Below are 144179 nucleotides of genomic sequence, written 5' to 3'. Positions count from 1 at the left end.
CATAGCAATACCTTACAAGCCTCACCATAATGTTAGCTTTTGAGTATTTATAGCTCCACTCTTTATATCAGAGGAAAAGTATGCAGGGTCTTATACTCTGGCAAGCAGAGATCACAGTGTCAGGCAACTCTATAGTCACTTTGCTATAGTGCAGGAGCTTCAACAAATAATAAAACACAAGCCTTAAAAAGGCAAAGCATCCAGTGTGTGGAACATCTTAATCTATTGCAGAAGAATTATTTAACCAAGTGGTAATTATTTCACATTGGTGAAATCATTCTTGTCAGTATACTCATAATTTATATGTAATTCTGAATACAAATCAAGGCTGAAATGACTGTTTGAAACTCTAGACAACTTTTCTTTCCAGCCCTTCCTGAGCCTATAAAATGGAACAGGTGTTGCAGTAACTGGACTTGTTACTTTCCCCTTGAGGTAACTCTGTGCCACAAAGAAATCAAGAAGTTCTTGCCTGCATTTCTCCAAGCATATTAAAGAAGGCTTCACTGTGAAAATATTTGATAGAAATAATAACACTAATTTACTGCTATTCACCACAGCTGCCTTCCATCCACTTCACACTGAAACATAATTATGCCTGTGACATGCCTTTAGGGGAACCTCCCTAACTCACCATACCTATAGCATTAAAGGAACTAATTTTTGGGGAAGGTACAACATAACTATTCCAAAACAAGTAGGTGGTTCTATGTCTAAATTGCTCCATTGTGACAACTGCATTTCATCATTTGTGTGTACTACTCTAAAAAATATTTTTATATTAGAAATTCAGTTGAGAGAGATCTCTCAGGGGTTAAGTAAAAAGATTTATATCCTTTCTCAGACTTCCAAATCTTTAGGAAGGATGCTTTTTCTGCCTCCAAAGAATGAAATGTAATTATTTAAAATCCTGTTGGGATTTGTTTACACAACTATAAATTTTGGTATTTTGTATACTCTAAGCCTGGTATGACTTTAAATAAACAGTACAGTTGCTGTACTTCCCCACCTAAATATTATACCTTATCTCTGATATAAATGTAAATGTATATTCATAGATGGAAGAAGAACATCTTCCATCTCTGCATGTTCTTGGCACACAAAGATGACCAGAGACATTTTAATTTTGCTGCCAGTTTATCCTCAAGCTTTTCAGAAAAAGGAAAATGTTCAGATCCTCAGCTGGTATGAATTGAATTTTCAAAGGAATAGGAGTGACTATTATAATTATTCATATCAGCCTCTATTCCTGTCCCTTTAAAATCCTTAATACAGCTTTTTAATGATAAAGTTATCATTACTCTTTAAAGTTTAAGTATGTTCAATTAATATCATATCATACCTGCAACCTCCAGATATAGTCCTTAAAATAAGAAAGCACAGAGCCAAACAGGCATTAAAATGAATGGTGCTTCATCTTTTAAAAAATAGCTCAGGATCATTTGCAGCATACGCTTTCTGGAATTATATGTTAAGAACATATAATTGTCTTCTAGAGAATTCTCATTAGATGAAGCTAGGAAACTTTAGGATGTTGGTATTTGACTTTAAAATCCAGGAGCCTGAGCAGCCCTGAATCACAGTTCTCCATCCTGTTGCCAGCTATGGGCTAATCATTCATACCTTAACCTCAGTTTGACTTGTTCTACTGACAGCAATGTGGAAATATGTGATTTATGAGGTAAAGCAAGTTTAATCCATTAGAAGAAAACTACTAAGTCAAGCACACCACATTGTGGATTAAGAGGTAAAAGGCTCATTCCCATTAGAGATTCATTCCTTTCTGGATCTAACCCTTCTTTGTTAGCAACTGCCCACCCACATTGATTATAAAGGATTGTGTCAGCCTAAATCTTAATGTAACATTAAGAGAGAAAATTGAATGTTTTCTGCTGGCTTCTCAAAATTTCATCCAGAATGTAAATCAGATTTTTTATAAGCTTCATTCTGTTTCAGGCTATTACCTAATAATTTCTAATGCTGTCAGAAAGATTATGGAACAAACAGATTTTGTCAGGGGGATAGCCTAAATGGTTACTTGAGACTTCTTCCAACCCTATTTTTCTACATTCCTGTAATTTTGGAAAGATGCTAAAATTTTCATACTGTAGCTGGAATCTGAACCAGAGTATTGCTTCACTACCCTGAATGGCAAATGTGGAGCCTGAACACCAGACCATCAAAGCTGAGCATTAAACTCCATGACATACAACAGAGGAAATGTTCCATCCAACTCCCCTGTGCCCTTGCTGGAATTCTTGAAAATCCTGGCATTGTTTCTCTTTTCAGACAATCCTGTTAACATTAGGAAACCACAAAAGTCCAAAGAACCGCACAGCAATATGATTAGTAAGATACTTGGTACACTGCACAGAGAGTAAGGAACACAGAATGCAGTAAAAGCAGTGTTCTAATGCATGTGTCCTTGGGGCTTGAACAGAGGAGAGGGAACTAAACTCCTGAAACTCCTGGGATCATTTTGAGGAAATTATTCAAGCTGAGCCTAGAATGCTATTTTGTTATTTTGGAGTGGTTCTGTGCTCTTAGTCAATTGGCTTTCCTTCTCCATGTTCCAAACCCATCCCAAAGAAGAGTCCACACCTCTATACCTTGATCTTCCATGGAGCCAGAGCCACCAGGAGCATCCTCACTGCTCATTCTTTCAGCACAGCCCTGGGCTGAGACATTCAAACTCCAAACCTGAAGCTGTAATAGATCTATTCACTTGAGAAATAGTGTTAGTGAGTGCTGCAGAGGGCTATAACAAGACAACTGTATCATTTCCAAGACCCCAGGTGGTATTTCTAATAGCTTTATGCTGCATATTTCCATAAGACAATTTAGTAGAGCTATCTGGGGATCTCAGGACTGTTCTGTACTGTGTAATGTAACCAGACCCTTTTATAGTCTAGTTCTGCATCTAACACAGCACCAGTATTCCCTTCTTTATAAAAATGTAACTGCAAGAAACATTCACAAAAAGTATTGTGACATCCAGGTACTAAATTATTGGGAGTGAAGAGAAATACACTAGAATGAAGTAACTGGAATAGTGTCAATAAAAAAAACCCCATGATTTTGAGTGGGATAGATATGTGTCCCCAAAACAAAGCAGAACCACAGCAACTCCACATCTCTAGATAAGAGAGAGACAGGTTCTCTAAAAAAGTATTAAGAATGCCTTTGTCAACAGAGGATCAAATTATCACAGAGGGGGGACAGGTTAGCCAATTATTGCTGGTTTAGTGCACCATAAAGAATGTCCACATCTAAAACTCTCTTTACTATACCTCTAACTAAGACTCTGGAAAAACAGGTGGTGTGTTCATTCCAGGCTTATGTTTTACCTCTAGGCAACAGAACATTGCAGAAATGTTTTTAAAGCTGAGCAAATCTAGAAAATGCAACATTTTGATCAAACTAGGCTCCCTCTAACCATAGCTAAAGCCACAAGAATCTTTAAAAAAAAAACAAGAAGAAAAGAGGGATGAAAGAAGGGGATTGGGCATTATATGAATGCATACACCTCTAAATGAGATAGAACACCGACCTCTGATTTCTGAGACTTCATAATGCAATATTAAAACTGTAGTGTTGTGAACAGGTTGATAAAGCTCTGCTGGGATTGCTTACAGAGTGTAAATACACTGAAATAAATCAGAACCTCTTTGCACTTCAAAATGTGTTTCTCTGCAGTGTAGACAGCCCTAATAAGTAAAGCAGCCCATCCCAGCTGACATACTTCAGCAATTCTAAACCACAATTATCCTTTTGTGTAACTGGTATGTGCATAAAGGACTTTTTAAAAAAACTTGCAAAACACAAAATACTCCTTCCCAGAAGGGAAACTGTATAGTCAGAACATCTCATTGCTCTTCGAAAGAAGACAGTTATGAATAATATGATGGGAACTTTCAGAACATACTGCATCAATCAAGTTCTGCATGAGTAATTATAATAATGTTTTGTAACATCATTAATTTTGTTGACAGAACATGTCTCAGGTTTCTGAAATACAAGATTTGTTCCCCCAAAGGACATTGGCCCTCAGCATAAGCTCCTGGCTAATTTCTGTGATTCTGCTGAGAACATCTGAGGAGTAAAGAAACATTTGTTTTCTGGGCTAGGATTTGGGTGTTGAGGTCACAGAAGGTATTGTCTGCAAGCTGGCTTTTTCCTTCTATGGCAATTGTTGTTTTGAAAGATTTCACAAAAATGTCCAATCTGTTAGGTGTAAGAAGGATTGTGTCAGTAAGCATTAAAATTCCTTCTTCTTCCAGTGGGAAGCCAGCTCACTTCCTTATCTTTACTGCTTCTCAAATGAGAATCTATCTATGTTTTATGGCTTTCTCTTCAGATTTCAAGTGGCTGTTTTGTTTTTCTTTTTGATGTTAATATCAAAAAGAAAGGAATTAATTTCTCTTCAAAAGTCGACAGGTTGAGAATAGCTTTACTGTTATAAAAAACAACAAGATTAAGGCTTACCTTGAAAGGGCAGAAATTGGAAAACTGAGTTAAAGAACTAGTTTGTTACAGATCACATAAATTTACAGTAAATTCAGAAATTATTACAAGCGTTCATATAAGCAATGATCCATCAAGCATTTTATAAAAGTAGTGAGAAAGAAAAGATAGACTTTAAAAAAAGGCCAGCAGTTGCCCAGGTAAGATATTTGGAGGAAAACAGATTTAGAACCAAAATGGGGAAGAGAGGACTAGAAAGGAACTAATTATTTGAACTGACAACATCTCCATGGGAGATACCAGAAATGGATTCTACCAGAAATTGTCAGTAACAATATGACCCTAAGATAGTTTTTTAGCAAGACAGTCATGTAACAAAGCCCTCTGTTTTCTGTCACAAATCTGCTTCTGCTTACTTTATGTGGGTCTGTCTCACCACACAAGAGGTACAGCCCAGCTTCCAGGACACTTGTGAAATTAAATTCCTTTTTAATGAGGAATTAAGACAGTAAGTCTTTTGTAAATTACACCATTTTGAGTTAAACCAGGTCTGAATTAACAATTTCACCAGAGTTAACAAGCAACGCTTTACAAACCATGAACTGTTTAGTCCTATTTTTCGTAAGGAATTTGAAAGTGTTCTGTTTCAAACGCAAAACAAGTCAGATGAGATGGCGAGAATGAGATTTGTCCTAACCTGTTGGCAAGGAATTCAGTGTGAATATAATATTTTCTCCTTCCAAGAAAATAAAGTAATATACAGGATTATTGTTTTCCTCAATTTTGTTGTATTTCCTTACCTTCCCATCTATTCATACCTGTTCCTTGTCTCTCCCCTACCATTGCACTACATCCCAAAGACATCTTATGGTGTATATATTAATTTGAAAGTTCATTAACATGAGAGTGCAAAATCTTTATACCTTTTTTACTTTTTTCATTTCAGCCATAAATTTTGCTGATATTCAGTCTGATGATTTATTAAACATTTCTCTACTAACCATGATTTCTATTGCTATCTTCCTACTTGCTGTGTTTCACCATATTCCAAATTCTTCTTGAGACATAACTAACACCTGGAGAACAGAATGCATCCTTGCATTCTCTATGCCTTCAAACCTCCTATGCATCACAAAGAAATCAAGAAAATCAGACTCTTGTGCAGCTGTATAATAAACACACTCTTCATGGAACAGCACGTCCTAATAAATGACAGTGACATGAAACTTGTCTCATGATGTATAGGTCTTCTGTATTCCAAGTTCATAAGAAATTCAGCTCTGCTCTTCTTAGGTAAGTTTGAACTGTAAGATTACCAGTGCAATATTTTAAAATAATATAAGATGATCCTCTGAATGTAAGCATACTCTATAATACATAATGCCCTTTAATTGCTCTCACTTGGAAAAATTGAATCAATAAATGAGCTAATACTATAGCATTTACATGCCTTTACCTGTTATTCTTCTCTTGCTCTGTATATTGTTGATCATTTTACATGAAAATGAGCTTTTTAAATCAAATATTGAGGCATCTGTGTAACTTGAAAAACATAAATGTTCAGGTTTGAGGTTCTCCATGTGACAGCTGACTACTAAATTTAGAAAAGGAGGAAAGACAATTTTTACACCTGCAAGTCACAAAGTTTTCACACTGTCTATCTGCTACACCTGTGCAAGAATAGAGATGGGAGATAAACCAAGCAGGTGTGTTTGTATCACCTTACTGCCCAGGCTCTGGTCACAACCCCTACAAGCAAATGCTTTGTTTATAAAATAGTTCCCTCAGAATGCATGCTGGAAGGCAATACCAAGAGATTCAAATGATATTTAGGCCTAATATTTTCCTTAAAATGATATAAGGCTCAAAAATCCTTTCCTAGGTAAGGCAAGACCCAATCTGATGGACAAGCTGAACAGCAACCTCAGAATGCTTACTTAGTGTATTAGCCCCCATAAAAATTTCCTTAGGATAAAAGAAATGAGGACATTTCTTCAGTATTCTTTTCTAGTTTTGATATTTATTATAGAAATGTTGCCTGCAAAAGTGTTGCATTAAATTTTTAACATTGAAAATTCTAAATAAAACTTCCACTAGCAGCAATTCCAGGGATAATCTATACTTCTGTTTGTAAACACCTCCTGCAGAGGTGTCTGACTGCAGCTGCATAGGAAATACCTTCTGAATGAGAAATACTTGGCCACATTGCATGACTGTTACCAGAATAACTTAAGAAGAGATAACTGAGATTTTCAAGAAGGGTACAATTTCATATACTCCTCATCATTTACCCTGACAGGCTCTAAGATTTTATGCTGTAAAGCAGCTCATCAGTCTCAGCAAGGACATGAGGAACAACCACATAATAATAATAATAATAACAATAATAATAATAATAAAAACCAGTCACAGGTTTAGGAGGTTTAAGCTTGTAAAATACACCTTCCCAGTGGAATGGGTACGATGCCTCTCATACAAAATATTCAGACATCTAAACTTTGCAAACAACTCTGGTGTATCTTAGAAAGAAGGTTCCTGTCTTCCCACTGGACTTATTGAGGAGAAGAAGAAAAAAAATAAAATGCATCTTTTGGTGAAGCCTGACAAATGTTCCATAAATCCACATAAGTAGTCCACTGAGGCTGCATGACAGCAACGTGGCAGCTGGAATGGGTGCTGTGGGTAACATCAGTGACCCACAAAATGCATGAACCTGCAGACAGCAAAGGCACACACATAAATGCAGGGAAAGGATGAGAAGCATCATGTCAGAGATTGAATTACTTTAGCCCATAGTGGACTTGACCATCTCCTCTGTTTTGCCACTGACTAAGCTACTCTCCTGAGCATAGAACCATAGAAAAGCCTAGGGTGGCAGGGAGTCTGGAAATAGTCTGGTTTAATCTGTTGCAAATAGGGCTTTAGGTTATGTTATCCAGGGCTCTATGCAGACAGGTCTTAAATATTTCCTGTGAGAGACACGCCACCAGTTCTCTGGGTAACCTGTTCCAGTGTCTAATTGTTCTCATGAGAAGAGTGACAAAAGAACCTCAGTCTTGTCTATAAATATCCTCCAGTATTGCAACCCTGTGATAAGATTCCCTCCCCTGAGCATCCTTTTCTCTAGGTTCAACAAACCTATTTCCTTCAATTTTTCTTCATTTTTCAAGTTCTAGAACCCTCTAATCATCCTGTTAATTCCCTGTTGGGTCCTTTCCAGCTTTATAATGCCTCTTGAAACAGGGAGACCAAAACTGGACAGTGTTCCTTCCATATGTGGCCTAACAAGTGGTTGAATAGAGCATAAAAATCACATCCCTTAATACCTTGGTTACAATTCTGCTGACACAGCCCAGGCCATGGATGTGTGGATGTGTACACCAGAGACTTAACTGCATGGAACTATGTTTACATATATAAAAATTCCAGAAATGGTATCTTGACATTCCCAGCCTGCCTTATTCCTTACTTGGTCTATGGCAAGCACTTCTATTTTTTGGTCTCCATGGCAATTCAGGTTGTTTTTAATTAGAAGGTTGTTACAGTATCTCCAGGCTGCATTGTGCAATAGTAAAGGAAATCAACTTTGAAAACAGAAAAGGCTTATGTTGACTAGATTGAGCAAATACTCCTTTTTACAAAAAAATCATTTTCTCTCTGTCCTAAATTATAATTGCTCTGGGTCTACTGATTCTATATGAGTTTTAGCTCCTAGTTTTGTAGGCAAACCACAAAGAAAATTACATCAATAAATTTATCTGCTGTGTATTGAACATCTTACCCAGGGGTTGAATAGAATATATGCACAATTTAAGAGAAAAATGTTCTTCCTTTTAGAATTACTTTTGAATCAATTGTCAGCAATGCTAATCTCACAAATTACACTGGTAAGTGAAAGAGTAGGCTACAGTGACCTATTTCCAAAGGAGCATTTGTGCTCACCATGGTAATCCTAAATCATCATCATTCACAATTAGTGATTAGTTACTGATGCTGTACAACATGGAACAGCAGCAGCGAAGAAAGTCTGGGAGGCTTAGACCAGAATTCAGTACAGGATATGGTTAGGATATTAAATCAGAAGCTGTTCATAAACAGAATTTCTAGTAATCTCTTAGACCATCAGATTTATAGAAATCTACTGTAAAGCCTAGTCACACAAAGAAATCCCTTCACACAGCACAGCCCAAAGTATGTAAAGTGTGTCCTTGGCACAGGCAGTCCTTTCAATTTCAGCACATCCTGAAGCAGATGGAAGCTCTCCTGATGAGACTTTTCCTTCCTCTGCATAGGAGTCCCCCGTATCAAAATAGAGTTGCTTCTTTCCTGTCACTCATTGTTCTGGCCCTGTGGGGTTAGGAGATCATTTTGCAGAGCTGGGCTTCTCTTTAATTAAAGATATCCTTTTAGGAGATAGCTCCACAGCATCTTCACAAGGGCTAGACTGGGTGGGGTCGGATCAGATGTGGCTGATTTTAAAGAGCATTTCTCCTTCAGAACAGCACTGTGGCATGTCAAAGGAATGCATTTCAAGCTATTGCAGCTCGTGGAGGCATGTGATTACTGAACTGAGCAGTTGTGAAAGTTTTATTGTGCTGATACTCACATAAACATCTACTGTAAGCCATAAACTTTGACAGGAGGAACTCATAGCTTACACTTAAAAATCTGTATTTCAATAAACATAAAAAGTGGAATTGTAAATCTAAGAGCTCCTCTATAATAAAGATATCTTTTTATGTGCTTGCTCAATCTTTGCCTTTAATATTTATGCTTAAATTTGCATTCCTGTCTTTTTCCTATACATAATTAATAGATTTCCTTTTAAATAACGTAACATTTGTTGGAAGGTAGACTCTATTAATTCACTAGTTTAGACTTTCCTGAATTTAAGTGACTAATTTGAAAGACAGCTGTCTCAGACAGAGAAATGGGTCAAACAGAAATTTAATATACACTGCAAGATGGATTTTTTTTATGACTTTACTAAAGATTCTCTGAATAGTTGGTCAAATTCAAAATACCACTATGTTATCATAATTAAAAGTTTTTTTACTGCTGGAGTTTGATGCAGAATCTTTAATTACTCAAGGATTATTCAAAAGACTTCTCATATTTCAAGGTATCTGCTTTTGAATTTTGTGCCTTTCTTAAAAAAAAAACAAACATAAAAAAAACCACAAGCCAAACCAAAGCACACACAACTCAGCCAGCTTTTTTTGTGGTCACAAGTATTTTGCAAAGATGCATTATTTAATTAGGAAACCTAATCAGAAAGAGATTGTATGGCTTAATAACTAGTTGAGCAACAAAGAGCACAGCCCATTTTTTGTGGTATGTTTTAAGATAAAAGTGGCTTGAAAATGCTGAGGCTTTGCTGAACAATCTAATTGCATGTCTTTCATTAGCATATATGCTAACTTCACAATAGAGGTCCTCAGGACAAAGCCTGTCTTAAAAAACCTGTATTCTTGTCTTTTATAGAAAAAGCTGATGTGCTGTGTAAGGAATCTGCACAGGGCTTCACATTTCAAATAATTACATACAATGACTTCTAATATTTTACACAATGAAATACACTGACAGCCACATTTGAAAAATATGATGCTATTAGAGAAATTAAGATAATTGGGAAAATTAGGAAAAAAAATTAAAATATTCTGATTCTCTTAAGTGCCAGATATCATCTTCAGTGCAATCAGAATGAGAAGGCAGTGGAGAACCTACTGGTGAAAAAGCAAAATGTAGATGGCTGTCATTTAGGTCAAAGATAATTCTTCACTGATTTGCTTCCACAAGCAATGTGAACCTACACAGGTAAACAACATTAACTGTTCTCTACGAGTGACATTTAAAATTGGCTGTTGTGAGATAAATATATAACTCTGTTATCCTTGTAGATGGTTTCACATGCATGTCCTTGATTTTAAAACACAAATGGGCTTCAAAAAAGTTATGGAAGGATGTGGGGAAGCTACCTGGCATTTAGTGTTAAATGAACAAACCATTTCAATGACCAACAAAAATACATGGAAGTAGTAGTGACCATAGAGCAAAGAGCAGTAGCTGAACAAGACTATAACCTTTTCTACCTGTAATTATTGCACATGCAGCTGCAGGTATTCTCTTTGGATCAGCTGTGGGTCAGTTCTCAGTGTACTCCTGTCCCTGCCCCTCAGTCATTTCAGAAGTGCTCATTCTATTTTTCTGTCTCTTAGGAGAGTGCAGAGGACACGTCTGTATTCTCCCATCAGCCACCACAGAAAATCCCACAGTCTCTGTGGCTGCCTGTCAATGCCTTGGTGACAATGGCAGCACAATGCCCTGCACACATTCACAAGGCATCCCAGGAAGGAGCACCCTGCACACATAACCAAAGAGGGTGTCAGGAGAAGAGGCTGACAGGGAGCTGCAGTCTGATCCAGGCAGCCATGCACACCAAATTCTTGGAATATAGGACATGATATGTACCCAGAGGCCACCAAGGGATTTTGAAGCCTCAAACTCTTCAAAGAGTCACAGTCTCCATTTGCAGCACTGCACTCTGAATGTGCCACACCTCTTGGAATTCTCTGAAGGAAAAGACATGGAAAATCCTTTTATTGTGGTTCTAACTTACTGTGCAAATTGCATTTTTCTGAACAGCTGGTTCAAACCATGGAAGACCACTAGTGACATTTTCAATCTCTAATTTAGAAAAGAATCCCCAGGAAAGACAACCTAAAGGTGGTGTGATGATCCATAGCAATGATTTTGCATTTGGTACAAACATCATAAGGTATCTTTACAAACTGCAGGCCAAAAACCACTAAAAAGATTTCTGGTATTAATGTTAGACAATCACTTAAGTTCAAATTGTAACAATTTTTTTCAAAAGCTCCAGATGTGCATGTGTCTGCAGGGTAGAAAAAAGAGGCAAAAAAAAATCTATGCCCTTTTTTGAACCTGAAATATTAAAAAAAAAAAAAAAGAACTTAAAACAGTGCATGTGCCTAGATTATTTCAAAATCTAATTAACCAAACTTGAATCTCCAGGGGGTATATTTTCAGATTCCTTACAAAAATAAGCCAAAGGCTTTAGTGGATACTGTTGAAAACCACCAACAGCTCATGAGAACATTTTGACTCCATTCATAAAGCTTATCAAACTCATAAATTAGAACACAGGAAGACATGATTCCCTATGTATTGGTTCTGAAAAACCATCTTTATTACTTACTGTCCACTCTACATGCTAAGAATTATCTTAACATAAATAGTGAACAGCTTCTTGGAAATGTCACAAAGTTTATATTTTCTCTCTACTTTAAGAGAAGATACTAAGGAGGCTGAAGAGAAAGTAGCTACCATCTGAAGTGAAGGAACTATTACTGGTATACTCTCCTTTAGAGATGCATTCCATAGGGCACTTTAGGAAAGTAAAAGGACCCTTTTCGGTACCTAATGATATTTATGTTTAAATAAACATAAATGATAGTGATATTAATGTTTGATTTTTACATTGTTAGAGAAACTTATTACACATAGATGATATAACTATGTGCATGGTTCATTAAGCAAAGAACTTGAAATATTGAAATATTAGCAGCTAAATTGTCAAGGAAACCAATCTAGCAGAAGTAATGTCTTTGAGCTACATCCACCAAACATACATGGCACTGTCTGTGACTCAGGAGCAGGTGGACTCTGCTGATGATAAGTAGAACATTTTAAACACAGGATGATTCTAAAGCAAAAGAATTCTCCTCAGAAGCCAGCACTTTCTCAGAGCATTACTGGCTCCTGCTGAGGAGTCCAGAGCATTTCTACTCCAAGGGACTCCCACAGACCTGCAGAAAGCATGAACAGCTGGCTCAAGACTCTGGACAGCTCTCAAAATAAACCCTGAGTACAGTTCTAAGCCAGCAACAGTAAACATGTGTAGGGGGAAGGGGTCAGAAAGGCAGCTTGGCATGTGTACAGGTCACTGCACGAGCCCAGGCATAACAAGCACCATTCATACCAGAACTTATAATGCAACTCAACACAAGTTAATCTTCTGACACCATTGTTTCCTCTGTTTTACTCATCCTTCTCATGCAAAATCAGACTTTAATGTAAGTTATGTGGGGCGTTTTTGCAATTATTTTGTCACCAACCAAGATAACTTACTCATCATTTTAAAGAGAGAAACTTGTTAGAGATGATGGAAGATGCGCATTGAAAACCCCTCTCTTACCTCTTCAGCCATCTGCAACATTTCTACTTCAATATGCTGAACACCAATAGAGAAAAAGGCACCAGCCTGGGGAGAACAAGAGCAGGGAGAACACGGACAGCAAGGGTTGTGTCAACACCTCTGTTCTGTCCAGGACAGATGTGCTGACAGGCACAAGTGGCTTTCCAGCAGCATGGATACTAAATTTGCTTGTACACACTGGAGATAACATGATAACTTAATTGTGTGTGAAGTCTAAAATAGTCATTATATACAACGGTCCAAAATTATGGAACTGTATTATTTACACCAAAAAAGAAAAAAATCTGAAAGAATTTTCCTGTCTTTTAGAATTATCTAGCCTTGAGGAAAATTCATTCATACAAGCCATTGGGAAAGAATTTTATCATATACATTACAAATCAATTAACTGAACCATTGCCTACCTGACTGTGAGGCCTCTTTTAGGCTCCTGTAGTAGGTCTTGAACAAAAATAGTGAGTGGATTTTTGCCTTTTTTTCCTTATTATGGGATATTGATGCATTTTTAAGCCACTTGTATACTCTTTGTGGGCTGTTCTTTCTGCTACTGCTCTTATGAAACAAAATATTCAAATGAAGAGCTGCTAGAAATGAGAATATTACAGATTTCCAGATCAACTATTATAATTGAAATGTGGTATTATGGAGAAAAGGCTTAATGAACAAAATCTGTTTGGACCAATGTTTTGAAGTTTTGAATAAAAATTACTTAAAAAAAAAATGCTCACATAGAATTGATGAAAAAAAATGCAGTTTAGAAATTACCATATGTGACAGCCAATAACTGGTTCTTAAATCACCTTTAAAATATCCTTGCACCTCTTAGAAAGTATAATGCAACAACTTCACAAGAAAGAGACCTAAATCCATGTGGTCCAACTGACTTCCATCCAGATTTCTGATGGAACATCAGGAACAGCTGCTGGAGCAATGAAAGCTCTTCCAAATTCAAAACCCTTCTCTTTCTGCTGTAGCTTAACACAGTTGCTGCCAGCTAGAGTTGCTAGGGCAAGGAAACAACCACTGAAAGAAGCAGGTGCTGGTGTTAGAGTGAGATGTAAAGTCCTCCAGAAAAATGTGTGGAAGGAAGGAAAATGTGTCCCAGGGAGATGAAGCAACATTTAGATTTGCCTTTCACTCTGTGAGACTCAAGCATATCCATCTAAATGGTTGCAGAGCTTGGTTGTAGGAATGTTTAATCTGAAAAGAACTTCTGAAGTGTCTCTCATGAATGTTACCCAGATGTCAGTTTTGTGTCATGCATTATGCAAAGCATTAAAAAAAATATTGTCAGGAGAGAGATTAAACTGAATCTAATAATATTTTTCATATAGCTCTCATCTGTTATACAATGTAAAAACATTTTATACAAATATGTGATCAATATGTTGATCTCCAAAGAGGCAAGGACAGGAGTGTGAGTGCATGAAGCAGGCATTCACATCACCAAAGCTGTCAGACAAGAGAAGCACAACAATCTCCTTACTACTCATGAAGGTTAACCAGAAAGCCAAAACCAAGATGAGCCCTGTGACACCCCTTTGGGAAGGGAGAGGGCATTAGCACAAAAACATCACACACAGTCAAGGAAATTCAGAAAAGGAAGCAATTATCACCTTGGTCTATAAGATGCTAAGAACCACAAAGGATTTTATCAATAGTTCTAACTACATAGCACCAGCTCTGCAGTATTGTGTGCTTAGGGATAGTTTGCTATAAACCAACAGATCTGTAGAATTAATAAAGCATAAGGATTAATCATTGACAAGAAGTGTATTATGGATGAATTGTTTTGGTAAGGTTAATCTTCTAAATACTCATTACAGCAACCTGTAATTCCTTTTTCTTTATCCACATATATCACCAGCATTATAATAAAGGTGCACTAGGTGAGCTACAGAATGCATTGGCTGGTCTCCAGTAAATAACTTCAGTGCACAACAAGCTGTCAGCCCATCTACTCCTACTAAATGCAACACAATTACTTATTTTAACAGGTGTAGCATTGAGAACTTTTGCTTATCATGGGATGTTTTGATCTCAGATCTTTAATCCTAACATTTTGCCTTTGAATAATCAAGAAAAAACCTGCTAGGACCACAGAATCACAGTAGTGACATAGTAAACTCCCACCATGGACCCACTTTCCCACAGTAAAAACAAATTAGCTCTGCCCAGTAGAGAAAGCAACTACAGGATCTATTAATTTTATTATTCTGGATATCTCAAGTTACCATGATCTGTGAGCTTATACTCTGATGTCTCTGAAGCCTCATAACTGTAGAAGATTTATTCAAAAACACAAGATAAGAATTAAGGAACACATTCCCAAAAATTATAAGCATGTTTTCTGCACAATCCCTTGGGAATACTTTTTCATCTTATATTATCTCTTGAAACTTAATTTTGGAACAGTGTCTTGCCCCAAGTAGGGCCAGCATCACAAACTGATTTGAAGTCAAAGCAGACCATGAACAGGCAAGAGCAAAAGTCAGGGAAGCAGCAGAGAGAAAAAACCACTAAGCCATATCCAAACCACAGGTCACAGTCCTCCACTGAACTGGGAAGGAAAGTAAGGAGATTCCAGTTGGCTGCTTATATTTAATTTCTCTGTTTTCAGACCTATTCTCAGGTGAGCTCAACACAGGCTTTCAATATTAAAGAGCCGTGGGACAGGGGCTGATGAGGCAGGAACAGAGATAGTCACTAACTACAGCCTTAAATATTTTCAGTCTACAGTAGCTGCAAAATATCAAAATCATAACACTGTGATTTTGCCAGAGAGGTGAAACAGTAGTTGTGTTCTAAGAATTTAGGGCATAGAAAATTAAAGACATTATTTTGATTTCTATTTCTTGCTGCTTTGCTTTTTTTGGAAATTCTCCCAGGACATTTCGGGTTGTTCTCTTTGCACTTCCTCAGTTGGTCTATGGGGATTTCCAAAATCCAAGCTACAAATGAAGACATGTATTTTATTATCACATCTAGCACTGGGCACTATTAATAAAGGAAAATGTGATGTGTTTGTATTAGTCAGAGTCACAAAATTTACAGGGGCAGACACAAGAGCTCAGGAGGGCTGAAAAAACCTGTATTCTCTGTAGACAGAACATGATTAAAACACTGAACACTTCTCACAACTTTTCATAGTATCAGGCAGGGGTCTAACTATAATTTGAAGATTAAGCAGCAGTAAAAACTCCACTCATTCCTTCATCTTCCCTAATACTGTAGTTACATAGAGATCCCTAAACCTGTAAAAAACACATGGAATCATCAAGCTTACTGGTGGCTGGCCATAAGAAACTTTTCCAAAGATTGGATTTTAAATCACTGATTCAGTGGTTTTGAGTCATTTGTTTTACTGAAATGCTGAAGTTTAACAGTTTTCTTTTTCTGGGAAAATGGAATAAAAGGCACTCTAGGATTCAGGAGCAAATGTGCTTTTATAGGATATTTTTCACCTGTCATCTTGACCATTTATTTAATTCCTTTTATGTCAGTTTTTCTTATTTTTTCCCCTCACCTAGGGGGAAAAAATTAAGCAGGTTAAACTTATTAACTCAGGACCAATCATTTGGAGTTTATGCTCCCCTGCATGGCACAAGGCATGCAGGGCCCAAGAGCCAAGTTCCTAAACATTGCAATAACATCATTAAATACCATTGACTGTCATTAGCTGAACAGTATGTCCCTGATGAACACACTGCATCAGTGTAGCTTTGAAGGAATGACAGAACAAGGTCATTCTGAAGAGTACAGCCCACCTTCAATGTAGTGCTTTGTGCCTTGATTTAAAAACTGTGTTGGGTTGTAGTATTTTAATGAAGCACAGGAACTACATACAAGTTTTACTAAAAGTTCGTTTACAGTCAAAATGGCCATACTGTATTGTGTGGTTCTCCATCAAGAAAAGCATCTAGCCAGAATTACAAACATGCATCAAATATCCTACAGTTGGAGGAGGAGGGAGGAAAAAGAAAGCCCTTTCCTTTCTGTCTGGTATATTAAAATGTAAAGCCTTTAGAGCCAGCTCAGGCTTTTCAATATGTTCTTGGACAGAGCCCAGCACAAAGAGCCCCAGTCTCCAATTAAAGTGTCTATTCTCCATCACAAGAGCAATGAATGTGTATTGAATATATTCAATGGGCATTAATTCACCAAATAGCTTAGGGTGATATTTCTGTTTCCTAAAGGAGAGCTCAAAAGGAAGTCACTTGGGCTGTAAACAGAAGTTTATCATATTGCACTTCCTTCTGTGACAATTTTTCTTTTTATGGCTACCTGATTTATAGCACCATACAGAGCTCAGCTGCCAAGTAAAAGGGAATCTGAGCAGCAGCAGAGGCTCCTCTCCCAGATTTTAACTCCATTCTCACTATGACCTACAGTGTCCACACAGCACATGTTTGCAGCAAGCAAAGCAGCCTAGAGATGGAATAATCACAGCACTCAGGAGAAAGACACTGCTTTCCCACATTCTGAGGGTGTGCCTTCCCAAAGAAACAGGAACAAACCACAGAAGCAGCACCTCTAATCCTTTTCTCACTCCAATTCTATGGTAGGAAGGAAGATACAGTTTATGCCAGTGTATCTAACATCTGAACTTTCAACTCACGCCAGCCCTAAGGCACCTCTAGCCTGATCATCTGCTTTTCTGTCAGATAATAAGAACAGATGGTGATATTTGATACAAACTAATCAGCTAACTTAGCAAAGAGTTGGGTATACATTTTCATAACAAGGCATCTGATGAGACTTGATAAATAAAATTTCCCATGGGAACAGAACACTGGAAATACCACCCTTATAATAGAAAAATATAACTAATTCAATAAAGAGCAAGTGAAGGTAACCTTAATTATAGAAACCTCAGTGCTTACAATCTTTATGCTACCAGAATTACATTTGCAAAACATAATTGCCAAAAGGTGACTTTCCCACAGCTAATGTCAGTAGATAAATCAGTCACAAATGTCCTGTTCTTTTCCTAGAGAACCCTTTTGCAGTATTACAAGCATTATGAAATAAAATAACAAACTAAAGCTGGTCAGAAAATTTGTATTAAATGCTCTTCTTCAGAAAGTACCAATTTTTATTATCATTAACATTGGAGATTTTGGCGGAGAAGACTTGATTGATTTCCCCCTCCTCCCCAAAAAAAAACCCCAAACCTGAAGTATCCAATTTCTATTACATTTTTCACATAGAAAATTAACCCATTTCTTTTCATTACTTTTGGCTGTCAGAAGAATAGTGATCTAAAAAACTTCAGGATAACAATAGACAGCTTTGCTTGCTGATTTTTCTTTTTTAATTTTAGAACTAAAATATATTTCAGAGATTATTTTTACCCTTCCTTCTGAATGCATTTTTGCTTAGGAAAATATTAGAGCTATTACAATGGCATCTCAGCTGTGCTGAGAATGAGCAAAGTTTATTTAACAGAACAGGATACAATAAAACTTGCTTTTTTTTGTCTGATCTCTTGCATATGAGAGGATATCCATTACTGACCAAGAGCCAACAATGAGTTCAGCTATAAACTGAGTTAGCAGCTAACTCTGCACATCTCAGAATGCTCAGCCTTTTTCTGTGCACTCTTTTAATGGGCTTTCTCAAATACACACTCTTGACTCCTCTATTCATATTTTAAAAGTGCTGTTTGTATTATATTCCAGAGCAGCTTGTTGTTCCCACAGGATATTCAAGATCACAGGGTAAAATTGCTTTGTTGTCAATGACATTCTGGTATTCCAGAGCTGAACAGTTAACTGTGCCAATATCACTCTAGCTGGTTCATTGCTCAGACTGTAGATGAATTTCACCCGAGAAAAACAGGATTTCCCAATGCAAGAGCTTTCCTGTCTGCAGACCACAAAAAGGCAGCATGAAAACAAGAACTACACAACAGGAGCAACAGCTGATAGGCCCATTTGGTGTTTCATCAGGTTTACCTGTCTAGGATAAATGGATTACTCATACCATGCAGTAATGTCACCAGCATCAAATGATAAAGTCACTAAACTGGAAGGAACTTATGGTTGTTTTGTAGGCAAACCTCCTGCTTAAAACAAGGTCAACAGAAATAACTGTGTCAGCAAAATATATATTTGTCTTAAAAGACACACAAACCTAGTAAGTTTCCCTGGTAATTTTTACCCTTTGAGGCTCTTTAAAACTTGATATCTTTAATATTGAAGACAATAAGTGAACTAACAGCATCAGTAGAAAGGTCTTCCAAAGAAAATGCTATTCTGCTTGGTAGTGTAGCATGACACCTGTTTCTTTGGGCTCATGTACTAATTTCTCAGCAGGAAGGCAAGAAGCAGAGGTATGTTTATTTGAACAGCTGAAGAGCAGTGCAAAGACTTTATGATGGGAAGACCATGACCTACAAAATCTTCTCTATTGCTAGCTGTTTTTAAAACCTGTATCAATTTGAAACTCTAGCACAAATAACAAAGAACTAGGATTTTCTTACATAGTGAAGTGAAAGATACAAAGGCTCTACCTGATGCTTTGAAGAGAAATTAAAAACAAAAATTTACAATTTTTTTCTTTTTCTCCCCATGGATGTTATTCTTAGCAGCAATAATTCCCACAAAAATAAAAAGGGTTTTTAGCCTTCTTCACATCTTTCAGCTAGGGATCAAGGTCAGCACAAATAGTAAGGTAGGAGAAGCTACAATTCCTGGTGGACAGCCAGTGCCTACCCTTAGATTTTGTATTCTTGGTCACAATGAAGTAAGGCTGAAAAAAATCTTCATGTCCAGGCTCTGTTCTAAATAAAAAAAAAAAAACACTGTTAGGAAAAAATAAAAAAATTCTACAGAGGAGAATTGACTGCAAATGAAAGAAAAAGTATTTCTGATTTGAAAACAAGAGGAGGAAAGAGTCCTCATTTCACTGACAGAAACATGACAGAATTAATGACAGTACCTCATAAAACTCCAGTTTATGGATATTACATGTCACATTTCAAACATGAAACAACACCATGGACATAAGCGAACACCAGATAGATTCCTTCAGTTGTGGGAAAAAGAAAAGTGTGGGAAAATACAAATGGGAGGGGTAATGAAACTAGTGCTGACCTTTGTTCAAAGTTCCCAAGAGTAAATACAAAGCAAATCACAGCTTGCATTGTGGCAACCGTTTGTGGTGCCTACATTTGATTTATGAACTCTGCTGTACTCAATAACAACAGCAGAAAAGAGTGAGGATATAATCCCTCTTCAATTCTTCAGTAATTCTAAGACAAAACCCACTTAAGTGTAAGCTATTTTATTTACCATTGCAATGCCCAAGAGATTTTTCTGTAATTTTTTTCCCTCATTTTTTCCCTTTATTCTTTTTTTCTCTCTCTTTTTTCCCTTCTTTGGTTGCAATTCTCAACAGAAGATCAAAATGAAATAAAAAAAAGTTGAAAAGGAAAAGTTCTTTTTCAGGAACAAAAAATAGGCCTCTATTATGCTGTAGCTCACAAGAGATGCATACAGTCTGCTGCCTATATACTTTCACATGTGTTAACAGTGTTTAAAAATTATTCTTCATTTTGCATTCATTAGTGTTTCTCAAAGTATATGTGCTGCTACCTTGAAAACCATTTCTCTCCTAAAAATACTGCATTTTTTGTATTCTATTATTTTAGTTCTAAGAAAACTCACACAATAAATATTCTCAGACACTGAAAACATTAAGGCATAAAATGAAAGAGCCACTGCCCCCACCCTGCAAAGCAGCTCAGCTGTGTACAGAGATCTTCCAGGAGCATTGTTGGTGTTTTAAAACATTTGAATTGCTGCCAGATGTGCAAGATATGAAATCAGTTTATTGCTGCAGGGTGAGATTTTCTAGAGAAAGGTCCAACCCTCATGATTTTTACAGGCATTTAATACTACACAATAGAAACTCAGAAAGTGGCTAATGTAGATATGAATGATAAAGGTTTTCTAAGACTTAAGGCACATAAACCAATATTTCAAGGAAAAATTACTAAGTTCTTCCCAGAATTGGAAAGAAAAGAAGGTTTAGATCTCCATTCAGACAGAAACAGAATTTCTACATTACTTTTCTTGCATCATAATAATTCACTACTGACCAAACAAAGACTTTGCAATCATTTACCATTTCAGACAAGTTTTTGTCCTGCTGTAAAGCTGGAGATCAGATCCTTCCAGACCTTTTATTCATTAGACATGAAAGACACTGGCTCCTCAGTCACATCATCCTCCTGCACTGAGAAAGGTGGGGACTCAGCCATTCTTCCAGCACTGTGTGCTATGAAATACACTCCTCTTCTGACTCTGCATGCTAAAAGGTGAATGAATGAGGCAAGAATTTATGGAATCCTCCAAACTGCCAGATCTTTCAGAGATTATCCACCAAATAAAATTGGATCTAGAGCTCTATTATTACTTATTCCAAAACCTACTCAAAGTTAGCATTCCAAAATAGGGCAATGACAATGGTATTACAAAGCAAGGACAGAGCCTTTAAGAAGGATGCTGGCATCCTAAAAGTACCAATAAAAACAGGGATAGTGTCTCAAGTGGACAAAGCATGATTATTTCATTTACTTTAGCTTGGACAGCTCATAGCTTGGGTTTACCTCATGATGGTTCACTAAAGAAATACAGTTTCTCACAGAGATTTTTTTCTCAGCTCCTATTCTATGAATTTCACTGCCATACAGTATGACCATGCCCAAAAATCCTTTTTACATCATTGTTTTTGCAATTATGTATTTGGCATCAAAGTACAAAATAAAAACCAGAATAGAACAATTGGTTTCTTAGCAAGTGCCTTTTTAAATTTAAGCTTTTCGATAACTTTTAAGTCTATCCTTGAAAAACAGTAGAATCCAAAATAAGATCAACCAACCAACTAGAACACGTTCAGTTAGTTGAAACAGATCAGCTTTTAGTCATTGTAAAGAACTCCAGCCCCCTCTTGTGACAAATCAGAAGACAAGCACAGCTTCATAGTGTGACACTGCACAGTTTGAAGCTGTTCCCATCCCAATAAAATTCCTTTTGAAAGACTGTGAGGCCGGAAGGAGATAACTTGGTTTCCTGTAGTCATAATCCTCTCTGTCTTAACTTAGATAGAAAGGTAGCATTCAGATAAAATTGCACCAAATAACAAAAAGGGTTTTTTACCAACCAACATTAGTTCCTTCCATCTCTGTCACTCGAGGGCTGTTAAGCCTACTGGATATAGAAAGTAGTTTGGGTATAACAGCTTGTTCCAGTGATGTATAATGAACACGGCTTTTCAGACCACAACATTGTCAAATTCTCTTTAATCAGAGCACTTGTAGCATAAATTCTTCATTAATATGGTTGGCAAAAGAGTAAAGAACTAAGAAAAGAAGAACACGTGGTAAACTGCCCATTAATTTTTGACTTGGTCTGACTAGATATACATCTATCTAGATACATATACATACAACTACTCGTAGACTTTGTATCTCAGAAATTACAGTTCAGCAGTGAAGAGAATATCAGCCTGCACTGCACTGACTGACTGAACAAATGGAGTATTGGGAAACCAGCAGCAGCAGCCATTTTCACTGCTGTAAAGGAAATTTGTCAGAGACCTATTAGAGTATGACAAAGCTAATAACTTGCAGGACTCAGGCAGGATCCCAAACAGGGTTAACTATCATGGTTCAAAAGGATTGGATTGACCCTTCCTGTGTAACACAATTTCTAGTCCAGGATTTTACCCACAGGTAGGTAAAATACATTGCAGATGTTCTGCAGATGTAGAAAAGGGGTTTGTCTCTGCTATGCAGACTTGAAGAAGCATTTAGGGTCCTGAACATGACCAATGTTCAGAGCTGTGATGAGCTGACAACTCTGTTCAGACATACTGGTCCAAGCTAACAAACCTTTTACTGAGCATAACTGGGAAAGAGTCCCTTGCATCCAAATGCACACCAATGTTTGAAGTGCAAACCACTTTCTAAAAACTTTCCAAATACAAATGCTCTGAACCACCCCCTCAAACACTAATGGTATTCCAAAGTTATCAACATAACCCTTCATAACAAAGACACATCCATTAAGACAAAAAGCCCTCTTAGTTATTTCCAAAATGTACAGTCAGGAAAGTGTAGTCATCAAAAGTGTTTGGAAACTTTTGTAGCTCAGAGCATCTCAGTAGCTCCAGCTTGCATGCACACACAGTGTAGAGTTTCACTGGAGGCCACAGAAATCTGTATTAAGCTTTGAAGAGAATTGCTAAGAATCAGTCTTCTAGAATATCTGAACTGGGATTGTTTAAAGCCATTTCTGTCAACTGCAGATAGTCAAAGATCAAAAGCTTCAGATTAATTAAGGTGATCAGTTATACATACAAACAGGTTACCTACTCACCTCAGACCATATCAAAACTAATGTACCAGATCTCAGCAGTTCAACTCAAGTTACTCCATTGACTGGCTTTGCTCAAAGACTGAGAACACAAAAAAATTCAAAGATGGCAGAAGAAAAATAATATCCCTCATGTTTCTTGTAGAACCACAAGCATAGTTCTCCAAGTACCTCTTCTCTGAGTGGGCCATCTGCTCTGAATAGGCAGTTTAAATGCCAATACAATAAAAGGTTTCCCTCAGCCTCATCTTTTGTTTCTCTAGTTTCACCATCTGTTTAATTCTGGCCATTTCCTCACTGACACCTTCTATCTTTTACTCTATCAGTGAGCACAGATTTTTCAGCACTTGGATTGTAACTAACACAAAGGGATGCCAAGTATGACTTACAGATTGCTGTAGCAATGGATAATTCAGTTTGAAGTCATGGAAAAAGGTATTGGTTTAAGTTCAAAGCAGATGTGTAATAGCATGGCAATAGGCTTGGCTAAAGCTTTAAGTGCCATTTAATTTTTCATGCAATACCCTATCTTCAGTTCTGCAGCCTGCCCTTGCTCCTCCCTCTAGCCATGCTTGTCACTGGTACAGGTGCATAGCTACTCACTATGTCTACACAGCCTAGAGCTCTGTAATGTCATGTGGTCACACATCTCTTTTCCAGCTGGTAGAAAATATTTTATCTATTAACAGTCCACTTCCTCTCCCATTTCTTTTCCCCCAGTAAAATCCTGACAAACCTTTCTGATGTGATGCAAACCCAGACATTTACACATACACAAAGTCTGCAGTACTCATACAGACCTTAGTATAAAATAATGTGAAATAATTCAAGCACTTTCAAGTAAAACAGAAGAGATTGACAGGATTATAGCAGGATGTGACAATGGCTAGTTTATATTCACAGCAGTAACTCTACAGTGGAACAGCAAGAGTTACTCGCCATAATGGCCTGTTTCAGGACTGAAAGCTCAAGTATTATTGTTACCCTCATTCTCCACCTCAGAGCAGTGCCCTATAGAGCTTAATGCCAGCAGTCTTTAGGGACAACCTCTGAGCCCAGCTGCTGCCATCCCTTGTTTGAGATGAAGAGCTTTACCAGCAGTGTCTCTGAGATTCTGCTGCTGTGAATACACCATTTCTTGCTCTTGGTGCCCCCTGCCAGATATATGGGCAGCTTAGGAGTGCAGAAGGTTGTGTTTGAGTCACAGCATGATCCTGTTTACTCATTTATCACACCTCTTCACCAGACTTTCACAGCTGCTTGCTGTTTCCATCCACACAGCACTTGAAAGTGGCAGGGCACGGGAACTGGAAGGGGATCTATCTGTACTTCTGAATGGCAAAAGCTCAAGTGCTGGTTTCTCTTTTAAAATAATCTACTGCTCTCAACAGAAGAAGTAGACCATTTTAAGGCCCCTCTGAATGTATATTTAGCTCTTGGTATAGCCACTGATGTTGTGAAAACAGAGATACAACAAGTAGAGAGATGGGACAAATTGTAGTAAGGCACTCACAGTCACTGTCATCAGACCAAAGACCCCATTCCTGGCTCCCCTGAAGGCATGGACATATATAGCTCTACTCTATTCCCACAGATACCTGTGTATTTTATTTATGGTGTGGCCTAGAAGTTCCAGGTAGAGGCAGTACATCCAAGCAGAGCTTGAAGTGGTCCTTAGAGACAGAAGCTGGAACTCAGTGTGCTGAAGTGATTTGTTCTGTGCTGAGCAAAAGCCAGAGGATAGGAACTAATTTCATGTATTGGGAAGACTTTCCTATTGGCAAGCAGTAAACAATGTGCCGGAAGCAGAAGAGAAGCTGCAAACAGACCCAAATTTAGCACTCATGACTGAGGTTCCAAAATACTGGATATCAGTGATGATATCTAGAGCTTCTCTTAAGCCACCTTTCACATTCCAAAATTACAGAGAGGAAGAAAATGCACTTTTCCCAGAACTAGGCTGTCACGACTCACAGCATTTCACTAGATGAGCTTGCTAATATATTAAGAACATGATTTTAATGGCAACACACTGTATGTTAAAATGAGGAAATCCAGAATGAATGTAGGGCACCTTGCATCCTGTTTGTTAATTGACAGAGTGAGATTGTGTCTGATCAGGTGAACTTCATGTTCAATTCTTTACCACTTAATCCCACTGCAGCTTTGCTCTTTATTACCTAAGCAATTATTCTTCTAATGCAATGCAGCCCCACCACTGGAGATGATCTCACCTGTAAAAGGTTTTAAATGGATACCTGCAGTTATGTTATAATGATATTAAACAATCAGCAATAGATAACCACCCTCCCTGGAACTGAAACATCCCCAGCACACAGATTGCTGGGTTATAGTACTATCAGCTCTCTACTACCTTAGCACAGCTCCCTCAGCTTTTAACCAACCTGACGCTCTTCCTGCATTTGTACTTTGCTGAACACAAGCAGCCTCACAGCTTCCTGTGTGATGGTGATAACATATGTCTGACTTTGTTATTGTCAGCTGGAGTGAAGGGGAAGACAATGCCCTTTGAACTGTGAAAAGCAGTATAAAGCTTATCAGATCCTCTCCAGATATCACTGAAGGAAATGGGCTGGAAGAGTTGGCCCCACATAGGAAATATATATAAAAACCTGTCAGTACTAATCTTTCTGAAATGTCATTAAAAACATAATTTTGCAAATCTGAGTCCCTGCTAGACAATGTCATTTGTACAAAGCGAACTGAAGTAAAAGTGGTGAGGAAGAACTGTACAGCACACATTAAACTGAAGTACATATCACTCAGTAGTCAGTAGTACCAAGACTGCTTCATTTTACAGTGCCAAAATAAACTCATCTTAGTGATTATTTCTCTCTGGTCATTTTCTGAAGTCGAGATTTAAAGGTCATGTACTGTATAAATTATACACAACTTTTCCCACTGAACAGTTCATTCAGGGGTTTTGTTTATCTGCAAAGTCTTCTAGATGAACTGCAGCAAAGTAAGATCATGGAATGACCCCCACAAAAACAGCACACATAATAAAAAATGTATTTTCAGGTTAGTGTTAGTGTTATGTCCTTACTGACCTGCCAGATACTGTAGGTAGCATTAGTATATAAAACTTTAATATGAATCATGCAGTTTTATAATGATAAAACACCTATGTGACTTACCTTGTACTATATAGTCACAAAAACAGTTAAACACCACAAACACAGAAGTTGTAGAAAAAAAAAAAAACCACTTGGACATTTTTATGTGATATTTGAAAAAAAAAAATCCAAACAAAATACTAATAACAAGCACAAGGTTGAAAAGATTATGAGCAGAGATATGAATAGGAAACTCAATTCTTCCTTTTGATGTGCTCACTTTGTGGCAACACCAGCTGAAAAGCAATTTTTCAGTATCTTCACTGACATAACTGGGGAGCATTTCTAGTTAATACAACTGGAGATGAACAGTAGGGGGAAAAAATTAAAAAAGTATAATCCCCATTGCTCAATTTAGGTAACTGAAAGAAAAAACAACAAAATCTGCAGACATCAGGTGAAGCATCAGCAACAGAAGTGCTTCACAGTCTTTTCATAGAAAAGACTTTCACAGAAAAGATTTTCATAGAAAAGATTTTCATTTTCTGTGGGTTTTTGTTGCCCCTATAGCAGTATTAATGCACAGTATATAAGAAAATCTTGTGTTTCACACTCAGGACACTCGTTCTCTTTAGCAATGATTAAATAATTCAGGAGTCACGAAATCCCACTGGAGATCATTCTGATGGTGTCTATATAAGGATGCATGCAAGAGTAAATATTATTCTCCATATTATTTAAAAATACCACCCAGGCAAGTTTATTGTCAGGACAACATTGCACTGCAAATCTGCCCAATTTATCAATGCTGTTCTCTGTTCCAGCTCTCTGTCACAATGCAAGTTTCATGTTTCCGGTAGAGAGGAAAAGGACAAGTCGGTTTTTCTGATATGGGGTCTTTGTTGGCTTTTTTCCTTTATATTTATAGCTCTTGAAATTATGTGGAAAGAATGCAGCTGGCTGATGTCAGCCAGAGACCTGTACCCATGTGGCTTTGCTCAGAAACTACTGCCCAGTTTCAGGAGCTCAGGGTTCTATTGGACAAATCCAAATCCCAAATTCCTAAGGACTGCTTAGTGATTTTTGGTAAAGCAGGAAGGAGCTGATCAGAACTCCACTGAGTTCTAATCATGTATATATTATATATATACCACTGTGTCTCTGCCAACATACACTGAGAGCCCTGAAACCCCCTCCTTGAAAGGGGGGATCAGTCTATCAGACCAGGCAGGGAAGAGGAGCAAGGAAACACCCCTGGGATAAAACTGAGGCTCTGAACTATTTTGTTTAAGACCCCTCAGGAAGCTTATAAAAGAACCAGGATGAGCTTCTCCTTAGTCCTGGTCTACCACAAGCTCATCTTAATTTTTAAGTCTCACAATACTTAGCTTTTTTCACCATTATCTCTGGCAGGAGTTATATATTCTGTTTTCATTATTTGCAGGAGATTTCAGAAATATTAGGATTACATATCTGGTTTTTACTTGCTTGTATTTTGTTTTATTTTGTTTACTGGAGAGACTTTCTCAAAAAAAGTCCAAGTGTTCACAGAACAATATATAAAGTAGCAAGGTAAAAAAAGTAAACTTTCTGCTCTCTGACCCAATAAATCTTGAGAAGGTGACAAGAGAGGATCAAAGTTCCCTTTCCTGTATTATTTCACATAGCTTAAATTCTGGAAATCAGAGACTTCCCAAGTACACAGAAAGTAGAGATTTGACCTTCCACAGAGGTGGGAACTCAATTTTTTTTCTACTTTCTAATCAAAATGAAATTCAGAACTGGGATCCCACAGTATTCAAAACTGCACCCCATGAGGGCAAAATAATCCACTGTTACCTGGACATTTCACAGTAACAATTCAGAGAGATGAACACAGACAGCTGATGCCACTCACCTGCACCTTTTGCACAGCCAACAAATCCTAGGGGTTCAGGAAGCTTTTGTGCAGTGACACTAAAGATGAAGCTAGCATTGCCTTAAAATGCAATAAAACAAATTAAAGGCAGGTGCCATCTCAAAAAAACATAAGGACAAAACCTACAAGAATTATTACTTTTACACACAATTATTTCTAAAGATCATTAATGCAAGCGAGACAAACCATGATAGTGCCCATACTCAGAATATGCTATTCAAGCTCTGCTGGCAAAAATCAGTACAGGCTGATCTGTTCTAATGGGGAATAAACCAGAGTCATTTCAAATTCTGTATTATTTTAAGGAACTAAAATAAAGGGGTTAAGAACACTTGTACTTCAAGGCCAGTAAAGCCAGACAGAACAAAAAGTGAATAAATATCAGACCAGCTCTGGAACAGGAATAGCTCAAGAGGCAAACAGTCTGTAAGAGTAAATTGATGCATCTTGTGCCATGTCATGTAATTTTGTAACTGCAAAAGGGAGCTGTTTATCATGTGTTAAATATAACAAATAAAACAACATTCCCTGGGTTCTCACTAAAAGGGCTCTCCATAAAATGACCTGGGAAAAACATGTCCAAAATATATTCAGTGCAGCTGTTAATCTGTAAAATTCACAGCTTCTTTTCTGAACCTCTTTCTGTGGAGAAGTCCAAAATAATCTGTAACTAAATCTTTAAATGTATTTGTAATTCCATGCTTCAAAAGTTTTGCAAGGTACAAGCATTGTTAGGTACCATTCTCAAACCTAGGATTAAGTATTGTATAAATCACAAGATCATGGATTGATTTTATCCACTCTTAGGATCCCTCTTACCACACAGCAGGTGCAATCATGGCTGTAACTCTATAAATTCTCATGCTTAGCAGGGAAGGAAAAATGAAAAATAACTTTTTATTTACTAAAACATGATTCAGGAGAGATGACGCTGTGGTGAAGACAAGGAAGAGAAAATGAAAAAGCTGATCCACGAGATTTTACAAGAAGTCTGTGATACCCAGCTAAAAATGGTATCTTGAGGACTTTGCTTAAGAACTTTGTACCTAGGGATGTTGTCTACTGATGCTCTTCCTGCTCCCTTCCCTTCATCCTCATTCTGTTGGTAGGGTTATTTTAAAGATTATTTAAAATTAGATTAAAGAATTAACTCTGAGGACTATTCAATACACAACTTAGTCAGAAACAGCCCCTCCACTGCTCCAGTCTGATGTGCCCACTTGAGCTGACTCAAGTGACAGCTGTGACCAGCTCACTTGAGCTGTTCCCTGTTGTGGCTGTATCAAGCCCCTGTGCAGTCAGTGCCTTTCACATGACAGTTCTCTCTCACTCAGGCCCCTCTTTCTTTCATGAGTCAAGCATTCAAAAACCTTTCTGTCTAACCTTGATCTCACCTCTGCACTGATCTGGATTCTGCAGCTCAATCAGCTTTTCTTCATCAACACTTTTCCTTCACCACCTGGCACAGGGAGGGTTCATCCATTTTGGCTTATCCCACCTCCTCTGGCATCCCCTCTGCTGACCCTTCCTGCCTCTCTGGGAGCTCAGCTATGTCTCTGTCATGTTCCAGCTGGACTCAGTCACTTCTGAAACAAAAAGGCATTTCAGAGATGCCGAGAACAGGGCAAGAAGAATTCCTTATGCCTTAAAAAACATACATGGGACTGAAACCTCCATTACCACATTATCATAGAATGGTTTGAGTTGGAAGGGACCTTAAAGGCCATGGGCAGGGGCGCCTTCCACTATCCCAGGTTGGTCCAAGTCTTGTCCAACCTGGCCTTGGACACTCCCAGGGATGAGGCAGCTACAGCTTCTCTGGGTAACCTGTGCCAGGGCTTTGGCACCCTCACAGGGAAGAACATTTTTCCTAATATTATATATAATATATCATTTCCAAATATTATAGATATTATAATACATATTATAGGATATATACTGTCATCTATTATGATATAGGTTATATATATGTGTGTATAAATATACACACTAGTAAAAACCACACCAATTATATATACTGGTATCCAGTATATATAGCATATTATATATATATATATATATATATATATATACACTGGTATATGGTATATAGTATATATACAGTATATAAATACTATATATAGTATATTTGTATACTATATATTATATATATACTATTGCATACTGGTCTGTATATGTGTAAAAACTACATCAATTACTCTTTATTACCGAACGACTGGTAAGTATCTGGTTACTAACTGGTTGAAGAACTGTTAAAAATATTTAAGATAAGACGGTTAATAAGCGCATTTTTGCAGGCTGGAGGGAATGCAACAGCTCCTCCTAGCGTCAGCCGCGCAGAGCAGGAACCCGTCTGGCGCAGGCTCTCAGGGCTGTTCAGCCTTTAAAGGCACACTAGTAAACCACGGGGTGTTTCCAGCCCATTCCTAGCGGCGGGGGCCGAGGGCAGGGCGGGCTGAGGCGGAGCCCCCTCAGTGCCCGGGCACGGCTGAGGCCCGGCCCCGCCATGGCGGCCGCTCCTGAGGGGCCGCGCGGGGCCCGGCCTGCCGGGACGCCCGTGTGCCTAGCGGGAACGGGGGCTCCGTGTGCGCATCCATTACTGAGTCAGTGACGGCTTCCTCTGGCTGGGAAACACCTCCGAGGGCAGCCAGTGCTACCTGTGCCTAACACCTCTGAGGGCAGCCCGTCCAGCCTGTGCCGAACAAACACCTTGGAGGCCAACAAGTGCTACCTGTGCCTAACACCTCTAGGCCAGCCTGTCCAACCTGTGCCAAACAAACACCTCTGAGGGCAGCATGTCCAACCTGTGCCGAACAAACACCTCTGAGGGCAGCATGTCCAACCTGTGCCGAACAAACACCTCTGAGGGCAGCCTGTCCAACCTGTGCCGAACAAACACCTCTGAGGGCAGCCCTTCCAACCTGTGCCGAACAAACACCTCTGAGGGCTGCCCTTCCAACCTGTGCCAAACAAACACCTCTGAGGGCAGCCTGTCCAACCTGTGCCAAACAAACACCTCTGAGGGCAGCATGTCCAACCTGTGCCGAACAAACACCTCTGAGGGCAGCCCACCCAACCTGGGCCAAACAAACACCTCTGAGGGCAGCCGGCCCAACCTGGGCCGAACAAACACCTCTGAGGGCAGCCTGTCCAACCAGGGCCAAACAAACACCTCTGAGGGCAGCCGGTCCAACCTGTGCCAAACAAACACCTCTGAGGGCGGCCCGTCCAACCTGTGCCAAACAAACACCTCTGAGGGCGGCCCGTCCAACCTGTGCCGAACAAACACCTCTGAGGGCGGCCCGTCCAACCTGTGCCGAACAAACACCTCTGAGGGCAGCCCATCCAACCTGGGCTGAACAAATACCTCTGAGGGCAGCCCGTCCAACCTGTGCCAAACAAACACCTCTGAGGGCAGCCCTTCCAACCTGTGCCGAACAAACACCTCTGAGGGCAGCATGTCCAACCTGTGCCAAACAAACACCTCTGAGGGCAGCCTGTCCAACCTGTGCCAAACAAACACCTCTGAGGGCGGCCCGTCCAACCTGTGCCAAACAAACACCTCTGAGGGCTGCCCTTCCAACCTGTGCCAAACAAACACCTCTGAGGGCAGCCTGTCCAACCTGTGCCAAACAAACACCTCTGAGGGCAGCCCACCCAACCTGTGCCAAACAAACACCTCTGAGGGCAGCCTGTCCAACCTGTGCCAAACAAACACCTCTGAGGGCAGCCCACCCAACCTGTGCCGAACAAACACCTCTGAGGGCAGCCCGTCCAACCTGTGCCGAACAAACACCTCTGAGGGCAGCATGTCCAACCTGTGCCAAACAAACACCTCTGAGGGCAGCATGTCCAACCTGTGCCAAACAAACACCTCTGAGGGCGGCCCGTCCAACCTGTGCCGAACAAACACCTCTGAGGCCAGTGATTCCAGCCTGGGACCCAGCCCTAGCACCACGTCCCGTCTTTCCTTGAACACCTCTCTGGGCAGCCCGTTCCAATGTCTAACCACCCTTTTTGTGATTAAATTCTTCCTCATGTCCACGCTGAACCTCCCCCAGCACAGCTTAAGGCTGTGTCCTCTCATGCCATCACTTGTTACCTAGGAGAAGAGCCCAATGTTCCTCCACCGTCCTCTCGGGGAGTTGTAGAGAGCGAAAAAATCTCTGGATAAAATCTGTGGGTTAACAACCCCCAACTCCCTCACCTGCTCCTCATCACATTTGTTCTCCTGTCCCTGCACCATCTCTGTTGAAGTAATAAGGAAGTATTACCTAGCTCAAATTTCAATTAAAACCCACCACATCAACAGAAAATTGGTGGGTTTTGCTAGGTTTGTTCTTTTGGCAGTCTGGAGAGATGGATTAGGTCACTGGAGAAATCGGTGACAGGAATATAAACTGGGAGTGGGACTATACCCTTAATTTAAATTTAGTTTTAAACACTGATTTAAATTTATTAAACTGAATTTGCTACACTAAGATTACTCACCTTCTCTCATATAATCACACAATTAATATTTTCCCTGTAAATCAGTTTAAGACTCTTACAAGGCAGAGAATGACAAATGCGTTGATCAGGGAGAAATTGATGAAGAGGATGTTTGTCCCATATGTCAGGAGGTGTTATTAAGGAAAGTGTTTCAGTTCCCTTAGTACAGGTTAGGCATAAAATTTGTTCTCTGACTTGCTACACTTCTAATAACAGAAAAAAATTCACAAGAAAAAAATACCTGACCATTGTTACAACCCTTTTGCAATCTGGGAAAATGTGGCAATCTTAGAAGCTAAAATATGGGTGGAGAGGAAGGAGGAAAAAAAAAAGCGGGAGACTACTTAGTATTGCTATGTGATTTCTCTTAATTTTGGAGAGATTAGAGAAATTGGAATTCATTTTCTGCAGATATATCTGTGGTAATGTTCACATTAAATACATAAAACTTTGGGCAAACCACCAAGATGAACTGGAGCGTGGCTCTGCAGCGAAGTGTCCACTTTACAGAGAAAAACATGCACTTCTTCTCATTCTAATAGAATTTAGAAAGTAAACAACTTGTGAATGCAACAGAAAAATCAAGACTGAACAGCCACTTTGGAAACCCTTGTGATAACTGCAGAGCATTTCCAGCATAGGAAAGCGCTACAATAAATACTTTTAAACCAGTATTTTGATAGTTTTTGAGTATATCTTATAGCTTGTCACTTACTTCTCTGCCTTAATGTAAGTAACTGACTGTGATGCCAAAAATCACAAGCCATACAATATTAAATGACAAAAAGGGCTTACCTTCAATGAAGGTCCTTCAGGTGCAAGTGTGGCACAATGCACACAATACAGGACTGACAATTTTAAAGGTGGAACAAATAGCACACTTAACAGAAATGATCCAATTAGAGGAACAGGTTATTAAGTAACCCCCTCCCCCTTTTGGTTCTACCCCCCTCTGAAGCCCGCTCCCAGCTTCTAGCCCCACATTTATTATGCCTACAGTATCTGGAAAAAACAAAACATCCTTGGTTCACACTAGGGGAAAGACTAATTAGGATTCCAGGAAGGTTAGCTTGCTGTTGTAAAATCTAAGAGAAAAGGTAGGAGAAGTACTTAAGTTAGTTAAGGAGCTATATAACTATATAATAGTAGTCTACAGAGCTACAAATTTATGAAAAATGTATAAAAAATAAAAATTTTGGCATCAACTTCACCTAGAGCATCTATGGCAAACAAAGCAAATGTTTTTAAACTTGCTCTTAGTGCAGTACATCTTCAAATGATTCTGTAGTATGTATTTGGATTGTCCTTTTCCAAATAAATAATTTAGCTATGACTTTATCACAAAGGGCTGAAAACTCTTTAAGCTAGCTACTTAATCTGCTGATGTGCTCTTTTTTGTTTGCAAGGAAATTGTCTCCAAGGTCCAGCTGAAGACTACAAGAAGTTTTTCTTCACAAGAAACAGAATAGAGAATGTGACTCTATTAGAATTGGTAACCTGAAGGAGGATGACATTCTTTTGTCATGGGAATTATGATGATGACAGAAATACCTTAATGATATTTAGAAAAAAGTGTTGAGAGATGTCCCTAAACAACATATGACTTCAAAGATAAACAAATAACATTTCAGGCATCGATAACTTTTTCAAATTTTTATTATATTGCATAAGCTGTAACATTTTACAAACCTTAGTTACATTTTCAGCAACAGATACACTGATACTGTAGTAAATACAGAGATGAAAAGACACCTCTGACAAAATATAAAAAGGTAGAAATACTTAAAACCAGGATGCCGAATATCAAGAATGTTTTACATAAACAATATCCATACTAGAGAGTTTTTGAAAATAATTGCTGAGGTCATGAAGCGTTTGTTGAATGTGAGGCTCCAGAATTCAAGGTGGTGAGCACAGTCAGGGCCATGAGTTCACCTGCCTTGCAACCCCCAGAGCCAGGCTTTGCACGAGTAACATGCTCTAATGAGCACTAAAAACTGCCTTTCTACACAGTGACATGTAAAAATAGTACTGTTCTAACGTGGACTGAAGTGCAATGAGTGCTTCAAAGGAACTAAATCCATTACCTAGGGAATAAAGTACCAGGATGTTTTGGGGAGGGGTAATATAGGAATGTTCAGTAAGTCCTAAAACTGACTGAAAATATTCATTTGGTAAAACAGTTTTCAGGCTGAGGGTGCTAGCAAAACAAGAAATGACAGAGGTTTGCCCTGTCAGTCTTAAAAAAAGCTGAAGCTTTTTATTTTTTCAGAACACAATGAATACTGCTTTTGAAAGGAAACGAAGCTCAGATTCAAGTCATTTAAATCACCTTTCATATAAACTCTTTAACAGAAATGTAGCTGCCTACTGTTAGAAGTGTGGCACAAATTAGTACAAATTACTATAAAAGAATGCTCATCTTTAGCTCTGTAGGCATAGTACTGTGTTTTCATAGTACCACTGAATTTAAAAAAAAATAAAAAGCTATTAAAAACCAATGCAAGTTAGGCTCCAAATTGAGATAAAAATTGGTTCTAGAAAATAAGAATTACGTACCAATCTCCATACAATTTCTGCTGCTACTGACAAGCAAAGTTAGCAGCTGAAAAAAGAACTTTTATCATTGTAAGTGTTTATATATAAACATATGTTAATTTCATTTTTTTAAGTTAATATCCCAGTCAGTTTCATACCTGTAAATCCAGTGACTTAAGATGCTTGCACTTGACACACAAAGTTGAATCAGATCCCATATGAGCATTTTTTAAAGACACTACTGTTCAGATTGCTAAAGATATATTTTTTTAATTTCTTTTCAAACAAAAAAATCAAAACTAGGTTTTACAACAACTACCATCATCATCAACATGCAGAAGTCAGTATTCCAACATAAAAAGCACTAGATCTGCCTCTTAAAATATTATAAAAGCTACGTAATTGTATGAATTCAGGGGGTTTTGGCTAACAGAAAATAAAACCATAATGTGCTTTTCAGATAGTCAGGTGTCCCACTGATAAAATAAGTCTGATGAAAGAGAAAGGCACTTCAGCAGGCTAATTTATCTCCAGATTTTCCTAATGTAAAGCACTAAACAACAGATGTAGTGCACTGCCTTTTCATCTGCACAGTGTTTGATCAGAAGTGTTGTGAAACTTTGTCACTTTTTAACTAACAAGAATTTATACTGGTGCCAGTTCATTTCATCCTCTTTGGTACAAATCACTGCATAAAAACAAAGGAGACAACTAAACATTCCTACATCCTGGATTATTTTTGGTGTGTCACCTCTAGCTTTATGGTGGTAAATAATGTCCCTAATCAATACATAATTTTTACTTTCAGGTTTGTAATACCAGAGCTCTATTTTCTGATTGCACTAGAAGGACTTTTTTTCTCTTAATCAAATGTGATTTTTAAGCAATTCCCCCACCTTTTTTTTTTCATCTAGCATTTGGTAATAATCTAAAAATTACTGTCAATGAGCTTGCACTTAAAACTATATGTACATAAATAAGAGCTTTTCTTGCAAAAGCTGCCAGCTCAAGGAGTGCCTTGTGAAGAACTGAGACATAAGTGTTGCAAACATTTGTGTTCTTCAGAAAGAATTGATTCCACCAAAGCCCAAACACATATCAGTTTGCAAACTAGCATCAGAAAGAAGCTATCCTTTCCAATTTTCCTTATTCGTTCCCCTCTCCTGTGTCCTCACAGACATTTCTCCCTTCTTATTCTCAAGGTAAGCAACCTGCAGATTCAAAGAAGTAAAACCCTCTGAATGTTTCCCCAGCCTTTCCAAGAGCTGTGTGCCACAAATCCTTGCTAATTTTTGTATAGGCCTAATTCTGGCACCGGCATTTTATCAGTCTGTTAATGCCACAAAGAGCCAACAGAAAAAAGTCTTAAAAAATAAATTCAGGGACTCCTATAAATTCATATGCTGAAATCATATAGAGAAATAGAGAAAACCATAAGTTTGTGATACTTCACTGTGACATTCTGTCTTCTCCACAGGTTACATATCACATAGAATGTTTTGTGGAATTAAAATTTTTAGAGCTCAGCATAGTCAAATTCCTCCTTTTAATGATCTAAAGCCAAAAAGAATCCTAATCTCTAGCAGGCAATACAGGTTTTTCCAGAGCATAAATTCCAACATACAGCTGGAATGTGAAGACTGATATATTTGGAAATATTCTGTATGAATTTAAATCTTAATAATTTTAGTGTTGGATTTCTAATCCCTTTTCTTTAACAGCCAGACACCTACTCTGTCAGAGAATGAGAACAATGGAGTGCCAAACTTGTTTCCTTTGAACTCACATAAATAAAGCCATTTATAGTAGTCTGTATTTTTTAATGATACAAGTAAGTTTGAGAAATTAGGTCTTTTTGGTATATACAATGAAAAATGCATTTAAAAAATCTGAAATATTACTGTAGGTGAACAAAATTTCAAGTAAAGACATATGAACCTGATATGAATTCCTCAAAACCATTAGCTTGTCAGGGATTTTCTATTATGTTCAACAGAATGTATAGTAATCTCTTGTTGAAAAGGGAGCCATCAGAACCAATGCAACTCTGCAAACAGGGCAATATTGAACCTCAAGGGCAGCTTTCAGAAGAAATGTGCATATATAAATTGATTCCTACTAATGTATACAACAAAGCAAAGGATGATGTGATCAATATCTGGGCCTAGAAAGTCATATTAAAAAATCCAGTACAACTGTACATTAAAAAAACAAAAAGTTCTTGTGAAAAAGTATTTGGTATTGGACAACAAAATTCATGTTACCTAGAAAGAGAACCAAAGGCATGCTGATATGACAAGCCATGTTCACATCTGAAACAGATGAATTAAACCTCTTTTTTCTTGAGGCCAATTTAATTACAGACTTATATACACACTGTAGTGGTTTGGCCCTGGCTAGATGCCAGGCACCCACCAAAGCCACTCTTACCAAAAGTGGACAGAGGAGAGAAAATCCAATGAAAGGTTCCTGAATTGAGGTAAGGCCTGGGAGAGATCACTCACTGAATACTGTCACAGGCAGAACAGACTCACTCACCTTGGGGATATTAACTGAATTTATTACTGACAAAACCAGAGCAGGAGAATGACCAGGGAAATAAATCTTAGAAACACCTTCCCTCTACCCCTCCCTCTTTCCCAGCTCAACTTCCTCCCCACAGCGACACAGGCAGACAGGGATGGGTCAGTTCACCCTGTGTGGTTTCTGGGACAGGAATGGGTCAGTCCACCACGTGTGGTTTCTGGGACAGGAATGGGTCTGGGACAGGAATGGGTCAGTTCACCCTGTGTGGTTTCTGGGACAGGAATGGGTGAGTCCACCACGTGTGGTTTCTGAGACAGGAATGGGTAAGTCCATCACAAGTGGTTTCTGCCACTGCGCAAGGACAGAAGTCCTTCCCCTGCTCCAGCACAGGGTCCCTCCCACAGGAGGCTGTTCTCCATGAACTTCTCCAGCTTGAGTCCTTCTCAAGGGCAACAGTTCTCCACAAACTGCTCCAACATGGCTCACTTACTCTTCCACAGGGTGCAGTCCTTCAGGCACAGCCTGCCTCCAGTGTGAGTCCCCCACCAGTACTTCCAGCATACCTGCTGCAGCACGGGCTCCTCTTCTCACAGCTCCTGCCAGGAGCTTGCTGCAGCAGAGGTTTCCCATGTTGAGGCATACTCCAAAGGCTGCAGGTGGATATCTGCACTCCAGGGGTTGCAGGGGGACAGTTGCTTCACCATGTGTTTTGTTAGTGGGGGTAGGAGAGGTCTACAGGGATGAGAAGCTGCCAGAAGCTTCCCCGATGTCCAGCAGAGCCAATGCCAGCAGCTCCAGGACAGAGCTGCTGCTGACCAAGGCTGGGCCAGTCAGAAATGATGGTGACATTTCTGTGATACCAGATTTGAGAAGGAAAAGGAGTTGTTGTGCAGGTGTAATTGTGGCCAGAGAAGAGCAGGGTGAGAACATGTGAGAGGAACAACTCTGCAGACACCAAGGTCAGTGCTGAAGGAGGAGGAGGAGGTGCTCCAGGCATGAGAGCTGAAATTCCCACCTGTGATGGTGATGCCCATGGATACTGGGTGTGGCTGAGCTGGAGTTCATTCCCCATAGCAGCACTGGGCTTTGCCTTGGGAGCTGGAAAGGTGCTGATAACACACCAGTGTTTTGGCCACTGCTGGGCAGGGCTGGCACAGCATCAGTGCTGACTCTCAACATTCCCTGCCAACCAGCAGGCTGGGGGTGGGCAAGGGACACATCTAAGCCAGCTGACCCAAATTAACCAAGGGGATGGATATTCCATACCATGTGACATCAGCTCAGATATAAAAGCTATGGACAGGAGGAGGAAGTGGGGGTATTTGTTACTTACAAGGTTTGCCTTCTGGAGCAACCACTGCAAGTCTTGAAGCCCTGCTTCCCAAGAAGCAGCCACACATTGCTTGCTGATGAGAAGTAGAGAACAAACCTAAACCTATTTTTTATCTCTTTATGCACATGCAAATTTTTGCTTTTGCCTTAGCAAACTGCTTATCTCAATCCAGGAGTTGCTTTCCATCTATTTTCTCTCCCCTGCCCAACTGGGAAAGGGGAGCAATAGAGCAGCTTGATGGGCACCTGGCATCCAACCAAGGCCAATCCACCACACACACACACCTATCTCAGACTTAATTTGCACTTCCATACTTGTGAATTCAATAGGAACATTTTGTTCATGAAGCAAATGCTCGCTTTGCACTGATGCATTGCTGGTACCATCCTGGTTACCTTCCATATTCTTCTAGAAACACCAACAGACAACTGACAATCCCAACACCACAGACATATTTCACAGTAATATTTCCTGAGTAAATATTCCCAGAAGCCCAGCTGCATAGGATACTTCCCAACTCTTGAGTGCACTACAGGGCAGACAACCAAGCACCACTCACCTCACGATTCAAATACAGGCATTGTATGTTTGGATCTTGGTACAGACCCTTAACCAAGCTCTAAGGGAAATATTTATAAAGCCTTTTTAGGATGATTTATAATCAAACTGCCAAAGCCAAAATGCTGGAACTTATTTCACCAGGGAAACAGCCTCAAAGCCACAGAAATACATTCTGTTCACTATATGAAGCACATTAAGAGATGCATCCATTTTTCTGTTAGCCAAAGTTGAAATGATCACTTTGACAAGATGAACATTAAAATTAAAGAATATTCTGATGGCCTTTCCTTCCTCTATATATATCTTAGTTACAATTCATGCATTCATGACTTTTGGTAAATTTAACTCTAAGATGAGTCATAAATAGTATTTATATTGCATTATAGACCAAATTTTTGCAATCTGCTGTCTCATGCTCATAACCCTCCCCCCCAACTTTTAAAGCCTGTTTAACTCCTCTGCAAACCTAGACAAAAGCAGCTCAGGCTGGCAAAATGTAGGCACATAAACCTCAAATGATCTCCCATTGTTTTAAACATAAAATAAAAAGCAACAGTGCCAAGCTTTCCTGCTCAAGAAACTCTTTCCAAGGCTTCATTTGTCTAATCCTGCACACTTCTTCATCATGGGCCAAACTCTCACTTATAAATAGGCAGAGATTCAAGGCTATATTCTGGAGCACAGCTGGCCCAACAGCATAGAGAAGATGTTCACTGACAAAGAAGCCAAACAAGACACTGGGATCAGGAGTAGCTGCAGCTCCAAATGCTACCAGAACCAGTCCTTTTCTGCAAAGCAGATCTTTACAAAACAGATGGGCAACACCTTAAGGTAGTGGGGACCATGAACTGCAGTGGCCACACTTGTACACTTCCCCCAGTGTTGTATAGAATTGCACATGGATGGGCACACAGGGAGGGCAGTAATGCTATAGAGCTCTGCTGATAAATCCAGCACAGCTCATCTGCTGGTGTCGTGGGACCAACGGATGAAACATTTCACATTGTACAAAGGAGTAGTAACAGACAGCTAGAAAAGTTCACATATAAAATACTGTACAGATGGTCACGTTGGTTAGGAACAAGGCTAGGAATGGCTTTAACTAGGCTACCATTGCATGAGCAACAAGTACAAAACAATTAAACCATGTGCCTACATTTCTCACTGTGCATTCCCAAAGGTGTGTCCAAGAATGACAGGCTAAGTAAAATGTGGGCCTTCCTCATACTGCCAGTAAAATTAGGAACTGGAAAAGTTTAATAGTAGCATTTCCCTGTTTTCAATTCACATGGAACATCAGTTGCCCAGCTGAAGTTTGGTAACTCAATCTATATGTTAAAAAATGAAACTTTTCTTGATACTAGAAAACAACATTTCCCTTGTAAACCCAACACTGCAGAATTACAGAAGCAGGCAAGAGATCAACAACCAGCAGGGAGAGCAACAGCACAAAGCACATTGTGTTTTAATTTATAGGAATAAGCGGCCTCTCCTCTCTTTTCTTCCAGATATTGGTTTTGCTATCTCTTTTCATGAGAGGTGGTCTATCCCTTTTTTTAGCAGAAGGGATACCAGATTCATGACTTCCTGGCAGAGATTTTTTCCTTAGACCTTCCTCATTATGTTGTTCTAGGACTGGCCCGTTCCCTCCTTCCATAATGTGTCTCACAGCCTGGTCCTCTGGAGTGCAAACAGTGGTCCCACTTTCACTGCTACTCAGATCCAGATCTTCCAAGTAAAGAATCTTAGAATGTGGCATACTTTTAATGAAAGTTTTCTCTCTCTCCAGTTTTCTGTTAGGATGATGCTCATTCATGTCCACACCAGAGTCCAGACTGGTATCATTACTCTCAGTTTTTTTGCCCTTTTTCAGATCTATGAAAGAATGCCTCACTTGAGCAATTGGCTTCCCATCCAAGGACACAAACCACGCTCGAGGATGCGGAGATGGTTTTCCTTTAGAGAGCTCCAGCAGTGTTTGCTCTGAAATCCCTTGAAGTTCAGATGAAAAGGGAGTCATTACCACTGCCTCATTCAGTGTCCCAGGAACAGAGACAGATTCCAGCAAGCTGTTGGTGTACCTGCCCCAGTTGGATGCTTGGGAAGGCAAGCCCTCTTCACCATCCAGGGCACTGCTCTCATCTCTGCAGGCAGAAGGCTGGGGATGAGAGTGCACTGGCATTTTGGGGAGTGTTTGCATGTAACTGTCCCGATTCACGGGCTCCATCATGGGGCCGTACACCAGCTGCCCTTTCCTCGGCAAAGTTGCTGATTTAGCAGGATGCAGTTGTTCTGGGGAGTGGAAAAGGTCTGAGGTTTGAAGAATAGCAATAGGCTGATTGTAAATATGCATTAGATGTTCTGGGATATGGGAAAGCCCATACATCTCCTCTTTCAGTGAAAGGTACCTGTTTTGGTCTGGAATGTCCCTGGGAGCCTGGGAAAGAGTACTGTTACTGTGCTTTGGCTGCTGTAAAAGCCTCACTCCAGCACTAGGCTCCACTGAATGGGCTGAATTTCCTGCCTGACCAGTCTGACAGGATGACTGATAAGAAGCATCCTCTGGGTAGATTTTAAAATTGTCCTGTGATTTTCCATCTTCTGTGTCCATGGACAGCCTCCTTTGAGGACTGTATGAAGAAATCTTAGGTGCATATAACTGTGACTTATCCTCCAGCTTTAAAGTCCCTTTGACAGCACTGATGTGATTTATGTGAGTTGTTGATGTTGTCTGGTCTTTTTTTATGACCTCCAGCTTGGTTGAGTTTTTTTCCTTCTTCTGTGTCTGACGACATTTATCCCTATGCAAAAGAGAAGCAAGGTGACTGCAGAGAATATTAGGAAATACTGGACTGTTGACTACCAAAGCTGGAGGTTAGACTTTGGTTAAGAAGTTGTGGTGTAATTTGACATCATTAACTTAAAATTAAGTTCTGTAAGAACTATAATTTTAAAAAAATATTAGGTTACACATTACAGTTTAGCTAAGAAAACAAGTCTTAACCTCAAAAGACTATTTTATCAGCCTCAAATTCCACTCATTATGAGCTCCCTGGAACTTCTTTTGCTTACCTGCAGTAACAAAGAAGAACAGCAAAAAATCCAATGATAATGACAACAGTTCCTCCCAGTATGGCCGTAAGGAACACGGTGTGATAGGCTGTTATGTCCTTGGAAACAGCACTAATAATGGATTCTAGATTATCAAACAAAACCACACAAGCATTAGTTCTTAAAACCCAATTATGTGCAGAGCTAATAAACTGAACAGTACTTTTCCAGTGATTTTGTGTTCTAATGGCATTATGTTCATCCTTCCCTTTTCACCTTGCTAGGTGCAAATGACAGGAATTCATCTCGAATATGGTAAGCCTTAGTGTTCATCTCAAATACTAAAGGCTTACCATGACATCTACTTCATTCCAGACAAATTATATTTGTATTAATTGTCCAAACTAACTTAGAAAAGTGGTCTACATTTTCTACTTAGCACTCTGCCAGAGAGTGCTGTGTTTTTACAATTAGCCACACTGTTTCTCTCACAGATCCCTTCATATGAATTTACAAAACATGCAAGAAAATCGCTGTAAGGACTCAAACAAAATTTATCCAGGTGGTGAAGTTGAATGTCACTTCTCCCTTCCTGCTGTTAAATGAAGCAGTCAAACTGACAGCCTCATGGGGCATTCAGGATCTGCTTAGCCAGTGGTTGCCATACCTCTTGCTCCAGGCAGTGGAGCTGCAATCCAGTAGCCCAGGTGCTGAGCAGTGTATGTCCATACTAACTGGCCATCCGCCTCCTTCACCACTCCTAGCCCACGGTTCACCCAAGCACCTGGGGGCAAAAAAAGGACAAAACATCGCACATGCCATGCAGGATTCTTCTGTACCTCAAACCACCAGCAATTAGGCCATTATCAAAAATACACAAGATCACAGGAAAAACTGAAACTTCTGACAGAAGCTGTTTATTACACAGCTTTAGCCAAACAGGCAAATTTCCTCTCCTGACAATTTCATTTCCAACTTCCATCTGTAGCCATTTACTTTGAAACAAAGCATCAACATTACAACATTACAGAAGTAAACTTAATATGATTAATTTTCTATTAATAACTGTCTTTCACGGATATGCACATAAATAATTTGAGAAAACCTATTATAAAACCTTCAGCGTGCATGAAGTCCAAGACTAAAAATGAGGGAGCAGGTAACTCATGCATATGGACACAAGTTTAACATCGGCTAGCAGAACTTAGTGGGAAAACATTTTAATCTTATTAAGCCACAATAGGATAAACAATGTTTGTCTTGAATGTTTCTCTCCTCCTCCCTGCCCCGAGGCTGTAACAGTTCAGTTAGCCCAAGGAAGTGCTATTGTTAGGACACAGATTCCACACCATCTGTTTGGCAATGCAAAGGAAAGGTATTATCCATTAGAAGAAAGAAAACTATACTTAACTCACTAAAATATGTTTATTGTGGGCCATTTTTGAAATTCTAAGGACAGGAAACAACCTCATGTAACCAACGTTATATATTCAACCTGCAAATACTGAGAAGTAGAGAGAACCGCCAGCTTTTTTAAAACACCAATAATCAAAGTATGAAAACAGTATAACTCATGTAAGCTGAACCTTATATGAATTTCAATTTGATTTTCTTCCAGGACCCTTCTTTCAGCAAAGGAAAAGTAAATATCTCCCAGCCAGGAGGTAATGATGAGCCTGGACACCTGCCACAGATGCAGAGAAAATAAAGCATCAGCCTTCTCCTGGTGCTTGTGATGGCTGGCAGAGGGGAAAGGCAGCAGCAACACCTAGAGCTCTGAAAATGCTTTCTCAGCCCCCTGAGAAATCTTGTCCAGAGTCAGGAGTAATACCAGCAAACCTTGTATAAAAGGCAAAAAAAAAAACCTTCTAGGTCTCCAGAAGTTCTATCTTGAACAAATCCATAAGAAGCTATACAATGTTTGCTGTCCTTTTCAGCAAATTACATCTTCCCCCAATATACTACATTGAAAATACTTGGTATTAAGAAAAAATATTAAAATGTGATTCATGGGTAAGCCCATTTTCTCTATGGTTTACTGCCATTCAAGCAGAAGTATATAATTCTCAATTTAATGTTGAATGCAAGCTTTCTGGTTTTTGTAATTCTATTAAAATCCACAAAGTACTTTTAGCACTAATGCAGCAAAATATTTCATAAGAAGGAAGCCACACTCAATACAGATGAACAAACTCTGGATTTACAGCAGCTGAGTACAATTAGCAAAGCTCATTTTCCAGGAAGTCTCAGTACTACTCCACTTGGAGGAAGCCCCAGGAGCACTGCTCAGGCAGACCTGTCAAAGCAGTTTCTATAATTTTCCTGCTGCATATGGGTCAGCCCACACAGACCTGTTCCCTTGCCACTATCAATGCTGACATGAGAGCTCTGATTACCATCAGAACACATTATCCAAGGACTTCAGAGTTAAAAATTGTGTCAGTGTCTTGCTGGGGACATCCCACATGCAGCCTCTTGGAGGCCAGAGCCTCATTACTGAGTGCAGCAGGAGCTCTGCATTCAGCTCAGATGGGGGCCTGCTGCTCCTTATGGATGCTCTGCAATGCCTGCTGCAGAGCTGAGGTGTTCAGCTTCACTCAGTCACCAGAACCTTGACTAAAACACACCTTGCTATTACTCAGTTACCTTGGGAAAAAGTAATTTTGCATGTGTCAGATCAAAGGTAAAAAAATAAAAGGAGCATACTTAAGTATAAACACCCAGGAAAAAAATGCAGTTGCAAATTTTTATTGTTAGAGAGGAAGAAATGGGAGAAAAAGTACAAGGTAATTTATGCCCCAAAAGTTGCTGTCCTTTTTCACCATCCTTCTGTCCCTCTCCTCAGCAAGCAGCAGTGAACAGTACACCTCAGAGAGCATCCATTACAAACAGCTTGCCTTTATGGAATCTCTGTAAAGTACATCCCACTGGAGAGGAAGGACCAGCTGGTTTTACTGGGGTTTGCATCAGCAGGCCATGCTCCTGGCTCCTGTTTTACTCCCAAGGCCAACAATCCCATGCAGGAATGCTGAGTAGGACCCCCACATAAACACCTCACACTGGTTTGTATTCTAACCCCATCCTGTGCTGCTCCAGTTCTGTCAACTCCTTGTTTAACAACAGTGTTGATTTAGCTTTGTTTAGGGAGGTAAAAAAGCTCAGCACAGGATCAGCATAGGAGCTGGCTGTGGCAATGGCAATAAGAAAAGTGGCTGTGGTAATAAGAAATTTAAACCTTGAGTGATATTTTACCACCTCAGACTAAAACCCTCTAAAATGCCATCTCTTTTCACCAATTACCCCTCTAAAGTCTTCTAGGTGTATAGACAGACTTAATCTTCTATGCCAAAACTTATCCTATTCACTTTTTCCCCACAAGACAGCCTAGCCAAATTTTATTAGCATGTCCTTAATTCAAATCCATGTTCTTCATTTTTTTTTTTTTCATTAAGGTGATCAGTTTCTTTCTTGAACATGTAAACAACACTTTGTTAGAGCTGGTGTTTCTCTCCTGTACTTCCACACACTGAACAAAAGCTTTTTGCCTTGGTAAGGAGCAAGATGTGACCTCACTCACTAGCATATTTCAAGCCTGTATATTCAATATAAATTCACATTTTAAGGGTGATGGTGACTGTGAGGTGCAGTGCAGGACAATCAGGACACTAATGCACCCACACCTAATACAGGTCAGCTAAATGGGTTACATGGACATAGCTCATTACTCACTCCTGACTAAAATTAGATGTGAAGGGATGACAAAAGGTTTAGAATGACTAATCCCCAGCCTCCTCTTTGCATACTGGAAGAACTATGTTGTTCCCTTGGATAACTCTTATTTCCCCTTCATTTCACTTTCTGAATTGTTTTTGCTAACTGAAGCAATATCTATTCCAGTTCTAGCATCAAAGGATCTTTAGAGCTGCACTCTAGGAGACAAAGCATCCAAACCTTCAGTTCTGGTTTGCTTTCTTGTAAGAAGGAATTCACAAAATTACTAGGCTTGAAATTTAACATCACCTAAAATATATGTTCTGTGAACACTCAGCCTCCCATGAAAATAAAAATCCAGTACACTAAATGCAGGCAAGAGGAATGCTAATGAATTTTACCAAAGCTTTTTGAACTAATGAAAGCAGGGAAATACCTTTGAACAATTCAAGCTAGTCCATTAAAATAAATGACCACCTATTGACCATCACCTCACAGAATAATGCCACCACTGTTCCCTGACCCACAGTGCCATGTGCCCAAACCTACAGGCATGTGCTAGAAGGCAAAATAACAAATAACCCACTTACCAATTTTCATATCAAATGTCCAGGCAGGTACAGCATCTCCTGATTTTACAGCAGTTGTGGGAAGAGGAAGTGTAACCTGAATGGGACCCTTTATGTTCAGTTCTTTCCCAGCCAACAGAACATTTACACATATGGCAGTAAGAGGAGTTAATTCCATGCTTTTGAAACCTGAGGGCAAGAAATATCTTGTAATTCTCCTTTCACAGATTATTTTAAAAGAAATACATGGAGAACTAAGCTACTTAAGGCAAGTCCTCATCCACATCCAGCTACACAGTCAGCTGTTACCAACTTGCTCAAATGAAAATCAACATTACTTTTCTTCTGAGCTTTTAACAACTTAGGATTAAAACAAAACCAAGTTATTTCTATACCAATGCTATAAAAGAAACACATTTGCAACATCTGGGTTCTGTGCTGCCCATAGAACTAACCAAGAGGCAAAACTTGGTTTGGGGTGGGGGAGGAAGGGTTTTTCCCCTCAGATCATCAGATTGCAAAGCCCCTAACTGATGTTAAATGCAGATCATACAAGAGTTTTGGTACAATCACAACGTGCATAACATTGAATTAAAGTGAAAGCATATGGAACCTCTCCTGTAAGGATTAATTTCCTAATTTGGCAGCCAGAATTAACTGAATAGTTAATCATGAGGCTTGTCAAAGCACTCAGAGGAAATGTTGCATTTACAAGGCAGCCTGCAAGTTTCTTTCCTTTGTTTTCCTTTCACCAGTTTGCAAATGCTCCAGAAAGCCCAGTTTGACAGGATGGTGAGAGAAGCTGAAACAGAATTACTAAGTAGCAGAATAATGTTAAATCTATGCAGGCTGTTAGAAGCTGGTTGTGAGAGAACTCCTGGCACATCAGATATCAATTAGCTTCCACCTGCCCTAAAAGGAAGCCTATTCCTTCAGGGGTACATGAATAATTTAAAACACATGCCAGACAGATTGAAGGGAAAACTCAAAGAGGATAAACACTGCTTATTCTCCTATGCTTCTTTCCTTCTGCCTTCCATTTAAAGAGGTGAAACACAGATAAGAAAGATTTTTAAATATCTTTGTCAAAATAGCAGTATATATGCTGCCTTTAATGGAATGAAAATTAAAAAATAGGATATGATGATTTTAAATAAGCCATGTGTTGCCCTCTCCCTGCACCACGATGAATTTAAGAGCCTCATGGCTTCAGATCCACTGGGAATAGAAAGAAAAGAACAAAAGAAAGATGGAACTGCACAAAATACAACCTACCAGAGATTACTGTACCTATGCAGATTAAAAAACTATCTGATAGAATGACAAATACTAACAAAATCCAACGGTGTAAGAGCAGAGTTACAACTCATAAAACCACTTAGTGCTTCTCCAGTGAAAGAGGTGCACAGAAAACATTATTCCAGCTGTGCTCTCAAGTCCCAGACTTGCCCAGCCTGACTGACTGAGCCAAGAGGGGCTTCCATGCAATCTCTGTGCTGGGGGTAACCCCTAGGACCAGTCACTCCAGTGAATATGCAGGAACTCCACAGCTGAAGCTCATTGCTGCTGTTTCACTGATTTCTTTAGCTTCACCTACTCTACAGTCTGGCTATAATTGCCTTTTTAAAGTGTTTACTAAGCCAGTTCCACAGTCTCATGAAATCCTGAGCATAAATACATACACATACATATAAATGTAAAAAGCAGATTCTGAAGTTGTATTTCAGTGCAGCAAGATATTTTCTCATGCTGCATGGACCAAAATAGAGTAACACTGATTATTGGCCCAATGTGTTCACAGCTTACTCTCCTGTGCAACAAAGCTTTCTGATCCAATACAATGGAAGCAGCTTCAGGCCCTCTTAAATTGAGCATATGTTTTTCTGAAACACTGTGCACTCATATGCATTATAATATTTCTTTATACGAATCCCTAACCATCATATTCACATACCTGATTTATTTAGAATAATTCCTGTTGTATAGAGAAAGCTGTCCACTTTCAAAAATTGCTCTGGCACTGTCAGATAGGCCGTAACATTTGCAATGTGATTTGTTGGAAGCTTCATTAAAGATTTTGGAAACTGAACACTCGGTTGAGATTTGGCATCTGTAAAAGAGTAATATTTTGTCTTAGCCACAGTAAAACAGACAAACAGTGTCTTTATTACCCTTCAGCAATCCACTTAGCATAACAACCTGTTTTCCCCCATTTTCTCCACGATTTCTGTATTTCCAGTCTAGCACTTGTCACAGCCCCTCGTACAGCTACATAATTAACAGAAAATCTGGCTTTAAGTAGATAGGTATTATATAAAATGATGCTTAATTTTTTTTTCCATGTGGGTGCAGATGGCTATCACAAAGTGTTTAGTTACAGTCTGCATGCACAGAACTTACCAGACAGTTTTCCAGTAATTAAGACAGTATCTTCAAACAGCCATATATTAGCTTGACTTTGTGGGAATAATGAGAGCGTCACGGATGAGTAGACTGTGGAAAATGATAATATCTGTTATTACACTGTGCAACCAAAAAAAAATTCTCCAAGGCCTCCAAATCTAAAGATCTATTGAACAGAGCAGTTAATAAACCAGAGAGCATATGAAGATTAAATAAATTACTCCTGTTATCCAGAGCAGATATTTTAGTGTTTAGGCAGAAAGACCTCTGTTGAATGTTTGCTACTGTTTTATACCTTCTATGGATAAACAAGTGACTAGAAAGTCACTAGGAAGTGACATAAAATTCTCCTTTTTTAAAAATAAAAATCATGTGCCTTTTTAGGATCATGCAGTAGTTAGACAAGAAAACCTGTGAGGAAACACTGCAGAAGCAGAGCTGTAACAGGTTATATCTGCTTAGAGGACAGAAAGCATTGGCATTCTAAGAATTACTCAGGATGTTTTTTTTTACTCAGGTCAACAGGATTTTTGTCAGGACACATTAACAGCTCTTTGCTTACTCTAGACAAAAAAAATCTAAGAATTCACTGTGTGTCACAACATAACCCACTTAGATTTTCAAAGGGCTATTTTCTGCTTTAGAGTAATCAGAATTTTGACAAGTTTAACAGACCGTTCACCCTTAGATCTGCATCGACAGGCACCATCTCCCTTGACTGACTTCTCTGAGTTGTGTTCAGCTGACAGCAACCACCCAGGCAGCTTAGGAGAGAAATTTAATTACTGCCAGAGAGAGTTTAATAATAGGACTGTAAGATGCTTACGTACTTGGCATCCTCGCAGTCTTCCAAGGCAAAGGTGTCAGCAGGTAGCCATCCTTGTATGAGACAATAGTTAAGCTTAATCCCAGTTTGTAGGGGACTTTTATCAGCACTGCTCCATTGTTCCCAGTGAGAGTAGAATTTGTCAGGGTGTAGTTGACAAACACCTCCACCACCGCTTGGCGCAGGTACTGATGGCTGATGATGTCATGTACTTGAACTTTTAGGGTAAAAACAGATCCTGCTGACAAAAAGAAAAACAGGAGGTCAGGGTGATACATCACAGCCAAGGACCATGGTTTTGTAAAGAAGTCCTGGAGCTCAGGTCTTTGCTGTTCATGCACTGCACCAGTGGATCCCTATCTCTGGCCAAAGGCAGGGGTAACCATGCAATTTATACCCCAGAGAAGGGGGAAACAAAAAACCTTAAGATGAGGCACAAAGGTGTCAAAAAGTTTATTAAATTCAGCAAATATAATAACTAACCAGTTAAAAAAAAAACAAAACAAAAAAACCCCAACATTTCACACCAAATTACCAAGCACAAATGTATCAAAAAGTTTATTAAACTCAGCAAATATAATAACTAACCAGTAAGGAAAAAAAAAAAAAAACCAAAAAAAAAAACCAAAAAAACACCAACATTTGAAAAAAAATTACAAAGCAATCTTCTCCTTTTTGTTTAGGCTTGAAGAATGCATCTGTGACAACAGGAGATTTACTGTGCTCTGCAATATCACACTGATAATACAGATGGTCTTCTTATCCAACCCTTGGCTTGGGACACACATTTCAAGGTGCACCTTGAGTTTGTAAAGGCAGAGAACCTGATGTCTACAGACAGTGGGACAACACATTTCTATTTACATGTGTAACATTATTATAAATGCATCCAGACACTACTTTAAGCTACCATCTCCCACCAGACTTTTACTTTTTACTGGCTACTTTTCACCTTCCTACGTTGCAACTTCTAAACAGTATTTCTCTACTCTAATTAGATAGTTCATACCATATTATTAGATAGTTCATACCATACCCAGTGCCTTGCAGAGATCATAATTACAGTGACTAAAAAGTATGTTGAAAATAATCGATCCACTTGAACAACAGTCTCGAGGTGCTCTGAATCACAATTTCTCTCTCACCCTGATGGCAAATAAACTATTAGGGAGTCTTTTCACAGTATGTGAAAAGGGACAGAATTCCACATTATTTCCAGAATAAGTTGATTTTAGAAAGAAAAATACCTAAAATATTACTATTAAAAATAGTTTCAATAACAGATTTTCCAGTATTTTGGTTACAGATCTACCCCTATTCAATATCACTGCACTACTTTGTATCCTAACACTTTCAAATCCATTCATCATGAATATGTATTTCTATTTAGGTCAAATGTCAAGTTAAGTTATTTGACATGTATCTACCCAAAATCATACTTCAATTTCACTGTGTTATCCCCACTATAATTGAGATTGACATTGCACCAAGAGATTACTGCCACTGACCTTGATTGAAATGAATAGGTCTTGAGGAACCCAGTGCAATCCATCAAAAAAAAACCAACCCAGTATGTGGTGGAGATGCCCTCCAAGGTGGGCCTGTCTGAAATAAGTATTTATTTAGATCTATTGTATGCATGGAGCATATTGTATATTCATGAAAAAAAATGACCTGCACATAACAAAAGCTACGCTGGTCTCATTTATGTTTACCACATACACAGCAAAAACTTACCAGCTGTGCCAGATTGATTTTCTGCAATGTTATACAAAAATCTACATCTCCTTTAGCAGATTGATACATATTTTCAGAAAAAAAAATTTAAAAACCCAGTGGCATTCAAATGTATTTGACAGAATTAATAAAAACATGCACAATAATCTTGGAACAATGTAATCTGGTGTTTTTTTTTCTTTTCCTTATATAAGATATCTCGAGAATAAAACTGCTTTAAATTGCTGTGCTAGAGGGGTTTTAAATCATGTGGTAATGGGGAAAAAAAATTATGTCCTGTCAGCAAATTACAGGCTCCAAACAGCTCCTCCAGGCATTGATCCAGTTACACAGATACCAGCATCATTCCAGTGGCTGCCAAAACTTGAAAAACAGGTCATTTGCCCCTGGCCAGTGATGAGTTAAAAGGCTACAGAGGAGAGGAAACAGGCTGTGTACAATGTTATTATCCAGTAATCATTTGGAAGTCGGGAGTCCATCATGAAATGGTATTTAAAAGTAAGAAATACAGTGGTACAAAATTCAAGCTCATGCCAGTAAGAAGGAGCACCAGAAATGCCTGTTATAAACTGGCATTTTAACAGCTGGAGTCAAGTTAGGAGAAAAAGAGCCTAGTTTTACCAGCTGAAACCAGTCATAAAAAATTAAAACCTAAAATGTACTCAGAAAGACACATTCTTTCAATCATTTCATACTTCTAATGAGTATCTTCCATTTCCTGCTGACAAAAAGCCTGACAAGAAAACACAGGAGAGAGGGCAAATGCCACAGCCCTCCTGCAGCTGTTGGTAAATTCAGAGGTTGGTCTGTGTGCAAAACTATTTCTTCCTCTCATCTCCTTCAGTTACAGCCAGATTAAACCCCAATTTCTTAGAACCTTGAGGTTCCAAAAAAAAAAAATTAAAAAAAAGAAAAAAAGAAAAAAAATAGCTGTGCTGTTTTCACTCTCTGATAGTGAACTGAAAAGAATATCATTGGCTGGTTTTAGCCATGCTGAACTTTAATTAGTTCTTTCTCCCATGGGTATAGGAATTGCCACAGCATTTCCCCAAAGTGATGCTCTGCCTGGAGGGGCATTGAGGAGATGCAGACATGAGGCTGGAAATGCAGATTGAAATCCCAGGGACTGAAATGCTGGGGGTTGCTGTGAGTGTCACACACAGGAGTGATCACTTTGTGCCCCTCAACATGCAGACACAAATTAAAGGAGACCCAACCCCTGCTCTTGGTGCCTTTGGCCTTTTCTTTTGTGCTAACAAAGAATCTCCCTGACAAGAGGGAGTTGTGTCCTGCCTGCACTTGGATTTGCTAATATCAACTCTGCCAAAAAGTCACTTTAAACTGCCACACAATGGTTTGGGAGAGACTTTTGAAAATAATTATTCCTTGCACTCCTCGAGAGTAACAGCACAGGAGCCATGAGGACTCCTCATTGTGCCTCTATCCAAATGCTTGTGAAACAGCAGCGTGTGAAAAATCCACCTGAAAAAGAGCCAGAATCCAACAGTAACAATTTTCCACTCACAAAGCCACATTGACCACAGTTTTTCAGACCAGTTGTTGCAGCCCAGTGAAAAGCAGGAGATTCCCAGGGCCCAAAGCTCAGAGTTTGAATGCAGTTCTGGTCCTACAGCACTGATCATTGCTTTCCAACCTTCACATCCCCTGACCAGCTCCCTCCTCACAAGGCCCACATCCATTTAATGTGCAAATTTATCACTAATTTAATGGCTTTCAGTTATTAACCATGTCACAGTAACATCCAAGACACTTAATTTGCAAAGAAAATACTGCCTTTGTTTTTCTTTTTATAAATGCCTTAATTTACAAGCCTTGAACAACAATTTTAAGTCTCAACTCTGATGGAAACTGCAGGAGGATATTTTAATCACATATAAATATATAAAAGGAGACTCAGCCCCTTTTCTTTCATATAAGACTCAACCCCTTTATGTATCCTTTCAGTATATATAAAATACACTGAAAAACCTGTTCACATAAAAATAATGAACACTTGGCTAGCTTTTTAACAAAACCAAAGCTGAAAACTTAAACAATGGATGAACCTTGTGCTTTTTTCTGGTCACTGACACGTGCCAAACACAAGTGGGTCAGCTGTATCTCAGTATTAAACAGATTTGACAGAACTCCTACAATTAGAAGAAAGAACTCAGTCCTTGCTAATTTGATTTGTGCTGCCTCAGAGGAAGGGATTCCTCTCTTGGCAGGTCCACTGGAAATGCCAACTCCTACAGCATTATAAAATGTTTCTGATAAACCTTCATACAAATGCAGCAGTTATTCACACAGAGGGGAAAAAAGGCTGCCTACTACATTTAGCTACTTCAGTCCTGATCAGTAAAACTGATTTTACTGAATTTACACCTGATTTCTTTGAGAAGAAATATCTAATGCCTGGAATTTGGCTTCATATCCTTGTCCTAACTCAGAAATCCTATCACAGAATTAAGTCAAAAAACTGCTTGGAATTGCAAGCTGGGTACAAATGTAACAGTGCAAAAAAAAAAAAAAAACAACCTCTTAATTATGGTGCATGTAATTTGTTCTTAATTCTGCAGACAAGCATGTCATCTGGTTACCATGTATGTGAGATTTAATTACTATGGTCAAGGCTAAGGCCCTCACAGGCACCAATATGTTCCAAACTCCACAAAGCTGAGGTATGGGGGTGAAAACCCACACACGGGGCACTGCCCAGGGGGAATTCCTACACATCCTGCCAGCCCTAAACCCTTTTTTTTCCTCTATTAATCACCAAGTTTCTACAGCCACAGAGGTTCTGCACCTGGAAGGAGGCAGCTACTCTTCTCAAACATACAGACAGCTACCCAGTTAACAATTATCTTATGGGATGAAAGGTAATTTAATCAAATTATTCCTTAGTTCCTTCCTTCAGAGAGGACTCCTCTCACCCTTGCCCAGAGGTGTTTAAACCCATGGCAGACAATATGAGCTGATCTGAGCTCTGTGGCTCCCCCCTAACCAGGCAGAGAAATCCCAGGCTGTGCCATTTCCTTGATCTTAGCTGAGTGAAGAACCCTTCTTCCATCCTTTACCTTCATAGAACACCACATTTTTTGGCTTAGCACAATTAGGGATATGAAGGGTGCACTGATCTGTAAGGGAACAATGTATAATCAGAATAAAGGGTTTTACTACACATCCAATATTGCAATGGGGGGTGGAAATCAATGAATACACAACCCAGACAGGCAACACCCATCTGGCTTCAGTAACAAAAAGGTCATGCCAAAGCCATCCCCCTGCCCACAAACACCAATTGCTACTTCTTAGAATTACCTTAAAACTAGCAAACTACTTCCCTTAAAACTACTAAAAGTAATAGCAGTGACAAGCTACAAAAGCTGGGGAAAAAAAAGAGGAAAAATATGGGAAAATTTAAAAAAGGGGGCAGGAAAGATAGGGAAAAAAACAATGGGGGGGAAAACGATGGGGGGGAAAAATAAAGGTGGGGGAAAAATAAAGGTGGGGGAAAATAAGATGGGGGAAATGGGGGAAAAAAGAAAGAAAGATGATGGGGCAAGTAGAAGCCCCTTTCAGTTCATGAAAAACCCATGGAGATGAGGGGCAGTTGTGCAGCCCCTGAGGGCTGGGGGTGACAGTGCAGGGCCAAGCCCCCTCCCCATAGACCCCATCCCTCTGTGGGTACCTCTGTTCTGGAGTCACTGGCACAGGACTGAGCTTGCTGCCTTGCACAGTGCATGGAAATGACACAATAGGTGACCCCTAAACTCCCATAACTATTTTATGGGTGCCTTGTGAGAGTTATGGTCAGGCTGGGCTGAGCTCTCTGCCTCGTTTTCAATTATGCTTCTCATAGCTATCAAATAAAGCTGCAAATCTAATTAATAACCACTACAGCCAAATGTGGGCTTCATTTGTTAGCTATCAGTGCTCTTTTATCCTGTCATACTGCATGCAGTAATTTATAGGCCCTAGTACAAATGGGCATGTACATGTACAAAGATCCTTCTAACTCTGCACAAATCATTCTATCTGCTCCAAATTGGGATCAGAAGATCTCATTTAGAAACTAATTACGTGATTCTTGAGAAGGATGTTTTATGTGCTACTCCTCTGATTTAAAACAGAAGCAGAAAATAAATAGCAGAACATTATTTGTCCTCCCTAAAATGGAACAGGAACACTGCTAAAATAAAAAATACAGTACAAGTGTTTTGATCTGTGCAATTTTCATTTTGTCTTTATTAATTAGTTGTAAGCACAATCTGCATATTTCATTTTCTACAACTTATGACTGAACTGAGAAGCAAAGAAGCTCACACTGTTCCCAAAAGGTCTGAGAAAATTCAGCAAATACCTAACCAGCTGTAAAAATCAGGAAAAGAGAACCTTAGATTTAGATAAAAACAACACATGCTTAGGATAACAAATACAATCATTCCACCTGGCTGCAAAAAGAAAATGCTTGAATGTTGACAACTACTGACAGGCTCACTCTGCACTTAGCAGGAGGCTAAATTTGCACCAACTCTCTCCAGAATCACTCTGGGAGTTAAAAACTTTCCAGCCAGGGACTCAACACTAACCCCAAAGTGCTGGGTGAAGAACAGGGGTACATAAAGGCAGACATAGACTGCAGCAATTGCTAAAAATTGCCTTATTTAGGTTGATCTTTAGGCAAAGTGGCAGCATTGTGACTCTCATTTTAAAGCAAGTAGAGGCTGCACCTTGAAATGCTCTTTGGAGAAAAGATATTGATGTTTTCCTGCTTTTAAACAATACAGATACCATAAAAGATATTTTAAAACAAAGTGAAGCACAGAGGTGATCAGCATTTGCTGCATTTGTGTATGAACAGCCAACCCACATGATCTGTACAGCACAGTTCTGTAGCTCTGCACTCCCTTAAAATACTTAAATGCAAAGTGAAACTCTAGGATGTACATTTAAGAGAAGCTTTGGCAAACATCTTTGCAGGAACACAGAGCACATTACCAATTTCCAAGGACAAAGCAGCAAAACAGGGTCTGGGAAAGTAGGACACCACAGTATTCCCACTGCCCTATTTCTGGTCAAGCAATTTCCACAGAAGGCATCTACAAAATCTCAATTAGGAGGGAGCAAAAGGTAGATCCTGGGGGGAACAGGCAGTCCCTTTTACACAGAGAAAAGCTGTTACAGTAATTTTTATTGTAGGAGGAAGTTTAACCCAATCTAGTCAGATCTAGCTGCTTCCACCAAGCTCTTGCTTCACAGTCAAGAAAAAGTGTAACAGATTAGAAATTAAAAAAAAAAAAAAGAAATTTAGCACACTGTTGGCCAAGCATTGTCACACATCAAGTTACTCAAGTGAGCTTTTGCTGGGAAAAAAAAATTACATTCTAACTCTGAGAGTTTTGCAAACAAATTCTTTTATATTAGCTTCAAATAATGCTTTATTTCAGATACAGAGAAACACTTCCTTATTTCACCTTATTTCTCGGATGAGAATATCACAGCTATTCTGTGACAGGCACGTGCAGACCAGAGTGCCAGAATTGTCAGGCACCTCTATATGAGTTAGGAGGAAATGGAAATTATTTACTAGAAGCTCATTCATGTCAATACATGCATCATTTCAGCACACACTACAGTGTTCAGGTGGCCCTTCCTCCCACCTTATTAGGAAAATTAAAAATAGAGCCTAAGAACACCTTTCACACACTGTTCTCAGTGCCACACACCAAGGAGGGGCTGCATCTCTGGGAACAACTGGATGCTTTTGCTCTTGAGAGCTGAACAGAACAATGCAGGAAGAGATGTAAACCCAACAGCCTGCTGTCATCTCAAACAAAAATACACCTGCTTTCTGCTCTGAAAACTCCCTTTCCCACTTCCTATTTCCCCCTGCCTTTGATCACGTCCTCCTTCCTTTGCAGAGCTCTGCTCAGTCTCCTTCCTCCACATTTCAATCCATCCTGGAGCCATCTCTCTGATGAGGAGTCCCTGGAATATTTTAGCCAGGGAGATCACTGGTTATGAAAAAAGACTTTTCTAAAGATGAGGTTTTCTGCAAGCCTCACACTGAAAAGAGTGGTGAATTTATTACATGAAATGAAATGCATTGAATCAAAGCCGTCAGGGTGAGCACTTGAAAGGGACACTTCTAATCTGGCAGACTGAAAAACTGCCAGGGATTTGCCTCTGGGAAATTAGCATGATCCAGAGAAAACTTCAAGGTTCTCAGTAAATTAATAGGTCTAAGACTAATTATATATTTAGCTCAAAACAGACCCCCAATGCAGGTTCATAGGATAATAAAACTGTATCAGACAGTAAGAAGAAGCTGACTGCCTACTAACACACAGTTAGATATTTTACAGAAAAGAACAAAGCCTTTTTCCCTTCTTAAAGGGATTTTGATGGGAAACAGAAGTAAATAAACAAAGAAAAAACCCCAACACACCAGTGAAATGGAATGTTTATCTGAGTCATACCTTGTCCATTTTTTTCCCAGCCAAAGTATTCACAGACATGGCACCACTTTTACATAGAACTAACGCTGCATTTTACTGATGTTTTCACAAAAAAAAAAAAGTTGTTAGTTGCATTTATTTACTGACAACAATTTTGTTTCACTCCAGCAGAATAATTATTTTTTTCACTTTAACAGAATTATTTTCCTTTTACATTTTCAGGGGTTTATGTTTTGTACGGAGTTGTGTGCATACATAAATACAAACCTTAAGCAAACAACAAGAGGAAAAGGAGATTTGCTTTTTGAAGAGAGAGGTAAAGAAAACTGCAAAACATTCTTACTAGAAATCTTGTCCTTGAATACTTGTTGAAAAATATTAATTTATGCCTCATTAGTACTTAGGCACTGAGAGGATTTCCAAAGTAGCCAATAGGCATTAGGTCTGTGTAAACCAATAAATAAACTGCCCTCCCCACAGCTTTTGCTATCACTTCATCCAAATTCAAAAGCAACTGAAAGGCAAGATGAAATTTAGTCAGGACTAAATATGCCCAGTATTCAACTCTGGCAAACTTGAGCTGCTACATTTTGATCTGATATTTGCCCAGTATAATTATGTCTGTACTTCCCAACAGACATTAAATTCCCATCCATCCCATTCCATGACACACTTGTGCAGGTACTGATTGCAGCACTGCCTTCAGTTCACATAAAATAAAAAAAAAAGACAAAAAACATTTTTAAAAATGCTAACTTTTAGTGCTTGCAATTATTTTAATGGATTTGGATTACTTTATAATCTGGGTGGCCTCAGTATTCAAAATCTGTGTGATTGCATAGGCATATATAGCTTTGTCAATTTGAAGATCTGCTGTATATATGAGGACTGATCTGATGACTTATTTGAATAAATAAACAAAAATAGCCATTTTCTACAACCAGATGTGTTCTGCCTTTAGAAGTGGTTACACTTCCACCCAAAGTCTCAGACCAGAGGCATAAAAAAGCTGCATAAGCACAATAATCATTCCACAAATGTTGACAGGAACCAGATATTAATGAAATTAAAGTCCTGCAAAATCAATAAAATAAGCCAGATGATCATAGGCAGTATCCCTGATGATTACTGCTGCATAATCAATGAACACCTTCCTGGAAGGATCCTGCTTGTAAGAAGTGCAGCAGAATGCCATCAGGCTAATCCATAAAGCTGCTAAGCACTCACTCTCCTCCTATCCAGTGGGAACAAGCCCCAAGCACTTTGAAGTGCTCTTGGTGAGAAATGGAAAATAGAAGGAAAATTCCCCTTGATATATTTTTATGGGCTACCTAAGCAAGAGCCATGAAATTCAGACAGGAAAGCAGCCATGAAGGTTAGATGGGATTTTTTTTCCTCCCTGTATTCCTTCAACACTGCATGGCATTTATGTCATTTAAAAAATTCACTGGGATCATTTTAAGTGCACAGCATGTACTGCTGCAAGGTACTCATTTGGTGAGCAGTTGCAAGATGCTTTTTCCACCATTTGTGCCTTCTTCACAAATTAAAATCAGGCTGTGTCACCACCCAAGCCAGAACATGGGAACTCACAGGACACAATAAACCTATGAGAATTAAAATTACCATAGCAACTCTGCATTTTGATTTGCTGCTATTTTGTTGAATCAGCCAGCCTGGCTCTCAGAGCTGTGGTTACTATGGAAGACTGAAGCAGAAATTCACCTTCCTGGGGCAAGGGAGACAGACAGCAGACAAGATGAAATGCTGCAGAGCTTCACTTATTTAGGAGTCATTTATTTTAAATATCATCTTCTGTAATTTGATATAAGTGAGATAAATTATTAATATTACAAGAATAAAATCTTAAATAAAATCTACCTTTCAAATTGAGATAAATTTGCAAGTGAAAGAGATTAAAATCAGCAAGCAAATACTAGAAAGAGCTCCCAAAACCTACAAAATAAAACAGCTTTCCCAGGCATTTCAGAGGCCATTATAAGGTTATTTTTTTCATTTCAGGCTAATATTAAGCCTGTAATGCTGCTCTTTCATTTTTTTTTAACCACTGCCAGTATCATTTTACCTTGCACCAGAGCTGAGGGAATGAAAATATTAAAAATTCAGTTTGTTACAGAATATTGGGGGAAAAAGTACACAGGGTTATACTATGAAATCTTCATAATACTCTATTTTAAATATGGGGGTTTTATATAAACCCCACAATATATTATACAAGAATTATATTCAAGATATAATGTACATACATTTATATTCAAGATATACATACATACATAAACCCCACAATATATATATATACAAGAATTATATTCAAGAAAAATGGGCAAGTATCTATTAGAGTGTAAGCCAACAATGTGGATTTCCCACTGATGAACTTCACAATTAAACCTTCAGCATTTACACAGCAAAAATAAATCAGTGAGCAGCAGCATCTTGACAAAAATGTGACCATTTCTTGTAGAGAATTTTGAATGATTTGTCAAACCTACCCTCTAACAGCCAATATACTTGGACAGAAAGAATCTTCCAGTACCCTTACAACATGAATCACCTTTATTTTTATTTTTTTTTTTTAGTCCTAATGAGTCAGGTACAGCATTTGTTTTGTGGAATTCCTAGTGGTGGCTTGTGAGTGGAATTTACAGAAAAAAAACCCTGTACAATTTTAAACACACCCTCAATTTGACAGAAGGAGAGGAAAAAAAAAATCACAGGAAAACAAAGCAGCACCTGTTCAAACATGACATTTAATGCTGTGAAGCCTTCAGCCAGAGATGCATCCACAGACTCTGTGGCACAATACAGCCCACAAACCAGAAATTCAAACATCAGTGCACATCATTCACTAATTGCAAAGGACAACCACTGCTGCATTCAGAGATATTTTTTCAATAACAACCTGGTCACTACCCTTGTCTGAGAGTACTTTTCTTCCCCTAAAGCTGTAAAATCTCATACCACTCCTTCAAGAAAGATATTTCTAATGCTGCTGCAATGTCTGTCTTTCACCTGCAGGAAAAGATTCTCTAATCCCTTGGAAGAAGGCCAATGTATAAAGGCATATGTGGAGGAAATAGAATTTAAAGTTTGCAGGACAACATTCCCTAAGGGTAGCTCTGTACACGTGGAATGGGAATTTTTTATCGCAAGGGTTAGGAAATCCATATGGCAGCAACAAAGCAAGAGCACCCAACAAGCTACAGTCTCTTCCATATAGAAATTTTCATTAAAGTGGAGTTTCATAAAGTGAATGATGAAAAAACACAACATAAAGAACACAGAGCACCAGGTATTAGAAAAATGATTGCAGATTCCTACTCATTTTAAATGAGTCTTATTGCCCAGAGCTTAAAAAGGTTTAAAAAAAGAGGAAGTTCTGTCACATCAGGCCACAGGCTGGAGCAAAACAATGGCAGCAGGACAGCAGCACAAGAACTGCACTGCTCCAAGGGTGCCGTGCAGGAGGGTGTCAGAGCTGGGTGCACTCATGGCTCAGGCACTGCTGCTCAGAGTCCTCCCTGCCTGCTGCAGCTCAGCCCCACACCCAGTGCTCCAGAGCCAGCTGAAGGCCCCAGCTGTGCTGGCTCCTGCACAAGCACTTCTCCCTTCCCAGCAGATGCCCCAAGTCCTGTAGGGAGCAATGGGAAAACGATTTAGCTCCATGGAAACATTTCCAGGAGGATGGAAATGGTTTTGCTGACAGCCAGGCTAAGAACGGGGCAGTAAGCAACTTCTTTTTTCCACCCCAAAATACTCAAGATTCATTCAGCATCTCTGAGATGGTGCCAGCTGGACTGGGGGGAAACAAATCCCCTTAAGTATTTCTGGGACAATCTGTGCCATGGAGCACTGAAGAATCCAGCAGACTGACTTGTCAAGGGACAGGTTTTCTCCACTGGAAGTTCTGAAGAAAAAACACCCCCAAAAAAACCACAAGAGAGGGAGAAGGAAGCTGACAACTAATTAAGAGGCAAAGAGCCATGACAGAATCTTTTGCACCCAAACTATGCAGGGTGTCACAAATGTTTCACTGGGTCTCATGCTGAATTTAATTAGAGGATTTTTCTCAACCTCAGTGGTCTGTAATCCAAAGAAACTCTCTACTGCAGCCCAGTGAGAGTAAGTTTTCTCCTTTGCTCCCAGAAACAATAGAATAAGCATCTGTGATATTTATCACAAGCCATAATTCATGTTATTAACAGTTTTTATCATTCTAAACACATCATCTACCAAAATCCTGCATTTACCCAACATAAAACTACTCATTTCTCCTGTTCAGTCACTTAATGAAATGCTTCAAAACAGAGGAAAAATATTTTCCACAATTACATGAAGAAGCTTTTCTTAATTCCATTAGAGCCTATAATAGGTGGAGAGGGCAAGCACCTCCTTCTTCATCCCAGCAAAACAGACAATATTTTCAAATATCTTGACATCACTGACCTTCTCTCCAATATAGCTCAGATTAGCACATAGAAATTACCAACCAGATTTGCTACCTCACAGAAAATGACTTCCCTGAGAATGTTCCAATCAGTTTCATTTGGGAGCCTTGCTCATGCAGAGTCATTAATAATAAATAGATTTGGTGTTTTGCCAAGATTCATAACCAGTATCCATTTCAGCAGACTGAGCCAACTGCATGCATCATATTTATGGAACAGCCCCAAATCTGCAGCACAGGGTGTAACTCCACCTTGTCCCAGTTCCAGCATTAGGGGAAGGCACATGAAGGGCATGAGCCTTGGTTAACCTTGCACAGGGAAGGTTTTGGGGGCCCTAAACAACAGCCTTCCCTCTCCCAGGAATTTACCAGGGATAAAGGGCCAAGATCTCTGTTGAGATGCATGGCAGGGCAACAATTCCCAACTGCAGGCAAGGATCTGACTGGACAAGGGATTTGCTTCTCTCTCTAAGGACAAACAGCCATGGGAATAGGTTGTCCAGAGAGGTTCCCCAATCCTGCAGCCTTCCATGGCCTGACAGGAAAGAGCTCCCAGGTGTGAGGTCAGTGCCAACCCTGCTCTAAGAATGGCCCCTCCAGCCTAAACACCCAGCCAGACTCTCAGTTACTCTCAAATCACAGAAAATAAAACCAACAAGTATCATCTTCACCTCTTTCAGCTGCTAATTTTAATACATTTAGCAAATCTGTCTGGAAGTTTTACCTGGAGTATACCATCCTATGATAATTTAGGGCTCACAATCTGATGCAAGTTCCATGCTTCATTATGGAAAATGGGGTAAAAAGATATACTTTGTCTTGCATGGCATTACATGATAACTCTTGCAGTAAGTGAAAACAGTAATACCAACGATTCTGAAAGTAAAATCAGTTTGGGTAATGAAAGGGCTGCTCTGACATGAAACTAAAACAACCTGAACCCTGAAAGCTACGTGCACACACCAGAGGGGAAATTCAAGCATTAAATACAGGTAAAAGATTAATGAGAAATAAAGAAAATAAAAGTATGTGAAATACAAGAAGACATTTCAGAAGAGGCAGAGGTACTATTAAGGACCACACTGAAGCAAACACACAAAACCCACCTAAATTCAGCTCTTTTCTCCACAGTAAGCTGCCCCACAGTGAGTCAGTGCTCCAGCTGATCTGCCTACAGCCACACTGTGTTTAGTGAAAGCACCCAAGCCAACACTCAGAGGCACAGGCTGGAGCCCTCATCAATCCCACAACACTCCACAGACCCCAGAGCACTTTTGGGGTGCAGTGCTCACATCAGTAATGGCTTTCAACCAGCCACAGCCTGCTGGGGACATGTTGAAGCAGCTCTGAGATTCTCTGTTCTTCTGTTTCATGAGCTCCTCATGCACATGGCTCAGTGCATGCCTCACACTCATCATAAGCACTGCATCAGGTTCAACACACACAGAAAAAGCCCCCAAAATCCCCCACCACAGCTGGCATGCAGCTTAACTTGTGCAGCTGCCAGTGGCTCAGGTAAGGCCCACACCAAAACCAGCACATTTCTCAAAATGGGGCAAGGAAAAATCACAAGGTAGAGGGACAAAACTGGTTTTTGCTCTCTAACCCACCACAAGCCACAATTTATTCCATGTCATCTCAATGAAGGCCACCTCTTGCCTCTTCCCTTGGTAGAAGTGCAGTTTCTTATGTACCTGGCCCTGTCAACATTAAATGCAGAATGCTGCAGAAAAGCTCATGTGGAAGTCCAGAAGGAAGAACTGACCCTACAACTGCCTCATTTCCACCTTGTGACAATTGTGCCCTGAAGCCTGACTTCTTTCAGACAGCAGAGACTCTCTTGGAGTCCACAGGATAAAGCATAAACAGGGAAGAGAAAGAAGGACAAGAAATTGAGGGGAAAGAAGGGTTCATGCCTGTCCTTGGTGAGACTTAGGGGGCTTATGCACACACAGACAGGCAAGAACATCACTGCCAGGCCTGTCCACCCCAGCAGGGCACACAGATGGCTTCCAGGAGCTACATCAGGCAGGGCCACACATCACCAGGGTGATGCCATGCAAGTGCCACGAGCTACAATGACAGCCTGCTTACAGCCAGAGGGCACACAGGATCTGGAAAGTCAGGGGAGCTGGTCCACCTGAGACTGGAGGAGACTTTATCCACATCCTCTACAAACAGCTCACAGCTCCTTGTGAAGCTCACAGCACATGTTTTTGTACTGGCCAGAAGTGCAGGTGGCACACACAGCCCTGCACGCTGGCTGAGAAGCTGTGCTAAGGCAGGAGGTGCTTTGGAGGGTCCTCCACACACAGGAGTGCTCCAGAGCAAGAACCTGCTCACACAACAGTCCATGAGTGACCTGCTGTATGGAAGATCTAAGAGTCATCCCTTCCTGACCTAAATCCCCCCAGATTCCAGGGCAGCAAGCTGCCCAAAGGCTGCCCTCTGTAACCTGGTGTAGATGTGAAAGGGAGCTGTGCTCCGTGCTGCAGGCTCAGAATTTGGAAGGACTGCCCTCTCCCTTTCCCAGGAACCCAGCTCTGCTGACAGGATCTGGAATGCCTCTCCCAGCTGAGCACACCCTGAGTGAAACCTGCCCTCCTAAACACCAGGCTTAGGGAGCTCTGCAAGATGAATGCATTCTCTTCTACTTTTCCAACCCCAAATTCCCTAGCACAGCTTCCCCCAGCAAATACCCTTCCCTAGTGCTGGTTGTAAAGCTGTGCACACTCATACATCCTCCCCTCAAGCCTGTGCTGGCAGGAAAAGTGTTCTCAAACCTTGTGTTTTCTGCTACAAGCAGTGCCAGAGAAGCAAGGCAGGAAATGCAGCAGCTGCTTTGCAGCCCCCTGAATGCAACTCCTTGCAGCCATGTGTGGAAGGGGGCAAGTTCATGCAGGAGCTGTGCTGGAACACCCCTGGCAAAGCCAGGACCAGGCAGGAGGAGCTAGACCTGATGGTTTCAACACCCCTGGCAAGCCAGGATTAAGCAGGAGGAACCAGACCTGGTGGTTTCAACCTGCTGAATACAAAAAAGTTGTTTGAGAATAAAATAACTCTGATGGTTCAAGGGAAATGGTTGATGACAGAACCTGGGTGCTCCTGCAGCACCCCAGATGTAAAACCTGTGATTCAGGAGTGAAACACAGTCTCAGGAACAATAAAGGGGGCACATTTGCTCTGTCACATTGTGCCTCAAGTCCCCTCTCATTACAGATGGATACAGTGATGTAAAAATACGCGACTTTCAAGACAACAAAGTAACCTGTGCTGTTTTGCTAAGTTTGACACGCCAAGAATTGAATTTATTTGGAATAAACTTTCCTCTTAGATCTTTGCTGTGTCTTCAAAGACTTCATCTACTGAGCTAGTTCACAGAGAAAGCTTGCTACAGATCCCCAGTGACCCAGATAGCAGCTGCATTCCAAATTCTCAGCCTGACAGTAATGCTGTGAATGTTTTTACATAGCAATTGCCCTTTGATGGTGCACTTTCTGCCAACAGATTGACAAGAAGCAAACTTTAGCAAAACAAACAAGAGCTGCAAAAACTACCACCTTGCAATAGGCACCTTCCTGCCATCATTAATCCCTCCTTTCCTGCCACTTCTGACCACGTATCCATGGGCCCTGATTCCAAGAATGCCAAAAGACATTGTCTCTCTCAACAGTTCTCAAAAAGACATTGTCTCTCTCAGTTCTTCACAATGAAAGCTACTATCAAGGCAAGTTTCCTGAAACCAAGCTTTCTGAAGTACAGAGCATGATGCTGTATAATGTATTACAGGTTTCAGTGAAAGCAAGCTTTCAGCTCAGGAGAGATGTCTCTCACTCTTCAGAGCTTCTCAGTACCCCTGTGTTTATGCAGATTCTCTTCCTAAAAAAAAAAACAAACAAAAAAGTAGCACATATTTTTTTAATGCGTACTTTACCATGAAAAACCCCAAATTCCTCTTTTTCTTGTGTTAGCAACTGAGTGACCTATATCCTGGAGCACGTGCATCTATGAATATTTCTTTTTCCTTATTCATTCCCATTTCCAGCTGCAGATGCTTTATCCCCTCTCAGTGTCCTAATGCCCTCCCTGATATTTGGTGGCATTACCAAGTCCTAGAACAGCACAGAAAGCTCAGACATTTGAGAACATCATCTCCAACAAATCAGGACATGTCCAAGTCTTGCATTGTCTCACCTGGCTGAGAAGCCACCACTGGAAATACCAGAGCTGGGAATCCTGAGAAAAATGAACAGCAGATCAAAGGCCATTTTCTGAGCTGATTTCTATAGGTGGAGTTATCTTAAACCACTAAACCATTTGGCTGGGATGTGCATGTAACACTTCTATTTTCAGGGAAAAGAAACCTTTTCCCTGACACCAGTTATGTTCCAGTATCCACAGGGTAAGAGGGTTGTGTTGCTGCTTGTATAAAACAAAAATAATGCCAGCTCTGATCAGAAGCCTCCATTCAGACAGCCCTGGCTCCTTGAGCAGCAACTGTATCCCACATAACTGCTGAGCCATGAAAATGACTGAATTTCCTTCCTTACTGGAATGCTAAAGAATCTCCCACACAGCTTTTAATTCCTCACTCATTTTCCTGTGGTATCTGACTGCAACAAAAGCTCTAAAACAAAACTGGATTGATTGCTGCCCTACTAATCCCCAATCCAGGGAGTTTGGGGACAGCAAACCACACAGATTATTCCATCAAGTGACAAAGAAGACAGTCACACTACACCATGGGGTTAAGTGCATTATTATGTGTTATTGCTCAAATTCAAACCCAGACAAATGGAACAAGATACCAGAACCAAATGCTCCTCTAAATACCCAAGTATTAGTATCAGCTACGCACCAATATTCAAGTCATTAGGAAAAATATTCTACAGCAAGAAGCATGGAACACCATGATTAAAAAAGCAGTAAATCACACAAACACGTTGTTGTTTTGGAGAAATGTTTCTCTTTTGGTGTCTCAAATAAAAAGGAAGCATGAGAAATTCTTCCTGATCATTCCAGTAGGAGGAAACTAAGCCAACATACAAAAGAGTTTAGAAAACTCTGAGCCAGAAATGACTTGTCTGCAGCACAGCTTCACATTAGGCAGCCACTGATCATCACATGCAGGCAGACAGTGCTGAGACATGGGCTCAGACCCAAATTCCACAGGCAGCATCCAGGCAGTGCACTTGCCTCCAGCAGGTAAAAAAGTAATCTCTGATTTTCTTCTGCATTTGTCAACAATCACATATTTATCTCGTCTGTCTCAACTAACAGGGGTTTGTGTATTAACAAAAAAATACACATAGCAATTCCAAAAAATCCCCCCTCTCCTTTGTTCAGCACCGCTGTTAGCTGCTACAGAATTTCACCCCACAGAACCAAGCTAATCTCCCCACTGCATGCAAAGCTATCTGCTTAAAAAAAATTTTAAAAAATCACAAAAATCAAGACAAATTCATTTTTCCCTGAATTCTGGACCAAGAGGCAGATTGGGCATGGTCTATAACAAATAACAGGGCAAGGTTTTTCTTGTTCATGCTGGGATTACAAAAGGTACAGGGACTACCCACACTTGGGGAAAAAAAACCCCTATTTTAAAACATTGTTCAAGTCTAATTTAATGTCTCAACATGGTAAAACCCCTCCAAGATGAAGCTGCTGTATGTCACCCTGTGTAAAGTGACAGTTGCCACTGACACAGCTGCTTTTTCTGCAGCTGCTCATTCAGTGCATGCCCCAGAGCTGATACAGATAACTATCACTTATTCAATTAGTGGTCCCTGCTCTATTTATAGAGCAATATCTGCATTAGAAAGGGAATAATAATGCCCCACATCAGGATAGCCCAAGCCTCACCAACATTAAAAAATGTAACTCTCAGCTCCTGTGAAGAATGCACCTCAATAAAGATAAAGAAAAGGGAACATGGAAAACAAAACCAGATTGGCCTGGATCAGAGCCAGGACTATAATTCACTGAATTCTGTGCTCAAGCCTGCTGACCTCAATGATGAATATCTGGGGCTCCCAGAGGTTTCTCCTCAATTGCTCCCGCACACCAGAGCCCAGATTTCCAAGCTGCCACAAGGAAAATGCAAAAAATCACTAAGAATAAGGAAGAACCAAGGCAGGTTCTCCACTCCAGCAATCACCACCCTAAGCAGAGAGGCCTGTCTTTCTCACTCTCCAATTTTTTTATTTTCTTCTTTAATTTGGAAGAATGCCTGTATCTGTGAGATGTGACAAGTCAGAATAACTCCATGAACTGGGTCCCTCTTGGATGTGTTCTCTGCCTTGTTACAGAATTTACTTATTTCTCTTGGCAGTGGCAAGTTTGCTGCTGTTTTCAGGGGAAAAAGAAAGATGAACAAAAAGTCATGAAGTGCCACTACCTTCTCCCTGCTGCACTTCCATGTCAGCACAGAGTGTGCACCCCAGACTCTGCCCACAGCTGTGCTGACTTCAGCATCCCTCCTCAGCCAGCACAGCAATCCCAGCGGCAGGAGCCGCTTAAATCCGGGAGGGAATTGATCTGTAAAACGCTGTAATGAGCTTCGACAGAACAGGGCCATCGATAGGGGAACACACGTCAAAGGGCAGCAGGCTGAGAGCTCCAGCCCTGCCCTGTGCCCTGCCGGCCAGGCAGGATAAACCTGCTCTGCTGGGCAGCCCTGGGGTCCCCATCACCCTGCACAAACCCAAATTCAGGCAGGATAAACCTGCTCTGCTGGGCAGCCCTGGGGTCCCCATCACCCTGCACAAACCCAAATTCAGGCAGGATAAACCTGCTCTGCTGGGCACCTCTGGGGTCCCCATCACCCTGCACAAACCCAAATTCAGCCAGGATAAACCTGCTCTGCTGGGCAGCTCTGGGGTCCCCATCACCCTGCACAAACCCAAATTCAGCCAGGATAAACCTGCTCTGCTGGGCAGCTCTGGGGTCCCCATCACCCTGCACAAACCCAAATTCAGGCAGGATAAAGCTCCTCATTCACCATCACCCTGCACAAACCCAAATTCTCTTGATCCCCATCACCCTGCACAAACCCAAATTCAGGCAGGATAAAGCTCCTCGTTCACCATCACCCTGCACAAACCCAAATTCTCTCGATCCCCATCACCCTGCACAAACCCAAATTCAGGCAGGCTCCTCCTTGCCCTGGGGTCCCCATCACCCTGCACAAACCCAAATTCAGCAGGCTCCTCCTGGATGGCAGAAGGCAGAGCTGCCTCCGGCCCCTTGCCCTGAGGGATGGCTCTGCTGGAAAGGCAACAGCCTTTTAGCCCTCGTACCTGGCAGCTGTGAACCATCTGATGATCATTTAACACTAAAAGACATTAGTGTCCATTATAGATATGTCTGGAGTCCTCTTCTCCTTCTAAAAATGTCCAAAATGTCAATAAAGCAAAAATTGCTTACATGCTTTGCTGAAATGCCGCAGAAAAAAACCAAGAGTGCTCAGTAGCTTCTTCAGAGCAATAAAAGTTTCAGAGCAGCAATTAGCTTATCTTTTTCAAAGTCTACCATTGGCTTTTTTCAGCTTTTATAAAAGAAAAAAAATTAATCAAGATCACGTAGAAATCCAGCCAACAAGTGAAATAAACCTTTATCTAAATGTAAGCCTAACATAAACAAATGCTGACAACCGACTCAAATAATAACTTTTAACATTCATAAATTGAGAGTGATCATGATGAAAGCTGTGGACTAGGAGACACTTTCTGGACTCTCATACCTCAAAAAAGCAAATAAAAGAAAGCAGCAAGAGCTGGGCAGGAGGGCCTGCAAAAACAACAGCAAACCAAGAGAAGAGGCATCAAAATGTTAGATACCAACAAAGACCTTGGCCAGGGCTGAAGGAGATAAGGTAACAGAGCTTCTTGAAAAGAAATCAATACCTGAAACCAAAGAGGATCATTGAATTAGAAAAAACTGTCCTTCTGGTTTTGGTTTTTTTTTTTTTTGGCACTCAATTTTTAATGAGCAAAATGTTCACTGCCCAAGCCAGAAATGCTGCCAATGCCTTTTAAGTGGTGTTTGCTTGGTGATTAATGGTATATTCTACTAAAAGTATGATAAGAAGCAAACTAATGAAAAATCATCAGAGGAAATGAAAAAAAAAAAAAAACAAAACAAGGACCAAGATGTTCATCAAATGCTCTTCTTCAAAATGCTACAGTTTTAAATGTTTGGAAGATAATAATAAAAACAAACCCAAACCCACACGAAAAAAAGACCTGAAGACTAAATCAAGGCATTTTTGAGTGTATAAAGAAAATTTTAAGACTCTGTTCATTTTCTATCAAATCTAGTTACTTATCCTACATCTTAAAGAATTTGCAAGCAAATACTGCAATTTAATATCTTTGCTTGTATTTCCTAATTAACAAATATACTTCGGCAGCTTTGCAAATTGGCTTCAATTCAGGAAAATATTAACCATCTGCCTGAAACTAAGCACATTTTATACCTTCCTGAAGTCAGCTGGAAACAGAAGCATGCATGCCTATATGCTAAAAATGAAACATATGCTCCAGTGATATGCTGAAATGGAGCCTTGGTGTTAAAAGGTCTTAATTCATGCTTGAAACCATCTTGAAATTCTTTGGTGAAAGGCAGTATGGCAAGAAAAATAGTGGGTTTATCCTCATTTGAGACCCTAAACTTCAGACTATACATATATTTTTTAGACCAGATGACAGTACAGACACGTCATTATTCGCTCTGGTTCTGCAAAGGGGTACCCCCAAAATATTTGGCTGCAAAACCAAGGCCTGAAGCTGAAACATGCACATTATTTCCGTGCTCTTGGGTAAGCATCTGCAGAGGGGCTGCAAAAACTAACGAGCTCAGCAGCCCCATCACTCATTTGACAGGCTCAAGATGCTCGCACACGTATCAGCTGGGTTATTTTTAAAGCGACGCAGGAATATACACAGAAATATACACGGAAATAAACACCCGTCTATGAGACACGCATATACATTTCTATTGCACGGACGCTCGGCTGGCTCCCTGGGGCCATTCCTGCCAGCCAGCAGCAATCCCTGGAGCCCCGCTAGCCAAGGTGCGGGTCAGTGCCCGCTCCCGGGGGCAGCAGCCATCCATCCCGCAGGGGAGGAACGGGGATGCAGGGGAAGGGTCGGTACCGGCTGAGGGCTCGGTACCGGATGCAGGGATGGGGTCGGTAACTGATGCGGGGATGGGGTCGGTACCGGATGCAGAGATGGGATCGGTACCGGATGCAGGGATGGGGTCGGTAACTGATGCAGAGGAGGGTTCGGTACCGGATGCGGGGATGGGCTCGGTACCAGATACAGAGATGGGATCGGTACCGGATGCAGGGATGGGATAGGTACCGGATGCAGAGACGGGGTCGGTACCGGACGCAGGGAAGGGGTCGGTGCCTGATACAGGGATGGAGTCGGTAACGGATGCAGGGAAGGGGTCGGTACCGGACGCAGAGGAAGGTTCGGTACCAGATGCAGGGATGGGGTCGGTACCGGATGCAGGGAAGGGGTCGGTACCAGACGCAGGGAAGGGGTCGGTACCGGCGGCAGAGGAAGGTTCGGTACCGGATGCAGGGAAGGGTTCGGTACCTGATACAGAGGAGGGTTCGGTACCTGATGCCGCGGCGGGGGCGCCCCCGGGCAGCGCCGCTCGCTGCTGCTGCGGGCGGGTGGCGGCGGCGGCGGCGGCGGCGGCGGGGGGCGGCCGCCCCATCACCATCATCATCACCATCAGCACGGGCAGCAGCGCGGCCGCCAGCCCCGGGAGCAGCGCGGAGAGGCGCCCGCAGGTGCCCGGCATGGCGAGCAGCCCGCGGGCAGCGGAGGCATATTGCGGGAGCGCGGCCGGCGCAGCGCTCCGCACCCGCGGCCCCGGCTCTGCAGCGGCGGCGACGCTGCCCGCCCGCCCACCGACGTGCCGGGGCGGGGCCGAGCGGGGCCGCCTCCCCCAGGTGCCCGGGATGTCGCCGCCCCCCTGCCCCCGGTGCCCGGGATGTCGCCGCTCCGAGGCCGCCCCGCTCGCGTCGCCCCCCGCGCTCGCTGCCGGCGATAGCGGTGTCAGTGAGCCACGGGAGCACGGAATCCACTGGGAAGGCTGGGAAAGGCCTCCGAGGTCACTGAGTCCAGCCTGTGGCCCAAGAGCGCCGTGTCGAGCCCTGAGGGCCACCTCCAGGCTGTCCTTAAACACCCGCAGGGATTGGTGAGGGTGACTCTGCCGCCTCTCTGGCCAGCCCGTTCCGATGTCTGATCATCCTTTCTGCGAAAAACTCTGCCTAATGTCCATCCCAAACCTCCCCTTAAGCTGTGCCCTCTCGTCCTGAGCCCATCTGGCTTCTGCTGCTGCTTTCAGGGAGCTGCAGGAGCGGCGAGGTGTCCCCTAGGCCGCCTTTTCCCCAGAATAAACACGCCTGGCTCCCCCAGCTGCTCCTCATCTCACTTGTGCTCCAGAGCCTTTCCCTTCTCTGGCCTCACAAACAAACTGCATTCAGGAGAGAGAGCTAAAATGTTTATTCTCTATACTGCTGATCGGTGCAGTGTTGGATATCAGGAACTGCTGATAGGAATAAACATGATAAACATGCACACGAGGCAGGGAGATGGCTGTGTGCAGGATCAAGGCTTTAGGAGATATAATGTCATTTTCAAGGCTGTCACAGCGACTGGAGCACACGCCTGATGAGGGAGCTGGGTGTATCCACACAGCCCAGGGTGGGTAATGGAAAACCACTGCAGTCAAAGCAGATAAAGCTGGGGAAAAACCCCAAAACCCGAGGAAAAGGAGCACATCCAGACAAACCAAAGTGCCCGGAGCAGGCAGCCCCACCTGTGTGCCCGGGAGCTGAGCACACACTGGGATCAGCCCCAGGGGCTCACACTGCCCGTGCCAGGATTCCAGGGAGGCCAACATCCCATTCTCTGTGAGCACTTACAGAACAGGTGAACGTTAAATCTTCAGTGGATGTCGAAATGGTGAATAGAAACTTCCTTGGAAAGTATAAAATTATTTGGATTGCCTTTGAATAAACAAAGATCAGTCAAATAAAAGGTTTATCTTAGATACTAGAACATACTAGGCCAAATCCTGTCATTTTCAGATCGCAGAAAATTTCTTCATTGAAAGAGAAATGGAGGAATAGAGTCACAAACTGTAGCAGGGTATAAATTTGCCCATACTGAAAGGAAGAACTGTGCATATTTTCAACATATCTCTTATAAAATCTGAAAAAAAAAATATTTTTCCTTATGCCTCCAGTGATTCTATACAGTACAAAGTAATTATTTCACTGCCATTAACAACGACTTGAAATATATTTTGGACATAGTAAATACAATTTGCTTTTATTGCAGTTGCTGATAGTCCATTGGCACCATTTTGGAACAGTCACTGCTTGCAGGGTAGTGGGAAATGCACATTCTCCTCAGCAGGTACTTCTCAATAATATTCTTTATTGTCAATCTGTCAATCTCTTTTTTCTTAATCAGCACCAAAAAAAAAAACCTTTGCCATAAAAACCTGATTCCATTTGACTTTTCTTGAAAGGCAGCAAAGGACCACAAAAACCAGACAAATAAAACAATCATTTATTTCATGTGAAACTCCTCCAGGAGCTCATAAAGAAAAAAAAAAAATCTCTTTTTAGTTTAGCAGACATGCTCAGTGCCTATTTGCTTAATTAGCATCCTCTCACCCAGCTTCCTAATTTAACCTTTTATGTGGGCACTGGGAAGGAAAAGTGGCTGTTCCTGCACAGCCACTCTTAGAGCTGAATTAATTTTGGATTCCCTGCAACTGTTTGTGGTCCCAGGTGGAAGAAAGGGACCTGCAGAAAACTTGCTGCTGCTGCTGCTGCTCTGAGCTTCCTTTGTTCAGGAATTTGTCTGGTGACTGAGGGTGTGGCAGATCACAAATTCATTCCCAAATGTTTGCAGACGTGAGCTTTTAACAAGATATAAATTATTTGCAGAGGAATAGTTGAACCAACTTGGCAGCTGGAACGTTTTAAATTAATTTTGATGATATGAATATGCACAATTGTTCATTTATAAAGTTCTGGGGGGGAAGAGATCTGTTAAATGTGTGATAAAAGCTTTCTTGAAAATGGCTCCAAATGGGGAATAACATGTGGAAATTAATTGTCTGTATTACATTTAGAAAAATTACTAGGAAAAATCAGGGTACACAATAACATTAATTTCAGAAAAAAATGCAATCACAATCAGGATTTTCTTCTTTAACAAATTTTCTTTGAAGAAATGAAGGTTTGTTGTGATTTATTTCAACTACCTGAGTATTCTCTTGAGGAATTGTGTCCAGCAGTAACTCCTGCAGTCATTAAAGGTTGTTACACACTCCTCAAACTGCAGAGAAATTACAACCATTGCCATCAACCACTGAACTTGGCATCTGCTGTTGTGCCAGGGCTGAAAATGTGTGCACAACTGACCCAGAAATGTCAATCTGTGTGGACTCTGCAAAACTCTCAAAAGCAGTGCCACACAGGCCAGGTCTGCACGTAAAATTACAAATAATGTCAATTACAATGGGCTATTTTACTGTCAATATTCTTCTCACATTTTCAAGATCTGTTTTGTGCTTTTGTGTCCTGCAAACCGAGTCTTAGCATGTCCTGAGTGTTTGTCAAGAGGGGTAATAATTCAGCACCAGACTTTCAGGAGGTTTATCAGGAAGATGCAGTGGAACAGATTGATTGTGAAATACCTTGTGAGAAGATGGGCAGCTGACAGCACTAACCTCAATTCTTTATGCAGATCAGACAATCTATTGATGAGAAGTTCCTATAAATATTTTTTTTCAAATTATTTCCAATTGTTCACAATGTTCTTGAGAATGTCTGAACCGGGGATTTAAAAATATTAATGTACTGATATGCAGTGAAGTATTAATGTATTAGCAATTAATTTACAAACGAACTAATGATCAAAACACACAGTGAAGCATCATTCAGGTGTGCAAAGAGCCAAAGCACAGCAGCAGAGCTCCAGTGGAGTGGTGTAAATGCAAATTACCTCGAGGCATGGGCCACCATCTTACCTGAAGTGGCTACAGCATAAAATGGGAACTTGAAAAAGCACTCTGTTGCCTTGTTCCTGTAATGAGACAGCTGTTGTCACTAATTTCTCAATAATAATATATTAATTTGGGGCTGCTAGGCAGATGCAGTGCTCCCTGTGCTGCTATCCAAGTGCAGGTATCTTATTGAACAGGAACCAGGCCTGTGTTGGCTGCAGGGTGTGTTGAACAAAGGCTAAGAGCCATGTTTGGCTTTTAACAAACATGTTTGCTGCTGTCGTGTTTCCTACATCAGGTACAGCTACTGTGACATCAGTGGGAGTTGTAAATAAACTACAAATATCAGATTTTCATCTTTTCTGTCTCCTTTATCACTCTTCCCTTTAGGTTAACAAATTCTCTACTAGCAAGCCAGGGAACTCACTAGTTTGGAGTTTTTCTGAAGTGTTCACAATCTCACATTTATTTCTCACTGTTTGTTTTATCAATAAAACACACTCATGTATGCCTTTATTGTGACACAAAATATTGCTGTCACCCCACTCACACAGGTGAGTATGACTGGTAATCAGAAAAAAATGTAACACTGAGATAAAATGAGACTAAATATACAACAAGGAAAGAAACTCCAGCTCTCTGAGAATTTTCCTAACGTCAGGACAAGATGCCATCATTTTCTACAGCAATTTGGCACCTATAAAGTCTAAAATATTTATTTCTGGTATGCAGAAATTTCTGCTGGTAATCAGTTTGATGGTGATAGAATATAGTCTGTGACTAGATCATTTTTCTTACTTTTACAAGATTTTTTGACTCAAGGTGCCACTTGAGGTGCGAACCTAAAAGTTGTGTAAATGTAAGGTTTTTTAATTAAGCACGTAATTGTGGAGTACAAATATACATTATGAAATATTTCTGGTGAATTAAATGCATTTAAAAAATACAGCTAAAAAACCCAAACAAAAACAAACCTACAACAGAATTTCTGTTGATTAAGAGGTATTTTATTCCAAAATTCTAAATATCAGAATCAAATCAATAATTACATTTTTCAGTTTACCCAATCATAGTATTTTGAAATTGTATATATATACATAGAAAAATACAACCTAATAAAAACACTCAAATTTGCCTTAGGATGAAAAGAATGAGTTAAAAAGCAAACCATAGCTTCAATAGCTATATATTTCATCTCAGTACAAAATTACTGTGCCACAATACCCACTTCTTTGCACAATTTATAATTTAATACAAAATAAGGTGACTTCAAATGTATATTGCTCTCCTTAAATGTACCGAAGACCTTTGAAACAAGTTCATAGTAACTGAAAATATTCCCATTTATGCTGCAAGCATTTACTGCATGACAAAGAAACATAAAACGCAGCACTCTCATTAGTATGTTAATTTTCTGCTTGTGCAAATAATGCTTTACTGATTTAATGCACGAGCAAACACAAAAGAAAGTCAAAAAAAAATCCATTATGAAGAAATAAAATGTTACATTTTCAGCATATGTGTATCATAGCAAATACAGGTTTCCTTCATGGACTAGAAAAGCAAAACCTGTACAAGGATTTTTTTTAAGATGCAAATGCTACATGAAATCTTTCATTACTTTGCAAAAGCCCAGGGTCAAGTTATTCACCTTTAATGCAGCATATCTGGAGAAAGTCATTGCATGAAAGGTTAGATTTCCTGTGCTGTGTTAAAATTCTACACATTGGGAAAAAACAGAACTAAATACCACAACCAGATGAAACAGCAGTAGTACTACAGACTCAACCCCATTTTCCTATAGCCTCTACTCAAATTTTCCACTATGGCCTTAAAGAAGCTGGTCCCAGTTCTGAAGCACTCACGAGTTAGTAGTGGACACACTTTAGAATATACACCAAGCTTCACCCAATGTGGGTGATCAAAGGCTTCCAACAGCATTATGAATTAATTAACCCATCACCTCCAGTGAGCATGCTGGCTCTGCAAGGTCCTCACAAAAAAAGGAAACACCAGGTCCCTTCTTAGGCCAGCAAAAGTGGGCAGAGGACTGGCAGTGAGCCAGGCCAGACCATGGCATATGGCACCTGGGGGCTGGAGACTCAGTGCCAAGGAGCCCAGATCCCACAGCAGTCACAGAGCTCAGCAACAGCCATGGTCCCACCCAAAGAGTTCAGATCCCACAGCAGTCACAGAGCTCAGCAACAGCCATGGTCCCACCCAAGGAGCCCAGATCCCACAGCAGTCACAGAGCTCAGCAACAGCCAGGATCCCATCCAAGGAGCCCAGATCCCACAGCAGTCACAGAGCTCAGCAACAGCCAGGATCCCATCCAAGGAGCTCAGATCCCTCAGGAGTCACAGAGCTCAGCAACAGCCATGGTCCCACCCAAGGAGCCCAGATCCCACAGCAGTCACAGAGCTCAGCAACAGCCATGGTCCCACCCAAGGAGTTCAGATCCCACAGCAGTCACAGAGCTCAGCAACAGCCATGGTCCATCCAAGGAGCTCAGATCCCACAGCAGTCACAGAGCTCAGCAACAGCCATGGTCCCACCCAAGGAGTTCAGATCCCACAGCAGTCACAGAGCTCAGCAACAGCCATGGTCCCACCCAAGGAGTTCAGATCCCACAGGAGTCACAGAGCTCAGCAACAGCCATGGTCCCACCCAAGGAGTTCAGATCCCACAGCAGTCACAGAGCTCAGCAACAGCCATGGTCCCACCCAAGGAGTTCAGATCCCACAGGAGTCACAGAGCTCAGCAACAGCCATGGTCCCATCCAAGGAGCTCAGATCCCACAGCAGTCACAGAGCTCAGCAACAGCCATGGTCCCACCCAAGGAGTTCAGATCCCACAGGAGCCACAGAGCTCAGCAACAGCCATGGTCCCATCCAAGGAGATCAGATCCCACAGGAGCCACAGAGCTCAGCAACAGCCATGGTCCCAACTGTGGCATCTGGCTGTGACAGGGCCAATGCCAACAGAGCTCGGCACGCCTCAGGAACAAACCAAAATTATCTCCTCTGGGCCCTGCCATCACCTTTTTTAGTTTTTGGAGTCCTGTTTTTCTGTAATAAAATATCTTTTTTTTTTTTCTCAACTGATTAACAGCCAGCAGCAAAGAATCACGTTCAAAGGGTCACGTTAGGCTGGACCAAAGACAAAACCTGGTTTTTGTCTTTGGTCCAGACTAACCAAAAACCAGTGTAATGCTGCTCTGAGACTGTTTGGGAAGGTGGAGGAAAAAATACTCTAGGATTCTGTCAGGGTAACCAACAACAAACCCAAATGCTGCAAAAAATCCAAGTGAAGCATGATTCCTTCAAATCACCAAGATTATAGCTAAAGTATTTTCAAAATACCCTTTAAGACTATTTAAGCATGGACTCAAGTTTAGAAACAACTAAATATTTAATACCTTTGCTTGGATTAAATGTTTTATAAAGAAAGAGCACACATAGTAAACTTTAAAAAGTTTCCACAAGCATTATGTGAATTGGAAATCAATGTGTAGATCAAGATTTAAAACAGAAAAAACCCTGATAACTTGGCAAATTTACTCAAAGATTTCAAATTATGTTGATAAATAGAGCCCATATTTGACTTTACAGTCATGCTTAAACAAAAGCTATTTCCACAATTTCATAGTTTCTTGAAAGAAATGTAAACCTATAAATTAGGTTCCTTGCTTTACATTTTCTAAATATTGTCAAATATAGTAATAGATAATATGCATTCTGTAATATAAATCACTTTTCAGTATTGATCATGAGATGCTGCATCAATTGCAAACTGGAGTACTTACATAATTTCATATTTCATTATAAAAGATATAGCTCTTTTAAAATGTTTTCATTGTCTAAATAATTACACAGCTGTTGATTTTATAGTCATAAAAAATCTGCTCCTGAAACATAGCTCTCAAAAGAAGGCTAATTCTCTGTTACTGTACTTGTATTTTTTAAATGCTTCCAGTATGCACCTTGTGCATACCAATTTCAACTCAAAGGCATTAATTTCATTCTAAAATACCTTTTCTAAAGTTTCTTTAAAAGCTTTAACATCCTTCTACAGCACTTGCTATAAGAATACATCAATGCCTGTAAGTTAGTATAAAATTTATATTGACACAAGTACATACATAATCTGGACTCTTATTGCTGAATCTAGAACACACTATCAAAAGTTTCCTGCACCCCCATTCAGGAAAATTTCCAGTTTGGAATCTCCCTGAAACACAAATGCTACTTTAAACTGAATTTGAGGTGTTACACCTATGCTCACTAAGTAACCTGTATACTCCATTTACATATGCTACTGTGGTCTTTTGAACCTAACTGGAAATTAATGGACATGGAAGAAGCAACTATTTGTTTTCATCCTTCAGCAGAAGGCAAGAAATAAAAATCACTTAAATAAGTCTTACTTTATGTAACTTCAAAAATGGAAGATACTTTCTATAGCTACAGCAGCTGTACCAATAAAATGTACCTTCTTATCCTGAAAATCAGCAAAAAGAGAATTTCCAGTAAAATTAGGATGCAATTAGCACTGACATTAGCAATGCTATGGTATCCCCTCCATGTGAGCAGGAGGGATCTTGACCATGATTTTTATTTAAATACTCTTTTTCACCTCCTAATAAAGCCTACACATGCAAGTAGTCTAATAAATTTCAAGTCACCATGGAGTGTACATGTAATGAAAGCACACATGGAGGAATTAGAGCTATAATCTGTCTGGCAGTCTCTTAAACCTCTTACCCTACTGAGATTAAGACTGAGTAAAACCAAGCTCCTTGCACACAGATAATCAGCTGACAAAGCATGAGAACCACAAGCCCATGTAAGAAACTGAAAATGCCAAAGTCACATTTTGAGGCCAGGATCAAAGCCTGACTCCTGATTCTCAACTACATTACTAGTAACAATACTAAAAATAAAGACAAAAATAAAACATTGGCCACACTGAAGACCTTGAAAGCAGAATCATGCCCTACATCCTTTCATGTAAACTAATTTTATCTAACAAAGTGTCTAAACCCAACCCATGTAAATGGATAAACATGCAAGCCTATATCTGGTGAACATACTGGCCCCTCCCAGACTCAGTGCTCTCAGATGCCATCATGGATCAGCAAGTAAAAATGGACTTAACAAAAGCCATTGGCGGATTTTAAACCCCTGAAAGGATGCAGAAATCAGAGTTGAAACAAACTGCTCATTTCAGAAAATTCTGGGTTTAGTGAGCACTGCTGTATTTATGGGGGAGATGCAGCTATGAACAGAAACCCCAAGGTCCAAAACCAAACCAGAGATTTTGCCCTTTCAAGGCTAGTCTACATAGAAATCTCACTGGTGTAAGAACAGTAGAAGTCTTCCTTTGTGTGCCTGACTGCACACAGGGAGTTTATAGTGTAATTTATTCTCTTTTTGGGAAAGAGAATAAACACATCTCATAGAAGGCACCTTAGTAATGGTTCAGGTATGTCCAGGTATGTAGGATCTGTGCAACCTGTGGCTGCAAGCTGAACAACCTCCTGCTCTGCAGTTCCTTGTCTACTGAAATGCACAGACAATGCTCTTGTCTCAATCAGTGTAAGAAGTTTCCTTTTACTACACCAATGGTGAGAGAAATAAGCTGAGAGTGATGTAAACCCATGGCTTTAAACCACTGACCTTTTGGTATGTTCAGAAACCAGCAATGGATCAAAATACTTAGTGTCTTTTCTGGTAATGAAATGCATTAAACATAATGAAATGTCTTGTGCAATGAAATGTCTTGTGCAAAGAAACATGCAGGGACTGAAACAATGAATGAATCCAATGAAACAAGCCCATGGAACAATGAATGAGTGAAATGAAACAAGCCAAATCAGCCTTTACTTTTTGAACCCTTGTGCACTGCCAGCTCTGCCCTGCCTCATTTGACTCACTGTTCTCTGGGGGCAGGAGGTGAGGGAGGTGTGAGTGTGGCTGAAGTGCAGCTGAAATCCAGATCCTTGGGTGTGGCTGGCAGAGAGCCTGGTGTGAACAGCCCCTGTGTCACTCCATCCTGCACCTGGGCATGGTCAGGCAGGGAAAGTGAGGATTCACAGCTTCCCTGCAGTGCACCAGGTAACCTGTGCCACACAGTGCCCCTCCAGTGCTCTGCTAGAAACCAAAATACCATCCAAGTAATTTACAGCCTTCACCTCAAACCCTGCACAGGTGTGACTTGTGGGCATCCAAGGTTTTCTCACACATGTCTGTTGGCAGCCACAGCCCAGCATCTTGTCCCTGGCAGGGCATGAATGCATCCATGGTGCCAAAAACTCTGTGGAACACCTGGATCCTGCACTGTGGAAATACACAACAGAGTCTTGGGATCTCGCCCTGAATCTTTTCCCCAAAACCCCCAGAAAGTACATCAGCCCCAGATTTCTATCCCTCACTTGGTGCTTGCAGGCTCAATCCCTACAGTAAGAGACCCAGGACCTGAAGAACAGCATTTGTAAAGTCTGGAGGGAAACCACAAGACAGATGACTGGTGTGCAGAACAGGTATCAGCTGTGACTGATTCCACTGAATATTTCCTATTTGTTGAGCAGGAGGAAAAAAAATCATCATCAGAGCAAATGGGTAAAGAACATTCTTCAGTACTGTAAAACAAGCTACATTCACCTTTTTTTTTTGTGCAACTGACTTTCAAGAGCTAGGCAATGAAATGTAGTGTGCTCCAACCAAAACCAACCATGGAATCCAGCCAGCACCTCTGGAGGCTGTTGGCTCCAAGGGCAAATGCAGAATCTGGGTAGCAATTCATGGAGAGTCAGTGCATGAACCAGAGAAGATGATGTGTCCTGTGTCCCAGCAAGCAGAATCCCAGCACTGCTGTCACTGGAGTTTGCCCCAGGGGTCAGTGCAGATGTGTTAGTGGCAGGCAGGAACAGCATTAATGCAGGAGGGAGGTTTAAGTGTTTTGCCCTTGTTTTGCACACAGTGCTGATGCCTTCTGAGACCAGCAGCTCTGCTCTGGTGAGTGTTTGCTCATGAAGGGGGAAGCCAATACTTGTGACCAAGATGTAGGCAAGTGTACACTTCAGAATGTCTTACAGATAAAACTCTGCTTAAGCTTCTGACGTTCCCTCCCCGTTCTCATGTGGTTGCAGCTGCTCTCTTTCTTGCTCTTCCTGAGGTGGCCTCACACGTTTGAAAAAGCCCATCTGTGATTCAGGGAACAAGGAAGAAATTGCATTGGGACTTGCAGAACATACACACATCCTTTCCCTTTCCTTCATGATCAGATCTTAACTGATTAAGCTGTCTTTTCACTCTCTTCCCTCATTTTTGACCTCCAAAGAAAGTAAATATCAGTTTAAAACTAAAACTGAGTTCAGCACCATCATAGACATGCTCTTCTATTCAGCTTCTTCCTGACAAAGCTGAAAAGCTTTTACAGTTATTTCAAAAACTCAACAGATTCAGATGATATGGGGAGCAAGGCATTTCTGCAAAGTGCCAGTGCTCTATGAAATAATACATCATTAGTAGGGAAAAGCAAATGATACAAACCCCCCCCAGACACAGGACTTACCCTGTACATGACAAACACTAGAACAGCCAGGAGCAGTAACCCTGCTAGCACAGCCAAAATGATAACCCACACTGGCACAGGCATGGGCTGTGGCTGAATGCCCCATGTAATATTTGTAGCAACCTGACAGAAAAACACAATAAATCACATTTTGCTCCACAGTGACATGCTGAGTTCATCCATGCATTTTCAATCTCATATACCTTTACCCTATCATGATTATAATCTTAATCCAGTATAAATTGCTTTTTCTCTCCAGAATGAATGAAAAGCCATAGATTCTTGGTGACATAATGACTTCACTGACCCAAATTTAACAGGATTTTAAAGTTAAATTATAGTAGGGGGTTGGGGATTGTTTTGCCTGGGTTTTCTTTTTTTTGCAATCAGTGGTAACATGGCAACATGTCTTCTGTAATTCTTGATGATTTTCAGTAAAACTTAGGAATCTGGAAATATGATGGAATTACAGACAAATAATTAAGGGATTTTTCTTTATAGGTTTTTTTTTTCTTAAAAGGCAGTATACTTTGAAACAAAGTATCAAGTCCACATGATGTGAGACAAAAAAGCCCCAGTTAATAACAGACATTAGAAACCCTATTCAAAAATAAGTTAATCATAATAATTTTCTACCTTTTCCTTAAGATCTCTTAATCCTATAATGCTTACCAAAAACTTTCAATTTGCCAGCCCAAATATATCTTCCTTTCTGTTTGCACCCTGTCTCCTTTCCCTTTGAAACCCCCTGAGGCACAGAAGGTCTTTTTGTTCCACCCTCACATATAAAGTTCATATATAGTACCTCAAATAATATAATGAAATTTCATTATTCCAGCTGTAAGCGCTACTACAGTTGAAAACAAATTTCAAATAAAATATTTCTCTAGCAATAATGGCATTAAGAGGAACATGAGGACTGTTCACCATCATTATTTTCATTTTCAATTAAATCTTTCAAGCCACAAATATTGTCAACTCCAGTCTGTTTTTACCCTCAACTCTACGTGCACAAGTGAAATAAATACATGAAACAAATAGCTGATAAAATTAAAATGATATCAAGTCATAGAAGTGTTACTCAACAATAACTGTCTTTGCACCAATTCTGAAGTGATTGTATATGTATGTAAATGACTTACAACTGTAGAATTGTGAATATCTTCAAAGGAAAGGTTCTTATAAGGGAACTCTATAACACTGAAGGAAGCAGATGATTTGAGAGAATATGAATGATTCTGATTTTCTTTCTGTGTAAGAAAAGCAAAATTAGTATTGCATGTGGGTACAAAAACCACTTTAAATGTTTTAGAAACAGCGACAGAATATTCCCAGTCACTCACATTCATGAAAGTTTGGGTCCAAAGGCGTGATTTTAAATACAATATTGCACTTTTTCCCCTCTCCAGGTGGCCAACTTGACAGACAATCTTTAAACAGTCAGCAGTCCCACAGCCCTGTGTATAAAAATAGGAAGGATGTTCCAAGTGTGAAAATATTTGAAAAGTCCTTAATGGCCTTTACCCATATACCTACACTGACAAAGCACCACAAACTACTGAAATACATTAAATAACCTCCACTATTGGATAATTACTTATAGCTGGCAGTTACAAAGGCAGTGATAAGGCAATAAGATAATTTCCTATTAGAGATTTTTTTTTCCCAATCATGTTTAGGGAGTTAAAATCCTCCTTGCACTTGTTTTTCAGGACTCCTAGCAGGCCAGGAGTGCGGGTGTGTTGGCAGCAGCGCAGTGCTGGGAGCTCACCAGGGTGTGCACGTCCCCCTCCACGGCAGCCACGTCCCTCCGGCTGACGCGGTGCCCGCGCTGCTCCTCCCTGCCAAGGGTGTCGTTCCTCTCCTCATCCTTGGAAGCAGAAATCTAGCACACACCAAGGGAACACAAACAGTGGCTCAGCATACTGCAGGCTTCAAGCTGAAGGCCAAGAAAATACCTCACTGCAAGTTTCTTCCTATGCTAGCTATACTTCAGACTCTGGCTGAAAATAAATCACTGCAAATGGCAGAGCAGAAGCACAGGAACTTTGTATTTATATATTCATTGATGTTGCTTTTTGGTTATCAAAGATACACAAGCATTCTTTGTTGCTCTATACACTGAATATCTTCCCCCAGCCCTTTTTTTGCTCTTGAACTAACATACTGATATTTTCCTGAACTAACACACTGACTTCTTCTTGAACTAGCACACTGACTTCTATTGCTTGTTCTAAACTCTCCTAGAAATCAAATCTCCTTACACTCAATTAAACTTGCTGGGTTCTATCTGGTGTTTCTTTGCCTAGTCCAGCCCAGGAAAAAGGAGTTTGTTCTGTTCTGTAAATCCCATGTTTTGCTGGTGGTGATAGCTAAACCCTGTTGTCCTTTGTGGCCTTTGGATGAATAGATAAATTGATCCAAAGTGGATGAATTTATCCAATTGGATAAATAGATAACTTAATATTAAAAAAATACCATTTTCTTCCAAGAAACAAAACCCAGAAAATTTAAATAAACAATCCAGAAGTATCTGGCTTGTTTTAGGTTTTAGTTCATGACCACATTCATTATAATTCCATTGGTTTGGACTTAGAACTCATATAGAACAGCCTTGAAGTTAAATTAAAATAAAAAAAAAAGAAACCCCAGAATAAAAAGAAACAAGACAAATTGGTCTTTGAGTTGATAATTTTCAGCTGCTTTTCACCTTTTATTTCACCTGCTATATACATTGATAGGTAGTGTGGAAAAGTGAAGATTCATTCATCAGCCACAGATGAAAAACTATCTCAGTTTGTCATGTTCTCAGGGATTTGGCTATTTCGAGTACTTACAAAACAGCCAAGCAAACTTCATTCCACTCAAAGGGAAAGTCCTGCTTACCTTAATTTTCAGTGGGTTGATTTCCATGTCAGAAGTGCAGTTCATGGGACCATCAATTTCATACTGCACAATGTACAAGAGCGTGTTGTTTTTGTATTTGTAAGGCCACTGCAGAGTCATCATCACCTTGCTGAATGCACTTGGACCATTGTTTCTCAGCTGATTATGAAAATAAAATTTACAGATGTAAATAAATAATGCTACTCTCTCTGTTAAAGTGCATAGAATTGTTACTTTATATTTGAGCCACAAATGTGATATTGCCATTACCCCCACCCCCAACCACTTATGGCAACAGCATCAAAACTTTACCTAAAAGTGCTAAAACTTTTAACTATTAATATTCACACAGTTCTCTTGGTAAGTTTTGCTTAATTAAACAATCTAGATTAAATCTGTGATAATTCTTTAAAGGAAATTTTAAATACTTCAATTTTTTCACAGCAAAAGACTTCAGAGTAGTGATTCAGAACAGATAGAATACAATAATTTAGAGCCATTAGCCATTCCCTGAGTTCACGTTACTTCAAAAGTTTTATCTAGATTTCAAAAGGCAAGAAAATAAAATATGTGTAGTTATGTAGGTAATCAAGCCCTGTTACAATATTTTCAGGCATTCCAACCCTTCTTGGATATACCAGTTATTGGCCCAGCATTAAAAAAATAAAATTAAAAAAAAAGAAAAAAAAAATCCTAATTGACACCAGAGAAAAGCTACACTAAAAGATTTGTTTTCATTTATCACAGAACCATCATGTCACAGAAATCAGCAGTAATTCCACACCTCATAGATGTGCTGAACTAGAGGCCCAATGTCATCTTCTGTTTCAGGGTTCTCCTTTGGCTGCCAGTTTGCAATGGGAAGGAATATGTGGTCAGGGGACGACACACTAAACAGCAGAGCAAAGGAGGTGTTATTAGCAAGCATGAAAAAAGAAATGGGATTCTCTAGAACACCTAAAGGGAAAAATCAACATGCTTAAAATGTAATCTCCGCTCCTCCATCCTCTACATAAAACCTGAAAGAAGTGGTTTGAGTATTAAATGTTCAGGTCTGTTCTCTAGGTTAAAAAAAAGATAAAAGACACACATGTAATCCAAACAAAACCAGTGTGAAATATTGTGATAATGAGAAATATTGGTAGAGCCTTAGCAGTACAGTCCTGAGAGTAATTCAGCCCTGAAAGCAGTGAAGATGCCAATCATGCTTTTCCAGTGTGCCATCCCCCACCTCTCAGATACTGAACAAATTTGTCACAATAATGAATGTAGGGGAAAATTTAAAAAATTATGACTCAGGAATCGAAGTTAACTGGTCAAGAAAGAGAACTTTTAGGTGGGAAGTAGAGGTGATGGAGTAACCAAGTCATTACAATATTAATACTATGCTTAAGAAGGATATTACAAAATTAATTCTATAAAAACTTCAACTTTGGTTTCAGGAGTTTTCAGATGAAACCCCAGTCAGTTTGTGGAGGAGAAAAGTGACCTGCAGAAATGTAAAACTACAAACGAGAAGGGGTGATGTTTTCTTCTTCTAAAAATATCTCTAGACACGGTATTCCTTTTTGGAATAAATTTTGTAATTATTTAGAATTATTTAAGATCCAAAAGTCCAAAGGCTGGTTAGAGAAAACCATATTGTCTTTATGATTCAAAATTCCCTAAACCTTCCTGGAAAACTTATGCAGACCTGAAAGGAAGTTCAGTGAATATAAAGAAGCAAATGTGCAAAGCTCCTTAAAAGTGTTAATTAAAATAGTATTGCTTACCCTCTAATTTCAACAGCTGCTGAAATAGCAAGGTCAGCCTGATAATATGCTACTGGGCTCAGGTTGTCATACAGGTTGGAACTGCAGGGAAAATAAAAGGTAAATTCTTAAATGAAATAAGCAAGGTATTTAATTAATAAACCCTCCACACTTGAAAGTAATTGCATGTAACATAGGATGGTTCCTGACCCCCTGTAGGAAAGCAGAGTTGCTAAAAACTATGGATAGCTTTTAGGATAAGATTCCAGCAAGTTCTCACCTACATGCATGGAGCCCCAGCCTGTGCAGAGTGTGGGGCAGCCCCAGCAGGGAGAGGTTGGTGAAGGACACAGAGTTAATGCTGACTCTGTCCTACAGCTCTCATGTAAGAAAATACAGGGAACACACCCCCTCAAAGTGCTGCTGGGAGCAGAGTTTTGATCTCCTTTGACACATCTGATTATCCTGTCCCCCCAACCAAACACTTTCCTTTAGAAAGAATCCTGAATCTTCTAATTATTCTTCCCTGCTGCTGTAATCAGCCAACACCTGCAGCAGTGTTTGCCTCCTGACCTGTAAATACCTCACTCTTTTAGAGACTAGACCTGCTCTGCTAGGAACTGAGCCAGCACTGCAGATCCAGCTTTGTGAGTTTAAGCCAAGCAGTGGGATCCCTAAAAGCTGTCCCAGATAATCCCTGGTGATGCCTGTCACTGGGAACTGTGATTACTCTGTCCCATGGCACCTCTGCTCACCCTTCCTGCACCCACCAGTCACTGAAGGAATTTCCTTCCATGAAAGGCCTGAAACACTTCAGGAACCTCCCTCCTCTTCCATCAGGAGACCAGCATGGCTTGAGCAGCCTCCCTGACTGTTTCTGACCCTGGGACAGCAGCGTGTGACTGCTGCCAGCCTAAGGAAGGTGACAGACACCCCAGAGCAGATAATTTCCTGCAAAGAACAGTCCCCATGCCACTGGCACACCTGATGGAGAAGGGAAAACTCAGCAGAGAGCAGTGGGAGATCAAAGAGATATTTCATGTGCCAAGGCCTTTGGTTGGTATGGCAAAACATGCCCTCCTTAAAATAGAATGGCAGCTTTAATCTTTCCTAATCCCAGAGATGATAAATGCATATGTGGATGAGATGAGTTTATTCACTACATTTTAAAAAAAATCCCTTAAATGGAAAAAAAAAGTGCTTTTGGTCCACCATGGGGAAAAACCAAAACAGGTGTATTCATACTGTCCATTAAAAACAACATAAAACTGCATTGGCTAAAGATAGTCCTAATGATCACATCTCCAACCTTAAATATCATTTCCAGAAGTTACAAATTCAGATTCATATATCAGATTTATATGACAGTGCTCATCTGATTACTAACATGAACACTACTCTTTTGTTCCATTTAGTTTTCAGGCTCTTTCTGGCTGGCTGCTGGGATGGTTCACATATTACAAACTTAAATTCCATAGAATCTTCAACTTTGGTGCCAGGGGTTTTCAGGTGAAACCCCAGTCAGCCTAAGGAAGGTGACAGACACCCCAGATGTGATGGTTCATTGCAGGTTGCTTCTGCTTGGACTACCCCATACACTGCCTGCCCTGAAAGACTCTCCTCCTCTAAATATATAAAATTCAGAAGGAATTCAGAGTTCAAGCACCAGTTTGAAAAGAGGGCTCTAAACCCAAAGTCATTCTGTGGCACCACAAGTGCCAGCAGAGCACAGAGATGTGCACATACAAATATTGTTAATTTTTTTCCCATATTTCAGGAAACCTAACTCAGTGTGGTTATGTTTCAAGCCATCACAAGGCAAAGACAAGAGAATTAGGCCAGAATGATGCTGGCTTGCAGTCTGTTTGCTGTGTGTGTCCTCTCCCAGGGGAGGTTCATCCTCAGGGATTTCCATACCTCCGGATCTGCAAGTCAAACTTGACAGAGGTGTCCATCTCAGACTGCTGGTGCACGCTGAAACGCAGGCCAGCCAAGAGCTGGGGGAAAAAAAGCACTGTGGTTCAGTTGGAAGCACAATAAAACACACATGAAAAGATTCTCAGTGCTATTAGACTCCAGTGAAATTGCTTGAGACTCCTGGTGATGAGAGAACACACACACAGAACTGGCAAATTCAAGTTGTCCAGTTCCCCCAGGCTGGAAATGTACTGCCCTCTGGTATGTCCAGCCAAGGCATCACTGCCATAAAATACAAAATAAGGATGGTATCTTGCTCCCCACACTTACTTCAGCCATTCCTACACATAACTGAGCCTCCCCAGATGCTGCAAAAAGTATTGTAATCTAATGGTTAATTTAATGATTCAAACTTAATTCCCAAGGTTTGGTCTAAGTCAATTCATATTTGCTTTAACATCTGTGCTTAACACATGCTTAACACAATCTGTGCAGTTCAGCTTGATACACTTCAAAAGATTTTGGAAATAGTATTTACTCATCTTATACAAGATGGCTCTTGAAAGAAAAGCATCATGAAATTGTTGTAATTGTGACTGATTTTCACTTCATTTCCTTAGAAAATAAGACTTACTATGTCATGTCACCTTAAAATCTGTCTCACTAATAATTTTTTTAATTCTTCCAATTTCAGCTACATTTGGTGGAATTGCAGAGGTTTCAACTAGACAAAACTCTGTCCTTCCTCATGAAAGTTGGCAGAAAAGAGATGAGCTAAGAGAAAGAAGTGTTGTGAGCTAGCTCTTGATTATATCCTAAAAAATACATGTCAGATAAATATAAAAAATTCATGAGGGACCAAAGTCCATTAATTCCACTATTTAATGAATGAGTTCTTTTGAGTTGCATCACAAAACTCATGAACACTCCTTCCAGCCTTTAATTTAGCTGAAAAGTTAAAACCAACTACCTCTGTACTAACCAAATGAGGGCAGCTAAATGTCAGGTGTAATCTTAAATTCCTGGGAGAAAACTTCCTGCCCAAACACTGCTGTGATTAAGGAAAATGCCACCTGCCCCCTGGGTGACTACCAGACACCTGTTGGACCAAACCTTACCTTAGTTCCTGCTTTCATGGGATTGCCCAGGTCACAAACCACCATGCGAGTCTGATTCTCTGTTTTAAAAGCACATGACAGTCTAGCCAAAGCCTGCAATAAACCAGAAAAAACACTAAGGAATGTCATTCTTTATATCTGAGCACCTGGATGAAAGTCTGGAGAGAAGTCTTAGATATGCTGTATTAATTTTAATATCATTTCTCAGCCAGGTAATAAAATGAAATAAAATCTGAGTATGGAAGACTCCAAGGAGAAAAATGTTTCTGATAGAAGACAGACCTATTCTCAAGGTTATAAAAGAGAGGGGCTTTGAAAAAAATGGATCATTTTTCAGTGCTTTGAAATAATAGAAGCCACTAGAGACTTCCACAGCAGCAGGTGAAGGCTGACTCCTGAGAAGCAGCTGGGATTTTACCTCGTTGTTGCGAACGACGCCGATGAAATCCGCCTGGGGTGGAACCACGACGAAGAGCTCTGCTTCATAGGCTCCCTCCCCCTGGTTCTGGGCACTGACAATCAGGGTCAGGGGGTTGTCATCACCAATGTAGATCTGCTTCTGGTCACTGCAAGAAAACAGTGTGAAAATCAGTTCTGCACTGGGGTTTCGCGTTGCATGGAAGTGGCTGAACGTAGAGAAACGGGAGACATTCTGAAATGTCAGGAAAATATCAGAGAAATCTGGAGGCAGTGCCTTTGTTTCAGGAGTGTCAGGAGAGCTCTAAGGTACTTTTAAAAAACCCTGTGCCTACAATCAAATAGATTAGGTATTACATGGATCAAGTAAGTACAAATGGAGCAAGTATTACATGTTCTTTTGTGAGAATCTTGCCTATAAAACCACAAAACAAAAAACCACAAAGACCTCTTTCTCACAAGGAACAAATCATTATGGGCACCTAAATCCCTGTGCACATTTTGAATTACAGGCCCACTTTGCAGAGGTACAAGCACATATTTATAACAAAACTCAAGGGAAAGCTCAGCTACACAGAATAGAGCCAAGATCTCTGCAGTACCTTTGGTTGCAGACACATAAGAGATTATTTTAGCAAACAATGCATTTTCATTTCACCAACTACAAGCATACATCAGGGTATCTGCACTGATGTCAAATGTTATTGAGGTGTTTGCATGAATTAGTGCTTGTGAAGTGTCCTATCTACAATGTGCATATGCTATAATGCATTAAAAAACAGATTATGAGATAATACAGCAAGAGAGGGTTTAGGCCACACAAAGTAAAAAAAAAAAAGCTCAGGCTCATGAATGAATTACCACTGACAAACTGTTTCTTTGTTTCAGGTTTGATAAAAGACACTACCAATACCAACAAATTTTTTTTCATACATGTGACAAGAGAGCCCTACTCCTCCCCTTGCTGGATAAAATCACATCTTCACGTGTCTATCTAAGATTAAACAACACAATAGAGATACCAGTATTAAACAACACAACAATGGCAGCTAGCTGTGGTTTATTCTCACTACACATGTCCAGCTTAGCAAATAAATAAATAAATAAATAAATATGGCCTACTTATAGTGGAGGCTGGGGTGGGAGTGGTGCATTACATGCCAAAGACATTAGGTTCCAAAGCAGAAAATAGGTTTTCATTAAAGCATATCAGCCTGAGTTTAGATTGCATACAATCAGGAGTCCTACTTATCTCAACACATCTCTTAAACAAAAGTATTACCAGTTACTGAATTTTAGACCTCAGGTAGGGAAATTGTTTTTCCTTGTATTTTTGTCATGTATTTACCTTTCTACTGACACCTCCAGCTTTGGTTTGCAGATGTTATCATCCCCACAATCCAGCAGAATATGGGCCTATGGAAAAATCAAACACATACTGTTGTAATAATTCCTTCATTTGTTCTAACATACATCTTCAATAATACTGTTTCACCAGCACATTAAAAGAAATTCCCCATAGCTGGTTATGAAATGTTTTCATGCCATCAGTCTCAGAAGAGAACAAATGAGTTTTTATATGTGGGGGTCACTGTGCCTCATCCTGCCCTACTGCAATTCTAGGACTTCACCTTAACCATCCTTCCATACTTTGAATAATCCCTTCATATTAAGGGATTGCTGCTCTTTACAAACAAATGTAAAACTTTGTAAAAAAGAGCAGAAAAACTATTTATATTAGCTTAATAGAACTGCAGGGGAAAACATAATGTACATAAAGCAGCATGGTATGAGAATGGGTGAAAGCCTTCAATATTAACCCTTGCAGGACTATTCTAACTGATTTTCTCCCTGAGATGAAGCAATGCTCTGGGCTCTCTGATCCCAGGCTGTGTGAGCAGGGTACCTGTCTGCTCATGTTGGCAGGAGTGAACTGGTTGAGGATAGGGTGCAATCCTGTGGCATCTGCAGCTGTTCTGTAATCCAGACGATATTCCATGAAAATAGTGATGGGAGTCAGCTTGTCTCTGAACTCAGATTCATCCTGAGGAAACCAAACATTTCAATCACAGTTCAAATGGAGAGGCCAAAACATGAAAAATTCTGAGCTCTTTTCAAAGCAGAAAATCTCCTGGCAGAAAACCTGCGCAATTTTAGCAGGAACATGCCTGTTTAAAACATGGAAAACTGGAGCACACAGAAATATTAAGTCATGGAAATCCAGTAGAGCCTTAAGGCTACACAGCTCTGCTCTTTTCTGTCAGACCAACCTCAGTTTGCTTCTAAGATCCCTCAGAGATATTCATCTTTGGACTTCAAATTTTTCCTTCCTGAAGTTATTACTTGGCACTTGGAAGTTGCTGACTTTCATGCTGTTCATTTGAAATCATTCTGCTTATCAAATGTTGATCCTGCCTTTCAGAGAACTTACAAACTCACATCTCTTAGCTTTACATCTGCCACAGATTTGCTCAGTGTAAGCTCTGCTTCCTTTCTGAGAGTAATGAAAACTACTGACTCTAGCACAGCTCATTCAGGATCTTATTGCAGAAAATGCCTTCTATGGGCAGAAGCTGATTGATTACCAATAGTCTTAAACTGGTTTTACACCCTATTTATGATCATTTCACAGAGGTCATGTGTCATTACTGTCTTTATGAAAACGCCAGGTGGAAATGTGCTAAATCTTTACTAACCCTGAGATGTCTAATTCTGTATATAACCCACTCACAAAAGTCAGGTCAAAGAAAGTATTACCTGCCCTCCATGAAATCCTTAATGATTGCTAGCATTTTTATTTGTTTTTTTTAATGGGAAGCAAGGATTGTTTATGTTTGATTTATAAGTGCTCAGAGATAAATCTGAGCTGCACAGAACTTACATAGCTACACACAATGGTTCTTCTACTGATGAAAATTTTAAATTGTGTTAGCATCTGTTCATATTTGTGAGGATGAAAACAGAAAGACTGAGAAAAAGCAAACTTAGTAGTTCAACTTTCTCCATCTCCTCTGCTATTTGCTTTTTTTGGCATGTCAGTTGCAGGTCCATATTTTTCTTCAATTTTTAACCTCCAAAGTAGAGGGGACAACCTCTGCTTATTGACTTTCATGTTCCTTGGAAATTATGACTAATTTGGTGCCTGGATGGCTTATCCAAGAAGTCCAGAACAAAGTCCTGAATTGAATTTCCAATGCAGTTAGGGACCAGGACCTTAGCCACAAGAAGATTCATCATTCATGCTGCAACAGCAGCAGTAATTCAGGACAGATGTACACTTTTAGTAATTTCAGGTCCATCCACTGAAAACAAAGTTTTTTCCTAGCATTTTTTTCTTGTTGTTTTTTCTTTAAACACCTAGCACAATGAACTTATAATAAGACAAAGCACCAAAAATTATTTGCCTGGAACATGAATGGCTGCTTACCCTCAAGAAGGCATCGAGTTCCTCGCAGTTCATTTTGCCCCCCTTTGTAATTGTCATGTTCTTAGAGTGGCTGGGCTGTTTGCTGTGCAGAAACAGAGCTCTCCTGATGGCTCCTTTCTGCTTCAGCTTGTCCAGCAGCAGCTCCACCTGGAAATCTGGCCCAGCCAAAGGGTTTGGGTTAGGGATGTTTCATTCCATTAAACACAGAATTGCAACACAATTTCTGAATTCCCTCAGAAATTGAGCTGGCCACTGATTTCAAGTACAACACAAAGCTAGTACTTGCCCCTCTTAAAACCTCCAGTTCTTTCCATGTAAAATCTGTCACTACATTACTTCTCAAGCACTGCTGCTGTCCTAAATTGGATTCTGCTTTTTCCTTAAACACTGGAAATATTTAAGAACACAGATACACTTATAATCTGTAATTGCTGTAGAACAGCAAGAACTAAAGTTAGAATTTTTTCCACTAGAAAATTTAAAGCAATGTTGCACATAACGTTTGTATTTTTAAATGCTATTGTTAATCAAATTACTTGAAATATTTGATATGGATAATAAAACTCATAATACATAACAGATATTAATATGAGCCTCTGTCCAAGATCACACCACCTCTGTACGTGCCACAGAAAATAAGGAAAAGATTTTTAGTGAGTAGACAAAACCTGATTGTAGCAGTCTGCTTGCCACACTACAAAATCTCTTGGAGATAACTTAAACACTTGTTTGAAACAATCTTTTCCTGATTCTGATCTGAGAATCTGATGAAAAAAGTCACTGCTATCAATGAGAAAGTCATAATCTCAACAGGATGGGACAAGTTCCCTGTGGCTTGTCTGTATCTCTCAGGCCCAGCAAAGCACATACTTGAATATTCTTGTCTGAAACTCCCCTCAATGAGAGTTACTGCAAATTCTGTAGAACACAAAAGGCTTTCCAGGACTGGTTAACCACATAACTGAACATATGTTTAAAGTCTCAGATATGGTCAAATGACTTCTACAGCACTGCAGCCAAAAGAGCCTGCTGGAGAGTCCCATGGATGTACATGCCATCCCAGTGGCAGCAAGGCTGCAAAGGGCACCCAGCTGTTTGTCATGAAAACAACAATGACCAGTGCTCATGTTTGCAAACAATACAACAAAAATTCCAATTTTTAAGTGAGCAGAACTTACTGAGTGAGTTGGGGAGCTTTCCTTTGCCGTCCGCCTTTAAGCAGAACTTCACTTTGAAGCTGTTTGGGAGGAAAAAAATTAATTTCACACACTTTTTCTCTCATTTTCTTCTAAAATTCCTCACTATTTATTTCTGTTCAGATGTATCCTCTTTTTGAGACTCTAGCTCATTCCCAAAAGCTATTTTCTACTGATGGAAGAGAAACCATAATCCATTAACAAGTAGGCAGAATTGCAGAAACTGCAAAGTTCTGGAGTCTTGATTCATCTAGGGACAATCACCTGGAATGGACTGGAATGTTTACTTCTGTAATGAAATGAGTCTGATATTTAAACCTACCATACTGACCCTGAAAAGGAAGTTAGCAGTAGGAAGGGAAAGTGGGTTGGGATAAAAGCCTGGGAGCCAGAAGCAAAATCAGTTTACAGAGCAGATCATTGCCCCAGTGTGTTTGTTAGTGGGTAAAAACACTGCAAACACCCTGGGATGTGCTGATGTCTTGGGAAGACCCTACTCTGCTCAGCAGGGAAACCTGGCAGTCTCTGCAGGTTTTGAGACTCAGTCTGGCATTTACTAAAGACAGGGCTAGTCCTCCAACTGCTGTCAGAGAGTTCTTGTTTCGTATTGTTTTCTCTTTCAGAAAAATCTTTGTCCTTTTTTTTTTTATTTTTATTAGCTGACTAGACTTTCTGAGACCTTTCAAAATTGGAAGCTCACAAAATTAAAACCCAAGAAGTCCCTCCCCTCAAAGGGAACCATAGATACTCTGCTTACCAAGAAACTTTTATGTCTCCCAGTGAACAGGCTTTGTTTTCTGGGTTCAGAATGGTTGGATTAACTTCCAGGGCAGCATTTACTCTAATAACTGGTCTTGCCCTGCAAAGAAAACATCCTCTTAAAGAGCACTCAACATCATGTTTGACAATGCCCCCCCATCAAATTGTGCAATATACACAAACACACAGTATTTAGTGAAACCACAAGAAAAACAAGTAACCATTGACTAAATGAAGCTTTTCTGTGCCTTTTCATTTCCATCAGCCACAACATGGACAACTGTGTAAAGAGGAAGTCCTATCTACTTATAGCACAGGCCAACATGTTCTCCCAAAATGAGCAAGCTGGGATGAGAATATTGGGATTGCCGTGTAACAGCTTGCAGCTGCTGTGTCAGAATCTAGAAAACTGTCACTCAGAAAGCCTTGAAGACAGCTTATTAATGTTTTTTTCCTGACTACATATTATTGAGAAAGATGAATTTTAGACTGCAGATAGGCTTACTCAGTAACAAAAAGCAGTATAGTGTTTTTTCACCTCCAGAGGTTTGGATGGTGGAGTGCCAAATTTTCAGACTTCCCTGATCCTGCTTCTTTTTGTGGGTTGAGCTTTCAGTCAGGTACAAGCACAGAGGGACCCTTACCTGTACAGAACAGCTGTGTCAACACCAAAGGCTCCAACAATCAAGTCTAGAAAGAGAGGAGACACACCACACATTACACCTTGCTTTGTGAAATCTGGCATTTCTTAAGGGGCTGCTACTGAGTTATTGCCAAGTGCCATTTGGGGGCAGAGGACCTGGGTATCCATTTTTGTCCACATCTGTGGCTCCTTTCAGGGAGTAGCCAAAGCTGGGGGGCATAGTGCGAGCAGCCCACTGCCCTTCCAGGATCTGGGACGGGATGGCATTCAAACCACTGGCTCCTCCATTGTAGATGTACACCAGTCCTCTCTTGTCCTCTCCACCATATGGTGCAGCAACTGCAATGTCTGAAAACCAAAAGAAGAACCATCAACGTCACCAGACACAAATTAGAACACATTTGTGCTGACATCAATCAGTAATTTCTGACATTACAGTTTCAGTGTGTGTCAGGATAGGAATGTGCTCTTTGTTGACGGAGTGACAAAATTATCTTTTGTCCTCTCAAAAAGGAAATAAGCTTAGAAGTTTCTCTGTAAGACACCTCATAAGACTTTGAAGGCTTCGCCTCAAACTTAAGACAGAAGCCCAAAAGTCTCACCTAAGCAATTTACTAGAAAAAGAAGAGAACAAAGAAACTAATTGCTTTTGTGAAGTGTTTTACCAAGAGCAAAAACTTCTTGCACCTAACTCAGTTTTTCTCTATTTGTTATTTTGCTTTTTATTAAACTTTTTTGTTTCTAACACTGCAACAGAAGCCGTCTTGCTAATTTTATGCCTCCAAAAGTAGCTGAGCTATCTTGAGTAAGGAATAGACTTCCAAAAGCTTATAAGACCTAGCTCAAAGAGGCAACTATTACTTGTCAGTAGGGAGGACGTGCAACCACCCTTTAAAATGCTCATCAACGTTTGTTTATTACTCCTTTTATTTGTTCTGTTTTTCCTTTTATTATTGGAAGCTGTTTTTTCTACAAAGTATAAATGTTTAACAAGAACACATCACAGCCTTTTGTGGGGAGAGGAAGGGGAGAAATAGTTCTACAAAACCTTCTCCACTTTGGTGACTTTTTTTGCAATGGAATCATAAGGATTTGGGATGATTTTGAGATTATTAAAACATGCAGAGTTAGTCACTGTGGATGCCAAACCACAAAGCTAAGTGTGACTCTCTTCCCATTTCCTTTACATGTTCATGTTCCTCCAAAGGGTGGGACATATTAATAATTCTGGAAAATTTAAATCATCCTAAGCCAATGGTAAATATTCAAATCCAGTCTATCTCATAGCTTGGCAGCATGCATTATGGAGAACTTCCAGTTAGTGAAGTTATTTTATCTCTTAAATTTAAAAGTACTCACTGTTAATGATTAATAAACGGTAGCAAACAAAATGCTAATTATACTATCTGTAAGGACAGCTTTAAAAGTGCACATATGATCTAATTTCAACATTTCCACAGACAGTTCAAGGACCAAACACAAAGCACTACTTGGAATAGTTATGTTTCTCCTTCCCCTTTTCTGAAATTTGGGAAAGTTTGATGAAAAGAATAAGTACTCAAAAGTTTACAGCTTTGTATTTTTGACTCCTATTTACAAACTTCATGAAGACAGTAAAAATTCCTATCTTGCACCATGCTGTGATGGAAGGCATTTTAATTAACACTTCCAAAATGAGGCAGAGCAATAAAACCCAAAACAAACAGACTAAATAACAGCAAAGCCATTTGAAAGAGGCAGCTTTTGCTATGATTCTCTTTCCTACAGTGTATTCCAAATGTAAGTATGGTGGAATCAAAAAATGCTTGGGATAATCTCATCAAGTGACTGGAATTTTGGCTGTCAGCTCTCTGATGTCTTCTGTAAATAGTTGCAGTGATATTATATCTTCACACTGATTCTATGTCCAGTTAGCAACTAAAAAAGTCTCTTTCAGTTTCAACTACACTGTGAAATTATCATCAAAAATAAATTGGAGCTACCTGGGAATTTGAAGTAACCATCTATTTTAATTTTTGATCTAACAGAAAATACTTAGCTAGCAAGCAGAATGGAAATAAATGAAGATTTTTGGTGGAACTCAAATTCCCACTACTCTTCAGGCAACACTGGAGTATAACGGGCATTAAAAAGCATTCTCCCTAGGATTCCTGGAAATCTCCATCTCAACACCATGTGATTCTTGTCTGCTTTACTGTTTTTCATTCCTGTCAGAAAGTAACCAGAAGCTTGGGCAAGGGGTTTGAGAGTCTCAGCTCCAGTTGTGTCAGACTCAAACTTCTCTTCCAGTTACTCACTCAAGACACTCAGCTCTTGGTGCATCTGGCTGTAGCTGCTACGCAGTATTTCCACCAAACTCTTCCATTTTGAATAGTAAATTAAAAAAACCAAATCCTACTCTTTCCTCAGGAAGATCTTTTTTGTATGAACATTTTTAAGCAGCAATCTGAAATCAAACCTTCTTTTCTGTGTCGTCATTGTGTTTCCAGAGAGGAAAATGGTCTTTAAACAACAGAAGGAGGAAAATTATGTTGAAGATGTCCTAACAGGTCACAGTGGAGAGTCAGGTATTTTATTGAAGTTTCTATTGTGGTCATGGCTTAGGAAACAATCAAGTGGTCAGTGTAAGAGCTAGAGCAGTCCATGTTGTGTCAGTGGTGTAGTCTCTGCTCGATGCATCCATGGAACTCCCGTTGGCATTCCTGGGAGTAGCATACAAGCATCGAAGGGAGTCTAAACCTCAGCGTCCCTCACTCGCTCACGGCTACAGCGCTGAGGGTTTGTGTGCAGGATCCACATTCTCTGGGCTGGCTGGGCTCCCCTGGTGCCTTGTGCAGGCTGACCTACAACAGAGACTAAACTGAGCCCTAAAGAATAAAGTAGGGATTTTTTAGAAGGCCTTGATGGATCCACCTTGGGCAGTACAGGAGCCCAGCCAGGGCTACACCAAAGATGAACCAAAATGGTCACAAAATGGACAACTGGTCACGGGGTCTCTCACTTTTATAAGTTCTGGTCCATTTGCATATTGGAGTTAATTGTCCAATTACAGCTTTAGCCCATGAAGTCCCATCCTTCTTGTTTTTCTCTCTTCAGTCCATGTTGTTTATGCTCTTGGGCCTGAGATTTGGATCATTTGTCCTTGGTCCCCAGCTAGAGAAGGAATCGTTACCATTCCCTAATATGAAGCTCAGAATTACACCCTAAAGCAGTACAGAATCTGAAAAATATAAAAGCTAAAACATGAGGCATCACCCTCCACAACCAGAAGATCCTGATCAAGATTCAATATTGTATAATCAGGGAATGCCTCGACGAGGGTAGGAATGATGCATCTGACTCCATGTTCTCAGCAGACTAATTTATTACTTTATAGTACTATATTATATTAAAGAATACTATACTAACTATAGTTAAGAATACAGAAAGGATACTTACTGAATGTTAAAAAATAATAATGAAAACTTGTGACTCTTTCCAGAGTCTCAACACAGTTTGGCCCCAATTGGCCAAAGAGTTAAAACAGCTCACACCAGAATCCAACCAGGCAATCACCTTTGGGTAAACCATCTCCAAATACATTCCACATTAGCAAAACCCAAGAAAAGCAAATAAGATAAAAATTGTTTTCCTTTTCTCTGAAGCTTCTCAGCTTCCTAGAAGAAAAATCCTTAGCAAAAGATTTTTTTCAGAGAATGTGAATGCCACAAATCAACATCCTACCGTTGAAGCCATCCTGATCCAGGTCCCCCAGGGGTGCGATGGAGCTGCCGAACCGCGCAAAGATCTCAAAGCCGTTCAGCTTTGCTGTCTGGAACCCTCCCGAGGCTCGCTGAAGGCAGATGGTTACTTGGCCAACCTCCTGAAGCTTCCCGTCTGAGCTTCGATCCATGAAAAGAGGGGCTCCAATAAACAGATCTGTGTAACTGGACCAAAACAGGACAGAGCTCTTCAGCAGCAGCAGGAAAATTCACTCTCTTCAGCACTGTTAGCTCAGCACTGAAGTCAACGCTCAGATGAAAGCTAACTATCTTTAAATTCAGCTGAAAGCAAATATTTATTGACCAAGTAAACACAAATATGCAAAAAATTAATGGGCCTTAAGCATGTGAATATACACATGAATAAATGTAGATAAATACAAAAGCAAATGTTAAAACAAATGTGGAGTGTTAGCAAAAGAGTCATGCAGATGTGTTAAACCAGCAATGAAGAGAGAAATCTAGGTAGTGGGAAAGACCTTTTATTAAAAGGTTGTTTATTTTTCTTTCCAGAAACAAGTTGGGTGGTATTGGTGAGAAGAGAGAGAAGAGGACACTTACTTGTCCCCGTCAATATCTGTGGCAGCCACTGAGTACCCAAAATAGGCAGCCATCTGGAAAACAAAATTCAAACCAAACCCATGAGTTGTAGTGATACAAACAAACAACTTTACACAAATCTGTACACCAAACACATCAGAGTGATGATAATATATGCCACAAATTTTTTTTGTTCCTTTCCTTTTTGTTTCTCTTCCATACTCTGTTAGAAAGTAAACCCATCAGTTACTTTTCCCATTTCCCCTTTCATGATCCAGTCTCTTTCCCAGCTCTCAAAACAGGCAGCATTTCCTTTATTTAAATAAGATTAGAATTCCCTCAGACTTCATAAAATGTTGCTTTGGCAATCAAGCCAGTAATATGCAGACTATTATCTAGTACCCTAAATACTGCTGCAACATAGGAAGGGCTTCCTGGTCACCCACCACAGCCAGCAGAGCCACCCACCTGCTCTCCAGTGAAGTTGTGCATGGAGGACATGTTTTTCCCATTGTAAATGGACACCTGCACGTGGAGAAATACACATTACAGCATACCAGCAATAGTCACCTTTTTTATTTATTGTAAACTTTAATGTTTCAAATTATTTTACCATGCCCAGAGTTCTTGCTGCCCGTGGGACTCCTGATACAAAGTCTGAAACATAAAGCAAGACACAGATAAGAGCCAGGTCTCAAGGCACAGTGACTGCTGAACAGAACAGCTCATTCCTAGCACTTGAACACTCACTTCCTAGCATTTCCCTGTGCTCTGTACCACTGGTTTGGAAGATCTGCCCAGCCTATTACCATGGTGTTCTTACTGAAGCAAGGGGCTTACCTTCGATGCCATCACCGTTGAAGTCTCCAACAGCCACTGAATAACCTGCAGAGACAAGATCAGGCTTTAAAAACCTTATTGAACCTTTCATCTCTCTTTACACTTTTCACAAGTGTTTCTGTGCACAGTCTTCCTCTCTTCATCTTAAAATGCACTGGTATAAATATTGCCTTGCAGCAGCTTAGACTATGAAAAACTCCAGGAGTGGCTGTAACTCATCAGTATCCAGGAATTTGAGAGCAGAAGATGAAAATTTTAAAATTATTATCCTGGGAATTGTCCTGGTACATCCTTGCTTTTTTTTCCTCAGCCTGGTTAGACATACATGAAGCAAAATGATGATTTCCCACTCCTCATTGTTTTTCTTCCAAAACATCATTTTATTTTGTTTTGGGAGCTTATTTAGAAACAGCTGCTTTTAAATAACAAACAAACAACCAACCACCTATGTGACTAACCTCTCACATAAAAATCATACATTTGCCATTCCCATATTCAGCCTGAATCACACAAAATCATGAAAATACTTCCATTTATTTTGTCATCGGGTGCTTTTTGAATCAAGCCTATGGCAAAATAACTACAATAAATAACTACATCACACATAAATGAGTGCATTTTCAGGAATGTCACTCCCTTGTTGTCTGTTAGATGTGGAAATGGCAGTTGTGTGGTTTAGATGTTGGCAGGGAGTGTTGCAGGTGGAGGTTTCTGGTTTCCCACCACGTACCCAAGTAGCTGTCATCAAAAGCAGCACTGGCAGGCCTGGTGGCTAACTGGTCATCATACTTGGTGCTGTAGACCTTGGAGTCATACTTTGCCACAATCTCTGTCACTCTGTCAGAAATCAGCTGGCCTAAAGAGAGAGAAAAAGAGCTGAAAACCACAGCCAGAATTCACTGCCCTCAAAAGCAGAGGCTCTTACACAACACTGACCAGAGAGGGGCCAACTGCAGCAGAACCAGGAAGGACACAAGTGAAAATATGGATCCTACTCCAGCAAAAAACACGCTCACATATTGGATCAAAGGCACACACAGAGTTCTCACTGAAAACAGGGATCAAACTAAGGCAGGGGTGAGATATCATCCACTCATGGTTGTGTAGAACTGAGCCCTGTTGGTGCTCCTGGCTCAAATACCACAACAGGAGGGCCTGTTTTGGCAGACAAGAAGCCAATAAAATGGACAAAAATGAGACGAGCCCAGTGTATTGCCATGTTCTCCATTTTCACTTCATCAGCCACTAGGTGGTGACTCCTTTACATTCTTTTCTTCGAGTCTAAATTCAAGCTTGAATCACCAAAAACCCCCATTCAGAACGGCACTTCACATGCATATTCACATGTGTATGAAGAGAAAACTCCTCCTCCAGCAGCTCAGCATGTGGAATAAAAGTTTAGGATGAAAAGTCTTGTTCTCAGAAGCATTCTATTGTCATCTATTCAAAGCCAAGTGGGCTTTTTTTGGTAGTAGTAGAAGAGGATGAGGTTGTTTTGGCAGATGAAGTGTCACTTTTGCCAAAAAACTATAAAATAAATACAGAAACCTGATTTATATGATACTGCATCTGCAATTTAGCTTAAATAATTCGATTTTGTTTGTAATTTAAAACACAGGACTGGAACAAGCCTCCTGTGCTGCTGCACCTACATGTAGGCTGGCATGATACAGAAAATCTATTAATAATGTTAGAAGCTCCATTAAAAAGCAGGCAGCAGAGTTTGGCAGCTGTGTCCTGATTACAGCAGCAGCTCCTTTGAACAGAGAGCTGCAGCTAAAGGCTGAATAATCCTGAATCCCACATGAGGAAAGTATACAGGTAATGCCAGGTAGAGGTAAAACGTGCCCCACGGCACAAACCAATTAAGACAAATGCAAAACATCTTTGCCATCAGAGGAAAACAATGAAATTCTCTTTAGAGGGGATATTTGTCATTGAAAATGCACTCTTTGTGTGTCAAATTATGAAACGTGTACATAGCAAAACAAAATATGCTAAAGGAAACTTTTCCTGCTGTTGAAAACAAATCCCATGTGCCAGGAAAACGCCCTTATAATGATCATGGAATTATTTAAAACACAAAGGTCATCTCTGCTATCATTACTACAACCATTATCTGTGGTTGCCTTGATTATTCAGGACATAATCTTAAGGACAAAGGAACATTTCTGTCAGTTTTCTTACTGACAAAGACTCTGACAGCAGCTGGAAGACTGTGGATCAAAATGGGTGAGAGGATAAAGAGAAAAATCATAAAGGTCATCTTCTCTGTGACTTAAATGACATGTCTCACCTTGCCAGTAAAAACTTCCAGGTCCTCCCAGCAGCACCCTGTCTCCCTTGGAAGGGAAGAAAATAAGGAAGACAGAAAGAAAAATTAAAAACACATGAAGCACATCTAAAGCCAGAAAACACATCCTGTGTTTGTGGGAAGAAATCCCGTGTATGTACATCACTGCAGCTCTGCTGACAACCACCCATTTTCCTTTTTGAAGGGGTGATTAATTAGAAATGCATCCTGTAAAATGCTAACAAAAACCTTCAGTGACTATTCCACCCATTTAGAATTCTAGGCAGAATTCTGTTTTTATTTCAACAGACACTTCTTCCCCCACAAATGTATGGCAACAGGAACACAATTAGGAGAAAACTCAGTGTTACATCATGTTTTGGGTGAGTACACAAAATAGTGTCATCTTCTGCCTCTGCCATTTTCTGTAACTTAACACTAGAAAAGCTTAATTCAGAATAGCTGTGATGTAATTCCCCCACTCCACATTTCTTGGCACAGCTGCAATTCACCAACCATTTGATGAAACTTTAACCACCTTAGCTATCCCAGGGCTGGGAATTTGCTCTGTAAGAATTGAATTAGGCCATAGGCTTTGCTGCATAATTAAGCCACTTATTCAGGTTTTAATCCTAAAAACTCCTGTATTCACCACTCAGAAAAATCTAGGTCAGACATTTGGAGATACACCCTGGCTTGCCCACTCTGAGGTTTTGGATTAGAGCCCAAAGTTGGTTTAAACTGGGCCTGGAATCTGCACAGTGACCCTGAGGGTGTGTGCAAAATAACCCAAACACTCACAGCCCTCTCCTGCACTTGGCAGTTTCCTCTGGAGGAAAACCAAGAGTGGCCCTGGGCAAAGAGTGATGGGATATGACCTCATCCTGAGATGTGAGAACCCAAAAAAAAGAGCCACATCACAAACAGGGCTTGCGTGGTCCTAACACGTCCTGACTCTGCTCAACCATTTCACAATATAAAACACCATAGTACCTTCTCAGATCTGTGCACAGTTTTGCTGTGCTTGGACTTCAAAAGTAATAGTGAATTTAAAAAAAAAAAGAGCTAGAACAGGCAGGGAGAGCACAGAAGAGACACAAGTGAGTAAAACAGCCCTGTACTTCTGCTGGCTGATGAGAAAATCAAATATGATTCACAAGCACATTGTTCACCAGCTCCCTGAGTTGTCATTCCTAAAGAAATAACAACAGCTATAACAATAGCTGTAACACCAATGCCAGGTCACAAAAATCCTGACTATCACACTGAATTCACCTGAGGACCAGCTGCAGCAGAGGGTAAGGCAGGCAGCTGGGAAAGCCCATTATTTGCTCAGGACATGGCTCCTACAAGAGGTGAAAGTGTGCTGCTCTGAAGATGTAGGGAGAAAAAGGTTTATAAAAGCTCTTTAAGTGGTTTCAAGTTATTTTTGGGTTTATTCATAAATTTTGTTTGGTTGTGGGTTAGCTCCCCACCAGGAACAGTAACATCTGGTTTCATAATAGCTGTGATTCTAAGTGCTCTGTATCAGGAGGGTTTGCTAACTTGCAGCTGTCTGCTGACCCACAGAAATGACAAAAATAAAAATCACATACCTTTGTGAAGTCAATGCTAAATCCACCTTGACAAAATCCCTGTCCATCTGCATCAATAGTTGCTACCAAAGGAAAAAAAGATAGAAAAGAAAGAGGAGAAAAAGAAATCAATAAAGTATTATCAGTACTCCATCAGTTGCAGCACTGCAGATACTTTACAATGCATCTCCCTATGTCAACTTGCACTCCTAAACTTGAACCTTGGAATACTTTTCTCCTTAATCAGTATTTTCTCTTTATCAACAAGTCCCAGCCAAATGCTGTAACAATTTCAGGGCTGGCCTAATAGACATGTAACATTAGCATGTGCTCTAGCCTAGCACAAACAAACAGCAACCCCATGTTCCTTTGTGTTTCATCTTCAAAAGTCTTGGGGAAAATGTATTTGCAATTTCTATTCAGGAAATAAGATATTTGGAAAAGAGGGGATAATTTTTTTTCTTTTGGTATGGAAAAGAAAGCTGAATTGGCTTAAAACAAAAAGAACATATCTGGCTGAAAAAATTTCTCCATACTGAGACTCATCCCAGCAAGATTTGTTATAGCTGAATCAATTTTAGGATTATACAGCTTCAGAATAGAAATGCTGGGAGCCCCTTCTCTGAAAGTGTGACTGCTTAACAGGCATGATTTAATTTAATACTTATTATTTAACTTCTTGTTATGCTGGACCAGGCTGGATTTTATTCCTGCTGTTCACAAATGATATTCAGCAAATAAAAAGTCAATCCTAACTTCAACATTCAAGTTCTAGGCTATAGACTTCTAAATAATCCAGCCCAACCAGAGGAAATAAATGCAAAGCATTTGGAAAATAAGACTCCAAATGTTCAACAGTTGATATAATATAAACAATGCATCACTACAGATGTATACACATAGGGACATCAGAACCTATTTTGGCAAAATCTTGTCTTCTAAAATGAGCTTGCACCTTAATGTACTTGAATAATGATAAAATACTTGAGATTCATAAGAATTCCAGAGTTGGTCTTGGAAAAAGCACTTGCTAAATAATTTTGCTTGAGTGATTACTACAGAATTGGTCCCTTCAACAACAGAAGCCCTCAAGCCCAGTGATTCTTGGACCTAAGATTTTCCTCTGGCCTACAGTGGAGAAAACAAGGTCTGCATCATGGACCTCAACAGAAAGAGAATTCAGATGTCTGGATCTAGTTTTTAAGTTTTGTTCTCATTGCCATACATGGAAGGGAGAAATTCCACTCCAAAATGTACACAAAATGTGACACAAGAGGAATTCCAGGGAGAAAAGCAACCCAAATGCCTTATACTCACTTGACCTGCAGGGAGCATATTCCACAAATTTTGACCCAGCAAGCAGGTAACAAGTTCCTACAGGCTCTCTCTCTTGTTTTGTTTCAGTTCTCCAGTGGTACAGTGGGGCACAGGCCTAGGGAAGAGCACACAGCAGTGAGGAAATAAACTCCTCTTCAAAATACTGGTGGGTAGCAAGTAATACAATGAAATTCCAATTTTCTACAGAAAAGCAACAAAAAAACCTGGCAGATGTGTCTTGTGTTATTAGAGGAGATTTATACTATCAGCAGTGGGGCAGAATTACCATCAGTTTGTATTTTATAAACAGCTAATTTATATCGAAAATTTGAGAAATAATATTTTCTTAAAGCAACAGGTGTGAAGTGTTTATCAAGAATTTATAACATATTCTAACTCAAACTAATTTTACTACTTTCCTTAAAACTGGAAAAGATGCTCCTAGCTTTGTTTATAAGGAGTTAAGCAAAGCCTAGCTAAGAAATTCTGAAGAAAAGAAAATTCATGCTGATTAGTGGGATTTTGTTTAAATTCTAAGTTATCTGGATCTCTTCCCATTTTCTTCCACTGCAATATCTCAGTACTGATTCATCTGAAGGGCATCAAAGACCTACCAGGATTTTATCATTTTGGGATCTCACAGAGGCTCCAAACCACTGATGAGACTTAAATTCCAGGGGATCATCAGGAGCAAAGTCTCTGTTACCTACAAAGAAAAGAAAAAAGCAGCATAATTTCACAGGAACCTGTACAGCAAAAATGAAGAAGAAACCCCACACTAAGCCATTGGTTTTGATGCATACAGAGAAAACCAGGAACAGCAACATTGGAGAATATCACACTTTGATGGAACCAGGCTTTAAAAATTATTTATTACTATTTTTTTATATCAAGGGCCCAAACCAACTATTTTTGCACACAGAGCCTTGGTACAATGGTGATTAGTTGTGGGAGCTCAAAGTTTATAGCGTGTTTGACAGCCACACAGTAAATACCTCATAGCTGAGATATTTGACTTCCAAGCAGATTACAGCACTGCTCAAGGAGCAGAGCCAAAGCCCTGTTAGCTCTGAAGCTTCTAAAAGAAATATTGCCTCCATTAAATCATGTGAGCTTGGGCTAGAATCAGGAATGAGCTCCTTCTCCTAATTCCACCAAGCGGTAACATCTCTATTCTGAGTGTCAATGCAATGCACAAAGCAGGAAATTTGCAAACTTAAAAAAATATGGGGAAAGAGAGCAAGGTAAAGACTGAGTAATTTGCACTGGTGTCTGTTCCACGATGCTGGCTGGTAGAAACAAGCAGTACTTCTGCAGGTGTGAGTGCTAAAATAATAGAAAATATATAGCAAATAATATAATTTATAATTATATTATTTGCTATATATAAATATATATATATATATTTTATATATATATATATAAAATATTTATATATTTTATTATAAAATATATAAAATATATAAATATATATTATATATATATAAATATATATTTTTATATATATAAAATATATATAAAAATATATTTTATATATATATATATATAAAAACCAATATATAATAATATATACACACTATATATATATATAAAATAATAGAATTATTTGGTGTTTCTTCTGTACTTCCATTGGCAAAATAAGGCAAACTTTGCCAGCATAATGAGAAAATCGATGTAACACTTTGAAAAACATACCTTTGCTCAAAGTTCCCTAACTGGCTGGTTTACAGAGCCCAAAACTACAGGAATGGATGAGGCAGCAGCCACACATCACTTGCAGAGTGCCAGGGGATCCCCAAACCCATAGCCCTGCTATGAATCAGTGACTGTGGCCACTTGGAGCAGAATTTCCCTGCTTGTTTTACACCTTGTAAAGAATGCTTTGTCTGCAGAGATTGTGTTACTTCCTTTAGGAAAGTCCCACGGAAAAGACAAAAGAGATTTTAATCTGCCGACTCAGCCAAAGCAAGCAAGTATCTGGACTATTTTTGCTCTCAGATTAGAACTACACAGAAACCAATGCCAAGCACATTGCAACACAGAGAACTATTGTGGTTTTTTCTAATGTCATCAAAGGCAACTCAAACCTCACCTCCCTCCATCACCTCCCCTGCATCTCTTACTGGGCTGGTGCTGAAGGCTTGGAGGGTCAGCACATCTGCACAGATCTATGTACATTGAACATAAATCATTGCTGATGGTCAGCACATCACAGATTGATGCACATTCAACCTTTATACTCTCACCCTTGTACAGGTTAAAATGTAGCTTGGAGACCTGCATGCTACCTTTTAATGGCACAGAAAAACAAACCCAGATCAAGATGTTTTCCAATTAGGGAACTATCTCTGACACACACATTTTTCCTGTTCCTTGTCTTTAACTATGGATATCCACCCACCCACAGTTTTGCTCCAAGGCATGACTGGGTGAGTTTCAGATGAAGCTGCCACCCAAAGGGGCAGCAGTTCCCATTTGCTTCTGTCCCCAGGTTCATTCCTGCTGCCTGTGTCTCTCTTGGCACTACTCCCCCTGCTCACATCATGAGCTAACTAAGAATGAACCCTCCTATAAAAGTATTCAGCAGGATGAGGTTCCAACCCAGCTGGCTGCATGGGGAGGGGAGCAGTGCTAATAGGACAGCAACACAAGGCTGGGAACTATATCCTTTTTGACACCAACAGGGATTTAAAAGTGGTTAATTCATCTTTTAACCACACCCTGGGTTACGTAGCCTGGAAAGACAGGTTTGGCTTCTGCCCTCTACTTCTCCAGCTACTTTTGAATACAAAGAAATGTCTCAGCTCTACTTGCCAAACACAGCTTTAAACAATGTTCAACTTGGGGATAGTTGCAGAGTGGCATTTTGTACTTTTCTGTTGGATACTTAGACAGCACTATGTATGCATGGCAAAAATGAAAGCTTGTATAGCAGTTTCACAGTGTAAAGCAGAATGCTATTGTCCAGGTGCTATAAAGGTGTCTAGGATGCAAACCTCCCACTTCAGTTTAAAACCACAGGCAAGAAGTAGAAGGAAAGGCTGTGTTGTAATAGGGAGTAAGCAGTTATTCTGCATTATCAGCCTGATTTTATCTCAGCTGCCAAGGAAATGAGATCCTTGAAGTCTGGGCTGAATAATAAGAATAAAACATCCAGTAAAAAGAAAGGCAAGTCCTGGTTACTGGTGCCACCTGCCCATGGTCTATGCTGCACTGGAGAAGAGGGGAGCCAGCAGAACAAGCAGCACAGACTGCCAGAACAGCTCCTCTCTGCCCTTTCCCTGTGCACCCTTCGGCTGCCAAGAGGGATCAGTGTCCAGGACAGCATCTCCCTTGGTGTTTAGGGGACAAAAACATTTTTTTCTACAGTATTAAAAAGCCCTGATTCAGCTTTAAATTGAGGCTAATATTAGAAATCTCTATGTATCTTTCAGATACAACCAGAAGCTAGCACATAAAAACCCCAAATCCCCAAAGCGGAAAGCAAACGAACACGACCACAAAGATAATTGTGTGCCAAATGGAGTTTATGTGCCAGATGTCATGACTTCAGAAGCCAGCATCGTCATTTCTGAAGGCCTGAACAACAAATGAAGAATTCTTACAAAACCCCACCACCCCACAGAAAAATGTGTTCCATGAGGCAATTTGGCAAGCTGGATTTTAGTTATTTATAGCGCCTCTATTGTAGAAACATGCTGCAAACATCTCAGTCAAGTTGCCCTGTGTCAGAGCAAACATAACAAAGCAAGATGTGCTATAAGGCTAAAATGCCTTAGAATGGGTTTTTCTTGTATCCAAAGCTTCTTTAGGTTCTTTAAAGCTTTAAGTGAGGGGGTCTTAGGGGGAGGGCCTTGAGTTCAGCTTGAGAATGGCTGCAGCACTGGAAAGTACATGAGGACAGAAGATCTAGATCAAGTGGAAAATTTGTACATTGGACACACAGAAAGAAGTCTCAGCTAAAAAATTGATACAGGCTAAATCTGATGTGAATGCTCCATAAGAGAAGAAAATTAACCTTTTTTTACCTATACTCACTCGGAATTCTCCCCAGGAAAAACTGTGCAAATAGATTAAAAGCCATTCTCTCAGATCCAAAGAGAAATTAATTTTATGAGGAATTCTGGAAAACACCAACTCAACAAAAATCCCCTCGCTTTAAACAAGAAACCATTCGAGTTTTGCTTCAGGACTGGGAAAAACAAACATTAAAACACTTGAATGTGAGCCCTCATTGAAGCAGTTTTAACCACAGTTAAATATTGAGCCACTTTATACCATAAAGGAGATGTGTCATGGGAAGGTACAGGACTGACTTCAGCATTTGCAATAAAACACTGACTTTGTCATAAAACACTTCTGTGTTTTATTGCAAAGAAGAGCCTGACTTGATTATTATTTTATCTTTGTATAACTTTTAGTGGTAGTTATATATATATACATAGTAAAAAACCCCCAAAAAACAGTACCTACCTTAAATGAACCAAACTGTATTACAAGTAAGATTTAAATATCCAGGGATTTATAAATCCAGCCCAAATGCTTTGATGTATTATAATCAGCCTTAGTACTATAAGGGTTCTCGTAGCCTTATTGTATTTCTTACAGCCTTTTCTTGTATTTCTGAAATTTCAGAGTATCCCAAAAATACCCTACACATGTCTTTAAGCCAATGATGTACATTTTAATCACAGAATGGTCTGGGTTTGAAGAGACCTTAAAGGTCATCTCATTCCAACCTCTCTGCCATGGGCAGGGACACCTCCCACTAGACCAGGTTGCTCAGAGCTCCATCCAACCTTGCCTTGAAAGAGCCTTTAAAAAGGCATTCAAACAAATATATCCAGGCAGGACAAACTATATTCTGACTAGATTTATTGCAGAAAACATTCAGAGTTTTTATACAATGTCATTTGTCAGACTAAAATGCAACTGCTACAGGGACTTGCACTTGATGGGTCACTAATGCCAGGATTATGTCATATGGCCATGGGCTATTATTTCTAAAGGCAGCTTCTGCCCTGGTCTTTCCTTTGCTCCTTCAGATTGTAGCAATCACATGATGATTTTACATGACTCTTGCAATAGGGAAAAAGGGCTGACATGTCAAGTCAACTGTGCTGTGTCTCACAAGGTTACTTTCTAGGTGGAAGGATGGGCAAGAACAGAATTAAAATTAAAACAAAACAAAAAAAAAAAAAGGTGTGTTGCTGGTGGACCAACAGAGCACTATCTCTTTAGCACATTCCCTAGGATTTGAACTGAAAAATGAAAATTAATGTGGAGAGATGCTGGGTAGAAACTGCAGAAAAAGAAAAGAAATCCATGTTCCAAATATAATAAAAATATAAGAAATCCGTGTTCCAAATATAATAAAAAGATCACTTTTTTTTTTTTCCAGTGATGGATTTCTCTGAACTATCACCTTTGGATAGTTGGCTCCTTCTTTTCCCAAGGTGAATGCTATCAGTTACAGGAACAAAGGAGTTACTAGGAAAGTCCTGCTGTTGAGTAAGTGGATCCAGTTGTAACTTGCAGCCCGCCTGTTTTTATGGTAATGAACAAACTGAATTAAAACATCTACCCCTATCTTCAGACAGACTTAACAGAGAAGATCATGAGTCAAGAGGCACTGAACTGATGCAACCTGGCTCAGTGTCATCACACTAAAAACACCTAAGAAGCTGTAAAATGTAAATAGCCATCCAATTCACAGACCTCTCCTTAAAATAAATCTCTTTGTAACTAAGCTGATCGTACGGAAATGAAGTTGCCCTTCTAGGTGAAAGGAAACTGTGCAGCTAGCCAGAAGACAAAGCTATAAAATATACAAGAGCCCTCTTTTCATAACAGGAGAACTCTATGCAGTGTCAATCCATCTATCTGTCTATCTGTCTATCTGTCAATTCCATCCATCATTACAACCGAAATCGGAGCGATTTCAGCCTCAGCTGAGGCAGCAGGAGCAAGTGAACCCGAGCTCTCCTTCCCTTGAAACTGCCCACGCTGGGAGGCAGCGATGCTTTAGCAACCTTGGTTTATCCACTGTGTTTTGCAGTGACTCAGGCAGAGGGGAATACAGACCTTCCCACTATTCCCCTTCCCTCTCCTGAGGTGAGGTGAGCCCGCCTGTTTTTATGGCAATGAACAAACTGAATTAAAACATCTACCCCCATCTTCAGACAGACTTAACAGAGAAGATCATGAGTCAAGAGGCACTGAACTGATGCAACCTGGCTCAGTGTCATCACACTAAAAACACTTAAGAAGCTGTAAAATGTAAATAGCCATCCAATTCACAGACCTCTCCTTAAAATAAATCTCTTTGTAACTAAGCTGATTGTATGGAAATGGATTTGCCCTTCTAGGTGAAAGGAAACTGTGCAGCTAGCCAGAAGACAAAGCTATAAAATATGCAAGAGCCCTCTTTTCATAACAGGAGAACTCTATGCAGTGTCAAGTATCTTCCATCCATCATTACAACCAAAGTCGGAGCAATTTCAGCCTCAGCTGAGGCAGCAGAAGCAAGTGAACCTGAGCTCTCCTTCCCTTGAAACTGCCCACGCTGGGAGGCAGCCGATGCTTTAGCAACCTTGGTTTACCCACTGTGTTTTGCAGTGACTCAGGCAGAGGGGAATACAGACCTTCCCACTACTCCCCTTCCCTCTCCTGAGGTGAGGTGAGCCCGCCTGTTTTTATGGCAATTAACAAACTGAATTAAAACATCTACCCCCATCTTCAGATAGACTTAACAGAGAAGATCATGAGTCAAGAGGCACTGAACTGATGCAACCTGGTTCAGTGTCATCACACTAAAAACACTTAAGAAGCTGTAAAATGTAAATAGCCATCCAATTCACAGACCTCTCCTTAAAATAAATCTCTTTGTAACTAAGCTGATTGTACGGAAATGAAGTTGCCCTTCTAGGTGAAAGGAAACTGTGCAGCTAGCCAGAAGAAAGACAAAGCTATAAAATATGCAAGAGCCCTCTTTTCATAATAGGAGAACTCTATGCAGTGTCAATCCATCTATCTGTCTATCTGTCAATTCCATCCATCATTACAACCAAAATCTGAGCAATTTCAGCCTCAGCGGAGGCAGCAGGAGCAAGCGAACCCGAGCTCTCCTTCCCTTGAAACTGCCCACGCTGGGAGGCAGCCGATGCTTTAGCAACCTTGGTTTACCCACTGTGTTTTGCAGTGACTCAGGCAGAGGGGAATACAGACCTTCCCACTACTCCCCTTCCCTCTCCTGAGGTATGAACAGCCACGTTTTCCCCCGGGCAGTGCTGGAACAAAAGCATCTTTTCCCTTGCCTAACAGAAGTAAGCCGCCTTTATTTTTTCCAAGCCGTCATCCCCCTGCGAGCCAGGCAGATGCAGACAGAGCCAACAGTGTTCAGGCTGGACTCTAGCTAATCACTAAAGCATGAGCAGCTCTCTGCTGTCAGCTCTAACAGCGTGGGGAGGAGTTCCATAGGTTCTGCTCCTCTCTTCTGCATTCAGAGCGACAGCCGGATCCCAAGGCACGCTCCGCTCACCCAGCACAAGGATAAGGAAAACAAGCAAACTTCAGAGGGACTGAGCTAATGAGAGATTTAGCCAGATAAAAATCAATCAGTTTCACCCCAAATCGATGCGTGGTCTTCGCAAGATTTATTGCTTTATAGTTGATGAAATCAATGGCCTCTGTGATTGAAATTCCCCTGTGGATTCTGTGGCGATACCAATAAAGCAATCAGCCAAAAATAAAGCAGCACTTTGTTAGAACAAGCTATTTTCAAAGAACACTGACCTATCCCACACTTCCTTATTTTGTAAGTGGAAATGATGGAGTTTTGAACAATTGACTGTTTTGCACAAATGATCAAAATCTCCAGAAGGGAAATGTAAGCTCATGGCACCCACTGCAGCCATAACTTCATCAGCAGATCTTACCCGGGGCAGTGCTACAGCTCAAAGCTGCCTGAGGCAGTTAAAACACCCACTTCAAGTAAATAGGTCACAGATAGATCCAGCCATGCCAAACTGGTGGTTTAGGCTTCCAAACAAAGCCTCCTATTGTCTTGGATCACCCACTCGGGGGATAGAAAAAAAACAAATCTGCAAATGTAAGGAGTCATCAGGAGAGTTCTTTACAAGGGCATTTCCTTTGAAAAGTCTCCTTCTCCTCTTTAAGCACAAAACAAAATATCCAAGTCTCCAAAGATTTGTATCTAAAAGCATTTAAGAACGAACAATTTCTCTAAAATCACTTTGTTGCATCAAAACATGGGAAGGAGGAAGAGGAGGCACAATACAAGGGTCAGTGATAAAACTTTCTCCAGGCAGAGACCACACTGAATTCTTTTCCCAAAGCAGCAAAAACACACCCCACTTGATATACTCCTGGATTCTGGTATTCAGCAGCTTCTGCAAGTCTCCCCAGCCCTGAATTTGGAGCTCTGCTGCAGAGAATGAAAGCAGCAGGGAAAGCTTTCCCCAGGAGGAGGAATGACCACTCCGCCACGCATCCCTGGTTTACCACAGGTCTCAGAAAAGCAAAACAATCCATTGTCTGAACAAGCAAATCTTCCTAGGCTAAACACAAAATCTGCTCAAGAAATCTGCAGTTCATTAGCATAGAAGTTCAAATTGGTTTTTATGAGCATATTTTCCTTTGTAACACTTTGTAGAGCTGTCTGCATTTCATCAGATGATTCTAAATGCAGCAGCTCTTGGGGCAGCCTCAGGACTGCACTTTATGGTGCTGACATAAAGAGCTACAGTTTCAAGTCTCTTGTACTGCAGCAGATACATTTCTCAACTAAATTTTTAAATTTTAATTCTTAAAATAGCAGCAGGTAATAAAATAATTTGGTCAAACTTTTATGAAAAGCCATAGACACATGAGGAAATGCTATTTCTACCAAACCATTTCCCACTATTCTTGAGTCATAATGAGCTAGAACCTCAATAAGAAAAGTAAAAGAATATAAATAATTATGAAGATTGTCTCATTTTGGAAAGCAAGCACATAGTAAACCTTTGATTTACACTAATTTGCCACATGTGCAGCCTGATTAACCCCAACTGGTTACATGGGTCTCTGAATAATTTTTTGTTTGTTGAAGTGAAAACTCAAAATCATCCTCTAAAATTCCAGGGGCAAATAATGGAGGTATTTATCTAGACAGTTAACTAAGTATATCAACCCTGCCATTCCATGCATGCCTAACTGTAAAACACAGAAGTAAAACACAAAGATGATGTGTTGATTTTCCTAAAAAGCAAATTTGGCCATCCCTCTGCTCACTGGTTCTGTTGTCTGGCTCAGTGAACTTCTGAGCCTCCTGTGGCACGGAAAAAAAATATGTTTACTTTTCTACACAGAAAATGGACAGCTACACAAAGCGAATTTAACTTGTGCAATACCCTTTAACTTTCCAGGAATCTTTTTCCTGAGGAAGATTATGGAAGCACTATTGGCAATATCTGGTGCTGCCCACGAAAAATTTGCTGTGCCAGTCTGTGAAGGCTGTGGAGAGGAAAAAAGGAAATGGAGACCGATACATCTTTAAAACGAATGGGTTTGGGCCTTGGCTTCAGAACTGATCAGGAACAGAAAATGGGCTGCTTATTAAGTGCATTCCCTTCAGAGTTTACCCACAAGAAATATGTTTTTCCTGGAAAAAGCTGTTAAGCAGCTGGCAGAGAAAGCCAAGTGTTAAACTTTCTAAGAGTGGAACCACATCTCTGGGCAGTCTGGTAGAAAGGCTCAGTCAGGTGTAAAAGCAGTTTTTCCACTATTTGCTTCCCCAGATACTTTCACTATTTGCCTCCCCAGATACTTTCACAAAATTCAGAGCATTCCCCTATTTCAATGGATTTAAACAAAAAAAAACAAAACTAAATTTTCAGTCACAACATTATTCAATGTGGAGAACAGATAAGAATGAATGAAGATCAATATTTACCTTGAACTACAACCTGTGATTTTGGTTACTTTGAATGCAAAACATCTTGCAGAGGGGAAAAAGATTTATCATCATTGCTTGTGTTTATGAAAATTTTGAAGAATATGCTATCTTGAGAATATAAATTTCCCTTCAGTGTTTGTCCTGAAAAAATGGGGCCTCCTACACATTCTGAAAGTCTGAAAGTTAACTGGGACAGAGGGGAAAAATTCCAAGTATTTTACATAGCAATTGAATTGAAATTGTGGTCATGCTTTGTCACTTGTAGAAAGAAGTCAAGATATAGAAGAAAACCAATGCCAGAAATTTCAGTTTTGTGTCAGAGGCACCTTCACTGCTGAATTAACAAGGTAAACAGGAATAAGGTTAAAAAGGTATTTAAATCAGACCTGTTTCTATCTAGACTTGCAGGAAAACCTATTAAAGTAACAGCAGCACTGCTTCATATTTCAGTTTTGCAGTAGGGCCAGCAGAGGTGTGCAGGTTAGGAAGCTTGCTGTGGGGCTTGGGTCCTTCTTAACCTACTACCTTGAGGTGCTCCTAAGAGCAGAAGCTAGCCTGAAACACTTGCCTGATGACATTAGAAAGTCCTTTTTTTTAAAAAAGCATTCATTTTCTAGCCCAGTGACACAAGCACATGCAGCAGGGCCATGTGCACCCCTGAATTTCAGGCTCCACCACACACGTCTGTTATGCCACTTTCACACAGTCACAACTGTGTTAAATCAAAGCCAACTGATGTCACTGCTGAAAGGCTGAGCAGCCCCACAGCAAAGCATCTTTACATTTGGGAAGTGTTAATGTGCCATATAAACATTTTGCCTTCCAAAGCCACCATATATACCAGAATGTCAAAAGCAATTAGTGTAATGTGCACAGAAACACACAGACAGAATATTCTCCAGTGAATTTCACTGTGCTGAGAGATCCAGGACAAGGGGAGATTCCCTCCCACAAATTCTCCATGGCAGGGGGTGGGAACTAAATTATGTTTAAGGTCCCTTTCAATCCATGCCATTCTGTGATTGCATGAAATATATGGCTGTTTTAAATGAGAAAATATGCTGTGAAAGAACATTGCTTTTTTTAGCCAGAGGTTTAAAAATTATAACAACTGCTTTGGTTTGATTTTGGTTTTTATGTTACAGGCCGATGGGAAGGGTGAAAAAGAAAATATGAAAAGGAGGGCAATACATGTAATTTCAGCATGAGAGCTCCATAAATGACACTGCACAAATGGACCCCCACTCCTGACAGAGCTGAGTGGTCACCCACAGGAAGGAATACACAAAGCAGTAAATTCTGTAGTGCAGGAGCTATCAGCTCAATGACACTTCATATCAGCTTCCTCCAGGGCAGCTGGGGTGAGGGGAAGTGCAAGGGAGCAACCAATGCTGCTGAACTTCAGGGCTGGAACAACTCTTCCAAAGGTTATTCTCCAGCAGCTGGTACCTTCCCTCCTGGGCTACACAAGAGCTGTGGCATTTGATCACATAAATGACCGTGCTGGTCTGCAAATATGCTGTTAAAGCCAAAAGCAAGAGCTTGAAAATAAAACCCAGCCCTGTCCAACCAGTGAGCTCAGCATGGCCTTTGTACAGGTGGGGAAGAGAAATGGACCCATAAAGCTGTAGAAAAACTGAAATAAAAAACAAGGTATGTTTAAGGAGAAATAGTCCTAATTAATAGTAATGAACAACATATAGAGGAAGAAACCCTGCTTGCAGGACCTCTGTAAACACCTAGTCTCATATTTATTTGTGATAAAAAAATGGGAAAAAAACAACCCTACACAGTCAGAACAAGGCTTATTCTTTCCTCCTTTCCCTTGCCACTGTTCCCTCTGGCCTGCTCTGGCATTTCCAGCTGTGCTACCTGGCAGAAGGGAGCAGGAGCAGGAATAGGGTCATGACTCCTGCTAATTACAGGGCACCCAGCTCCACTGACAGAGTTTGGCATCGTCAGGCAAACAGAGGAAGTGAAGGAAATGCCACAAGGACAAGCATTCCCATTATTCTCCCAGGTCAGATTTCTCACTGGCTGTAAGCAACTAGAAAATTATTCTGAAGAAACACATCTAAGTAATGATGCAGATCCTGGTTTTTCCAGTGAATCTGGGAGGGAATAAAAAATCTGCCTTGTATGGCAGAGCTAAGCAATATCTCTGGAATTACAGATGGTATTGCACAAATGATGAGCAGAGATGGATGAGCCTGGGTTCCTGCAGAGGCTGCATTTAGTCATCTACAAAAAGCCCCTTTGCATCAGCACCACAAGTTAGTGGTCAGATCTTCCACTTCCTGTTTCCCAAAGTGGGTCAGGAGCCTTCCCTAATCCCTGTGCCCTAACAAGGCAGAGGCAGGGGCAGGCAGGAGCAGCAGCTCCCAGTGCTGGCACTGACTTTGTCACCAGAACACAGGGAATCGAGCATTGTGCTATGCACAAAGAAAAAGACATTTTCTTTTTTTGTCTCTGGGCATTCATTATTTTATCAAGCTGAAATACAATGCCCCTTTTCACCAGGATAATAATTGACAAATGCATTATTCCTCCATTCATTGCCTCAAAGCTGGAGTGAGTCAAAGCCTGCCTGAAAGAAATCCTCTTAAGCCTTCATGACCTGCTATTTTTACTGTTAAATTTCAAGCAATTAACATGGCTGTACCTTAAAGGAAAATTACAAGCAAAACACTTGTCTGTTTGCCCAGGAGCATGTCCCTTAAGCACAGACATGCAGGAAAGCAGTGTGGCCTCTATCAACTCCACCTGGCACATGGAAAAGCCTACTGCAAATGTTTACAGTATAAACCCATAAATAGACTGTAATTCCCATTAGAAGATGTGTTTAGAACCTACATGCTATGATATTAATGATGATTATTAACTAGGGACATTCTTCCTTAAAAGTACCCAAACTAACAAAAAGCACACTTGTATTCTAGTAAACAATAAGCCCAGAGAACAACAACAAAAAGAAGATAGTTGTAATCTGGTTTTGCTGCCTTGACACTGATGCAGAAAAAAAGTCAGACTTTGCAGCAGAGATTTTTAGTAATCTGACAGATATGCTCCCAGAGAATGATATGAGAGAATGATAAATGGGTGAAGGAATGATAATGACTTGGGGTTTGTGGGTGCCATTGCATACTTTTGTCCTTTTTGTTTTTTGCAAGGAAACTGGTGACATAGTGGTTTTCCACAAAAAGATATGAAGATTTCAGAAATCTAAACACCAACAACCCTTTGTGGCATATATTGACAGTGAAATTGGAAGAAGGGCTTCTCCACTCTATTGCACCCTATTTAAAAAGGCTGCATCAATCTAGCAATTTTTAGGCTGCCAAGCCAAAATACTGGCAGAGAATGAATTAGAAGCAACCAAGACCTTCAAGGCACAGGTGTTTCCTCTGCCTTGCCACATGGGTCTTGCTAATCCCCTGCCGTGACATGGGGAGGTTTTTCCGCTGCCCCGAAACAGGCTGTGGAAAACAGGATTCAGCAGCAAGTGGCTGGAGCAGAAAAGCACATGCAGAGCATTCTCATGACCTGCCACAGCCTGTGGAAATCACTGTGTGCACCAGAGCATGGAGAATGACTGAAATGTTTCATGCCCACACGGCTGCTGCTCAGCTCCTCTGTGCTTCAGCAATGGGTAAGGAGTGCCTATGACCTGAGTGCTGCTATCACAGAGGCCACAAACACTGAGAGGAAAAAAAATTTTAAAATATTTTTTTCGCAGTTTTTAGGCCAAATTCCTGTTTTCAGATGAAACTTTTGGGTATTTCTCCCTAAACCACCTTTGCTGATATTGAAAAGCATCTTTCCTCATATGACACATTCTTAATAGGAAGAAAAGCCCTCGGGGTTCATTGGGAATTAGGTTGCCAAATGTTTTAGGATTGCTGGAGAGTACAGAGGATAAATATAAATAGGTTAAAACACAAGAAGAATAATGTTTGCTCACTCAGGCTTTCAGCACATACCAGGGACAACCATTCTAAAAGAGAGGAGAGGAAAAGGAGAGCACAAGCAAGCCTTGAGTAGCTGCCAGTCAAAAACAACCACATTTACACTGACCATGGAAAAAATCCCACAGGGACCTGAAACCTTTCTGCTTCCCCACATCAGAGCAGAGGCATCCCATCTCCCCCACAGTGACCCACACATTACCTGTGGCATCAAACACAATGGGCTGGCAGTTCCTGTTTGAGTTCCAGCTACATTTGAGCACCTGCCCTCCCTCTATGATGTTGTGCTGGCTAGTGTTGGCTTTTGGGGCTCCCACCAGAAGATATGTCCTGCAGGAAAAAGAAGAAGCAGAACAAAGGTTTCAACACCTAAGGCACAGCTGTTATAACTTTATGACATCTGAAGAGGTTAATAAAGCAGAAGTTTTGCCTGCTGTAATCTAAATCCAACTTCAACTACTCTCAGTTACAGAGAAATTCATATGAGGTTCTCTTTTCTGCATGCAAAAAAAAAAAACCCATTTACCAAAAGAGGAAAAAATATATGACAATTTTAAAGTATCCAGGCCTCCTTAGGATTATATTTTAAATGAGAGAAACACCTTTCATATTATTCTTTTTTCCTTTCAGAAATATGTACGTGTACAGCAGCAGAGGAAATTGTGCACTTCTGTACCTTAGGAAAGCCATCAGGCGGCATAATTTCTGTTAATTTTGTGAGTAAGGGCAATTCAGGGAAGCCAGTCAAAAATGGAAACAATGTATAAACAGAGCAGCAGCGGGCTGGGAGCTCAGCGCGTACTGAACGTGATGAGTCAGCCCTGCCTGAGCAAGGGCTCTTGCAAAAACAGCCTCCAAGTGCCAGCCACCCCGAGCGACAGATCTGCATGTTAATGAATCCTCACCCACACTCACTGCACACTCATCACTCTCTCATTAGCATCTGCTGTGCTTCTCTGCACCTCTGCCTCTCCAGGCACTCGCTCGGTGCCCCCCGAGCAGGAACTGCCTGCGCTCTGTTCCTGCACAGGTGGCAAAATTCAGAAGTGCCAAACTAACAAACGGACTGAGCAAGGCTCTTGGTGCCTCCCAGGACTTTCCAGGAGCCCCAGCACCTCTGAGACCCACTTGACACATCAGCACTTGACTGAGAAAGTCAGTGTGAAGCATGAAGTCATGCTCAGAAGACAAAATCGAGCGCTTGCTTTCATCAGAGTGAGTCTGCTCTGTCTCTTCCCTTTGCACTGCTGAAGGAGAACGCAGCTTGCAGGAGCAAGTCTTGTCAGGCACTGCAGTTCTCTGGTTTGGAAGCTGGGTTAGCTGAACAAGCTGCAGGACTGGTTGGAGAGAATGTCTACAGGCAGGCAAACCCAGGCTTATCAAACTTGCTCTGGTTTTCAGAGCCCTCTCCAGGCTCCTTTTCAGTAAAGAGATAAGCATAGGTATAAACATGGAGCACCTCATCAAAGCTCAGTTCACGTGAAGATCGACCAGTTTTCAACCTGTGTGAATTTTCAGAACCTTAGAAATGTCCTGGCATGGACCCTGATAGAAAATCCAGGCTAGCTGGCAATCCATTTATTTTCCTTAGTTGGCATTCTTAGACTGCCTAGATTTTTAGAAAAGGAATTTGAAACACTTTAATCAACTTAAAATCAGCTCTCTGGGCAGAACAGAAATGCTTAAAAATTAACATTATAATGCCAAGTAAAGAAACATATCAATTATTATAATTACAATCTCTTAAACAAGTTGTAGCTTGCCTCCCATTTTACTCTTGTACCACTGACTTTTGGGAAGTCCCCCAAATGAAACACTTGTTCAAAAGATTTATTTCTTCTCATTCTAATTATATATTTTAAATTTTTCTTAAGCTAATATTTGTGGTGAAGTTTATTAAACAGGAATATAGGAATCATTTTGTGGCTCCACAAAGGTCTTCTCCCCAAATAAAAAAAATGCACTTTCATCATCAGAGTCCAAGCAAGCAGACTTTGCCACAGCTCTTATAATAACATGCAAATAACCCAAATTCTTAGAAGTCTCTAATCCACATACTTTGGGAAAGAGGGAGCAGAGGGACAATTGTATTTCCATGGGAATACACCAGCTATGCTTTGATACTGCCAATTTCCTGCATCACGTTCCTGAACCATCCACCCCATCCCAACGCTGGGGCAACACTAGGAGTGTTCTGGCACCTCTGGTGTGCCTTTCCAGGGCTTTCCATGGGCACCAAAGAAACTGGGCCTTCCCTGGAGGTGCCTCCTGGACTATCAAGTGCAGCTCCTCTGAAGCAGAGGGTGTGTGAGAAATTTCATTTGTTATGCAGCTGTGCTCCTATGAAAGCTGTGCCCACTGTCAGGCACCCTGACACAACACCACCACTTCCACTCCTGGAATGGGACTTTCATCCTGGATTTCTAAATATGCTTCAGTTGGGCATCCAGCAGGTCAAAATAGACTGTGAAGCAGCAGCTTGAGCATTCAGGAACTAACAGCATGCCTTTGCTGTCAGGCTAGGCAATCCAAACAGCTTTAGCCCAAGGAAGCTGACTTAATCTCTAGTACTGATGTATAAAACAGGTGATGAACGAAAGCTCTAAAACAGGTGATGAATAAAAGCTCACCAAAGCAAAAAGAAAGGCATAAAAACCATGTGACACCCCATATGCCTGGACACTGCATACAAGTATTTCTGGCTATTCCAGGAGGCAAAATATCAGTGTCCATAGGCATAAACTGAAAATTGAACTCCACGAGAGCCCGTTCCTGTGAAAGTTGCAGAGCTACTTGGGTCAATTATGAACTTTAATGTAAAATAAAGTGTTTAGCTTAGCAGGTACAAACAAAATTTTAGTGATGACAAAAAAAAAAAAAACAAACCCAAATCCAAACAAACAAGGAGAGTATTCCCTTTGAAATATACAGAAGCTTTTCATGCTGCCTGACAACCACACTGTTTTCTTTAACAGCAGTGCACTTGGAGGTCAATAGTTCTTATAAAAATAATGGAAAGGTTCCAAATAGTGATTTCATGGAGAGCTGTGTCACACAATTCCTTATCAGAAAGCAAGGAAGAAAGTTTACTACATCCATTTACCAGTCTCTTGATAACTCTGCAGCCACACATGTGGACTTAAAAATAAAGGGTGGGACAAAAATAGAAGCTTTTTTCTTTTAGTACCAAGACTTAAGATAGCAGAGAAAGATGGTGCAACATGTGCAAGTTAAGGCAGGATGGCTTCTAATATATGTAAGTAATAAAAAAATGCAAACAAAGCTAGATGATGTACTGCAGAAAGACTTGCTCAATAGCTGTGAAATTTGCTTATAAAGTTTTACAAGCTAAAGATTAAGGGGGGAGAGAGAATATCCCTTCAGCAGGATGAAAGCCAGCAGCTTTTCCAGTCTTACAGCCCTTAAGATGGGAGAGGAGTGGGGGAAAAGCGACAAAAGCTGGATGTTACTGTAAGCCCGCATTTCAGAGCCAGAGCCTGATTCATTCTGGCAACACCGAGCTAGCGAGGCGAGGATTCAAAGGTCTGAAACGCAACAGCGACTATACGCTGCCTAATCTTTAACATGAAACGGGAACATATTCAGGAAGCAGACGTGGAGAGTGCTTACATGGAACTTTTCCTTCTCTAGACTCCTCAGCAGCTCGGTGACTCGCACAGACTCACCACAATTCAAACACAGCACTCCCGCAAAGCACACTCAAGGAGAGAACAGCAGATCTTCTGAAACGCACGGGACGCAGCTTCAGGGACCAAAATACCATAACTACATCTTTCTACACCGTATTTATCACCACCATCGTTTGCGTGAGACCAGGCTACGCAGAGAATCCCGCAGCACAAGGTTCGTGCCCCGCCGGAGCCGGGGATGGGCTTTGGTGTCCCGGCCGCCAGGGCCGCCCCAGCGGGGCAGGGATGCGGAGCGGTCCCTGCCGGGCACCGGCACCGGCTCCATCCCCGCTCCGGGGCCTCAGCAGAGCCGCGTCCCCTCCGAGAGCCGCCCCAGCGGGGCAGGGATGCGGAGCGGTCCCTGCTGGGCACCTCCGGGGGCCGGCACCGGCTCCATCCCCGCTCCGGGGCCTCAGCAGAGCCGCGTCCCCTCCGAGAGCCGCCCCGGCCCGCCAGGCACCGGCTCGGCTGCCGAGGGAGCGGGGGCAGCTCCGCATCCTCCGCCCGGCTCTCGGCCGGGACAGCGCGGGGAGCGGCTCGGCGGGGCACGACGGGGCAGGACGGGGCGGGACGGGACGCGCACTTACGAGAGCGGGTCGGGGGCGAAGAAGTCCACGGCGAAGCCGAAGTAGCTGCCCGCCGGGCCCGAGTAGACGGCCGGGCGCTCCACGTCCAGGTTGAAGGCGCTGCCCGGGGCCAGCGCGGCGCCCAGCAGCAGCAGCAGCAGCAGCATCGTGGCCAGGCGCGCCATGGCCCGGCCGCGCTGCTCCGCGGGCGCGGCTCTGCCGGGAGCAGCGCCGGCCCCGCGTTTCCCGCGGCGGGGCGGGGAGCGGAGCGCAGCCACTTCCCCTTTCTGGCCGGGACGGGGGCGGCAGGAAGGAGAGGCGGCATCATGTGGTGCCGGGGGCGGGCCCTGGGCGCTCCCAGCCCGGGCCGCCGCTCTCTTCCGCCGGGAGCGGCCGGCACCGCCCGGCACAGCCCGGCACCCGCGGGACTGCGGCCCGGAGCTGCCCTCGCTCCAGGCATCCCGCTCGGCATCTGCCCGAGCCGAAGGCTGGAGGAAAGTCAAGGAAAACATTTCTTGTGACGCTGATGAAGCCCTGGCACAGGTTGTCCAGAGAAGCTGCCCCATCCCTGGAAGTGTTCATGGCCAGGTTGGATGGTGCTTGGAGCAACCTGGGATAGTGGAAGGTGTTCCTGCCCATGGCAGGGGGTGGATGAGATGGTCCTTAAAGTCCCTTCCAGCACAAACCATTGTACCAGCCTACGAAGGAGTGCTAGAAATTTGAAGAGTGGGAGACGTCCGTGTGTGTTCTTACCAAGTCTGTTTGGCGAACCAGTCTTTTACCAAGTCTGAACAGTCTCTTACCAAGACTGTTTCTGAACCAGTCTTCCAGGAAAGCTGCTAGGCAAAGAGTAAAGGGAGTGCCAATGTGGACCCAGCCGTGGAGGAAAAGAAAAACCCCTGATTTTCAAACACATGAAGTAATTTTAAATTCCAGGGTCCCAGCAGCAGGTGCAAGGCTGGGAAGAGGAAACCCCCAAATCCTCCCTGATGGAGGTCTCTGTTACTGTTGCACCCCTGCGCTGCCCGCCTAAGGAGGAATCACCGGGTGCAGCCCCAATCTCCTCAGTTGCACTTTGTAGCTCTTATATCCTCTCTCACGAATAACATTTTAGCACTATCATCCTGGCTCAGTCAGTTGCAGCCTTGTCCTCCTCAGCCCATAGAAGAGTTCAACATCTGCTGAGTACAGCGGTGCCTCAGGTAAAAGAAAACACGCTGAGCACCTACAAAGAGCAAATAATTCATATTCATTTGTACAACATAACAGGACTGGAGTTTATTGCCATCTAAAGTCTAAACTTCTTGCTTTCCTCATTGTGAGCATGATAAAAAGCGACACGACAAATAATGATCTTTCAAGCCTTAAATAAAAGTTAAAAATACCCCATACATATTTACCGAGGGGCTGATTTAGTTTAACAGGAATCCCAAAAGAAAAACATTTCCACAATAAGCAGAGAAAAACCCAAAGAACCACCAGTTACTCCTATGTTCCATTCATTGTTCTTGCTATTAATTATCATTTCTTCAGGAAGCCTCTTAAAAATTCTATCAAGAAGGGGAGTTTCAATACATAAACTTGATACTTGTTACTGATTTTTCGAACTTTGCTGCCTCAACAGGTTAAAAAAAAAAACACCCAACCAAACAAATACAAACTCCACATTACTTTTATAGTTTTTCACTGACTAATCTCAGAGCTTTTGTACTACAGACCTGATCAAAGCAAAACTGCAGATGAGTTAATAAGTTTCCAAACTCTAGTAAATAGGGCAATAAACTAAAAGAGTGGTTTATGAGTATTTTGATCAGTAATTAACTAAGGGAAAAGGAGGATTGATTTTCTCTACTTGGTTGCATAACCTCACAACATCACACAAGCAGTGAAACGTAAGTTATCTTTAAGATACTAGAATTTTATTTTTTTTTTAACCATATGATCAATTTTGGCTTCCTAGCAACTGTAACCTCACAATGTCACACAAGAAGTGAAGGGTAAGTTATCTTTAACATATTAGAATTTTTTAACCAAATTATCTATTTTGGCTTCCTAGGGACTGTATAACCTCACAACAACACAGAAGCAATGAAGCATAAGTTATCTTTAAGATACTAATTTTTTTTACCAAATGATCATTTTTTTTTTTCTTATGGACTGTATAACCTCACAACATCACACGTGCAGAATAAGTTATCTTTAAGATACTAGATTTTTTTTACCCAATAATCAATTTTGGCTTCCTAGGGACTGTATAACCTCACAATGTCACACAAGAAGTGAAGGGTAGGTTATCTTTAAGATACTAGAATTTTTTTTTTACCAAATGATCAATTTTGGCTTCCTAGGGACTGTATAACCTCACAATATCACACAAGCACTGAAGGATAAGTTATCTTTAAGATATTAGAATTTTTTAACCAAATTATCTATTTTGGCTTCCTAGGGACTGCATAACCTCACAACAACACACAAGCAGTGAAGCATAAGTTATCTTTAGGATACTAATTTTTTTTTACCAAATGATCATTTTTTTTTTCTTATGGACTGTATAACCTCACAACATCACACATGCAGAATAAGTTAAGATACTAGATTTTTTTTACCAAAAAAATTCGTAGGGACTGTATAACCTCAAAACATCACACAAGCAGTGAAGGACAAGTTATCTTTAAGCTACTAGATTTTTTTTTGCATATGATCAATTTTGGCTTCCTAGGGACTGGCTGTGCAGCACTTCTTGTTGTCGGAAATTGCAAAGCCAGTCCATAGGAGCGACTGAGAGTCAGGGGCACTCATGCCTCACCCCAAAGGCTCTCCCCCCTTTGGGAGGGCTGTTGTTTCGCAGCTGTTCCGTGCCCCTTTGGGCTGCCCAAGGTGAGGTCTCCTGCCGCCGCCCTGAGTCAGCACAGCTCCGCTCCCAGGCACTGAGTCACGGCTGCCGGCGGAAGCGGCGGCGCTGCTGTCTGGCCCTAATTCCCAACACGATCGGAGTCAAGCAGTCTAGACAGCCCCAGAGCCCAGGCACAGCTCCCTATATGGCAGCACAGCCCCCAGCCTCCACGTGGGAAAAGAAAATGAAGTGTACAGGCTTGGGATGCAGTTCTAATCAAAGCCAATCTTACTGGAAATGAAGGAAAGTGCTTTCTGTTGCAGGAGAGGTTGTGTGATTGATTCTGTTGCTTGCATCGAGCTGCCCTTCCTGACAGAATCCTGGACAGAAGAGTGAAAGTCAAACCCAGACTTTGCTCTTTATGTAGAGCAGCAAGCAGCCTTCCAGTGAGGATGTGATTTTCTTTCCTAGTTGGTTCAGTTCTCAGCATGACTAACAAATAGATAAGGAGCAGCCAATGAGATCATAGTGCAGAATGTAAACAAGTTAATTATGTGTTTCCATATTTGCTTGTTAGCTGTAGCTTTCAGTTCTCAGGCTAAGATAATCCAGTGGTGAAAACCAACAACTGAGAAGTGGGCAGGGCCTGGATTCCTTCTAAGCCACCAAACTTTTTGCCTGTATTCAAAACAGAATGCAATTATTTTGGAATTGATTGGAGACTAAAGACTCCAACTCTATCCAACAGATCAAACTCATATTTCTCTTACAAGTTACTGGTCTTGTTAGTTTTTATTCACACAACAAGCTGTTAACACAGCTGAATTAAACTTTACAAGATGCAAAGCACTTTTAGTAGGCAGGTATTATTTTTTGCTATTCCAGAGTGTCCAGCCTGTAACACAGAGTATTTCAGAATGTTTGCCTTTGAGTCTCCACCTCAGGACATGAAAGGCAGCAGGAAGAAATGGACAAAGTGCCATAATTCAGTAGAAACTGCAAATGGGCAAACCACTGTGGTCCTACTTCAAAGGGCCAGCAAGGGGTCCTGTATGTAAGCAATAAACTTCAGCTTCTAAGTGGATTCAGTGCTTTACAGTACCAGCAGAATGAATTTCTGGAGCAAAGAAAGAATCACCATTCATTTGCTTATGGAGATGACTATTAGTGTTCCAGAAAAGCCTTCATCAATGTGAGAGTTTTAGTAAATATTTTCCTCTCCTGCCATGCAGACATTTGGACTTTCCAAGAGGCTTAGCTGCTCTGAACAAACCTTTCAAGAAGTAACTCAGTTTCTAACAAGGCAGTAGAAAACAAAGTAAAAGATGGACTTCACATATTTGTTTGCTTTGGTCCGTTTGTGCCTTTTTATTTTGATTTTGTTTAATAGTAATATCTTTGATATTCATTGGGAAAAATCAAACATTATATCTGAAAAGTGTGGAAGCATTAAGTGGTGAAACAAGAGAAAACCACTAGAGATGCTTAGGCTTGATTTGCTGTATGAGCAATTCACATCAGCCAAACCTCATTCTGCTGTTAGCAAAAGCTGTCCTTAGCCCGGGGCTATGGGGCAATGTTTTCACAACAAGGGTATGGCTACATTTGTTGAAGCAGCTCCTAGCACAGAGTCTGAGATCTCCCAGATCAAAAGGAAGTGAGCTGTACCAGGTTATTGTCTGATTTGCTCAATACTGATAGCTGTATTACTCCAGCCTTAGTCAAAGTCTTTCTGCAATACCCTTTTTTTGTTTTAAAGAGTGCTCATTACTCACCAGACTTTTTTTTTTTTAACATTAGGATTTCATAGCACCAAATTCAGAGACAGCACTGCTTGATTTACCCAAGGATTCATATTTCTTCAGTCTGACAAAATTGGTCATTATAAATCACATGTGACTCAGTTTTTGCTTCACAAAGCACTTCAGCAGATTACCAAACAAATAAATCCAGATGCTGCTCAGTAACACCCCCAAAGACTTAGATATTTTTAAAGAGTACTTCCCCCCTAGGAAAAAAAAACAAAAAACAACTTGGACAGGAAATAATGCAATAAGGGAGAAATGGATCAGGAAAAAACCCAAACAACAAGCTCCACAATATTCTCTGCACCATCTCCCTGAAAATGTTTTCATAATATGTGTGCATATAGAAGATGTAAGAGAGACAAAAAGCTAAACACCACCCTGCTCTGTTAAGGAAGAGGGTGTGGGAACACACCAGCCCAGAGGGAAGTCACCACACCTATCCCAGAAGGAGTGCAGTGCTCTTGGGTAATCCCAGTGATGGAGCTCTCAGGAGAGAGCCATGGAGACATGGGGCTCTTGGGGCTTCTGGTAGGAAAGGTTTCAGGAAAGCTTTTTAGAAGGGAATGGGGAGAATTTGTTAATCTAGAGAACATGATGGAACTGGCTTTGTGCTCCTAGAGTGGGAAAAGAGATGAAGCATTGAAATCAACAGGCTGTGCCCTTGTCTCCCATGGAATATTGTATTGTGAATGAAAGTTCTGTACATCTGCTTCTCCATTCCCACTGAAATGTCTGACCTGGCACAGCAGCCGTGCAGCCCATGAGGTGGAAAGCTCCAGCTCCCATGTGAGTTACTCCTGCACTGATTGCTCCTTTACAGGCCAATTCCACCACACAGAACTGCACCTGGAGCTGCAGTTCTTCCTGATCCACTCTTCTGCACCTGGAGCTGCAGTTCTTCCTGATCCACTCTTCTGCCTGTATCCAGCAAAGCTTGGAAACACACAACAGTCACAATGAATACTGGAGTGCTAACAGTACACTTGATTAAACAAAGAACCACCCCTCCCATCTCTTCATCACTCTCTCCTCCACTTCTTGCTCCCTTTCCTGGAAGGAAGGTCCATTGCTTGCTGGATGCCATGAATTTTAATTCTGCCTTTTTACATTCACAAGGACCCTCTAGAACATGTTGCTTTTATGCAGTTCCCTGAAGGTGAGGAAGAGATTTATTTATTCTACCATCATCTTAGTATCTTCCTTTTTCTTCTTTTGCCTGCCACTGTTTTCATACTATTTTAGGTACTGTCATTTCTGCTGAGTCCATCATCCATGGCAAGTGTGCACCCAGTTTTTATTTAGAAAGTGGAAGAAATTCTTGTGGAACACTATTCTGCTGGGACAGAGTGAAACAGAGCACTTCCCCTCACACAGGCTCTATAGGCACAGAAGATGGGTCACTTTCTAGATTATTTCCATTTATGGACAATTTCCAGATGACAAGAGGCATTTCCTAGGTTTCTTACTTTCTTGACTGCTTCTGCTTATACAGAAATACCAGAGACCACTGCTTCCTGTTGTATCCCTGAGCTATTGTTATCCCTGCCTTTAGTGGAAATCATCTCCTATTTAGTACAAATGACAGCTTCTTATGTACAACTTTGGAATCTTTCCCCCAAACTTTCTAGTTTTTTTCTATTTTTTTCTGTTAACTTTCTGATTTTTTTTTTCTATGATATTTTTCATCATGCATTTTCAAAGGAATCTAACAAGGCTCAGACTCACAGAGCAGTTGTGCTGGTTTTTTAACTGATCATTCCAGGCACATAATGCCACATCTGCCTTGAAGCATCTGTCCTCCAGTGCTCCTGTATTACAGTAATGCTTCCACATTCCTGCTGAAGGATTTGGAACAAAAACAAGTTGAAAACTTTCCCTGGGAAAGGAATATTCTTCAGGCTGCTCTGTGCTTAGTAACAAGCTCAGACTTTAAATATGTTGAAGACTTAGATAACAAAATAATAACAGGATGCAGAGCAAGTAGGATTGAAAGGCGGTGGAGGAATAGAGATGAGTATCCAATACTCTGAATATTCTTTTACTCAAATACAAAAGCACTAAAAGATGGTAATGACATGAACTGACACTGAGAGAGATATTTCCTTCCCCTTGTCTCTCAAGAAGCATTTAAGTGTTTGAGCCCAGGCATTCTCCACATTGTCACACCAGCTCAGCCATAAGCTCCAGCCTCTTGCCTTCAGAAGATGCCTTACCACCTTCTAGCATGCCCCAAACTTCCTCCCTCTTCCCTAAGCAGAAATGCTCCTTTCTCCCCAAAGAACCCCAAATCCCCCTCACCTTGAAGCCACGATCTTTTGAGCCACTGTGTCCAAGGAATACTGTCCTGTCTGCCATTAATATTAAACCAAAGCATGTCCTTTTCTATAAAACACTGTACATTGGTGACCATGCCATTGCTGAGTAACATAACAAAAATTTCCCTCAAGGAATAAAACTAAACATAGACCAAGACATAATCAGAACCTTTATCCATTCTAAAAGAGGGTTTGGCCTGGGCAGTGAGGGCTGGGGGTGTTTGGTTTGTTTTCAAATTTGTACTATTTGCTTCTAGGCCATCAGCCTGCCAGGGGTCACTCCAGTAGAGTCCCAGCTGGGCACTGCTGGTCAAAGAACTATTTTTGCATCTATCAAACAGGAGTTAATGCTGACAACAGTTATCAGTGGTGGAAACTACAGACACTTCCATGCCCTGAATAAAGAGCACATTTAAGCTTTTCCCTTTTTGCCCTCTTGGGGGAAGATTCCTCATTCCACTGGTCCTGGCTGCCCATACATACAAAGAATGGGCAATTATTCATGCACAGCAACTGCTGTGCAGAGCTGGAACTTGGTATTTCTGTGTGGAAGGCACTGTGTGGGAACTGCCATGTACAGAATACAGACTTCCATTGACAAGAAATGACTGAGGAGCTCATGGTGTAGGGCTGACAGTGCAGACCAAGAGCAGCTCTGCCACCTCCCAGGTGCTTGTTCAAGGAAATAGCTCACATCAGTGAGACCCTTACAGTTTATAGTTCCCTCTAATTTTGACTTCAGTCTGTCAAGCATTCAAAGAAATAATTTTTGTTCTATTCCTTCTGACCAGCTTTCCTAATCCTCCTTGTCTCCATTTGATAACTAAACCCCTGGAGTGTTTGGAGTCACCCTAGGGAAGCACACTGCTGAGGACACCATGCCTTGCTCCAGGCCTGTGCAGGGAGCCACAGGGAGAAGGCAGCAGCAGCCTCCACAAGGACTGCTGGCCTAGCTGGTATGGATTCTTCCCGTGTTTATACTCAGCAGAGGGAGAAGACAACAAAAGGAAGTGATGAAGAATGAAGAGTAAAGGTTTCTTACCTAGAAACTTGGCTGTTATCTGATTTTAAGGAGGCATTATGTTGCAACTGTGGAATCTTTGAAGAGGAAGTCAATTTTTTTCTGAAGCAGTCTACTGCTGCCAAATGAAAGAACTAAAGTACCTGTCATGTCAGAGATCACTAAGACTGATGGAAAACAGTGACCAAACTAGCACATCCTCTTTGATCCCATCTCTGCCTGCCTTGTGTTCAGAGCACAAGAAGGGAAACCTAGGGAATGAAATAGAAGTGGAGGTGGAAACATGAAGAGGACAAGAATTCTCCTAGAAGAGGAATCCTGTCAAAAAGTATGGTAGAGGACTGAGAAATAAAAGTTACAAGCTGATTTCCTGCAGGAGATGTGCTACATCCATACTATGTGCTGATAGACAGTTTCATTCAAGCACAGGCCCAAGGATTCAGCCTCCATAGAACATTTCCCTAATGGCTGATGGTACAGAGAACATTGTTTCGCCTTGAGAACCTTCTCTAGTAATTTTTGCTCATCTCTTTCCTTCAGGATTGCTTCTGCTTTTTTCCTTCTCTGAAGGAAAGCTGTGATGTTTTCTTTTCTATGGTTTCTTTCTTTAATTTAGGTGTCTGTCTCATTTCTGAAGTCTGATTGGGTAACTCAGGGAATGCCTCTAAGTTTCAAGTCAGCCTTGCTCAAATTTAGGTCCAAATGTCTTACAACATGACATTTTCAACCACAAATGTAAGATAAAAATATTTCCTCCAAGATCTCTTTCCCTAAACACAGATGAGATGCTGCTGCTGCTATTTTATGATTGCAAGAACTGATTATTTTTGGCATTCATTTCAATAATGTGCTATGAAGGAGCCTATTGTGGTCGCATATTAGGGCTCTAACATCATAAATGAATAAAACATCTTGGCCTTATTGCTAACACCAGCAACAGCTGCTCTCTGTAAAAAGACAGAGCATCCATTGAAAGGAAGAAGTAAGTGTGACAGGCAAAGCCAAGGTCACTTCCAAGCCTGCAATAGCAGTGTGGGGGAAAAAGAAAAGGGTCATGTGCTCTTATCACAGTAAAAGCACTTCAGGTGATCACAGCTCCGAAAAATACACCTGGTACCTAACCAGAAGCAAAGACTTCATTCATGAAACATTTGCTTCACAAAAGATTCTGCTTATTAGAAGCCCATTTGGAGCAAAAAATCAAGTATGTCAAGAGAAAGCTTCTAATTTTGAAAAAAAAAAGCCCTGTTTCTAGCACTGAAGTGCATCAAGATATTATGTTTTTCATAAGTGAAATACATCAGCTTCTCTTTTTACACCACCCTTCTCTATTTGGCATTAAGTCAAAGCAAAGCACAGATTATGACTTCCTGGAATAACCCAAGCCAGCAGGAGTCATGTTTCAAACAAGATGTAAGAGCTGTGGAACTCCCGAGTACCCAAAAGTTGGTTGGGAAGTGGAGGGATTCAAGGGAGCAAGAGGGAAAGTGCTCTGAAGAGAGAGGCCCCACAGGCTCCATCTAGCAGAGGAAATGTTCCAGATTAGGAATGGCTGGAAGCTCTGTAAAAGAAGTGTTCCTGAGCAGGGCACAGGCCTGTCCTTCTGCCACCTCTTTGTTCCTCAGCTGTCTCATTTTAGGAGTGTCATTCACAGTCCCTTGGTCTGATGCAGCACAGCTGCTGTCACATGGGTTTTTGCAGCTCCTCTGGCCTTCCCACATCTCATTTTTTCCAATTCTCTTCCAATTCTTATTCATATTATTCAGGAGGTAATTGCTCCTGAGACACTTCAGGTGAATATGTATGTGATATTTGCATATGAGAACAATCCCTTCCTCTCAGCTTAGGGCTGTAATAAATTCACTGTGAGGAAAACAAAGGCCCAACCTTGTAAGATATTTAGTTTAGCTGCTTAAAAATGCTGCAGTTTTAGTAGTTTTTTACAAAGCAGCACATGGAACAGGGATAACAACTGATGTTTATGAAATCTCCAAGCATGTTATTTGCAAGATATATAAGCTTACCAAAATTAAGCCTGCATTACTTACTATATTCAGGTAAATTTTAAAAGGGGCATTAGCATTGCAAAAGAATTAGAATTTAGCATTCAGAATGTCTTGAATTCAGTATTCAGAACACAGTTTTTGACAGCTGTTATTCCCCATCCAACTAAACTGTGAAAGAAAACATTAATAAAAATAGACTGAGTTGAATGTGTACATTCTTTCTGTAACCAACATATTAAACAAACACAATCTATTATGAGAATACTAAATTGCCAAGTACCACTGCTTGGTCTGAAGTTTTATCAATAATAAAACCTCCTCTTGATAAAAACAGTTGGGGATCACTGTCCATTAAGAAATGGCAACACTTCTATTACAAACAACTCGTAGATAATGCAATATTTAAGGTCAGTCTTGGCAGTTAATTCTAAATATTTTTCCAGGCCTTTGTGAACAGTGTTCATTACAAAAAAAAAAAAAGTAGGGAGCTGTGAGTAACAAAGCAGTGGCAAGCATAAAATTTAATCACACAGGCTTTAAAAACCTCCCAGAACTTCAAAGAATTTCAAGCTAGCCAGTTTCAGCAGTCCAAGCAGTTTGTGTGTGACTGAAATGGGATTTTAATACACCCCAAAACTGAAAACCAACCAACATTACTCCCACAACAGCAAGCACCAGGAAGCAAAGGCATGGGTTTGCTGCAGCACCTTTAACTGGTTTTGTTCACACACAGGGCCAGTACCAAAGGTGATTTCAAGGCAGTGCTACACCAGGCTGCTCCCTCAAGCCACAGCTGCATTTCTCACCTAGTGCTCATGTCAGTTAGGAGCAACACAGGGCGATACAAACACTGGCCTAGGCTGCAAGGATAGAAAGCAAGTTCATTGCAAAGTGTTTCTGACCTGGCTTATGATGCTTTACAGCCTGATCTCAACACAGCAAGAGTCCTGCACTGAGCCTGCCTGATCTTTTAACAGTGAAATACTGCATTTTTGACCCACACAGACTGGGTAGCCACTGAAATGAAGATACCATTATTTTTGCATTGAGATTATAGCTCATTTTTCCAGAAGTGACTCACTGACTTTTATCAAAGTAATTTCAGAGGAATTATCAGTAATTTATCAGAGGAAATGTGCATCAGTAAGAACAACTTAGTGACATCACATCCAAGTGAACTCCCTTCTATCACTGCTCATTTCCTGAACATTAATAATTCATCTACCCCAAGCAATGCCTTGGCATTCATTTTCAACTGAGCATTTATTGACTGAAACCCCATTAGCTACAAATGCAAGGTTCTTTAAATGAGAAGATGAAGAACTTTTAGCAGTCCCTATGAAAGCAGAAGGAACATGCAGCAGCAGAGGGTTCCCCACCTTCAGAAGTGCGAATGCTCCCCTGACAAAGGGCTCCTGAGGAGCAGTCACCCTGCTCTCATGGTGGGAAATCTGGGCAGAGGAAGCCCAGCCAGGAGCTGTGCCAGAGTAAGAGGAGAGGAAAAAAGAGTGAAATCCTAACAGGGACAGCCAGCTATTGTTTCCTGCCCATGTGAAGTCACCTGTCAACAGCTACTGCCTAGGAAAATCAGGTTTTCTTTAGCTAGCTTACAGATGTTCAGTGAGTTTCAGGGTTATACAAGGTTACTGTCTGAATGTTTAAATGACACCTGTACAAAGGAGCTGTGCACCACAACCATCCTTTTAGACCCAAAAGGGCACACAGGCACTCTCTGCCTATCCATCAGGGTTTTATTAGCTGAAATTAATGAGGCACCCTGACATTCCTCCACTGTAAAACTCAAGTAAAATGAACAAAATACTGGCAAAGATTTAAGCTATTTACATCAGTGAAACAGATAAGTATTATCAAATGAGTATTACAGACAATAAACCAACCCCTAGGACAGAAAACATAGCCATTTTCTTCCTTGATAATGATTAAATTACTTTTATTCCAATTTAAAATATACAACTTTGAAAAATTATGCAACATACATTCAAATGAATTGCATTCTTAAGTGTCCTGATAGCCAGGTATTCTATTGCTGGCCAGTATAATACAGTAATCCATCAACTCTGTTTATTTATGGCCACAGGAGAAAAATCTGCATAAATAAATATTTATATTTGATAGTGCAGCTTTTCCTTAGACACTTACATTTAGAAGTCAATGTAGGCCTCTTTCTCCCAAGCACTGCTTCTTGTTCCTACAGGAAAAAACAAATTCCACAAAGATCCCAAAAAAGGCCAACAATTCTAAGTCTGCTATTTTAGAAATAGCAACAAGAGTCAATTCAGCAGTGCCAGAAATAACCAGTAAAGCTAATATTACCATCCAAAAGCAGTTTGGGAAAACTCACTAACAATGCTGTAACTCTCACTGGCCTGGAAGGAGAGATTTCAGAGCTTTAGAAAAATCAATACAAAGGGTATCATCAGTACAGCAGGAGTATGGCAAGGAGGAGCAGCCTCCTGGAAAAGCACCACTGCTGAGAAATCTTTGTGGCAGACACTCAGTCCACTGGAAAAGGACAGACTGACTTGAATGAAGTGCAGTCTGCAGGGTACAGCACCTGAGGCAACTTACCCCTGTACAACTTCCTGTTATCTAGAGGACACCAAAGGCATGACAGGCATGTTTTGGACTGTAACATCCCTGCTCTGCAGAGCCTGAGGTCTTCACTAATCTACAAAAGACAGTGGGGAGAGAATGAGGCTGAAATAGCAGTCAGTGATGTACAGCAGGTATTACATCAGTTAATGGGTGGGCAGGGAATAAGAACAGCAAGGGAGAAAAGCTGGCTGCTGAATTTTACACTGCATCAAGAGTAGACAAAAAAACTGTAATGGCAGGTAGCCCAAATGTAACTGAAGCCAACACCATCACTTCTGTATCAAGACTGCAGAGAAAAACATCTACCACTCTATTAGGAAATCCAGCTCTTAACAGTTTGGTATGACATCCTTACTTAGCAGAGAAAAATCAACACAGGTATTTTAAAGTTGATGATTTTTATTTACAGATTTATTGGCAAAAGGTGGTGGGAAAGTTTAAAACATTTTAAACAGAGGGCACTGTACTGGTATTGTATGAAATATCAGTTCACAATCTTCAGTATCCAGCTGATCAAATAAAGCTAATCACCACTTAAAGAAGCATAATCTGCATCAGCTCCATTAGAGTACCCTGCCTAAAAACCACTTCAGGCAGTTTCTAAATCAACACAATCACTAATAAAAATGCATTTTTTTTTGTGAAGAATGTATACTTGGATTTTTGTACTGTACCTGATGTCAAACTGCTCACTTGCATACTGGCAAAGCAGTTACACTTCCTACTCTTAGTTGGAAGTTTTAATCTCACTGTCTGCAAATTCAGCTGTTGGGTAATTCTGAACTACTCTGAATGTTTTACTGTGAGCATAGCCAAGACTGGAGTAGATGAGATTGAAGGAAAACATTCCTGGTATATCACGTGCCCATCATATTCAGCTGCATAACCATAAACATCTTGTTTAAGAATTCTATTCAAAAAGGAGAAAAAAATGTCGTCAGTTTTCACATAGGTTTAATTCCTCACTGGAGCTTTTTAGTTCATTCTTCTAAATCAAGAGTGTTTAGTTCTTCTTCTAGTTCATCCAAGTCCTCTCCAGTAAAGAGATTTTCATCAACTGGAACTGCATCAATGACTCCATTTTCCAATTCCCCATCTCCATCATTATCTTCATCTAAATCATTTTGCTCGCTGTTGTTTATATCACCACCAGAAGCTTCATTTAATTTATTATCTGAAAATAAACATAATTCTTAGGCATTTCAGTGTCACATGTTCCTCAATCACCAACTGAATTCACAATCCTACTAAACATGCTTTTGATTTTTGAAACTATGAAGAAGCTACTTGATTTGACATTCACACAGATTTATATTGGCCAAATTGCATGTACCTGGTTAATATGCAAGGCTGGATAATCAACTATGAAAACAGGCTGGACAAAATAACAACTCACCATCTTTTTCTACTGAAGTGTATGTGCTGAATCTCTCTGGACTAGCCACTGTAATACCAGTCTCCTCTACTGCCTTGGGGACATACAGGTTCAAATCTACATCATTTATGCACACAGGGTCTTCTGTCTGGAAAATAAACCAAGATGCTCTGCATTAATTACTTTTCCACAAAAATCCTCACTTCTGCAAGATGTCTACAACATTTGTCACCTTCAACATGAACCTTCCAACAAAATATACTCTGTGGCAGTATTAAAAACCAAGCCTCATCATTTCATTGTAAGGGCTTTCAAACTTACATTTTTCAAACTTGAATGCAACTAAAACATTCCTTGATTTAATCCTGTTTCCTTTACCTCATCATCATCTCCTGCTCCTTGGACATAACGGGTGTCATCTGCTTCTTCATCGTCCGCATCAACCAACTCTGGCCGGAACTCAAACACTTCACGTCCACTGATCTATTCACAGCAAAAAAACCTTCAGTTAGCACCTCATGCAATTCATACTGCTTACAAAAAACACACACAAACCAACCACAAAAGAAGGAAACAAAAATGACACACAATAATAATAAGCAAAACAAGTTCAGGCCAGCTACCTCTTCACAAAACTTTATTTACTTGCTCTTCTTACACTAAGAATTGGACTGTAAAACTTACCACCAATGCTTTGCCAGCTTTAAAATCTGCTTTCCTCCTCTCCATATCTTGCTCAGCCTTATCAATTTTTTCTTGTCTTTTTCTTCTCTTCCATGCAATAAAACACTCTAGAGTAATTTTGGTAACATTTGGTCCTAAGGCAGCACGCTGTCCAGAGAAGAGACTGATTAATGCCAGAAACTCTTTCCAAAGGCTATAACAAACTGGATATTTAATTACTCTTTTCTAATTGAAAACATTTCTTTCCAATTCCCTCTTGAGACTCTTACACTGTTAAACATGCACCGCTTTTTTAACATTTGACTCAACATGGGATTTTCCAGTTAGTGAGATGAGTTGGAATGAAAATCAATAGGAAAACTGGAGGAGAAAATAAAGGAAAGACAAGAGCTCAGCCCTGCCAAGCAATGGTGACAGAAAGAAGCAGAGCAGCAACACCTTCAGAAGGCCTTGTGCTCTTGATGCTGCTCCCTCATTAGAGAGTTAAGGGAGAACTAAGGAGACACTGGTGGGGATGAGAAAAGCCACAGAAGCAGTTGTAATGGATAAATGAGAAATAGCAGTTAAGAAATAGAAGCCTCCTAAAAAAGGGTAAGCAACAGCTGCACTAAGTATGCAGCTCTAGTTAATTCTATTCACTAAGTAATAGTTTCTAAACAAAACCATGAAGCAATGCTATGCATCCTTTGCCCCAGCTCATTCAGCTCTAAAAACATCTAGAAGTTTTTTATCATAAATCAGCAATTTTTTACGTGACTCTTTAGAGTAATGAAAACAACTATCACAAAAAATACATAACAACTTTACCTCTTTTTCTATTAGATCTTCTAACGAAATTTCATCTTGCTTTTCTTCCTTCTTTTTGTCTTTCTTTAATACAAAGCCTGGAGGGAGGGCATGGCGATACATACAGTTGTCTCCTCCACCTGGACAGACCCAAAACCATCCATATTTGTTGTTTTCAATAGCATCAAGGAAGTATTTGCAGACCTGTATAAAAACAGTGGTTGTTAGCACTGTGTCCTCTTTCCATCCTCAGCATTTTGCACCCCATGTCAGAAGTTCAGTCAGTCCAAGCCAACTGTGCTCAGAGCAGAAGGAAGGTGTGAAATGCATTGCTACTAAAAACAGCAAACAAAGTAATGCAACTGAGTATCTAAAACTCATGTGGTCAACAGCTTTATCCCTCAATATGATCCCAATTAAAAGAGACAAGATGGCAGAAGACTGGCAACTCTGCACTTCTGTAAACCCAACAGCACATCTCTTTCTGCTCACCAACATTGCTGCAGTTTTAAACAAAATCAATTGCATCTGCCTCACATGTTGTTAAAGCTTCCAGCTCTGGATCCTGAGGTAAAGATGCCATCCTAGGACCTTTAACAAGCAATTCATAGTTTATATTTAGCCACAGTAATGCTTAACTTTTGCAAATTTAGGCTGTACCAATAGACCATTTAACTACTTGGTATTAAAAATGAGGTGAAATAGTCCCAAAGAATGAAAAAGGGATTATGCCACTATGCCATTTAGTGCAGAACTAAAAAATATTGCTGAACTTAGAGCCCAGGAATTACAAATTACTCTCAATTCATAAATCAGGTGAAAATTTAAAAGTTTATAATGCTTGTATGTCACCCAGTACATAAATAAGTCAATACATATCTCAGTCACTACAATAACAGATTTCACTGATCACAATACTTGCATTTTCTAAGCAATTAGCATGTATTATACTGCTGAAACCTTGAGCATTTCTATACAGCACTTCACCTACTATCCATTTGTAAGGTACATGAGAAAACTTTTTATGGACTGAAGAGTGCTGTTGGGTTGTGGTTTTCTTTGTGGTTTTGTTTTTTTTAATTTTTAAAGATATTACAAGAAATACTATCAGGCCAGCCATCTACTCAGAATATTATTATTATTATTATTATTATTATTATTATTATTATTATTATTATTATTATTATTATTATTATTATTATTATTATTATTATTATTATTATTATTATTATTATAATACTCCATTATAAATTTTTACATCATGATAAAACACATCTAATGCCAGACTGCACTGCACTGAATTCCTTCTAGCAGAGCTCAATTAAGAAAATAGTAATCAAAAATAAAAGACCTACTATTTGGGTTTTGGGTTTTTTCTTTTCTGCCTCACCATGCTTCTTGTTCACCACTTCTTCCAGCTTCTTCTCATCCCAGTTGTCCATTGTATCTAGAAAAAGACAACAGATGGTTTCACAGAAAAATCCAGATACTGAATATTGCCAGCAAGCTGCTTTTCTGCCTAGTAACAGTTTTAATATGCAATTCTTACATTTTAAGTAGCTTATACTAGGGAAAATAAATTTAGGTTCTTAAAATACTGTTTTCAAACTCTCCTATGCCACTCAAAAGACAATTACCTCAAAAGCCCTAGAAATTTTAATTTTGAAATGCATCAAGTGTGAGTTAAACACTCAATAATGTGCCATTCCATCTATACAGTACTGAGTGTGGACAAGGGAAAAGAAGAAAAACAAGACAACTGAACAAAAGAGAAAGTTGGATGGTAATATCCAGAAATATAGCTAATCTAACTGGAGGCTTGAAAGAGATAATACCAAATTATCTGTGTTAAAAGTCAAAAGAAGCTTCCACCAAAAGAAGCAAACCACCAATGACAACATTAGCAGTGAGTCTGTGGGATCCCATCAGATACATTTAGGATGACAGAGGCTAAAATTCAAATAAAGACTGAAACTAAGGAAATGTGAAAAAAAACAAGTTCCATAAAATCTCTAATCCCTGCTAAATAAAAGTAAAATCCAGAATACTTAGCCAACAAGTCAGATGGGGAGAGAAAGTCACAGAAAAAATTCCCAAGGACCCCTAAATGTAGAAATGTGCACCTCTGGCCAAACACTAGTAGCAGTTCTGGAAGGCAACTCTGGTTGCTCATTGCACTTCCCCCTTTCCCTTCTACAGAACTTAAGAGGGAAACAGCAACTGCAAGAAAGGTCAAATACTGCTCAACTTGCAACTTGTATGACAGAACAACACTGCCATAGTCACTGTTCTTCATAATCATAACAATACAGAAGACATTAAATCTAAAATTCCAGTTTCAGAATAGCTTAGCAGTAAATTTCTACAATTATTATACCTTTCTCAAGGTCTTCATCTCTAGCATCAATGTAGACACTTCGTTTTTCACACTTCCTTTCCAAGGACAAATCATGAGAAAACTTGCACTTGTCTCCTTTAGTGCACTGGCCTTGCTTGAAGAAAGCACAAACTACAGATTTTGGGTCAGCACCTGAGTGAAGGAAGTTTTTATATTTTAGTACAGTTTTTAAGCAGAAGTTATATATTAGAAATTCTGAGAATATAGAGGATAAGCAGGGAATGAAAATACGTTTTAAAATTAAAATTTATTTAAAGCGTTCATGGCAAGTACATAATTCATGTTCTGAACATGCCAAATTTACTTCTACTGCATGGTATTTACATCAAGTATCAGAGCTGCCCATAAC

The 144179-nt window shown here is 40.5% G+C and overlaps 3 protein-coding genes across 6 annotated transcripts in view; all 3 read right to left on the bottom strand.

Moving 5' to 3' along the window:
* Window positions 1-34209: 34209 nt before the first annotated feature.
* On the bottom strand, window positions 34210-72825 carry FAM171B (family with sequence similarity 171 member B). Of its 4 annotated transcripts, none has more exons than XM_077181130.1 (8): window positions 72358-72825; window positions 50094-50330; window positions 49261-49353; window positions 48815-48970; window positions 46882-47049; window positions 43248-43364; window positions 42602-42725; window positions 34210-42330 (listed from the first exon to the last, which is right to left on the bottom strand). In XM_077181130.1, the coding sequence occupies exons 1-8, from the start codon at window positions 72566-72568 to the stop codon at window positions 40995-40997; spliced, it is 2442 nt and encodes an 813-aa protein (XP_077037245.1). In that variant the 5' UTR covers window positions 72569-72825; the 3' UTR covers window positions 34210-40994. The 4 variants fall into 4 exon arrangements, with proteins under 4 accessions (XP_077037245.1, XP_077037241.1, XP_077037242.1 ...); XM_077181126.1 differs by having other exon boundaries at window positions 50094-50327; window positions 72358-72699; XM_077181127.1 differs by having other exon boundaries at window positions 72382-72699.
* A 3956-nt stretch (window positions 72826-76781) lies between these two features.
* On the bottom strand, window positions 76782-126304 carry ITGAV (integrin subunit alpha V). The gene is made up of 30 exons (XM_054636200.2): window positions 126010-126304; window positions 121936-122063; window positions 108425-108516; window positions 107811-107925; window positions 106515-106576; window positions 104923-104968; window positions 103357-103482; window positions 102627-102671; window positions 102400-102443; window positions 102255-102311; window positions 101808-101860; window positions 101209-101411; window positions 97642-97833; window positions 97487-97532; window positions 96841-96942; window positions 96066-96124; window positions 94888-95042; window positions 93367-93504; window positions 92809-92876; window positions 91462-91609; window positions 91044-91136; window positions 89926-90005; window positions 88030-88110; window positions 87042-87147; window positions 86258-86416; window positions 85143-85256; window positions 84715-84828; window positions 84514-84621; window positions 83372-83494; window positions 76782-83000 (listed from the first exon to the last, which is right to left on the bottom strand). Exons 1-30 carry the CDS (start codon window positions 126171-126173, stop codon window positions 82905-82907), a joined length of 3117 nt encoding a protein of 1038 aa, XP_054492175.2. The 5' UTR covers window positions 126174-126304; the 3' UTR covers window positions 76782-82904.
* Window positions 126305-137905: 11601 nt separating this feature from the next.
* Window positions 137906-144179, bottom strand: part of ZC3H15 (zinc finger CCCH-type containing 15) — a 12450-nt gene continuing 6176 nt past the window's right edge. Inside the window, exons 4-10 of the mRNA XM_054636298.2 lie at window positions 143810-143962; window positions 142788-142879; window positions 141454-141636; window positions 140647-140793; window positions 140341-140445; window positions 139984-140110; window positions 137906-139761 (exon numbers count right to left, since the gene is read on the bottom strand). Coding sequence (XP_054492273.1) covers window positions 139568-139761; window positions 139984-140110; window positions 140341-140445; window positions 140647-140793; window positions 141454-141636; window positions 142788-142879; window positions 143810-143962 — 1001 coding nt within the window. The 3' untranslated portion in view covers window positions 137906-139567. The remainder of the gene's footprint in view (window positions 139762-139983; window positions 140111-140340; window positions 140446-140646; window positions 140794-141453; window positions 141637-142787; window positions 142880-143809; window positions 143963-144179) is intronic.

This window comes from Agelaius phoeniceus, chromosome 7, assembly GCF_051311805.1.
Source record: "Agelaius phoeniceus isolate bAgePho1 chromosome 7, bAgePho1.hap1, whole genome shotgun sequence".
Taxonomy (NCBI): Eukaryota; Metazoa; Chordata; class Aves; order Passeriformes; family Icteridae; genus Agelaius; species Agelaius phoeniceus.
Note: the sequence above shows the minus strand (reverse complement) of the source record. Positions and strands in the feature narration are given on the sequence as shown.

Coding starts and splice junctions, on each gene's coding strand:
- FAM171B (XM_077181130.1), bottom strand. CDS start 72,568: ATGCCGGGCACCTGCGGGCGCCTCTCCGCGCTGCTCCCGGGGCTGGCG. Junction 49,354..50,093: donor GAAGACTGCGAGGATGCCAA/GTACGTAAGCAT, acceptor CATTTTCCACAG/TCTACTCATCCGTGACGCTC. Junction 42,726..43,247: donor TCCACTGCCTGGAGCAAGAG/GTATGGCAACCA, acceptor TTGATAATCTAG/AATCCATTATTAGTGCTGTT.
- ITGAV (XM_054636200.2), bottom strand. CDS start 126,173: ATGGCGCGCCTGGCCACGATGCTGCTGCTGCTGCTGCTGCTGGGCGCC. Junction 102,672..103,356: donor TTTTGATGACAGCTACTTGG/GTACGTGGTGGG, acceptor TTGTCTCTGCAG/GTTATTCAGTGGCTGTTGGA. Junction 96,943..97,486: donor GACACAGCTGTTCTGTACAG/GTAAGGGTCCCT, acceptor TTTTCTTTGCAG/GGCAAGACCAGTTATTAGAG.